General features: G+C 37.2%; 1 protein-coding gene and 2 long non-coding RNA genes across 3 annotated transcripts; 2 read left to right on the top strand and 1 right to left on the bottom strand.

Moving 5' to 3' along the window:
- Positions 1-3669: 3669 nt before the first annotated feature.
- LOC112946646 lies at positions 3670-8222 on the top strand. The gene is made up of 4 exons (XR_003249275.1): positions 3670-3749; positions 4627-4734; positions 6511-6639; positions 7986-8222. It is a non-coding gene; the product is annotated as an uncharacterized LOC112946646 (long non-coding RNA).
- Positions 8223-55316: 47094 nt separating this feature from the next.
- FGF10 (fibroblast growth factor 10) lies at positions 55317-109199 on the bottom strand. Its single transcript, XM_026038661.1, has 3 exons — positions 108623-109199; positions 60232-60335; positions 55317-55997 (listed from the first exon to the last, which is right to left on the bottom strand). Exons 1-3 carry the CDS (start codon positions 108957-108959, stop codon positions 55800-55802), a joined length of 639 nt encoding a protein of 212 aa, XP_025894446.1. The 5' UTR covers positions 108960-109199; the 3' UTR covers positions 55317-55799.
- Positions 109200-124833: 15634 nt separating this feature from the next.
- Positions 124834-140139, top strand: LOC112946000. The gene is made up of 3 exons (XR_003249111.1): positions 124834-125174; positions 139609-139643; positions 139743-140139. It is a non-coding gene; the product is annotated as an uncharacterized LOC112946000 (long non-coding RNA).
- The last annotated feature ends 4040 nt before the right edge of the window (positions 140140-144179 follow it).

The following is a 144179-nucleotide window of genomic DNA, read 5'->3' as shown; positions in this document are numbered from 1 at the left end:
TATCCTTTAATTTTATGCATATTTGTGCTACAAATATGCTGGGTTTTGGTAGGTCCCTCAYAGGCGTCTCTAAATAAACAATGCCTGGTTTTCTGGTGGAAACTCAAATGACTTGTAAGAAAATTTTCTGACTAATAAGGGCTGAGTTATCTTCGATCCACAGATATGAGGTTTGTACCTATGTTGCATGACCCTCTGCACCTTTCAYGTTATTGTTAACAAACAAACAACCCCCCTAGTGCATATATTTCCCAGAATCTTTCCTTAGATAAATGAGGAAAGAAAGTTATGAAGTATGAGGAATTTTTATAGGGCTTTTATCATTGGATACTATTGCCACAAATTTACAGAGGAGGAGTGTTCTGCCCATGGTAGTGTCCAAAAAATAAACATATTTTATGCCAGAATTATTTTTAATAACTAATTCACATAGAAGGTTAAATGCTACTTTAGCCTGTGGCCAGGCTGTCAGAGTAAATGTTTCTTGCCTTTTGACACTCACAAACTCTAGGCAAACAAGGCCAGAAGTACTCATTTAAGCACGGGTAGTGGCATGTGCAACAATGGAAGGGGAAAATTGAAATCAATGAAATTAAAATAGATTGAACAGACATGGAATGTATTAGTCATGGAAACATCCCAGCTTCCAGCACTTAAGGAGACAATTTCTGGAAGGCTATTTTCGTGATATGATTGACTTCAAAATGCCACAATGCTTAGAGAATTTTTGGGTGGTGAGACCAGCAGATTCACCCTGTTATAGATCAGTGTTGGGAGTAATGGCAGCTTTTAAAAAGCACTTCTACAATTCTCTTAAGCAAACCACAACTTGGGACCTTCTGAAGTGTCTATCCCGTCTGCAGGCTGCCAAGAAAGACAAGATCTTGCTCTGTTTTGAACCTGGCATGTGAAAAGTGGGGGAGTGCAGAGAGGTTTTGCAAGAAGGAAAGAAAGAAAATGGACCAAACTTGACAAAAGTTAGTGACAACAGTGAGAAATCCCAAACTGCACGTACAGCTGGCCAAGATAAGCATGAACCTACCCCCAAAGCTAAGAAGACCTCAGCCCACAGGCTAGCTTGGGTCAGCTCGCCACATGCTTCTGCAGCAGGAAAGGTGATGCCAGCTCAATTGCTGTGCAGCTTCCCCCCTCCCTGTCACACAGTCAGGATGGCATCTGCTCCCACCAGAGCTTGTGAATCAGGTTGGTGTTGGAGGCTTCCTTTCCTTCCAAGTCTGCTCTTCCATCTCTCACAGCATCTGTTTACTGGGGATTTGGGGGAGCAATGAAAGATTTGATCCTAATTAATTAAGTAAAACTTTTCTGCTGGAAATTTTTTTTCCATTATGGCTACAAGTGTATTAAAATAATATTGCCGTGTGCATAAAGAGCCTGACTTTTCTCTGATTACAGAGTTTCATGCTCATCACAGCTCTGAGGAATTTATAACCTGTTGTATGTGTGGTGTTTTATAAACAGAGTTTGTGTTCAATGATTACATGATGCAAGGAAACAGATGTGTTGTATAAACAGCTCTAACACTTTTGAAGGCAACAAAATACTTTGAACAACACAATGAAAATATCAGACATTGCAAGTCTAAGCCAATTGACTAAATTAATATCATATTGTTCTCTGTGTGAAAAATAGAAGRCCTGTTTCTGAAATAGCTTATTTCAGTATTTCACCAGTGGTACTCTCTTGATCTTAACACAGTTGCAGGAGATTTATACCTGAGACAAAACACACTCAAAGTTGAATGATATTTTTACTTGCATGACAAGAAAGACTGGGGGAGACAAAACCCTTTCTGAAGCTGATACATTTTTCAGGCATCTTAGGACAAGCAGCAAAATTTAAAAGCAGAGATGTTTATTATAATGTTTCCAATCTTAAGTTGCAGGGTCCTACCAAAAGGCTTTGAAACTGTCAACATGGCCCCTTATAAGTTTATTACTTGCCTATGAACTGGCATGTGGTTTAGATTTGTTAGAGGAAGTTTTCTAATGTACACTTTCAGTGTTTCTCTACTGTAAACAACTCCTAAATACAGAAAGTTGTACTGCGAGCCAAGCTGGACTTTTACTGGTCACCAGGGTCAACTGCAGAACCAAGTCTGACCTACAATCTCTGACTCCAATTAGTCACAAAACTAATTTATTTTTCATTTTCCAGGCCATTTGTCTTCTTGGAAACCACAGTGACTTATATGATTCCARGAGTTGCACTTGGAAAAAATTATTGTAGTGTGTTCGTCTGTATTTAGTTTTAACACGTGTTCATACCAGTGATTTATATAATACAAAAGGTGCTAGTTTATTTGAATTAGAAGACTTGGTGGCTCTGTTAGTGTTTGTGTCTGGAATATGTTCTTTTCAGAATGAATGTAGCTTGATTTTGATCTTTTTATGGCTTCCCAAGCATAGGTACTGTTCTCCAGTATAGACAGTATATGTGAGGTTGTCATGTTTTAGTTATTTGGTCAAATTCTCCATTGCTTTGTACTGTGAAAGGCACTGCAGTATTTTTTTTTTTAATGTGCGTTTTTATGATTTTGCACTGAAGTTAAATGTAGCTGTTTGTTCAGTGAAAAAAAAATTCTTTGTGCATATTGGAGTTGCAATAGCCGTATGATTTCCAGAATTTAGCAGATCATGGACTGTGGTATACGAGTACCATTTTTTCACCACTGAAGAAGAATTATATTTCCTTTGTGGTACAGTACTATGTACACACAATTACCATGAACAATAACTAGAATTATGAACATTGTTTATGAAGAAGTAGGGTAAATAATCATGTCTAAATCTCTTTCTCACTTTCACTCTTTACGTTGCAGGTAACGTAGATAATCTGAATATAAACTCATGAAAGGCATAAAATTGAAGTTAGTAGTGGAGGTTTAGATGACGATAAATAACTAAGAAGAATAAAATCTTTAAAAGGAGATAATTGGTACTGTATGCTCAGCAGTCCTTCAAATTTTAGGATGCCCCCATGTATACTTGCATCCATACCGATTCAACCCAGGACCCAAGCAGCTGTGTTTCAATCCTGTTCTGGATTCCATCGGAAGAAAATTTGGGCATCCAGAGCACAGAGACTTGGTCCCTGTCTCACATGGTTTCACTCTTCCAGCTAGCACAGCTGAGCCACTACAGCCAGGTATTAGGACACCCTACTGCCTGTCTTGCAGAAACAAATGATTTTGCAGGGAATCCTGCCTCTCTCTGCCAGTGCTGTGCACTCCAGTCAGTCCTATGGCTGATAAGGCATCCTTGCCTTCACAARGGTCTAATCTGCATGTGCACCATTCCTCCCTTCCTGATTACAAATCCATTGCTCTGCTTGTGAAAAAACATGTGCTAGGATATTGTTTATTTTATTTATTTTTTTTTGTAAAGCTTTGAACAAACTATGATTTGATAAAACACCTTCTGGAATGATAGAAAAGTTCTTCTATTTATGTCAAGCAATCTCAGTGTCTGTGTTTTTTAGCCGCTAATCATGGAACCCAATTTCCAGGGAGACAGACAAAGGAAGAATTTCGAAGTTGATTTCTAAAAGCATCTCAATTTCTCTGTTTGTAGATTTTGTGGGATTTTTTTGGAAGCTGTGTGGAATGTACTTTTTACAGTTTTCCAGTGAAACGTCCAGTACAGGCATTCGCAGAGACCTTACATTCTGTCTAGATCAGCAGCCAAACCTTCTTCTACGCTGTTATTTTAAGCTCATCAGAGCTTCATCTGGTAGGTGCAAATGACATTTTGTATCACATCACTTACAGTGACTTTAGCGATCATTATATGAAAAACACACAATTGTTTATGTGTTATTGAGAAAAAAAATGTTGTTTGTACACAGTAGCAAGTTAGTGGCAAGATGAGACTTGGTTGTTTTCAGATGAGTAGTGGAAACAGATTAATTTTGAGTTGTCCATGGAAAAATAGTGCATGTGATTTAATGCTTTAGATGTTCTGTAAAAAGCAGAGTTTCAGAATCTCACTGGTAATCTCACTTTAGCTTCTCTAAAGAGGCCCTTGAGAGACTCTTCCAGACAGTAGGTACTGTGGTGGGCTGCAAAGAAGATTTTGAGGATCCTTTTACAAGTCCTGATGCAAAAGACCTGCTTGTATGGAGCTGGCAGTGAGGAGCCTGCATGGCTCAGCACTGACTCTGGGTGAATCTGTGGCTTACAGGGAAATCAAGGCGGCAGATACACCTGGCCTGAGCTGTGATTAAAAGTTAATTTCTGACATGTCTTGTCTCATGTAGGCATAGGAGAGTAGGCAGAGGAGAGTTTGCTCAGCTACACTTACAGGCACCTGTGCCATGTGTGGCTGTGTGACCCATGCCAAAGTCCAGCCTTTGAGAACTCCGGGAGAGAGAGTTAAAAAAGGAAGCTAAAGTCACCAAACTAACATTTCAGGTCCACTAGAAGTCTAAGTAAACAGTAAAATGTATGTGTGGGTGCTATAGCAAACAAAACGGTATAGAGGACTTTCAGAGATAAGCATAAGGAAAAAATAATGGGACATTTTGTTAGTTGACAATACTTCATTTTTTTTTTTTTTTTGTAATATACCTCTAAAAAGTAATTAATCCTTTTGCTTTTTCTATCTTTAGATACGGTTTTGTGGAAGAGGAAATCAAGTCAGCTCATTTCTAATGACTTTGCCTAGTCCCTTCCACCTGTGAGTGCCTGTATCTGGAAGCAGTGTGTCAGTGACCAAGGTATGAAGCCTGCTTTCTTGCTTGAATTTCTACTCAGAGCTGTTCCTTCTGCCCCTTGMGATTCTTGCTCTCATTGTTAGTGCRCTTTATGAGGTCAGTAGACATAAGATACAGAGAGAAGGAATCTCTGGCTGATTCCTAAAGATGCTGACCACCTGTTCTGCCGCGAATATGAAAGGAAATGTAGAGATTAATCAAGTTTCAGATAATGAGGGCTCACTCATTTTATGCTATTTGCCAGATTATTGACTTATTTCCAGTCATTTCCCACACAGTTATGGACATTCAATCATTCAATATCGGAGAAAAATAGTAAAGAGGAAAAAAGAATGAGCAATAGAAGGACCAAATAGAGAAGGACAAATCAAAGGGCAGAACAGGGAGAAAAAAAGAAACAGGAGAAAAGAAAAGAATTCAAAGAAAAAGAAGGAAAGAATCAAACTCAAGCGTTCTGAGTTTTCAGAACAAGCAATATGTAGAGGCGAGAGAACCATTATATGCAGAATCTGGAAATGCATACTACGCAAACATACAGTTTTGGCTGAACAGCAAGAGAGCCTGAGGCCTGACTCAGTGTTGGATTCATACACCTCCCATATTGCTCAAAACTCAGACCCTGAATTTACTAGCTCAATCTGTATTTAATATTTAAGTTATCGAGACTGCAACAATGAATTCTCTTATTCTCAAACCAGACGCAGAGCTGTGGCACAGCTCTGTTCCCACTTAGTAAGGGAGTGCAGTCATGGGCCTAGTTTCAGTCCACATAGAGATGAGATCAAGTCACTAAGTTTGGAATGATATTTTTGCTCATCTGTTCTCCAGTTCTGGATCATTTATATCCAGGGTCTTAGTTTGCATTCAGTCGTCTTTTTTATGTCCATTGCCCCTSTAATTATTGATAGTAAGACTAGCTCTTGGGCTGGGTTGGGTTTGTGTTGGGTTGCATCCATACTCACTTCCACCGCTGGCAAATCCTTAATAATTCTTTTCCCAGAACAGATGGAAATAGTTGTTTACTACAGTCTTATGACAGGAATGTTACAGAAAATAAATTAATGTTATTTTAGAGAGAGAGCATCACAAAAGCTTGTGCCAGTAGGAAGGGGAGTAGACACCATTAAATGGAAACCTTCACATTACTTCCACATAATAGCATTATATTAAAAAGCCAAATGGGGGTTGACAGCTTGTAATAGGCTTTTTCTACCTTGAATGACATACCTTTTTCCATAGTTTCCATTCACATCTTCAATTTTTTTTTCCACCAAAGTATCCTTTATGGATGACTTTAATTCTTGTACACCAAAATGAGACCTCATGTTGAAAGAGGCTTCAAAACTTTCCTTTCYGGAGGGTTGGACGAGGTGATCTCCAAAGGTCCCTTCTAATCTTATTCATTCTGTGATTCTACGATTCTTTAAACTCTGTTTTTCAATAGTTTCTTGGACTGATCTTCCTCCATAGGAAAAATACATCAGCAGCATTGCTAAACACTGCTGCTCATTCTATGGTGCAGAAAGGGCTGTGGTTAAAGTTGATAAGTTGCACTTAAAACTGAAGGAAGCTACTTAATCCTTCTCTTTAACGTGCATTAGTCCTCTTCGTTATTGGAGCAGCTCTGGAGAGCAGACCTAAGACAGTATCCAGGTAGATTATATTTGAGGCAGAGGAAATTCCGTAGGAGAAAGATTCCGTAAAGACTTGAAGATTTGCTATTTTGTTAAACTGCGTTTCTTATTAGGGTAAGCTATTCTGTTTTCTGTTATTTCGCAGAACGGTTCTCCTTTGCACAGCAAAGACTGATTTCTTTACATTTGCCATCAGCCTCGGAAATAAAGAAATTCCAGTTACTTACTACTGCTGTTGCTGCTGGCRAGAAAACTACTTTTACAAGCCATACAAGTAAGTATAATAGTAATGTTTTCCCGAGGCCTGTTATTCAACACACCTTTACCTTATWTAACACTGGGGAAATGCCAGTTGGGACCACCCATTCTTGGAACTGGAAAAGACCAGCACAAATTGAAAAAAAGATTGGAAGCTGAATCATAGTGTGGAATATCCATTTCCAGTTCCTGAGGGCTACCCATACAGCAACAAACATAGGACACTGGGCCACGAAAAGGTTTTCTCGGCCTGTCTATGGCCCTGCTTCAGGAAAACATTTGTATTCAGAAGTGGTGCTTAAACTTAGTCTAATATTTAGCATGTGTTTAAAAGTCTTTTGGCTTCAGTGGTTTTAAATATACTCGTGAGCAAGCAATATCTCTTGCAAGCTCTGGCCTAAGCCAATAGACACCATCTTTCTCTGGAGTTTTACGAAGGATATGTGACCCTCAGCCAGCCAGCCTTTCTGCGATGCTTAAGTTTGTTGTACTGACACTTCTGCCTTTGTCTTACTGACACTTGCTGACACATGAAAGTTACTACTGTGTRTTCAGTTATACAGATATAAAAGTGCTACAGTTGATTTATTCCTTCTAAGAAGGCAAATAAACTTACTGGCATGAAAGGATGCCTATTAGCAGGATATCAAGCAACTTTCTGTTAAAATAATCACATTAATCTGACAAACTATCTCAGGACAAAATGTTTGYAGAGGCCCTGCAAGGCCTTGGTTTCAAGCAGAAATTATGAGGTCACTTAATTGGATTCATAGACTTTTCACTCCCGCTGGGAATTTAATAGAAAGCACCCTCCTCTGGTTTAGCTTTCTGGTATTTTTAATAGGTTCCAGCTTGAGAATAATTAGCAACTCTCATATTACTTAATATGTTATCAGGATATGAAGCTACTGACAATTCTGACAATTYATATTAGTGAGTCTAGCATTCAGGTTTTTTAGTTAGGTCTGTTGGATATAATATATGGATAAAATGTGCAGGAAGAAATCAGTGGATTAATATTTCAACACTGCATTTTAGAAACAAAGCTTTTGGGGAGGTCTTTATTGTTCACATGAAGAAATCCAAAGAAGATAAGATAGAAGCTCATTCCTGTGCAAAAAGCAACCCTTCTTTCATATCAAATCATATAGGATTTGTCTTGTTCAAAAACCATGCATAAACTAGTAGAAAAATTATGTTTGCCATTATCTCTTTTGTCTGAAAGCGTAAGTATTTCTTGATCTAGCCAGGTGAGGATTATATAGAGAAGAACAGCACAGCAATATTTTTGTGTTTTGGAGACATATTTCTGTGTTTCGGAGAACCTTGCTAGACTTCAACAATAACAGAAGGTCCATGCAGCTCTTTTCCAGAGAAGTCAATGAGAAAAAGCACTCAGCAAGGTCTGAAAAATCCTGGACATTCACACAAGGAATGAGAACTTCAGAGTTACACCTGCTAAAGCTAACACATTTTTAAAGGAATTGAGATTGGGTTTTGATGCTTAAGTGACTGTCGAAGATCAGAATTCAAGATGAAAGCCAGCATGACAGATGATTATTCAACACCTGCTTATGGTGAAATTCTTACACCTTTCTCTGAAACATCTGGTATTTACAACAATTACAGATAAAGTATTGACCTCTAGGTCTGAATGTTAGAATAACTGAATGGCAAATGCTGGGATTGCTTAGAGAGAGTTTTCAATGATTATACTTTTGAAAAGTAATTCCCATGCTCCAAAATGCAAATATACAGGTAAAGAAAAGTGTGTGTTACTTGGCTATTATATTATTCAAAAATCTATATATAGATTTTTGAGGTCTGATCTAATATCTGTCACAATTAGTGGATAACTGGATCTTTGTCTTGGATGAACTGAGATAATGCCATAAAGAATATTATTTGGCATGGAATCATCTCACATATCATTCTCCAAAGACTGGGAAAAATTCCTRTGTTTGTAAGCTAGTGGAGTTTCTGCTTGCTTTTACTTCTTGGTGTAATTATAAATTTTAATGTTTGCATGTGACTTAAATAATGGTATCCTTGTCTTTTATATGAAAAACAATTAGAAGTACTGAAAAGACAATAAAACAAATATGTAAAAAAAAAAAAMAAAAAACCTGCCACTGAACTCACTAAATCTTTTTGAATTCTTAACTGGGATTTTGTGAAGTCATTTAAACATACAATCATTTTTCTGAAAGGGAAGATGGTCTCCATGTGTCTGATAACACTAGTGGGTTCATTCTGAGAAGAAAGGAACCTTTATAAATATCATTCTGGATTCTCACTGCTGTTTTTTATGTTTCCCAGACTAAAGGGACTGTAATGTGTAATAATCTACCTCGAGACCTGCAAATGATGGTGAGGAGGTACTAAGACTGTGGCTGTCTAGAAGTCTTGGGGTCACAGATTGCAGTTAGAGTAATTCTGCAGGTCWGAGCTTCTTTATGTCAATGGAAAAGGCCTGAGTACATACATGTTTTGCGTGTCATGTCTGAAGGACACGTTGGAGATTTTGCTTATCTATCATTGCATCAGCTCTGAAATCTTCTTTTGTCCATGAATATAAGAGTCTTTTGTCCAAGAATAAAAGGCAGCAGGAGACAATGAGGTATTTTATTATTCTCTCAGCACCTTAGGTCTTGCCCTGTATTTCCAAGGGAACAATTCATGTGGAACAAACATGTGCAAAGAACACAAGATCCACATAAAAGGGCACCAAGCATCCTGTTTGTGAATAGTTGTCATGTAGTTGCAGCCAGCTGCCAGCATGTAATGATGATTTATGTTTTGGCTGCCATTTGCTTGGCTTACTTGTGATTGGCTCTTAATCCTGCCTAGATGGAATGACTGGGCTGCTTTCAAAAGACAGGGCACTTGAAGTGGAGCAGTTGTTAATGCTTTTTATAATCCGCGCGGCAGCTGAAGAGCTCTAATCACAGCGACTGTAGTGCCGATGAACGAAGCTCACGGACAGCACAGGCCGACAGGAGACACCAACTACAAGGTGCATATTTGGGTTCAATAGCAGCCACACCAGGCTGCTAATCATCCTCATTTCTCTGTTGTGGCTACTGCGGCTTTGATCAAGAGAGAAGTTGCGAAAGCCGCTTTACCTTGCCAAAGTAGATAATAGAGAGTACAGAGAAGAAGGAAAATTCGGGTGAAGAGGATGTGTCATTGGTAATCTAGGCTGCGGAACAATGAAATTTTGAGTGTTCGCATGAGGCCTTTGCTTAAATGGCCCAAAATAGTTCCATATAATTACCAAGTTTTCAGCTGAACAGTTTGGCAGGGCTATGGAACATGTGCAGAGGCTTTCCATCGCCTCATGTGGTCTTTGTGCTTGTGAAGGGTGAGAAACACTTAAACTGAAACAGTCCTCATGTACGGGTTCTCTGCTGGACCAGTGTTCTTAACTTAGTTTCCAGAGGTCAATTACTTTTGACTTGGGAAATTTTGCTAATTAATTCCTAGCCAGCATGGCTTCGCAGCTTACAAAAAAAAGCAAACAAAACAGGGGCAGCAAAAGCCTTCCCAAGAGATGTGCTGCAAATGAAAAATATCCCAGCACTTGGAGATGTCTTGGTAAGTTCAAGTGCCTGTTTCTGCGAGTAAAAGGCCTTGGTAGGACACACAYTATCCATACAGTAAAGCAGAGTATGTCTACTACTGAACTCTCTGTGACCCATACATTAAGTACCTAGAGTACAGTACCAGGCAAACTAAAAATAACATCTACGGTATACATTTTAACTGTGCTTTGGAAATGTATAGAGAAAAAGGACCTATGCTCCTTTTTATTTTTTTTTAAACATGGATAATATAAGAAGAATTCCTCAGAGCTGAAAATTACTATTTTAAAGGCTTCAAGATGTCTCACTAGGTTTTCCTTCCTGGCAGTGAGCCAAAAATGAGTGGTTCTGGTTTTTAAGTGTATATGATCCCCAGTTCCTTAAGCTTTTTAATTCCCTCCTTTCCCATCATTTTAAAGTAAAACATTCAAAATCTTACTTTTTCCTTCTGTCTCAAAAATAGTTATTAAAATGCATAGATCCAAATATCCTAGCTAAGTTTCTTATTAAATTTAAATGGAAGTTACACAAAAAATATAAATATGGTATCACTATTTTCAGACTAGTTCCTAGGATGAATATAGCAAATTTGTGCTTTGTATACATGTGGGGACCTTTGATGAACACTTTTAATGGTTAAAAGCATCTGYTTTATGTGTAATTTAGATTTTTTTTCCATAAACTGTCAATAGACCACAACTTCCAAGACACCTTTTCTTGGGGTAGGTCTCTGAATCTCATTGTGTTAAGCAAAGCATGGAAAGATCTTGTCCAGTTGGAATTTAGGAAAAAAAAACCATAAATAGAATAATTTACATAAGGTTTTATGCATGGGGATAAACCCTATGCATAACCATGCACAGACCATTTAAAATGAGCATTTCTTAATGCCCAAGTCTCTAATTAATTCCTCACAGAAAACCATTTATGGTTTTCTCTGTTCAGAATATGTAAGAATTCTAATGAATTGGGAAGGATTTATTCTTGGTTGCAAGTGAAACTACTTCTTTGAGGAGCTGAACAAATTTGTCTATTTGCAAGGATTTTGAAGTCAGCCACTTTCGCTGGCATCCATATAATTACAAGCATTTTTTAAAAGAAAAAGTAGAAAAAAAATACAAGCAACATTGTACTTTTGCAATGGCTTATCTGGAGCTACCAAGATTTGTCACTCAAAATTCTCTGAGTACSTTCTTGTTTTGTGCAAGAACAGCATTGTCATAAACTGTGATAGGTACCATAATGCTTATTTACCAAGGTAATTTGGTTCTCACAATTAACTCAAAGCTCAACAATAAAAAATAAGATAGAAAAGAAAAATAAGATACCAGTGTTAATAAACTCATAATACATGAAATGAAAATATTGCTCTTGGCATAGCAGAAATAATAGCAAGTAAGGTAAGTTTGATTTTTCTTTTCCCAAAAAATATTTCATAAAAATATTGTTTTAAAAATGTTTAGTATTGTAATGAATATTGGTAATCTCAAAAAAAAATTATATAAAAAAGTTATAATTTTTTTTTTTGTTCTCATACTCTTTTTCAACTGAAGCAGATAAGGAAATACAGAACAAAGATGTTTCTGCTTTTTTTCCCTTGGTTTTGTTCTTCTTCCTCACAGAGTTCTAATAAATATAGGATGAAATATTCTGGCTCATTTGCTTGTAAGTTAAATCAGAAAGTTATATAATTTTTTAAATTTTTTTTCTGTTTAATTCTTAGCCTATATCAGATAACACATAATTTGAAAAGTCAGATCAGTTTCTCAAAGTCATATTTATTTCATGCTTTTTCTATTTTATTGAAAATATTTTATTGGAAATAAAATTTAAAAGTTAGATGAAACAGTCATTTAAACTATACTTTAAAAATCTGAATAATAATGAGCAACATTCTGTACAATATCTTCAACTTGCAAAGCTATGGAAATAAGGGCAGTGGAAACAGAAGGTACTATTGGAAATTACATTTATATAGGTTATTGAAGTTACTGTCAGAATTCACGATGACTTCAGCAGTATTGRAGCTAAAGTATAAAACATTTTTTCTTTTTTACACAGCTCAATACTTTACACTTCAGATCATGTTTTTTTTTTAGCAAGCTATATATATATACATTTTCGAGCCTTTAAAAAAGTGAAAGCTTTAGAAATAGAGTTCTTAATGCCTCATTATTTCAGATTACAAAATCAATGTGTAAATTGCAATATTTCATTTATTTTAGCTTTTTTTTTCTTTTCTTTTTTTTTTTTTTTTTTTTTCCTGGATAACATATATTTCCAGGCTTCTCTTCCCTAGAACTCTATGTCAAAATGGTGTTTTTTTAAAAATTAATTAATTAATTATGTTTCAGTTGTTGCTTTTATTTCTGAACAAAGAGTTGTTTGAATTTCCTCGTGGCTTGGCGGTAGGATGTTCCAGAGTTTTATAAGGCTGGTTTGTTTTCTTGGGACATAACGAGCCTTTTCAGACTTGCAGTCATGAACAGCATGAATAGCCAAAAGGCAATTAATTACCTCAAGATGAGAAGGTCTTTTTCACTAGCATTTAAAAATTTAGCAAACAGAGCTAATTAACTTTCATCTTGCTGTCAAACCACTTGAACCCAGGCACTAATTTAGGCTCTTAAACTAAGTAATTGTTTTGTTGATTGCTTTTGACCAGCATATAAGAGGAGTAAATCTGCCCTGGGAGTAATTACTCATATGATCACTAGATTCTGAGTCATTCACTTGCATTCAGTAGATACTTAATGTTGACTTAGTCCTGAGGAAATTAGGAGCTACTAAAGGCTGGCACTGCTCAAAGTGAACAAGTGATAGAATCTGTCAATATGGCACGATGGTCTGGAAGCGTGAAGCTCATGTGATTCTATTTGAATAAGTTCCTTCCCCCTATGCATCTTCACTTTGGATAAAACATCTGTAAAATATTAGTAAAGGGGATTAGGACCAAATATCCGTATGTGAGATACTTACAGCAGACCTAAAAGCACAAAATTAATTGTTTTAATATAATAAATAAATCATCTTTTATTTTAGGGGTGGTTATGCCCTACCAAATCTTACTCATATGAATGAAAGGTAGAAATTAATATAAGAAAATTGAATTTAATGTAAAAGCAAAATTGTACCAAAATGAGAKGAGACATGAGACTACTCAAAGCTCATCACTTTTTATGCTATAGTAAATATTCTTCATTACCTTGCTGTAGTCAGTGAGGCTCTTCACCTCATTTTCATGTACTACTCTTATACTACTCTTAGCGTACTGTGCCTAGAATTAGGGCCCGATTCGTCAAGCTGGAGTGACTCCTGTTGTGAAATAAGTACTGCCATCTAGTGTGTGACTTTATTTTGGGAATCACAGTCACAGAATCACGGAATGTTTGAGGTTGGAAGGGACCCCTAGAGATGATATAGCCCAACCCCCCTGCTCAAGCAGGGACACCCAGAGCACATGCCACTGAGTGGCATTTAGGCAGGTTTGGAAGATCTCCAGAGAAGGAGCCTCCACAACCTCTCTGGGGAGCCTGTCCCAGTGCTCTGTCACTCTGACAGTAAAGAGCCCTGGATTTCCCATTGAGCTTTGCCTTTGATCGACTTTTTTTCAGGTAAAGTCCTTTAGTCCTTCATGCCAGCATTTCTCTTCCCACAGTTTAACATATTTTTGGTCCATTCCTTAGATGCTTAAAAAGCTAATGAGGAAAAGCATATATATAGCATGAAGATTCACCATGCCTAGTACAATTCAGTAACAAATGTATGGAACCTTCCAATAATAGCAGAGGTGCTAGTGAATGCAATAAGCGCTATGCATTGTATGTAGCAGTGTTTACATGCCAAACTGGGCAAATCCAGTCCTTCGAATAGTTCTGTTAGGTCTAGTGACAATATCTATACATGCAAGTTTGAAGGACTGTGATTCAAGTCTGTAGAGCCAATAAGTCTAACTGCAAAATAAAAACAAATGTACAACCAGAAACCATGGTCCGCATTGCCTATACAGTAAGTTATTTAAAAGGTTTTCAGCAGTTTACACTAAAGATGTCTTCTAAAATGAATTTTTCTGTTTTTACTATTTAAGATACCACTTGGAGAAGTGCGGATATTTAATTAAAGTTAAGATTTCTCTTAACTTGTCACTTGTCAGGCAATCTTTACTATTATTTTAATCTCCATTGTTTCACAGATTGTTTATGTTAATCGTCTCCTGCCCTTTTTACTGTTCCAGGCTATTTTGTGGCAGAATTGAAAGTGGAGGAGGCTGAGACAGACAGCATGAGGCATGACAGCCACTCAAGCTCTCCTAGCCTGTGCATGGTTTTATGTGCTTCTAATTATCAGTGTGTGGGAGTTTTGTCAAAAGAGTGGCGTGGTTCCTTTTGTTCTTCTGTGTCTGTTGTGGTTTATATTTTAAATGGGACACAAATGTGATTTATAGTGCATAGCATGATGCAGTTAGGGAAAATTGGTCTTTTCCAGGCAACACAAACATGAGCAGGAGAAAGAGTGCACGTGAGCAGTAAGTTCCTCTCAGTGGAGAAGAAAYAATCCAGTAAAGCTTATAGAGATGGAGGAGGGTAAACAGCATGTGAGAAGTTCCACTCAGAAAAAAAAAGGTGAAAAATGTCAATGGTTGACTTTCACAGGGTCTAAAAATACATGCCATTGAAAGGCAGAGCTGTGACAGATCAAAGATAACAGTCTTTCAGCAGAACCACTCTGAAGTGTGAGAAGCACCATGACAGCATGGAAATTGCTGTACACTCGCCAGCAAAGCACGCACCATAACATCAAGGGTTTTCTTCTGACCAGCCCAACTCTGGGTAGCACAACTCAAGCAGTTCTGTGTGAAGATGCACAAGGAGTTCAATCCTCTCAAATAATGTGCATTTTCTTTTTCCAGATTTGGACACCTCTCAGTAGTGAAGTCACTTATCAGCCCTTAAGAGGAGAGAACAAAGTGCTATGGCAAGGATAAAAATGTCATGGATAAACTATTTGACCTGAGAAAAATAAAGCATAAAGAGAAATGTGCCTATTTCTTTTAAATACGTTACTACATAAACAGACTGAAAGTTCTTATGACATATTCCCCCCATGATGGGTTTCTAGTGAAGAATTGACTTTACTGAAATAAAAGAATGAAGAAATATATTTGAGGGGTTGTTCTTCATATAACTGCTTCTTATTGATACATATCCTCAGGAAAAAAAAAAAAAAAAAAAGAAAATGCAAGGAAATTAACAACACAACTGATGTTTCCTTCTCCAAGTAAATAGATTATTTTGGACTAAGGCACAGTATCTGAAGATCCAGGTTTTAGTGAAGAGGTGGCCAGCCCAAGCAAGGTTTAGGAAAGGACCTTCTCTTGTGTCTGAGGATGCTATAATGTGCTGCTGTGACTTTAAACTCCCTCAAAAAGACATAACTCTAGCTGCTTTTTTTACTGTTGTAATTATAGTAATAGACAACGTATGAACCTGAAATRAAACATGCAGATGATCTGTGAAAAGTACAAATACCTGAATAAGTAATCCAAAAGACAAAGATAGGAAGTAAAGATTTAATTAAAATCAGTCCGAGGGCAGCACTTTGTGGCAAATGCCTTAACCTGGCAAAGCTCAGTCAGTGGGTGGTAGGTTGTTCATAGAAGCAATTTTTTTTTCTTTATACAGTGAAACCTGATCTTGCAATGGGTTAAAAAATCTGCAAGGTGTTTGGTTTCTCATTGGATTGCCAGGTTGGGAAAGACAAGACATGACCTATGGATAACTCCCAGACATGGAACATGGCAGCTCTCAGTTGCTAAACTCTTTAGGTAGARAGTTCAGTGAAAAGAGAACAACAATAACAGTGGTTCCAAAGTAAAATGGAACTTCGAGTATGTCAATAAAAAAATTAAAAAGCAATGCTAGGAGTACACATTGTATAAAGTCTGCATTATGTTTGCATATGGGAAAAGGCAAGGGAATAGTTTAGTGTATCATCCTACATAGGAGATATTATTCAATAGAAACATAGAACAGAGGGGAAAGACTGAAAATCTATGTGAGAGAAAGCAGAACATTTTCAAGGCACTTCAGTGAATGTTTTTGACCATAAACAGAGACCTTTTTAGCACTGGGAATATTTGCAAAAAGAAGAGAAGAGAAGAGAAGAGAAGAGAAGAGAAGAGAAGAGAAGAGAAGAGAAGAGAAGAGAAGAGAAGAGAAGAGAAGAGAAGAGAAGAGANAGGCGAGCACTCCTAAGATTTTGCTCAGCTCTTTGTTTTAAATGTCCTCCATCTCACTCCACCAACACACATATACACAACAAAATGCTCTGCTATGACAAAGAAACTGAAAACACTTCTGCCTCAGGGTATGCATGCTTTACTTTACTGGATTATATTGCTTCATTCCTGACGTTTCATCTACTCACTTAAATCGTTCACAAAACATTTGATTTGTGTACATTAATGCAAAACACACTCTACTGGAAGTTTCATGCATTCTTACTTTCCCCCTTTCAGGTATTTACTGTTTACAGCTGTGGAAATTCTGTATTTTGGCACCTTCCAATTCTAAGGGCTAATGACACTTGGATTTTAAGCTGACACATATTTTTGGTGGGCAATGAACAGGCCTGTTATATATACAGGAATTGCTAGGGTCAMTTTGTCTTTAAAATATACAGTCTCCTTTGTTTAAAGTGACAACCAATGCTGCTTTTAAGCTGAAGATTTTGAAATCTATAAGGAGGGTATACTGTATTAATTTAGCTATTAAAAAAATCAGTAAAATTACTGAAGTTCTTTAATCTGAGTGGAAATAGGAAGATCCTTTGAAGCATGCAAGAATTTGTGCCTTGTCTCTATCTTCTATTTACTTGCAGAATTTGATTTCCCCATTAGGAGAAGGATCTGCAGTTATATATTAGACAATGTGAAACATTTAACTACATTAAAGTCAGATACTTTGTAAGATCATAAATTTCACCAACTCTGCTTTTCCTCTTTCTTGAACTTTAAAAGTTGTAATGGAGTAAATTTGCCATTGCAGAAAAGCCAGCGTCCAGTGAATTCCTTGGGAGTGAGCATATCCTTTGGTTATTTTGCCTTTTTTGAATGATATGCGTTGCACATATAGAGGGAATCTAGAAGCGATATTCCTGGCCACCCAGTTTGTTGCAGTAGTGGTACTGTCTCATCCCGAAACTGTTCTTCCTCGCTCTCCTAATTATCCTCTTGATGAAATCCCAGTCAATCTGAGCTTTGAGAAGGGCCACTTCACACTTTTTCCTTGAAGGGAGCAAACACCAATGGAGTTTTTTACTCTASAGCAGTGTTTTAATCCAATCCAGGCAATTAAAAACAAAGAACAACTGTGACGYGGCTTCCGCCTCCTTCTGGAAGGTTCCGTGGGCCTGTGGCGCTGCTGTAGCCAGGTGAGGGCCCCTGAGGCACTTTCATTTCTCCCCCTGGCCGYGTGCCCGGCTGAACACCCCAACAAGAAGTTGTCCCTGTCCCTCACAGCCTCACTTGGGGGCTCCTGTTTCCAGCACTTCTCAGCCTCCATATCTGCTTGTTCACCTGCACTCTCCAGATATTTGCCTTGTTTTTATCAGCATTCCTGGGAAAACTGTGCCTGTCAGGGACAGCTGTGCTCCTCTGAATGCCTGTCTATCCTAGTAAATTTGGGGCAACACAGAAAGAGTGCAAGTCTAGGCAGATGTCTCCAGGCAGAGCTCTGACAGAGCTGCCAAATTCAGTTTGGAGGCAGCAGCACCACAGTCCTCCAGGCACCTGGGGCTGGTGTCAGGGAGCCCCAAGAAGGGACAGTGGCTGGGCATCATCGTTGGGATCTGCAGGCCTCCTTCTCTCCTCACTGCTGCTCTGGTCTCCCCGTTGCTCTTATGTCTGTGAGAAGAGGAGGAAATGAAGGTCAGCTCGCTGGCGATCACAGGGGTAAGGCTGGAGGCCACGCTGCCCGTGTCTGTCCTGTTGCAGTCTGGTGTAGGACCCTGTCCCCAGAACAGCAGGTCTAAGATGGCTGATGCTACTTCCCTGCAGGGCAAAGGCACCTGCTGCCTTTAGCAGAAGCCTGTACGGCGCAAGTGAATTCTGCTACTGTCGTTCATGGGACTKCTTAATTTAGCATTCAGGGTGCCACACCAAGAGGAGGTTAGGAGATTTGTGAGSTCTGCAAATGCACTGGAAGTTAATTTTATCCAGTCATTAACTGTGTGCAACTCAGATCATCAGCTCCATATTAACACGGCTGAGATACCCTTATCACGTAGATGAAGTGAATGGAAAGGCCAGATCTGCAGGAAGGTGCTCCTGAGGATGGACCTGGGGTGCATTTCATGGCTCCCAGGTATGGAGGAGCTGCAGTGCTGCCTGACCTCCTGCATATGACAAGCCTCTCGTCCTCCTTGACTTATGGCTGTGGGGTGCCCAGTAGCTTGTGGCTGACCTACAGCATGACTTGCGCTGCGTTTACCTTGCTAGTCTGTAGTGATAAGAATGGCACAAAAGTTCTGTCTGAATCCAGCACAGGAAACTGCTGCCTTCTAAACTGTGATAATTGCAGACACACGTGACTACTTCTGGGTTTACTATTTTCCTTATTTTCTTATGATACCTTTATTTATGTATGTATGTATGTATGTATGTATGTATGTATGTATGTATGTATGTTGCACCCTGGGAGGGTTTGTTTTGTCCTCAAATGGCCATCTGGTGCCTATCCATTATCACTTGTTCGACAAGTGACTAATTTCCATCCCATCTGATCTCTCTGTAGCTGAATTCCTGTAGCCTGGACAAGCTCAGGAGCAGGGAACTGAGGAACTGCTTTGAGAGCAGTTACATAACGTTGAAGGTAACACATAGAACTAGGAGAGATCTTGCACTTACATCTGTCTTTGCAACATTTAACCTATACTATGAAGAATGAATAGTATTTTTAATGAGTATACAAAATAACAGTAAGAGAAAAGATAGTGAGGCAACAATCTGAGGATAGTTGCGTAACAAGTATGAAGGGAAAATTCCTCTCTTTTGGAAAAACTCATAATGCTTTGATCAACCATTATGTTTATCTTGAAAACATATTGTTTATGTAACAGATTATACTGTTGCTTTCTGAGGTCACTGTCATATGGTGAAAAGCAGAGTTTGCTGTGAGTAGAAACATTAGGAGAAACATTATAGGTCAKCCAGTATAAAGTGGAGGGTCAAACTGTTGCACACTTTCCCTGGAATAAATGACTAGCTGCAGGTCAACACATGCTTGACAATTCCTGGCAGTTAGAGAAGGTCACCATCTGTTACAGGAAAAAGAAAGTCCTAAAAATTAAATAAGTGAGGTGAATCACCTTTCCTCAAGGAAGCTCAGTTTCTGTCATAGAGGGACTGAGGGACATCCCTCAGTGATTAGACTTGAAGAAGACTGCACAGTAGAGAGAATCTTGCACTTGCCTAAAGTAGCCTGAAATCTAGATTATAAGAGCTATCTATAGTCCAAATAAAATTAAGCACAACATGTATAAATAAGTATATAATAGGCTTGTAAGTGTTTTAGTGGGATTTAGGAAAGTGAAATAGGGATTAATTTGTCTAATTTAGGCATCTAACTGATAGACATCCAGTAGCTTTTTTCAGAGTCAGTGGAATGCAAAGGCTTTTTCTAGAGAAGGTCATTTTTGAACACTCTCTCAGGAGGAAGTGAATTTGTTATGCAAGACATTATGGATATTTTATTCAGTGACTGAAGAAAAAGAATAAAGGCTGACTATTTCTGTCTTTATATATTTAAAAATTAGACAGCTAATATAGCTGAGATGAATCTGRAGCCTGGGGAAGTACTTCCATATATTTTATGCCTTTAGAGACCCTGGAAAAGAGATCAGCAATTTGGAGAGACAATTGTTGTCTTGTAAGACTTTTGTAAAACTTTTAAAACTATAAAAAATTTTACCCAGATGAATTTCCTGCCTCTAGAGTTTTGTTGATGATAGTCCTCAGTGCTGGTTTCAGAGAGAGTAATCCAAGTGAGTTTCTTTCCCCATAAATTAAAATCTGCATATAATTTGTACTATTTYTATTTTTCATAAGTATAATCAATAATTATTATTGTAACATCACTGCATTAAGAATTAAGCAAAAATAAAGGGGTTTGTTTAGGAAAATCTCTTCACTGTATCTTACACTAGAGGCTACAAATCAAAACTTAAGTTGATTGTTGACATACGGCATAATGAATTAGTGTCTACTGGTGACTCCCATCCTTGATCTCTRTTTTATTTTTCTGTGACTTACCATTCTGGCATAACAGACAAAACTTTGTGGGAATTATTTAGGGGTTCAGGTTCTGCCATGGATTCCATAGTTCTCTTAGTGGAAAGAAAAATAACAGAATAAAGGTTACATCTTCTGTAATTTGGCTTTACTGCATGATTTTCTCAGCCAGCCTGCTGGGGCACAAGCAACGGGAGCTCTTGATGTAGGAAAGAAATAGCAGTTCTTTACAAACCTAGAAAATCCCTGAGAGGGCAAATGGACTCTATTAATCTCAAATTAGGTTTTTGCAACAATTAGTAAATGTGAAAAGAGACCCCAAAGCTGTAGTAGTTCAAACAGCTCTTTTCCTGGCCTAGATTTAATGATGAGTACACATTGTTCAGGTACTGCCAAGCCCTTCACAAACCCTTGATGGTGAGGTCCTGCATCCTGTATCCTGACCTCTGTATCCTAGTGCATATAACCTCCATTCCCATGAAATAAATCTACATCACTTCCAGTGATGTCAGAGAGGTTTCACAGAGTCAGAATTAAGATTTGCCCCAGAAATATGTCATGGATAAATGTTGAAGCTCATTTTGTCTTTTACCCATGAATATAAACTAAGATCTGTGCTGAGACTTTTATTATTCTGCTACTGCCACTGGGAGTATAATTCAGATTCAGTAATTCAAAGCAGTAGAAACAGTTTGGGAATGCAGCTTCTTTACAGTGTCCTTGGTATTAGAGTCACAATGTCAGAAATCTTGCAGGGGAAATATAGATATATGTGTTCACCTCTGTGCAAATAAAAGTCTATGAAGTATTAGAAAATGATACATCCTCATACGTCCTCATAAATCATACCAATTACAAAGTCTGAGTTGTGACGCATGTTGCCGGAACATTTTGTCTAGGAGTCAGTTCCCTGACTACTCCCAAGAAGCTGAACTGTGGAAATACATCCTCTCCCTCTTTGAACACCTCCTTCATATTAATGAAGCCCATTGTTCAGGGACTGAAGAACCATGCAAATGGTTTTGAGGCACACCCTGTTCTTTAGGAACCAAGAGATCTGCAGGCTTTGGCAGGATTTCAGGTAATTCTGTGTCTCCCCATCGCTTCCTGCACCACCAGATAGAAATGTGGTCAAATGTTTGTTTTTTTAATTTTCAGCCTGCAGTTCTTTCTCATAGTATTGGAGTCATTTTTATTAGAGTGAAGTTAGGCTTCACTCCAGGAAATGATAGCTRTTTTGCCCACAAGAAACTTTCAGATGACATGCTTATTTAAAACAGTTTTGTCTGTACTTCAAAAACGCTTGATTCTCTAGAGCAACTGAACTTAGCGAATGAAAACATGACTTTTTCCTCTTTTTATGTCTGCTTCTTCWGTTATTTTGAGATTTAGTTCTTAAGAGTATGGAAGTTGCTTAATTTTATACCTTTTTCCTAGAAGTCATTCAGCTGGATTTCATCAGGGAGCTGTGCTATAGGACAGTTCGGCTGTGTTAATCAGGAGGAATTCCACTGGAGCCAATTATTTGACCTTAAGTCTGTTAATTTCTAGAGATGGAGAAATAGATCAGACTTAATATTGACTAGAGAAGACATTTTAACAAACAGGGAAGACATTCTAACAAACARATTTAAATTAGATACAGCACTTGCTGTAAACAAGGGAAATGACAACTCAAAGACATTCATCCTTGTAATGCAGTATCCATTTCTCTAAGTTAGTGACTATCTTGTAACTACTGGTTTTGCAATACTAGATCAGCCAATACTCTGATACTGTTTTATATCCAGAAAATTCTTCAGAAAAAGTCACGGTAAACCTCATWAAATATAACAGGAATTCCAGGTGGACCACTTGTAAAGTAGGTATGTTATTATCCCTTCCCAGCTTTTTTCCGTGTCATTATTTATTCCCATCCTAACTGTTATTTGAACTGTACCAAGTCTTTTTCCACAGAGGAGTCTCTAGCAGCTGCTGTCAGAGGCTGGACTCATGCAGAGGACAGCCTGAAAGATTCATGCAGAGTTACACATTTAATGTAATGTTCAGGATTCATTCATTTAGTCATAGTACCTATTATAACTAACTAGTCACTGGAAATGTTGTACATCATTCAAGAACGTCTAATATTTAGAAAAGTGATTAGAGCTGCAAATGATTTTTTTTAAAGAAAATTTTATTTTCTTGGCCACAGATAGTGTGAATATACTAAATTCAGAAAAAAAAGTCTAATAGTTTCAATCTCTGGTTCTGATTCAACTGTTATTTGCAGCAGGAGGTATGTCTGCATGGGATAATGCAGTGCTGTGCATAGATACCTAAGATAGCTTGAGCAGAGAGCTATGCCTTAGTACAGAGATTTAATATAAGCAGTAGACTTTGCTACTATGCCTGGCTTGTTGTATAACTCTTACTAGGAATATGCAAGCATCACTTCTTTTTTTGTCTTGAATGGAATTCTATTGATGCATCTTCAAGAGAATAAAAGTTGGATCTTCAGACCTTTAATATGGAATTTATCTTGRAGATTGAGACACCTATATTTAGGTGGTTAAATGTTGGTGTTTGCATGTGAACTGTATGTCTGCACTTCTATCAGAGAGAATGAGGATCTAGCTAAGAGAACATACCCTAGAGTTCTAGAGCTCCATGTACAGTAGCCATGATGTGTCACCCAAAGGTTGAATTTTCACTTGCGTAATGGAAAAGTGCTTTGCAGTATCACTGAGAAGGGTTAGGAGCAGCATGTTAGTAAGCAGCTAGAGCTTTCACAGACACTGCTTGAGTACCCCTTCTTATTTGATTGAATATAAAGTGAAATGCTTGACGGGAACCTACACGCTTTGCCTATAGTGCTTCAACCACATTGCAAAGGCAGAATTGAAACCATACGTTAATGGAATGCGGATATTGATGACAGGAAGGATGTTCTCATAAACAAAGCATTGGAAGCCCTATCTCCCTCCTCCTTCTGCTTGTTTCCATCTGCAGGCCAAGTATGTCCCATGACTCAGTCTGCATTAGTCACTGAAAATAAGCCTAAGAGCACAGTGGCCTGCAAGAAAGGTAGCCACTTAAGCACAGCAGCAGCCGCAAAAGCAGTTGTGAAATCATTAGCAGAAAAGCAAATTTGAACAAAATAGATCTGGTGTGGATTGAATGTAACCCTCTATTGCCAAGGTAAAAACTTACTCATGACAAAAGACATGTATTTTTGTGTGTATGTGACATTTAGTTACTGGCAGTAAGCACACAAGAAAACATCCAGTGTCAAGCAGTTAATCTGTCTTCCTATTGGTGGAGGAATATTTGTATACTCTGTATTTGATAGGTTCAAGACAAATCTCATCTGGAACTAAGAAAATGTTTGTTGTGAGATGAACTTCCAGAAAAAAAAATACAGTGCTTAAAGTGCAAACAGATGCTTTTGTAAAATGCCTTTTGTAAAATAACTTTTCATAATACAGACAAATGAAATTAGCATCTATTTTGCTGCAATTGTTTCATTGTAAGCAATGAGTTTACTTTGCATCCGACCTGTAAGACTTTGCTGTTACTCATCAGAAAAGACCAAAGAGGCCTAGTAGGAAATACATGAAACATTATATAAGATTCTTTATCAGTACAGAAAACTTMCATGTGGGAGACAGTGTAGCTCGAGACAGAACAGTGCCGTCCCATGACCTTGAAGGACCAGTGAATCCTGTGCCTCTCTTTACTGTTCTCATGCAAAACTTTAGAGTTAGATAGATATGGTAGAGGGCCAACTGGTTACTGGCATCTGCAAGGCCACAAATCCAAAAGCTAATTGGCTCTAGTAGATTGTGTCAGTATATAAGACGTTCACTTGAGAAATAGTGATCCTGATTCTGATCAATACAGATTGGGGTCTGTGCAATCATTCACCACACTTCCATGGAATTTTCCACCTCTCGGACCCACGTTGTCTACAAACTCTACTCTAATGGTGACATTACTTTGGAGCCTCTTGGAGAAAGCCTTTTGAAGAGCTTTTTCATAATAGTAATAGTAAAGTAATAGTGCACTTTTCATCCCGAAGTGAAGACAGTCAATAGAGTTTCTGCATGGTACTTACAGGAACCTTGTTTTCAGGTTGTTGATGGATCTTGTCCATGGAGATGTGTAGTGATTGTGTRGTGATGTTGTGTGAATGTGCATCTACTAGCTTGCTTATAAACCATGGTGGCGTTACTATGTGTATTATCAGKCAGTGAATCATAGAATCATTATGGGTTGGAAAAGACCTTTGAAGGTACTGAGGAGACCACAGGGCAACAAAAAAGATTGTTATATGGTGTGAGATTGCTCTAGAAAACTGTCYGCGTTCCTACTGATAGCAATTGCTGTACAGTCCAGGCATAGATCAGCTTTTGCACACATAAATGATAAGCTTTGAGTCCTCACTAACTGCCCAACTTAGGACCAGCAGGTCACTCATCTCCAAAAAGATGATGATTAGGTAGTATTTTTAAGGAGTAACTTTAAATATTTAAAGGACATACTTATTAAAATTTTCTGACTCCAATGCAGAAGCAGCATTTCAGAATATATTAAACTAATTTATCTATCTGTGGAACTTTCTTCTTGTTTCCACTTTCACTTTCACTCAAATACTTTTTTTTTTTTCCATCTATTAAGGCCGTTCATAACTGTACATCAAAAACAGATAAGTCCAGTGAGAATTTTTAAGGGAAAAAATATTGATGTAGTGAAGTCTTTCACATTCAGTTAGCAAAGATCTTTCTGCAATAGATAGACAAAGCAGGCAGGTAAGTCAGGATGAGGACACAGTAAAACAGGTAGCTCTTCAGGAGAACAGGAAAGTGCAACATGGCCATAAAATGCAGAGTACACCCAAGACATAACAATGAGCTAGAATTTGACTCTAACTTACCAGATTCCTCATGTGTCATGATCTTTTTTTTTTTTCTGTTTTCAGATGCTACCTGTTCTACATTGAGTAGACAGAAAAAAATGCCTAAAGGTAGATTTTATCCTCTTCTATGGAAGGCAACAAAAGTAAGTATTTAAGTTGTCTTATAATTTCAGCAATTGGTCCGATAGCTGGAAATGTTGCCCAGGAATAGCTGTTATATTAAGAYAAGAAGTTATTACATATACATCTTTCTTTCTATGAACAAACATAATGTTTCTGTGCTAATATGTCAAGCAAAAATTACATGAAATAACTCAAGCATTTCCTTCACTGAAAACAGCAGACATTCCTGCCTGGGTACTTTATGTGAAAGGGATCAGAGAAGGTCCCTTCCAAGGAAAAAAAAATCAGATCTACTGAAAACCTATGCAGCTTAGCAGAAGCAAGACAGCTGGCAAACAGCAAATCATTTGATGTAATTTGCTTTTATGGGGGAACCTAAATCTGTTCAGTTTGGAGAACTGATCAGTGGATATTCCTCTGAAGTCCTCAGGTCATCCTCAAAGCACAAACAAGATTTCAGCTGATTTGTAAACATGAATGCAGAGGATCCAGCTGTGGGAGGAAATGACTAATAAGGAATGCATGACAACTTGACTTACTGTTGACTTCTCGAGTGACCAGTTCAAATAGCCAGAGGATGTGTTAACTAAACCAACAACCAGATTCCAGTGGGTGGAGGTTATGACAACATTTGTCTTTCCAATCCCATGCCTGCTGACAAAGACGTAGGGCAAATTTCTGTATTTTTTTTTCCTGAAACTCTAACACATGGAGTAATCTGAAATTCGACATAAGTCATTTTATCTTTTGACTGTTAATAGATAAATGCCAGGGGAAGGAAAAGGAATTGACCTATGGAAATGGGTAGTACCTGGCTTTAAAACCATGCTGTTTTTACCAATTTTGTTCTGATATAGAATAGTTTGAACCTTTTGGCACTTGGCTGCTCAGTTAGAAGGACAGSTTTTATTTAAATCCTTGAGCCAAGATATTCTAGTCAAATTGGTGCAATGCAGTAAATGGAAGTACTRTGATCATTCTTTGAGCTTTCCAAGAAAACATACTCTTTCTTACCAAAATACTCTAAATGGTCTGAGAGAGGATTCTGGCTATAAGAGAACTGCATTATACTTTAGTAGGAGCATATTGCATATTAGGACTTTTCATGGTAGATGGCATAGGAATTGCTCTAGAGACTCATTTTGTAGCCATCTCTTTCTTGTTTTAGAAGAGTGATCAAATAGAATGGCTTGCCCTCATAACATGCCACTGTGATRTGGATACACAGCTACTGTTTCCCTCACAAACACAACCCTCACAAAATGACCTTTGCATCCCTTTACYGTAGTGGCAAACTGGCTACATAATCCTGATTTCTGAAGTGTCACAACATTTCACATAAATGAACTTCATCCTTAGAAAATTTCTATAAAATTTCTAGGTATCATTTCATATTTTTGATGAAAACTGAGGAAAGGAGTAGAGTAAGGGAATTGCCCTTGGCTATGCAGAAAAYCTGAATTAGAAATTCTTTTCAGGTCATCCAAGTGCAAGAACACAAGGAAGTAATGCTTCATATTGCCTTGTTAGTGTTGTTTCTTACTGAATGCACAGAATACTTGCTAGAATGTGAGTGATCATGGAAATTAATAAGTGCTTTAAATTATTTCTGAAACTGATATATTTCATTATGTCTTCAATCACTTCAGTTACTGCARTCACTTTTGAAATATTTTACTTTGAAAGTTAAAATTGCCTTGGCTGTATCTCAGTCTCTAGTTTCTAGGTTATTCTTAGTTTTCCTTGAAAAAGATGTTTTTGGATATAGAAGTTAKACAGGTGCCTGGAACAGCAAACCCTTGTCTCTTTTGAGGATTGAAGGATATATTTYAATATGGTAACTTCAGCTGTGTTAGCAAGTGTTTGCGGCATATTGGAGGAGCACAAATAACAAATATAGCTGCTGTTCAACTTGGATATCTGTTTCATTATATCAAGCACAGTTCACACATACAGTATTTATTTGGATGCTCAGAACCCATATATAAGTCTCATTACAATATAAGATTATTTTTAAATCATAGGATTTAATAAAATGCCTGTGGGATTTTTTGTGTCTTTTGATGTGTGAGTCTTCTGTCTTTACATGTTCAAGATTTTTCTGTGAAAGTGCAATGGACTTGGATACTGGAGTGATAAATATAGAATGAATAGCAAAAATGACAGGAGGGTTGTGCATTCTGACATTCCGATTTAGGCTAAAAACAAACTTGTGACACATTAAAATCAGATGTGGTAATAGATCACAAGRAAATAGGTTATTTTTGTCTCTCTCTTCAAAATCAGACATGCAAAATTTTTAGAGAAAGTCTGGCTTCATGTGATTTTTAGAATGAGACCTTAGAAGGAAATGAATTTTAGAAATACACAGCAATAGAAAATGGATTAGCCAACCTGCCACTCAAACCTCCTAAGGTTTGAAAAAGTTCATATTTTAAATTGTGATTTGGTTTTACTACTACTTTATCTGAACTGTCTGCTACTGTCCCAAGTAGTTTACTACCTACATCAATGACTTTCTATTCCTTTTCTTTCTTATTTTCTCTGTCATTCTTTTTTTTTTATCTTTGATGGTGTTCTGACTTAATTTGCCTCATGGATATTAAGCAAAAGTGAAAAGTCATTGTCATGTCGTATGTAATCCTGGCAATGTGTTTATATCCAACATACACATACGTATGTATGCTATCTTACATGTAGGATGTGAGCAACTCTGGTAAAATCAGTGACACGTAGTAATAAATGTCTGTAGGTATGGAAACGGTTTGGGAAGACRTGTGGAGAAAGAGGTAGAGCTCAAAATAATACATTCAATCTTTTCTGTACTGACAAAGTCAGTTGCTATATGCAGCTTAATCACATTCCTTTTATTCTGCAGGGGAACTTCCTTTGTTTCATTTATAATTGAAAAAAGTGCTCTTTAAGGAAATATAACCTCTGATCAGTGCTGAATTTCTTGAGCTTGATGAGCTTTTTCACAGCTCTCACAGAATTATAGAATGATTGAGACCAGGAGGGACCTCTGGAGATCATCTAGTCCAATCCCCCTGCACAAGCAAGGTCACCTAGAGCACGTTACACAGGATCTCATCCAGACAGGTTTTGCTATCTCCATAGAAAGGGAATCCATAAGTTTTCAGGGCAACATGTTACAGTGCTCTGTTACTTTCACTGTAAAGAAGTTTTTCCTCATGTTCAGATTCATCTTTCTGTGCCTCAGTTTGTGTCTATTGCMTCTTGTGTCATTGCTGGTCACTACTAAAAATAGTGTGTCCCTACTTGCTTGACACCCTCCCTTCAGATACCTGCATGCATTGCTAAGATACCCCATCAGTCTTCTCCAGGATAAAAAGGCCCACCTCTCTCAGCCTATCCACGTATGAGAGATGCTCTAATCCACTAAGCATCTTTGTAGCCCTATGCTAGACTCACTGCARTGGCTCCATGTCCCTCTTGTGCTGGGGAGCCCAGCACTGGACACCGCACACTAGATGTGGCCTCACCAGAGGGGGGAGGATCATTTCCTTCGACCTGATGGCTATAGTCTTCCTAATGCATCCCAGGACACCACTGGCCTATGGTCAACTTGTCCACCAGAGCTCTCAAGTTCTTTGCTGCAGAGCTGGTTTCCAGCAGCTGTACTGGTGCATGGGGTTATTCCTCCCTCCCTGCACCTAGGGAGGAATAACTCCATGCACATATCAACAACTCTTTTGTTTACAGTGATTTGTTAACTTATGGTGAAGGTATTTAGCAGACTGTTTCTCTCCCACCCCACCTTCTTGTCCCCACTTAGTGTCTGTAATACAGCAACAAACTATATCTTACCAGGGAACCTTTGCCRTTTAGCAATATGCAATCCAAATAAAGCACTTGCCTCCTCGGACATGTTGACTATTATGAGCACACATCACTACTTACCATCACCATATTAATCCTGCTCTCCTTAATCTTTTTCCCAGAAGTGTTAAAATCAAGCAGCAGTCTTTGGTTAGAAGATTCAACACACTCCGGCTAACCAAATAAATTAAACCTGATGAGGAATGGTTCCAGGCCCTGAGGCTGTTTTCAGCCAGCACGGTGGAATATCTGTCTGTGCTAGGAAGCTGCCTTTACCCTAAAAACAGTGCCTGGCAACCATAAAACATGTAGTCTGGAAGCTGCCTTTGGGGAGTGCTCTCTGCACTGCTCCAGCTGCCAAGGTTTGGTCAGGAGTCACTCGGAGAAAGCGACTAGAAGGAGTGTGTTTGTGCAAGAGAACATACATAGAGAACAAGAGTTCACTAGCACAGAGTGGGGATTCCAGGGAGTTTGCATCTATAGGGGTCATATCCCAGTGATATGGACTGGGAGTTTTGATGGGCTCTGAAAGCTCCGCTATGATGATCCTAATTGTCATCTTTGAACCTTATTATAGAAATTTCCTTTGTGACAGGAACAAACTTTGATGCAAGAGATATGACTGTAATAGACCAAAACAGCGTGATCTAGCAACCATCATGAAGTTTACTGCCTTTTCATTGACATGGACTTTTTTCTTTGACCTTGATTTTCCTAGACCAAGATATATGTGTATAATATAGCACATAAAAATTTTCAAACCAGGACTCTCCACTGTCTTTACTGCTTGCTAGGAGAAAATAGGGGAACAAATATAAGCCATACATGTTTCTTGATGCATTGCTAAAAAATGTTAACTGAAAGGTTTCAGCAGACCATCTTTTGGTATTTATTAAGTGTTTTATGGCTTAAGCTAATTAGCTGTTATTTATTTAGTTGTTTGTCAGCAACTTGTATTCCCAATTTTTCTTTCAGGCAATAAGGCAACTCATTTAAAATTGAGCAATTTGCTTTAAGACTTCTATATATTATTGTGTCATCCGTACTTGCACAGACAATCTTGAATTACACCATGTAGTTTATGTGGTACCACACTGCGGCTTTGAATCCACATTACTGCCGTTTATAAAACTCCCAACATTAAGCAGGTGGTTCAGGCACAGCCTTAGGACAGTGTCTGTAGCTTCAGTTTCTTGGTCTTATGCCAAAACCAGAAAAGTTTTCCAAATTAAATTGCAAAACAACCCTAGTTTTGTGAATCGCTGTTCAATTTTATAAAACTTTGCCAAAGAGAAGAACTACATTTATATTGGTTGTAGCTTGGGACAGCTGAGATGGTGAGAACTGAAAATGTATATGCTTTAGAAAAACTATCAATTTATTGCCTAAAATATGGAAGGTTTGCTAGCTAAATAAAATACTGGTCTTCCTATAAGGCATGGGGGCTAACAAACTCCCAAGCTTCCTGTCTTCCACCTGTTTGTTTTCCGTTCAAATTTTCTCTGTTCCTTTCTTCACTCCACATCATTTTTGTTGGTTTTCTTATTCTGCCTGAGTCATTTTCACTGGCTTTTCTAGCAGAATTGTCCCCTACTCTCATTCTCCTAGAAAGAAAACAAACATGATAACCACAATGTTTGAGTGGGCTCACTATTAAATAAAGAGTCCTTCCATCTTTTGACAAAACACAAAGTACTGGACTCACTGATCTTGGCCATGCTGTTTGTTTTCAGACTTGCCAATGGGCGCTGAACACTGCCTGGAACAATGGTTAGCAACTTAATTTATTTCGGTCTTAACCTTTTCTGTGCTGAGCCAGGCTAAGTCATTTTCATGTTTAAATCTTTTAAAAGATGTTTCTTTCCATCCTTTGTCTGTGGTTTTCTCTTCCGACTGCTCTAAAACGGAAAAGATGAGAGTAGCAGAACTATGTCCTTGATTAGAGATTAAAGCTAATGGTGTTTTTACTCTAAGAATGCCATGCAAGGAAATAATGGGCTGATACTTTCCATTATTATGCTAATAGTTCCTTATTAGTTAGAAATTTAAATACTTGTGTTGATATCTTAAAAACTTGAAATCTCTCTTTTTTTTTTTTGCTTTAATGTGATATTGCAAAGCAAGCTGATGAGCCATTAAAGCCACTACATGATATGTAGCTTTTAACTTAGACAAATTTAGTGATTAAATTATTAGATAGTGTGTAAGCCCAACAGTGAGTCATCCAGCAGATTAACAGAGGTAAAACTTYGCTTTGTTGTTAAAAAGGCAGCGCGAGTCCAGTAATATTATCCTTTGCCTTGTTAGCTTCAATCTCAAGTAAACATTTTGYAGGCAGTCTAGCTTTTAGCAAACATGCACCATATCAACCTACATTTTTTTTTTCTTTGCAGATTAGTATATATATTCCCACTTGTAAAAAATAACTAGTTCTGGAATGAAGGAAATGTTTTTTAAAAAAATGATTGTGATTTTCACCAAACCGTTCTCAGAAGCCTTTATGAGATGCCTCTCCTTTTTAAGGATTTCAAATTTCAAAAACTTAGAAGGATGCTCTATTGTGTGCATGGCAGTCTCATTTCAGGTTACATCATTGTCTCTCTCAGCTATGTCTGCAGCACGATGCCTGCTCTTTAATATTGACCTGTTTTGTAAGAAAATGGGCAGATTATTTTGCTGTTTATATCAATGAGAATCAAAACAAGTATTACTTTTAAGACTGTTTCATTAAAAACATTTAGCCATGGTTAACAGCCATATATTCTGCTGATAAGAGCCTTTGTTTTTCACATGTTTTAGGCAAATTAAATGCAGCATTTGACTATAAATAATTTCTTTAGTAATTTAATGCTACAGTACTGTTTTATTGCACTAAAATGAACTACAGTGTCTGGGATTTGTTCTTTATTCCTTTATGGACYGACCAAATCATTCAGAAGGGCAGGTTCTCCAACATAAACTGAATTCAGTGGCACACTKTTTTACTTTTTATGGATTGAAGAACGGCCATAAAAATATGGACTCTATTAGTCCATGTAGATACRTGGTCTGCTCTCATCAGTGCCTCCTGTGCATTGGTTGGCACTTCTACAAGGAGAGGGTGTGAAGACCACACCTAAGTAGGTAGAAAGAAAGAGGAAACTCCATATTTAAAAAATAGTTAGGGAAGGGCATGTCCTTTGATGCATGTGTGGGTTTTTTGTTTGTTTGTTTTTGTGTGCAGTCTGGTATGGTCTTGATCCTTTACAGTTCAGCAACGTTCCCCTCAGGTCCCACACCAGACTGCAGYTTCACTGGGATTGCTGTGGGGCACCTGCCTCTGACCGCAGATCAATGGATGCTCTGTTAGCGTATCTGCTAGGGAAGCAAGCAGTCAGAATTAATTTGGTTGCAGTAAGGGCTAAGGTAAGATCAAAAGGGAGGGAATGGGGATCTCTGAATATTTTTTTTTCCAATAAAAGCAAAGAAAATCTTGAAAAATGAGAATAAGAATTGGATGGACTTAGCCTAAAATGATGTGGCAGGAGGGGAAAAGGAGAACTATGAGAGTGGGGAAGTAGAGGCAAGAAAATATTTTATGGAGGTCATTTCTTTGTCTGCCAAACAGTTCTACTTGATTTCTACTGGAAAGTGACCATAAAAGTGGGTAGGAACACCCTGAATGGATGAATAAAACTGGAAAAAACTGGGAAGAGTGAGAGAAGGAGAGAGATATGAAGGCATGCAAACAAATCTAATAGCCCACCATCAAATTGCAGAATAAAACTGTCCATAAAATATGATAGGAATTAAAAAAATCAGCCAGGAATCAGGCTGATGTTCCATTCAGGTATCTGAAACAAACCCCACAGGCTGTGGTGGACTCCTAAAGTATCTGCACTTGGAAGTTCTGGAGGTGTGGAAGGTCTGAGCATGAACAGACCAAAGCAAAACAAAGTAGTGCCACTTTCTAAGATCAGTTATTCCCCGTTTGGTAAAAACATTCAATTTTTGCTTCCTACTTCCTTTGCACTTACCTTTGCATAGTACTGATTTCAAATAATTTCTCTGGCTGTCACATTCAGAATGGATTCTAATCCTGTCCCCTGCATCATTGCCTGTATCTCTGTGCTCCAGAAAGAAGGGTATGTGGAGAAGTCTCTGAGATTTGAAGTGTATTTTGTAATGCAGTGCTCAGGTCAGTAATACAGCATAACATAGTAGCAAGCACAGGGCATACTCATTATATGACTTCACTTGAATATCTGCTTGACAGGTAAAGAGTGATAAGTACTCTTGGGAAGTATTTTTCAATGAATATTCTGTATCTGTGGTGCACAGTATCAATATAACTATTTTACCCTCTCTGTATTTCTTTATTTTGCAAATGAGAATATCAAATATCAATGTAACTATTTCATCCTGCCTGTATTTCTTTAGTTGGCAAACGAGAATATCTTGTAGGAGTATGTAAAAATATTGCAAAGCCAAGGATTATAAAATCTGTTGTGTTTTCACTATCCAATAGGTCCCTTTGTCAAACATGAAATTTGTCATTTGTGAAGTTTATTAATAGCTAATACTTTCACTGTTTCCCCTATAAATCCTTACTTTCAGGGAATTATAATGTGGTTGTAAAAATATTTTCCCAATCTGACACTTAGGTATTCAATTCTGCAGTGCATTTCTTTCTTAATATTTGAGAAACCCATTTGGTTCTTTGTCAAATTACAGTAGTGCAAGTGCAAAAAACAAATAAAACTGAAAAAGAGAAGTTACTCCTTTCAGATGTTCTTCCACACTCCTCAAACTCAAACACTGCTTTGTTTTTCAAAATGAAATTTTGCAAGCCCTCTCAATCCACCCTTTAGTGATTGCAGACTGGTACTTTTGGCTACTCAGGGAAATAAACATTTTAAAATAACTAAATGCATCATTTTGGAAAAACTGCTCCTGCACATGTTTAGCCACAACTTACTCAACCAAAAATGTCAGACAGTTTTAAAATTGGAACATGTGGAAGTTGAACTGACACATATAAAAATAACCCACAACAAGAGTGTGCATTAGCACACTGGTGGTGTAGTTCTTGGATGTGCTGTGAGCCTGGAGACCAAAGACTGAGAGACTTCAGTATCTTCARAAGTGGGTTAATAGCACACTGCTGTACATCTTGACATGATTAATTGGACCTAAGTGCAGCTTGCCGCTAACATATTTCATTCAGCTCTTTTGGAGATTTACTTACTGCTGTTTTGCACTGTGAAACACTAGTAGAATAATGAGAGAAAAATCACCTGTGTTTTTTAATATATTTTGTCAYTTTTAACCATTCTTCACAGCCTTTTTTGACTATTCAGACTCTTTTTGATTAATTCCTTCTGCCCAAGAAGCTGGGCTATCCTCCCAGTAGTAGTTTGAGATGGAGTAGCTATTATCAGTAAAAAATCAACAACCAGTTTAGGACAGTGAGGAGATTTACTTTACCTTTTGCTTGCATAGATTTAACTGTCTATTACTGCTCRCTTTTACAATTTTATAAATTGCAGTGTAATTTCCACATGCTACAGATTTAAAACTGCTTTCCATTTAAGGCTCTGAAAATGCTTCAGGTAGATTTAGCTTGCTGCAAAGCATATGCCATGTGTCTCTTTTTAGGCAGAACAGAACCCCTCTTGCCTGTCTCCTTTTGAGACTGTACATGTGAAGTAGTAGGATCAAGATCTTAGTTTTCACCGTAGCTATATGGTTATAAATGTCTTGAGTAAAACCCTAAATGTGAGCATACCAGAGGGTTCTCATTCTCTTTATGTGCAGTTACAGAATTATAAATTTTGCTGGGAAGCAGTATATGTTGTTTCCATACAATGTTTCATACAGAAAGTATAAAGTGATTAAATTAAACCTCAGGCTTGGTTTTAATGATTTTTGTTTGAGTTTGAATGCTAACACAGACATGGCCTGTGACCGAAGAATATCTATCACTGTTACTTATCTGTAATTTTGCTAGAAAACTAAGGGTGAGATCTTCTTTTTTTTCCCATACTCAGGGTGATGATCAATGAAAGGAGGGTGTTGACCCTGGAGAGCGACTCTTACTAACATAAAATGGAAAAACACCTAACTTTGTACATTGACTAAAGAAGGTTATAGTCGCCTTTTAGATGGCTGAAGATAAGTCAGATGAACCTAGGCCAATGTTTATAAACATATATAATCTGAACTACCAGGTTAAAAGTGTACTTCAGGAAAGAATTTCCTAGCTAGCGTACTTTTTATTTAATTAACATGTAGGGAAAAAAAACTATATTGTTTTTGAAGAGGAAGTGGAAACCGCAAATATATCTACTTAATGAGATAGAACCATGTTAAGGGATCAAAGTAAAGTATAACTATTTACATCTTTGCGGTTTGACAGACTGTCMACTGTAATTAAAATAAGATAAAACCACAGCATTACAGTATCATTCCAACAAAGGAGGATACCGTTCTTCCAGATGTCATAAACAAATGCCAGACTGGCTAATATCATTTCATATGGGAAGGATCAATATTTGCATCCTGCTATCCCAGTAGTGTGAAATTCAGCTAAGCAGTTATATTGCAGCGGTTTTTCTAAACGGCTGAAGGGAAGTATAAATGTGCTCTTAAACTGAAGTCACTTTAGACAAACCCTAAGCAACAACAAAAAAGAATATTTTTAATATATCATAGCCTACTAAACCAACTTCTGCCAAACAAGGGAAAGACTCATCTGGGCTGCCAGCCTAACTGCAAATTCTTTGTAAAATACCTGGCTCAGCATGTACTGTTTACTTTATGAGGGCAAGGAATGCCCAAAGGCATCATATTTTTTTTTTTCTTTTAATATGAAGGAGACGGATCATGTAAAAGGGTGAATATTTTTGAGCCATATTCTGCTGTGAGTCCAACTTCTATTAAGATGTTTCTAGCAGATTGAGACAGGACAGAATTCCTTTTGTTCCTCCAAATATTAGTGAAGCTTATCACAAAGAGCTATTCATTATTTTTTCTGAATGAAAAAGCTAAATTTTCAAAAAAGGTGTTGGGTTTGTGCACCTTCACATTGATGATGTCTGTTTTCTGAGAGTTGCATTTTTACACTTGAAAGCATCTTCTTGTGTGCAAAGACAACAGCCATTTTTCTTTGAATGAAGATAGAAGACAAAACACATACCCCTGTTTTCTCACATGGTGATGTCATTTTTGTTAGACTTATTTTGCAGTTTCCATTGTGCAGGAGAACTCAGGATAGATTCAGATTCTGACAGCGGGTTAACACAGTCAGCATAGGTGCCACTAAATAGTATCTCATGTTGGACGGAGGTTCTGCTCAAGGTTTCTCTTGTTTCTCTTGGAACTGAAACCAAATGTCAATTTACTGAAAAACCTCCRAACACCAAACAAATTCCAGCACTTTCTCTCCTACTAGTCAGGATGAATTTAGCAGGAGGGGCTAACAGGCCCATCCGTGTGGCCTGGTGTTTGTGCACGCTCCGTGTCTCCAGACGGGGGGAGAAGATGTGCTTCCGAACTGCCAGCGGCAGTTCTGTGGCTACGTGCAGTCCTGGTAGTAATAAAAAAATTAAAAAGAGAATGGCAGGAATGGCTTTTTTCCTTTTTTGCAATGCCACAAATGTTATTATTTTTATATCAAGCTGGCAAAGCTAAAATATTGTCAATAAAGTACAACTGTGTATGGAAGTTGGTTTTAAGAGTTGAAATGGGGCTCTCAGGAAAAATGTTGGCCTCTCCCTTTACGTGTGATTCAAAAGTTTGCATTGTTGGGTGTAATAACAACACAGTAGCATATTTCTTGCAGAATAGCAGCAAAAATGGCTGCTCATGAAACCCAGTGTTTGATCTGTAGTGTTGTCATTGCAGTTACTGGAAGGAAAGGCAGTAGTTATTAAGCAAAAAGTATGATACAAAAGAATGGATTAAATGTACAACATTTGCAAAATCGATAATATTATGCATATCACAGACTTACCTTCTCAATGAAAAGAAAGTTGTCAGCCTTAAATAGCATTCTACATGAAAGTAGATCGATTCCTTTTTATGGCTTTTTTTTTAGGTGGGAGCATATTTAATAGATTAATTATTATTTTGCTCTTTTTGGAATGAGTTAGTGATATGACCAGGTCAAACTGGCTTTTTAATTTCTTGTTAGAACATTTTTTTCAGGGTGTGAAATAAATGTAAAATACAAGTTTGGTCARTATTGGGTTGGTGGATGTAGATTAGAGTAGAAAAAATATACCATTGAGTCAAAAAAAGGTTTGACCATCAGATCATTTATTTTCCAAAGAAGATTCAGCACAGTATTTATGTTTCTTTGTTACGAGATAGTAGAACTGGGCCATTAACATAGATGTCATACTGCTAGGATCTCTTTGCCCTGACTCTTCTTTTATAGGATGTTTTTCCATCTCTGGTCTTATTTCCAGATCTGCATATTGTGCAGTCCAGCAGAAATAGTGTTGTTTAAAATTCACAGACCCAAAGCCACTACGGTAAATAAATTGGAACTACATCTATCTGGAGTTAGTTTTCAGTTGTCTCAAATGAAAGGAGTTTCTGTGTAATAATTAATTGGAAATGATTTAAAACTAAACAAAGAGCATGAACAAGGAAGAATAATTGTTTTAGCAAAATCAGAAAAAAAACTTGAAATCATATTCTAAGATGTAGTGTCTGTGCCTTTGAAAACTAGTCCCTAAAAGTAACTACAGTAAATAAGTGCTTTGTGCCTTTGTGTTCTGTGTGATATRTTTAAGAATCCAGGGTACCATAATTAAGTGCCACTTGCCAATATTTTCCAGCACTGTGTAAAGTTAACTGCACATATAAAGCATATTGTCTCCTGCTGCTTACTTTTTATTGTCCTGTGTCTGTAGTAAACGCTGGACTGGTGTGCTTAAGGATATAATTTTGTGCAGGAAACCACAATAAGGTCTGGGAATAATTGCAACAAAACATCAATATTAAAAGATAGAATTTTGCAAAAATCATCTGGCATTTTTATCAAAAGGATTTCTCTAAATACAGTAATTCTAATGGTCATTTCATGTATGGAGATAAATTCTAGCGAGAGTAATTGACATTTAATGTTGCCTTACACCAAAACACTTACGTAAGGCTTCATCAAGGCATGAAGTTACCTTATCTTCTGGTTCAACACTCAGCTAGAAAACCATTTTGTTATATTATTTTACAATCCTCTTAGCCACAAATAGTTCAGCTTTAAAGAATATATGTTAGATATGCAATTCAGCTTAATCTGCCATTGATGGAAATATTTTCTTGAGAAGAGCTGTCAGACCTGGATTCTATACAAGGCATGGGTGAATGGAAATGCCTTCCATTTTAGGTTATTCAAGTGGAGACTTTCACATATATGAGTCAGGAGAAGAAAGTTGTTTTATTCAGAAGACTTCCTCTAAATATGAAGTGGAAGGCTGCCCTGGCCTCCCTGACCCTTGCCATTTTGCACAAAATTCTCTTTGATATTTTTTTCCTTTGAGAGGGAGAAGAATTGATTTATGGTTCCAGCATTTCACAGACAATTCAAACCAAGTCCACAGCAATAGAACAAGCAATGCTGTAATCCATACAGTATGTGCCATCTGTAGAGGATGTAATTGCAATAGTGTTATAACCTCTTCTCTGTGGGCCAAACATGTGGAACATTCTCTAGAAGTTATGTTTGGCTGAAAATGTTTAATGTCGTGGTATTTTGAGTTGGGACGCACACCCAGTAACAATGCTCTGTTTCTAAGTATTGAACAACTATCAAACACAGCTTTAAAGAGGTCTTTGTAAAACACAAGGGCTTATAAAACTCATACAGACCCACTTGAGGTCAGATTGGAGGAGCTATACTGTAATGTAATGGTATCAGATTCATGAATTATGCTTAACTATGTACAGTTTTACTAATCTGGTCTTGACATGAGCACTTAGTTCATACCAGTGGGTCCAGCTGGACCAAAGGAAAAAAAGAAAAGAAAGAGCAGCTACTTGCTTTCTGAAGTGTAAAATATCTAACTATTTTGGTAGCAGTAGAGTAGATGTCCATGTTTTGCTATCAAAATTCATGGAAAAAATTAAAGAAGTCATACTTTTTAATGACAACACCTTAATTGCTACTTATTTTCATGGGAGCTTCTACCAGGCTTATGGACATTTTGTGGAAAGAAGCAGCCTTTACTAAAGACAGTCCTTTTCTAAAGAGCTAAAGTCTTAGGATGGCCTACCTTTGAGTAGTCAGTATCTAGTCTAAACTCAGGACCTGGACTTCACGCGCTGCTGCTATTGGGAGCCCCAGCAATATCACTGTAGTACATGATTCTGTTTGAGGCAGGGGGAAAAGTCTATAATATGGGAAGAACAGATTATAACAAGAAATACTCAGATTTCTTATGTAGCCTTTCTTCCCAGTTTGTGCTTTCAAGAGAAATCTTGACAACTTAGCATTTGATTCTCCAAGAAGGTCAGACTGATGTACAGGAGAATAAATCAGAACAGAACTAAATACAGATTTCTCTTCTTCCTTGGCATATATATGGTCCAAGCAGGACCATATGGTGTAAGCTTATGGTGTAAGCAGGAAGTCAATCAACCAATGGGCCATGGGTGGGTTTGAAGGTCTTGTAGCGTTTTTATACCATCCAAGGTGGCTAACTATTACTAAGTCCCAGAAGAAAATATTTACAGTCAGTTTTCTTTTTCTAGAGCGACTAAAATTCTGGCAGATAAATTAGAACTATGTAGTTCTTTTCTCTAGGAATTGTGACTATGATGTGATGTATAGTGAGAAGAGGTTTGGTATAATGGTTGTATATTGGTGACTGGATTTCTAGAAGGGTCTCATCACTGTTTGACAAGGGACTTGCTAAAGGTCTAAGAAGAAGACACTATTCTGACAAACAGAGACAGAAAATCATAGCTCTGCCTGTTGTATATAGGTAATGGTAAGATCCATGTCTCTGGTAGATCAGGTTTTGCTGATTTCAGATCAGCTGTTTGGATCCTCAGCCCCTCTGAGCACCTCATCCAGRGTATCATACTTGGAAAGAAGCTTGAACCTGAGCTTTGTGATCTTTTGTGAACCTGATCTTTTATCATACAATTCAGAGAACCTTGACATGAAAAGCAAAGTGCCTAAAGATTTCAACAGCAACCAAATGAAGGTTGTCAAATTGCAAATTTTGATTCTGATTCATCCATCATCTGCCACAGACCTACTTTGGAATCTATATTTAGGCATTTTTATTTATATCTGGCCCAACATGCCTCACCAGGGTCACATATAGCTCCACTGGCAGCTGAGATTTGAGGTCAGAATTCCAGTTCAGTGCCTTACCCACAAGGTTATCTTTACTCTTAGACACTAGAGACATCTTTTGAAAGGTCTGTGGTTATGATAGCAAACAGATTTCCTGTCTTCTACAGTAAAGATTTCAAAAAGAAATAGCTTTTAGTTTGAGGTGACATGAAGATCTATGGCCTTCAAAATTCAAGTACAAGGCTGTAACAACAGATTTAGTATGGATTTTCTCTTATTCTCCCCCTGATAAGGCTGTAATGAAAATTTCATTCTGTCAGAGCCAAATAAAATAGAAGCTGCATATTATTTAACTTCCTTTCCTCATTTTAGGTTCTTAAGCTGCTTGTTGCTCTGGCCAAAGCAACTTAAAGCAATTTGAATCTAAGAACATGCTGGAAAGCAGTTGAAAAACAGATTTGTTTGAGGTCCTGAAACTCAGCCTTAGATTATTGCAAAATAACTAGTTAATCCACAAAGTGGATTAATGATCCTGCCTGGCCATATCAGGACACCTACCTTGGGATCTATTTYAGCATCAAGCAGATTTCAGTGAGGCACCATTTACATTCAGCAGCCTGCTTTTTCATCGTAAGTAGAATTTATTTTCTTGGTTTTACTGAATAACGTGAACAGACAATCAAACTTTGACTCCGCATATAGACAGATTGGCACTGCAAGGTATAGGTTCAGAAGTACATGAAATTTGAGTGTAAAATAAAGAAAACCGAGTAAAAAATTTCTTATAAAATTTATCTGGGAGCTACATAGTGACCAGTTCTGGAGAATGACTAAACATGGCATCTTCTTCACACCTCGCCGTGAGAGCAGAATTCAAAACTTGAATGAAAGGAATGAGTTCCCTAAAGTTAATGGGAAAAAAATAGGGATGCAGTGAGATTATTATGGCCTGCATATCAGTCTGATGGAGCCCAAACTAGTTCAAGAAAGAGGCTTCCTTGATCCCATTGCTCTACTGACCATATGCACATATCCTCTGCCCCGAATGAGTATATGAGAGTGGTGTTTACAGGACAGAAAAGATGTCTTGTAGATAGAGTCAAAGTTTGGCCAAGTGATTTATACTTTAAATTCCATTGAGCTTGGGGTTCAGTCACCTTTTGTGTATTAATTTAATATTAATATTACAGATACATACTGCCTTCCAGTTTCTAAGAGAATACCCTAATTATCAGTTTAGAAGTTAAGTAGAAGTGTTCAACTCTCCAACATCTTGTTGAGAATTACCACTATAGAACAAGTGACCACAGAGAGGAAGGAAGGAAATGGAAACATGTGTCTCTGCTCTCAAGGAAGAGGGACRGAGGGAGTTCTATATTCTGCTCTTTGGTTCCAGGACATTCTTTGCATTAAGAAGCAGTTTGATGTAAACATAAAAAGCAGCTACAAATTGGCCCAAGTTGGGCAAATCTTCATAGCGAGAATGACAGAATGAATATCAAACTTCTTGCCAATCTTCAAATCCCTTCCTCCAAGGATAGCAATGCTGGGGTTGCTCAAAGAAAGCATCTTCAAGACAGTATATTGTTAACAAGAGACATTGTTTGAACTATGCTGTTTTTCACCTCTGAGGTTTGATTTATTAAGTTTAACAAAAAACTATTTAAACTTTGATGGGCTCCATCCTGACTACACCTGTCCTAACGCAAGAAAGAGAAGCACAAAGCTATAGGCCTTTATGGTGCTGAACTGAATAAACTAGTTGCTCGTAACTTTAACAATATTCCTACTTTTTCTCCTCTTTGTATTATTTATTGTTGGGGATAATTATCAGAAAATGGCATGTAGCTGAAGACAGGATAATGAGTTATTTCCAGACATTAAAAACATGATGCCTGGAATGTGTGGGATTGCTTTAGACTATTATAGATGCGGTTAGATGTCAAATAGACCCTCMGGCTGGGGAGCTAATCCTAGCTGCACAAGTCTGAGTAAACTAAGTAAACTAAACTTGTGCCTTTATGGAGTTTGTAGGAAAACCCACGTAATCACTTCCTGGATCTAAAGAAACAAACCTGGTAATTAAAGTTTCAGAGCAGAAGTAGGGACTGATAGATAGTAAGGGTGGAAGGCAGGGAGATGAGATTCTGAGTTTATGAGTTTTGGCTCTGGAGTTGAATTTATCAGGGTCTAGGTTAATCTGCAGTGACYGAATGACTTCCCTGCAGTCCTCTCTGCCATTCTCAAGCAAGCTAGGGTTTTAATGGAATTAAGCTATATTTTTAATGAAATTAAGCTATGAAGTGAGATCACAGCTGGCAGAAAATTGTCATTCACTCTCAAAATTACATGAATTCATGTACATGCTGAGCAAGAACCAGCTTGGCAAAGACAGGAAAAAAAGATGGGGATACAGGTGCAAGTGAATGTTCATTTATAAAAAAGGCAAAAGTCATTCCAGGAAGTTATTAAAAGCAGTATTACTTGTGAGAGTTTGGAAGTGATTACTTCATACTACCTTGTGTCTGTGAGGACTTTCAAAGAAAGAAGATATTTTCTAAAAGATGTAGAAATAGGAGATAACTTAYCATGAATGATAAATATGATAAGCAGTTTAAAATATATGACCTACAAAGGAAGTATGAAAGAATTTAGTTTGTTTAGTCTGGTAAAGAGAAGAATGAAGAAGGGGTATGATAACAACCTTCAAATGCATAAAAGGTTATGACAAAGGAGATAATGAGCAATTGTTTTCTTCCCTGCAGAAAGTAGAACATGAATTAATCAGCTTAATTTGTAGCAAGGGAAATTTATATTAGATATTAGAAGAGATTTTATCATCAAAAGAGTAGTTTAAYACCAAAGTAGGCTACTTAGGGAAGCAATAGAATTTCTATAATTAGTGATGTTAAAATCGTCAGATAAACTTCTGTCAGAGATGCTCTAGGTAATCTACTCTACCTTAGACAAAAGGGYCGGAATAGAAAACTCCTTGATCTTTTTGAGAACTCCATCTCTCTGATAAAATAACATAATAGGAACTAGATGAGCAGAAAATGCACTGCAACTTTTCATAGAGATTGAGAAATTCATCACTTGGTAGTTTTTCTGAAGCTGCAAAATTTTGTGCATGACATTATAAACAACARTTATAAATGATAGGAACAGTATGGAGTTTCTTATTTGCTGTGAATTAATAACAATAATGGGATTAATGATTAAATGAATGATTCCAGTGGAAATGGAGATGCAAGCCTCCAGCAGATAAGGCATATTTTTGATATTTTTATTTTATTTTATTTTATTTTAGACTCTTTGGATTAAATCATATTCCTTTCATATAAAAGATTGTAATTCATACAATACATAGAAAATTGTAATTCAAAAAGGCATATGGGGTAACTTGAGAATATATGAGCATTATATAATTCTAATTGCAGGATTCTGAACTAGGAAATTAAAGCTAAGTAATAATTGATAGGCTTCAAAGAGAATTTAGATTTTCTCAAGTAAATTAGCTTTTCATAATAAGATAAATTTGAAAGATAAAAGTAACTGTCTAGATATACTACATTGAATAAATATTCCATTTAGTATCATACCATACCATACCATATTGCAGTTTCATAAATCAGTACTGTAAAAYAGCAGTAAAACATGTTACATGATTTACTAATTGGCAAAAAAATAACAATAGTCAGATAAAAGTACTGAAAAGACAGGCTGAGACAGGCATTCCAGCAATATTCATAGCAGGGCTGATGCTAAACAAATTTTTCATCAGTGACCTGGAAATAAACGTAAGCTTGTTGCATACCCATATAAAACGTAAGCTTGTTACATACCCATATAAGTTAAGTCCATAATAAGCATTTTCTGGAGTAATCTCATCCTCAGACTTATAAATAAGGAGGATAAAACTAGAAAGTCCTGTTTTTCTTGTGCGTAATAGGATAGTGTAAATAGTACAGATACTGATAAGCAGAGTCTTGAAAGTAATCAGAGGAGAAGGGCTGTACATTATGCTGAACAACCAAAAACTTTCTTTTTAGGTAATGAGAAAGATTGAGAGTGGCTCAATTCCAGTCATTTACAGAAAGTAAAACACTTGCTATGATTGCTTTTTAAATCCAGGGGAACAAGATATAATTGAAACTGAAAATGAGCATTAAATATAAAGTGTAAATAAGGTACATAACTAGAGGAAAATTGAACTGTCCATCTCTTTGAGGACTCTTGTGAAGACAAGATCTTTTTCAAGAAGACACGCTTTAGTGAAAAACAATTTATAATGTAATGAGCTACAAAGTTACTCAGTTTTATATAGCCACAATTGAGGATTCTTCCAAAGAATGAATGCTGATGTTGTATTAGATAAAAAAAAGCTGCAAAAGCAAAAATCTTCTTTCCTCATGGATTTGTTCTGAATTCAGTGATGCCATGTAGTTGCCATGTAGGCTAACCTGGCTCTGGTGCCAACTGGTAGTGCCCGTGTTAGCATCTTGTCCACATCATGTGCTTGGGGAAATAAGAAGTGCTGCACAGGCCCAGTCAGTGCCCTGGCTGCATACACTATGGGCTATATATCTCTGCAGGAAAATACAGGAAAATAATAAGAGTATCTTGTTCAGTTCTACCTAGGTGGCAAGAAATCTGTTGTGGATTTCATGCTCAATAAAATAAAAACAGGAAAGGGCACAAGATTTCTGTGTATTGCAGTAGTGCTGCCAGCTGTCCCCTGTTTAATTAGGGCTGCCCTAGTTATATGGTGCTGTTTTAAATGTAGTCTGGCTCAAGTTAAGAAAATATTCCATATTTACTTAAAACACAATAATGTTACCAGCAAAATGTTTACAACATGGAGAATCTGGGAGGGACTGAAATAAACAAAAATCACATTTAACTTAATAATTAGAACCAAATAACATCTTACTTCTAGAACTTGGTTTGAAKAAAATCTAAACTTCTGCCTCAGACTCAGGCACTGCCCAAAATTTAAAATGAACCTTTTCTGTGAGGTTCTGCAAAGTTAATTTAACTCCTTTTCCCCTATACTCCTTATTTGCACTCCTGTTTCTTGTTTTAACCAGGTTTAAATTCTGATGATGGTGTCTCTGCTTCCCCAGTGATTTCTTGCAGTGATCCAGTATGCATGAAACCTCACTTATATCACCTTGCTGGGTTTAGGCCATATCTCCCAAGGTTAAGGAAGGCTCTAATTTTATTCTGCAAGCCTGACATGAGCTCTTTCTGTCTCATGTGACATCATAACCCTGAGTTAGCATTTTGTTTTAAAAAAGAAGACTACAGGTAAAGCATTTTCGGTCGAAGATCTTTGCCTCTAGGTCCATCACTCTATCACTCCCTTTCCTCCAGCTCTTGGTCTGACACAGTTGATCATTACACTTATGCTCAACATTGATCATTATGTTGATCATTACAGTAGCCAGGGTCATCTTTTCCTTCTCTGAAATATATGTATATTTTCTTCTAAAGCACTGTTCTATATTCAGGATTGCTGTGGTTTTCTCAGTGATTTTATTTTCTAAGCTAAAATAATGACATTCTGTATAGAGGCTGTTTGAAATTGGTAAATAATAATTTATTTTTAATATCTTCCTGATCTTATCAAATGAGAAAGAGCTACTGTGTTCTGAGAAGATCATGATTGCATGCTTTGAACACTATGTCATCTTGCTGTTTGCCCCAAATGCCAGTTGTGTTGTGGCCTTCATTACGTTTACTAAGGACACTGTTGCTAGGATTGTTCTACTGTCACAGGGCTTTGCATCCTTTGAATTTCATTCCATCTTTGACCATCCTTGAGGAAAAGGGCACCAATAAGGCTTTTCTTTTATGCCTTATATGGTTTACCTCTCTCATGATACTAACAGTAGTAGTTGTCCCTCTCAGTAGATCTGTGTTTCCTTTTGTATTCCTTCCTTTGGACTGAGGAAAAAAAATGCTTCACAGCTCCTACTTTATTTTCTTATAAATCACTTTTTGAAGTCCACTTCTTCAGTAAGGACCACAACCTCTCCTTTCCTTTAGAGGTTAGAGGTAGCAATATTTAGATTTCCATAATAATAGAATTCCATCTGTTTCTCATTCCTTGTAATATTCTACCTCATCAGAAAAGTGGGTTGTACTGATATTGGAGTAGAAACATGCCTTCTCCCTTACGTTTCTACTAGCACCTAAAACAATAGATTTCTGGTAAAAGCAGTAGCTAAAGCTAACATTTGTAGTCTTGCTATGAGTAGTGTGACTTTAAGATGTAAGGTTGTGTAGTATGGATTTATAAGAGCTGTGAACRCTGGTGATGGGCACATTTTACACAGAGACTGACCATGCTAACTTCCTACCTAGGAATATAATGGCAGGTGATAACATCAGTGCTGCTGYGGAGTGAAAAAAATGAATCCAGCATAATGAGCTTGGTATGGAACTGACAGAGCTATGTGTGTGGTATTTATGACTATAGAGTTAAAATATTTTTCTGTATTTTATAACTTTGAATCAATTTAAGAAAATGGAGTTTGGGTTGTGCAGCATATTTTATTTTATAAATATCAGTTTATATATGTGTTTGTATATATATATATTTACATATATATACATATAATGCTTTATTTTCAGATAGATCCGTGCCCTGTTCAATGTACAACAACTTACTGAAAAAAAATATTGTAATTATTCTGAACCCCTGCTATACTTAGGTAGAGTCTAAATGGTAACCAAATAGTCAAAAACAATGGATATTTTTCTCTTCCTTACTGTATATAATACAGGTCCAGTCTATCACCTGATCAACTACCACACATTTCAAAAATGAACAAAAGAAAATAAACATGAAATGAGCAAGAAATGAATAAGCTCCAGTCACATCAAAGACTTACTTTATATAGAACAATCTGATTTACTGGTTAATTTATATTACTGTTAGCGATAGCTGAAAAGAATAAAGGTTGTTGGACAGTATCCACTAGCCAACAGATACTAAGGATACAGCACATTTTGAGGAGGARTGGGTTAATGGAGATGTTTATTTACTGTTGCATTATCCTTTGAAAAATATAGCAATTATCTCTAAAAATTATCTGTTGTTTTTGTGTAAGTCAAAAGGAGATGGATATTGACCTCTGTATATTATCATAGCTGCCAGGGCAGATCTCGTTTCCTGCAATCAGTGTGCAGTTGAATCTTGAGTCAGACCCAGATTGCAGCTCGCTGTGACGGTTAGCAARAAAAAGAACAAAATATTAACTGGCTAAAATTTCTCATCTGAGTATGTGCACTGAGGAAAAAATTTACACTGAGACTGCTTTTTGTCACTCTCTTTTTTTTTTTTTTTTGTTAGAAATATTTTAACTGCTTATGTTTTTTTTCCTGTTTGGCACTACAAATACATTTGTGTAAAGTGTGGGAGACTGAATGACTCTGGAATTTTTAATAGGATTTCTTAATTTTTCCATCTTGAGCTTGACCCTACATRTAACAACTGAGAGTTACTAATGCTTTTGATTGCCTAATATTTATAAAGATTCAGTCAATGGCTTCACAGAAACATAGAAAATAGAGGGACCTTGGAAAAGAGCTAGTCCATTCCCCTGTCCGTGGCTACCACAGCCTTCAGTCTCTTAAAGGAAATTTTATAATCTTCCTGAACAATTTATTTTAGTGCCTTCAGTGCCAGGAAAGTTTTTCCAGATATTTGATTTTACATTTTGATTGCTTCAGTTCAAACCTTTTTTCCTGTTCTGTCTGTGGTGAAAAAAAAGGAGCAAAGTATTTCTTTCCTACTTGCAGAATCTTTTTATTTATCTCAGAAATGTTGTCTTGGTTTTGCTCAAATACTTAATGTAATAGAGCAGTCCAACTAGGATGGTATTAAAATCAACGCTAGAAGTTTTGACTGGTCTCAATAAATTTGGAGTACTAATGTCATGGTTCTGGGAATTGAACAGTTTCCTCAAAAATAGGGGTATACCCCAAAGTAAAATGAAGCATAAATGTAAAGGACAGTATAGAAGTGCTGCCATATGACGGTTACAAGCATTGTGGCTTCTGAGAAGAACTCATCTCTAACATTATGAATAAAGGATTATTTTGAAGAGCTTATTACTGGATACCTCATTTTTACTGCAGTTTACTTCAGTAATTAAAAAAAATAGAGCAGAAATGTTTAACTATTTCTTGCATAGTGTCTTATTTTTTATATGTTCTGTAAGTAGCGATTACAGTCTACTACTCCAGGCAGTGTCTTGATTTTGTTGGCTGCAGAAATTACCTGCAGAGTAGGTGCTGAGCCTCTGGCTTTCAAGAGCATGCTGTATAGATCATGTCACAAATGACTGACTTGCAGTCAGTCTGAATGGTCTGAATGGACATGAGCAACTACTGCAGTACTGCTGATGTATTAATCTGCTTAAAAGCAGTGCCGAGGTGGGGATTTTTGGAAGCCTAGAAGCAGAAATTACTGAATATGAGAATAGCCATATTGTGCCTGCCTAWAAACTATCTTCTAATATGTTATATTTCCAACAGTTAGTTTAAAGTATAGCAAGGGAAAGAGAAGAAGAATGGAGCCATTTTGTATTTTCCTAGAGCACTTTTCTAGGGTCCAACTCTAAGAAGCTTAAGGACTTTCGGGGCCAAAATTGGTGTCTTGTATTAATAGACTTTAGCGAACAAGGTGAGATAACTTTCTGAAGTTCCTTGCTTCTGAAGTTTCTGAACTTTCTCTCTTAGGCCCTTTGGCTAAAACATATGTCAAGTCTGGGAAAAATACAATATGTGTCAGGCTTAGCATCATGCAAAATTCCTGTCACACGTGCTAGAGTAGTCTGTTTTCTTATATTGGGTCCTTGTGTTACAGACAATTTTCAGCAATGGTAATGTTATGTGATCTTCCACATGATGCTTTTCATATGGTATTTTCTCACATGTGAAGTTCAGTACATAGTACTTGGTGCTAGAAACCTTATGCTGCATTCCATTTCAAGTAAAATGAGAATAAAAACCCTTAGTGTTAGAACTCTAGCAAGATATCCTGGACAAACATTGCAAGGCTGAGGGGAAGAGGATCACACTATTGCCACAGGTGAATTAAAAAGTCAGTAGCTATCTCCTCTGTGTAGAATTTGCTGCACATTCCACAGCCCTGCACATAGTCTGAGTCACGTTTGCTGTGACTAAAAGAAGAAAATGGTTTAGACAGAGCAGCCAGAAGACTGAGGCACCCATCTTTGCCTCTGGAACTGCTGAGGCATTCATGTAGAGCTTGGTGATGGCTTTCAGTATGAAAATAGGCTAAACCCTGCTGCAACTTTCTGTACCAAAGCACTTCCACTGCCCTGTCACTGCACCTTCTCACTGTACCTCCCAATTACTGCAAAAATGTAATAATTATGTCTATCAGCAAGCCTTTTCTCTCACACCTTATCATTTATCTATGAGCACTTAACAAACAATCAGTTAAATAAGTAAATGAATTAAGTCTTATCTGTCCCTGTCAAGCAAAGACTACACTGCTCATTTAGTAGGATAAGCAGGGCTGTATCTCTTCTCTTAAAGCTGGAATCTATTTAGCAAAGTGTAATCCATATTTAAGTGGACATAAACTTTATGCTGCATCAATAGCAGTCAATAAGTCAAATCATCTGACCACAAGGAATAGACAGACTAACCCTTCTTTAATAAGATTTCAGATATCTCTATTGTATTTCATCACTGAAATAAGATCCAGTGAAAGACCAACATTGACCATGAACTAGCTACTGGTTGAGGAAAGCAATCAAGATCATAAAGAATGTGATAACATCATCTCTGTTCCATTCCTGAAAAGCAAAAGCRGAAGCATAACACATTTTAAGTAATTTGTAGTATTTCTTTTGCATGGTGGTTGTTATAAAAGCAAAGCTATAATCAGAATGCATCTTTAGCTTTTAAAGCTATATTTACGTGTTTGATATTAAGTATATGGGCAGTTTCAGAGCAGCTGATGGTAATAAAAGCACAATACAATCAATAGATCTATGAATCACATTCTATATGGAATCAAAAATATGAGTTGTTTGTTTGTGGCAGTAATGACAGTATAATGCAGTCATCAACCATGCAARCTGCCTCAGTGAACCATTTATGAATCTTGTTTGAGGTGTATCTACAATCAAAAAAAGAGAAGATTTAATAGAAAATTCCCTTCAAAGACTGGACAAGAAATATGTTGCAAATATATAGTAGGGTAAGAATAAGCTGAAAACTATATTTTTCAAAAAKATCAAATAATTTTATAGAGAATTTATAGAGATGAGGAAAAAGAAACTTTACTTTTTAGTCCAAAATTTAAAATGCATCACATAAGCACCTCTGCTATGACTTATTTATTTTATTTATTTTTGTGGACTGCCATATTTCTTCCCACTCACTGAATTAGCACACTGCACTGAATAAGGCAAACTTCTGAATATTGTATACTGGATGGAATCTGTTTTTTTTTTTTACAGCTAAAAAAAAAAAAAAAAAAAAAAAAAAAAAAAAAAAAAAAGTGGAATTTCAGGTCTAGACCTTCATTTTGCCTTTTCCCGGGCAAAGCTTCTAACAGATGAAAGGGTTAAAGAAGTTAATTTAGCAAAAAGTTCAACACAATTAGATCCATCATCATCCAAAAAAAAGTTTATCATTATAAAGAACAATCCAGTGAATAATTTAGATGGCAAATCCAATTCTGGATCTTAGATGAATGGCTATGTTGAACTTTCAAGTGTATAAGGAACCTGCAATATCTTGATCTGTCATTTATTACTTTATCTTGAGATAAATACCGATTTTGAGTTTTCATGTATAAGCTCTGTTTTATTTTTCTTTCTGCAATCTACTATCTAAACAGTATCAGTGCTCTACATATTTAACACAGAAGAGCACTGACTGCTCCATGTGCTTTTCTTTACGTATCTTGATGCTTGTCTCCTTGTATTTGGGTGATGGAAAGATCCAGCATGTATTTCTTACATCGTCACCAGCATATCCACTTATTCAATTGCATGAGTTAGCCTTTACCATTAGTGACACCAGTGTATACAGTTTTGTTAAAGGTTCTGGTGAGGAATTTCAGGAGTCCAAATTCTCCCCATTTGTTCTGCAGCAAGCTGGAGTGCAGCAACATAAATATGCTCCTTAATCAATTAGTTGAGACACCATCCAAGTTCTGCTAATTTTCCTTTGACGCTCACATGTTCTCTATCTRTTGTTGAGGTGGGCAGAGGGCATGCTACATTTTTTTTGTTCTGAGATGAGTGAATGTGAGGATGTCAATCAGGTATCTGTGATTCACTGTGCATCATTAGAAATTGGCAGTTCCAAGTGGTTAATACCAAAATCTATTCCCCAAAATTTCCCAGTTAGTTAAAAAATGAGGTTCAAATATTCTTGGTGAGAAAATTCAGCTAGAAATAATAACATGGTAGGTCAGCTCCCTTTTTTTTTTTGTATTCAATGTCATGCTTATAAGGCAGTAGGGAAAGGACATTTTTCTACGTATATTTATCTATTATTGGGAGTTGCCCTTAAATTATTTCAGACAATGAGTTTTTATTGAAAATGCTACCAGTAATCATACCTGACTTTTTCAGCATCTACCAGTAATCATACCTGACTTTTTCAGCATCTAACATGTATTTATGTATTAAGTTTTACTTCTCCAATGTAGTAAGAAACTCTCCCCCAAAATCTAACTTAAGTAAATAATGACACTTGATACTTCCAAGTGTGCGATGTCATCCTGCATTAGTTTCAAGATCACTTCTTGCAGTAGTTATGATTGATTGTGTGAATATAGACAACTAGTTTCAGAAGAGGCCTGAAATAAAAATCTGTGATCACACACTGCTATCTTTGTATTACTAAAGCTTACTAACCTTTAGTGAACTTTATAACCTGAAAGCTCTTGAACCAAGTCTTATATAAAATGCAACTATTTTTCTTTATCTAAAGTTTACTCAAAAATGTGAGTACATGTTCTTCTTCCTAAAGCCCTTCATTCTTTCATCAAGTGTGCTTGTTTTAAATTCATTGTTTTTTCCACTGTATAAACTAGGTGAACCTGACTACTTTTGGGAAGAATCTAAAGCATTTGGTTGTTATTAGAGTGGAGATAGCTGACTCACACATGCAAAAAATTAAAGAAACTTTACAAATGTTCAAGTGATTTTTGTTTTGGGGCTATGCAGCACCAAACCACATCCTGCAGAACGACAGATCTTTTGCCTTTTAGTTTTTGCTGTGCAGTATTTCAGGTTAATAAAAAACAAGAAGAGTAATCTCTATTCCCGGCATTTTATTATTTTTATTTAAATATAACATACTATACATTGTTGTTCRGTGATTTTTATTTCCCTTTTCTTTTTAAATCCCTCCCCCTGTTTTCCTTTTGCTCAGGAGTCTCTTCTGTTGAGGGTGACATAAAACAGAGCTTATGGTTTAGATCTGGATAGACTCTCTGTAGTTCACTCCCACCACAGTGGGTGTTAAACTATGTCTCTCCATCGTGCAGAAATTATCAGCTTCTTCAAAGACTTTTAATTTGGTCAGTTCACAGAAACCACTGTTGTGTTGCAAATGGCTCCTCATACTTTCCATTTTCAGATGCTGAGCAGCACAGTGTTTTCAGTCCTCAAACTGATTCAATCATGTTTATGTATAATCACTCCCTTAACCAGGTAATCTGGGTAGTTCTGTCAAACGAGAACAGGATTCCTTTGTATCCTAAGTGTTCTTAAAGTGGTTATCCAATACTACGTTTGCCCAAGCAAACATCAGATGTTCACTGTGGGTGGTCCACTATGTCTTGTCATTTTTAATTATTGATTACAAAATTTAAACAAGAGAAATTCCCTTTTAATATGGTAGTTAAGTTTTGCTAATTATCTGCAATTTCACTTACAATCTGAAATTCTTACTTCCCTTTTTTGAAAAATCTCATTTGCTAAGAAGCAAGCTGGAGATAAACTCCAGGAAATACAATGTTAGCTGTGAACTGAAACGTTGTGTCTCACATAACCTTCTGGTTTTAAAACAGTTGACTTTATTAGAGGACAGGAAATGTAATCTTACCATACTATGTTTTATGGGAAAGTTATTTTTTTTGCCTTTTTTTAATAGCTAATATTTAAATAACAGATTAAGATTGAAGTGCTGGTTAAACATTGACTTAAATAAGTTATAGAAGATCYCAACAACACCAGCCTTTAAAGAGGTTAAACATTCTCAATAAGAAACATTAAGCAAGGCTCTCCTTTGTACCAAAATACAGTTTCGAAACAATAAAAATAAAATCAACTTTCTCACAACAAGAAAATATCGAAGATAAAACTGCAGCATCAATATAATCTCATAGTTATCACTTAAAGTATTTAGAACAAAATAATATTATACTACTTTTTTTTTTTACTACAGACACTGCAAAGGCTTATTTATTTATTTAGTGAAATACAATGTGAAGACAGTGGTACAAATTGGTTGATGTACTGTTTTCTATTTACCTGCTCTAACAAAATGAATCTCAATATGGTTACACTGATGAGCTATCCAGAGCTCTCTAAAGTTACAGAGCAAAGCAAGACATAAAACAAACCTTATGTACCTTTAATTGAACAGACTTCATATTATGCTTAACTTTATTATACTGCACTKGCTCAAGTTAAGCCATGGGACTAGTAACACTTCATAACAATGTGCTGGATATTATGTATTTTGAGCCTTCAGTTACTATGATGGATATGAAAGGCATGCTAAGGCTGGCYACCAGCATGGCTTTTTCGTTGGCTCTCATATATAATATATATGTAACTAATAATCTCYGATAAATGCATGAGAATGATTTTGGATCCTATCCCTCAGTCCTTATTTAGTATTGCTCCCACTACCAGCTGGTGACTCTGTAAGCTGGTAACAAGGACAAATGAGTGTATTAACTGACTAAGGAATACAGGATTGTGCTGCCTTCTCGCTCACCCTTCATAGGCCAATTTTTACACTTGGGCATTATATCCTGCATAACTCTAACATCTGTGATTTCAGTGGCTTTTAATAGGCACATCTAGGTTCCAGCCCAATCCTTGCTGCAAAATCTTTCATTGTAGTGGATTAGATCTTAGTTCCAAACTGAAATCAAAGGCAGGTGGATATACACTCAAATGCACTGATACCAAAGTACAGATGTGATCCCTTCTCTCAATTTTGAAACAGCAGAAAGGCCTTTTGAACGAAGTATTTCTTGAAGTTTTTCTGGAGTGCTGAAACTCTCTCCAACATAGAGATACCCAGTACCATAAATCCAAGCACTGCTTGTTTGGTCTTTTTGCTTAAGTGTAAGACAGTTTAGGAAAAAAAATGGATTACACACGTTAAATTCTGCCTTTAAAGCCTTGTCCATTACCTGTTCTCAGAGTACTTATGAGGTTTTGACATTTTGATATTTATCCACCTCTTGTGTGTACTGAGAAAAAGGGAAAATAACGAAGCAAATGAGGAAAACATTTCAAACAAAAAGATATTTAACATCCTATTAAATAAATAACTTAGAGAGAAATAAAAAGGAATGAAGTTAGAATATACAAGCAAACCATACTATTCGTTTTGTTAGAACAGTTTTATACTACTTTGCTTATATTCCTTAATCCTATCCATTCGTCCACACAAGGCTCCTCCATAAATGTTTTAATTTGTGCATATGATCCAAGTGCTTCCAGTAAATGCTTGCGTGTCTAACTGTTCATTGGATCGTTAGGCTTGAATGAGCAATTAAGGTCTTTGATATGAGTTAGTAATCCATAAATAACTTTCCCCCCAACGATCATTCAACAGATTGTCTCTCGTCCCTTAAGTTCTATCGTAGAGATAAAAAAAAAATTGTTCACACCGGCAATTGCTTCTCTCCCGTTTGATCCAGCTTGTATCTTGATGTGTGACACTAAACTAATTAAAAGTATTTCATGTGCCAGCAGTGAGTCCAAAACCTTCAAAGGCTTCCCCTGCTCTCTTCTCGAACAAGCAGATGTCCGCACTATTTCTTTTCATTACTTCTCCAAGCGGATTTCCAAATATTGTTGAAAAAGAGCCTTTGGTTCAACTGCATCGAAAACAGTTCCTTCATCTATGACATTACGACCATTGGAAGAAAGTGAGCTGAAGTGTTTTTCCTTCTTGTTTTCTGTCCTCTCTTTGTGGCTCCCCGTCCATTCAAAGCTACAAACATTTGCCTTCCATTGTGCTTCCAATTTAAGGATGCATACGTGTTATAGCCATTTTCTTCTATTCGTTCCTTCAGTTTGCAATCACTGTTAAACTCCTTCTGTTAAAAGAAAGAAATAAATACACGAATTWAGAATAAAAATAATGCTTCAGAGTTGCAATGTACTGAAGTTAAATAGCTTCTAAAAAGTTTGGACATGTTTTAATTAAGACATCTTTTTAAGATTACAATGTATTTACAGAAATATTTAACTGTGTAGCATTTAAAGGAACACCAGATAGTCTGCAGAAATTTAAATAATAAAGATATAATCAATTATACAATATTTAATTGAATAATAGAATGATAATTCACTGTCACTTGAAATGAAACTGCCCTGAATTGGAATATGGCAGCAATACTAAAATAAACTCCAAGTCATAAAGTCAAAGTAGCAATCTTGGAATCATTCATCACATTTCAGCTCTAGCAAATACAAACCTTGAATATCTTGAATGAGATTATTAATACCACATGTTAAATAAATGGGCRTAGCACAGGCCTACTTCTTATTTAAAGTGAGATCCTTTACACCACTGTGGCTGTGAGAAAGGGCCTTCTGAATTGCTGCAAATCACTGCTGTGCTCCTTTTACTGCGGTTACCAGGCCTGTGTACTTTGATCAGGAGGGGTCTAGAGGGCCTTGGCCAAGCAGAGGAATCRTATATGGCTCTTTGTCTTCCTTAGAAAATCTTCACTCTAATCTTATAAGCAAGTATATTTTTGGCACCAACAGTTAAGGTTTTCTATCTTTTCATGAGAATCAGTTTTAAATTTGCTATGAAGGATATAAAATACAAGCATGTAGGAAGCATATGGGAGAGACTTTCTTTTTCTGTAATGTTAAATATGCTTACATAGATCTGCCTCTCTATAATGAAGACAAGAATACTTATTTTCACAAGTAATTCCTATATATGAAAGAAGCAGTTTGATTAAGCTACTTATATTTCATTTAGAAAGCTTTTGAAGTAGAACATTTTCAATAATTTAAATGACTACCAAAATTAGCATTTCTGCACAGCTCACAAACAAAAGCGTGGCAGAATCTTTACATAACATCTTGTGGTGTCATCTACCTACATACTTGTAGTATTTAAAAGGTACCTACCACGAAGACAATAGAAGTGTGTGTCTAAATGCTGAAACATGTTTTATGCTGCAGATAAGAAATTCAGGAGCATTTTATCTTTGATGATGGTCTAAGTCTTTAGATATTCAGATAATAAGGATAATAGTATCCATATTAATAATATGAATATTGTTCAGTTGACTGGCATTGTTTTAAAGTGGAATATGGAGGACAGTAAAAAACTTACAAATATATCTCCACTGCCTATTCATTTAAATTAGAATTTTTAAACTAATTAATATTCAGTACTTTGGTASAGTAAGAATTTTCAGGTCAATAAGTAATGTCTTACTGAGTTTCTGTTATGACCACAGAACACACATTTTCTTAACAGGATTGCACATGCCATCCAAGATTAATTTTACTTGCACCATTCTCCTTAGTTTTGGAATTAGTAATCAGTTGAAAATGGAATTTGGGGAAAAACATTGTGAGGAGAAGATGCTCTCCAAAATGACTCTTAATACTTCTTGCATTCATAAAGCCACATATAGGTCATTTAACTTCACTTGTTCTAATATGCTACCTTCTATACCAAGGTATTAAGAAGGCGGGTGACCATCCAAATTCTCAAGCAGAGAAATTTCTCTTATCTGCTAACACTTGAAGAAATCTAATAGTGAGTCTTCCTTGCTAACCAAAGTCAGTCAAATGGCAATATGTTTGATAAACATAGAGATATTATTACTTGACTTGTTTTCCCAGATGCAGAATTGTACTGGAATCCACTTTTATCTTTATTCTTAAAAGATACAGAGAGAACAGATGATGTTGTGATGTGGTTAAGAAATCTCATTGGCAGAGGTCATTAGTCCAGGACTGCTTTGCTCATTTCAAATAAATTTCAGTATAATCCAGCATGAGTGTGTATTATGCACATGCTTAGGAGTGTTTTTAAAGTTTTTATTGGTTCTGCTTTTCATATCCATCTGCAAGCTAACACACTGTGGCAATATGAGTCTAACTGCAAGTCTTGGGAGTATGGAGAAAATAATAACAGGTGTATTCTCAAAATCTCTGAAGTATTATGGAATAGGATCTGATAAGTCATTTTGCTGTGATTTTATGATGTGAATATTGAAAAATTATCTCAGCTGGAATTAAAAAAAGAGTCTCCACATTCGAATCTACCTGTCAACACTATTCTAATACATTGTGAATTACTGGATCTTATGACAGCAGTTTCCACCTATTGTACATGAAAGCTGCCTTGCCTTCTTTTGTGTAGGTGTAGGGTTGGGATGAACTTCCATGACACCATAGGCATAGTCAGTGAATGGAGCTTAATGGTAGCTGGTAGTACTTTCACAGTGAGTCAATATACCCTTATCTCTCTCAGTGATGCAGGATGGAGCACTGATTATCCTGTTCTCTCATCCAGTGTTTAGAAATTAAAATCCACACTTATAAGGAAATTCAGAAGGACCATTCTGTTCCACTCTTTCCTTCCCCAGTGCCATTCCTTAGTATGACTCAGGTGTTTAGAAGGTTAGAAGTAACCTCATGARTGACAAATGACTACAGACAGTACAGATGAAGGAAAAAAATGATATAGTTTRTATGAGCTGAACCAACCCAGTATAAATGCTTCCTTGAAAAAAAAAGYGGGGGGGGACCAAATTATTTCAACCCACTCTAGTCTCAGTGGATTCAGTCTCAGTGGTGGGTCTAGTAGCCTCAGACTGGCATTGCTTCATCAGTGTCAGATTCACAGATTCACAGAATATTTAAGGTTGGAAGGGACCTCTACAGATCATCTAGTCCAACCTTCCTGCTCAAGCAGGCACACCTASAGCATGTGGCACAGGGTGGCATCCAGGCGGGTTTTGAAGACCTCCAGAGTAGGAGACTCCACAACCTCCCTGGGCAGCCTGTTCCACTGCTCTGTYACCCTAACASTAAAGAAGTTGCTCCTCACCTGGAGACGGAACTTCTTRTGCTYCAGCTTGTGGCCATTACCCCTCGTCCTATCGCTGGCCACCAGTGAGAACAGCYTGTCCCCTTCCTCCCTGCATTCTCCCTTCCTGAACTTATACATATTAATCATATCCCCTCTGAGCCGTCTCTTCTCCAGAGAAAACAGGCCCAGCYCACTCAGCCTCTCTTCATACGAGAGATGTTCCATTCCCTTAATCATCCTGGTTGCCCTTCTCTGGACCCTCTCCAGAAGCTCCACGTCCCTCCTATACTGGGGTGCCCAGAACTGAACACAGTACTCCAGCATAGGTAGGTTCAGCATAGGTAGGTTCAGCTGCACTGCCTGAAATTAAACCCAGTGTCAATACCTAGCCTTGAAGTGTGTCCATTAAGACCTCTGTGTGTTTTGAACACTGAGTAATCTGAAGATTAGCTCATACTTTTTGTAGATCACTTGAATAAGTTTAGATTTCTATGGGTTCAAATTCACTGGAACAGGCAGAAATTGCAAAATTATAAATCAAACCAGATGTAATACCAGACCAATCTGGTGTCCATGCCATTTTATGCAGGCATTTCTGTAATACAGAGTTTGGTAGTCTGATTTGTTGGATTGTGTTCCTTGCCACTAAAAATACTTGGATGGCTACTGTTTTTTACTAAACACTTGAACATATGCAGTATATATGGATAGTTTTCAAATGATCCCAAATTCTGCTCAACTGTAAGTTTATAATCCTTCTAATATAAAATTCTGTTTTCCTGTAYTCCCTGTAATCCTATATATTAATTAATATAGTTAATTTAAAGCAGGCTATTCTGTGGCAATCTCTGTGCCCTGAATTTGAGGATTTGGTGTGTCTACTCCATCAGCTAAAATTTCTAAGTTTTGAGATACTCCTCATCCTTTCCACATTATTGATAAATGCGATGGATAACTAGCTCTAAAGATTACATTTTGAAGGACTTTCCACTCGGCTGCTACTTAATAGGAGACCTGTCTGGAACAGTCATCATGATAAATACCAGCAGCTGCCTTCCTATGATAAGAGCCTAGCAAGCAATGGGGAGTTTGTATAGAAGGGAGTTGTTGGTTTATTAGAGGGTGAAATGTTGATGAACAGCTAATTTCAGCTCTAATCAGTAGTAATGCATAGATAAAGGTGCTTTTGAGGAGGTAAGAGAGGGAGCTGTGCTGACTACACCATTTTGAACAATTTTGAAGGCTAAAAAAGAAATACTTACAGAACCATAGACTTTTCCTTTTTTGTTCATGGCTAAATAATAGTTGCTTTTAATGGACTTAACTGCCACAACTCCAATTTCCACAGATGTTATCTCCAATATGCCTAAAAAATAAAAATTGAGATATTTAATCACTTCATTAAAGGATTTTTTTCACCACAGAAAAAGAGCAATAAACCTGAAAAATACTAAACTTCTAATAAACTGACCAACAAACTTTAGCAACATTCTTCTACAAAACATTGCAAAAATATATACAAACATTGTTTCAATTAACATGTTTCCCTTGCTAACCCAGCATTATAAATCCCATAAATACTGAAACAGCTCCATTTTTCTTAGCATAGATTTTACTAAAATTTATCAGAAGAGACATCTGAACCACAGCATTAAATTAAATCTATAGCATATGTCAATAGAATGTTAGATATACCCTAGTCTTCAAAACTAGTGGTAAACTATTTACTCCTTGTAAGACATTTAGATAAACTAAATCTCTTGGCTGCGTTGTGCTGATAAATTCATTTTTGGCAAGTGTGTTGACATTTTGGGATATAGTAAGACTAACCCTAACGGCCACATTATCTTTGTTTTTCAGATATCAGAAACATTTTGCTCTGTTTGTAATAAATATGATTAAGGGTTTTTTTTTTTTTTTCTTTAAAACAAACTATTTCTGGGATACTGGATGGCTTAAGGGGCCAGTAACAGGAGACAGAGCTTTTCATGTCTGTATTTTGAGTCCAAATGTATACTGCTCTGGGAGCAGTAGAAGTCATGACAACTTACATAATGACTTTAGAGATTCATTTTCAGTTATTAGTGCCRTAACTGGATGGCTGTGTTGTTTGGGCAGCATGTTTTAATCTAGGATAAATATAGCTCCAAAGAAACAATTTCTAAAACACTTTATAAGYGTATATAAGATGCCTGGCTCTAAATTTTCTCCTGATATTAAAGCTGTGGTACTGAGAACAATAGACCATCTAACTCCTGGATGAGATTACAGGAGAGGTAGAAATTTTGGAGAAAAAACCCTGGACCAGGTCAACAGAAAATATGAGGAACAGATCAGCTGGAAAGGTGGTAAGTTGCCAACAACTTTAAAAAAAGAAAAAAAAAWAATTTCCATCCAAAAATGTSCTGTGCCTTTTGCCTTCCTTGATATTTTACAGGAGCATTCAATCATGTCCTAAAATATCTGTGCCCAAAATCAAGCACAATTAAGTGGAATGCCTTAAGTTAAGTGGATTTCAACTATTGGACGGTGAGAATATAGTATAAGCACTATCAGAATACCCCCTTCTTTTTGTGTGGCTGAAAGTCTTCTTTCCCTTTCAGTCAATTCCTTCTATGTTCAATTAATTGCTATACTCTGAACCATGAGACTATTTAAGCTAGTCTAGGTCCATTTTGAGTGCAGCTGAAGCAGAATAGTGCTTAAACATGGAACTGTTGCTGAATCAGCCCCTTTTAAATGCTTTGTTCTTGAATGATCTTGTTATATTGCTTTTCAATACAATACTAAAGTCTGTGTAACAAAAGTGTTTGTATAATCCATGAAAATATGGCAGGTTTATTTTTACATACTGTGATCACTATCTTACACTCCATTACAGTCCTTAAGGGGTTGGCTGARAAGAAGTAATGAGGAGAAAGATCAGTGCATTTAGTGTATTTAGTGATCGGTATATTTGGAATTGTAGCTGAAAATGTTACATAACTTTCAGAGAGAAGTACGCAAATCTTAACTTCTGCAGTCTTTTGGAGAAAAGGGCAATTTCAACTGATATTTTTATTTCAAATAAATGTAATGTATTATCTCTTGGGTGCAAGGGATCTAATTTTGTACTTATTTACCCTGTTTTTATTTATAACCCCCAGAGACTTTTATGTAGTTACGTGCTTGTTACAAGCACCGGTCTAGCTTTTGCCTGGATTGCAAATTATTCAGCTTTACTTATAGATTTTGCTCTCAAGAACATTCACTCATGAGTTTGACAGAACTCTGTTGAAGCTTAATGGAAACCTTTTTACAGGTGTCAGTGGTGCAGGCAAAAATTCCAGCATTTAGAACGAGGGATCCATTTGACATGGATCTACAAAGAGAAGTCATAATGTCTTTCCAGAACTTTAGACCAGACTGTATTCAAATGATTTGATGTAAGGGTGAAAATACATTTCCCATACTCCTGTGTCATTAAATTTGCCCCAAAAAATATCAAGAAAAGAAATTGAGGCCTTCATTGTAAAGCTCAAAACTGTAAATAGTGTTTTCACTCTCTAATGTAACTGACTTCTTTGAAGGTAAAAAAAAAAMCGCTCTATTTACCTAAGGATTTTGTAGTAAAGCCATGAGCCAGGACTGGATTTCCTAGTGCAATAAGAATAATAGATAATTTCTACAGACTCTGAGGATAATACTCTGTAAATTAGTTACATATTCTTCAAGTGCTGTAGGTTTGAAGATAAAGCCTTATACATAATCACAATCTGAAAGGATGCCAGGATATCATCAAGTCTACTCCACTGCAAGCAGTTAGAGTAACTATTCTTGACAGATAGTTGTTTCAAATATTGAGATTCTACAACCTCCCAGGTTTGTTATCTTTTGTTATMTTTGATAAATTGTGCCCACTTGCTTTTTTCTGAAGAACAACACAAAAAAGATTTGTCCAGCTTTGACCCTTTCAGCATCACCATTTACTTTCCTTCTTTGAGTACTGGACCACTTTGTCCACTCTTCAGTTTACATTAATGTACTCGTAAAATAATTTCTTTATTTCCTTGTATGTGATTTTATGCCATGACTTGAGCTCTGGTATTTTAATAGCTTAAGATTTATCAATACAACAAAATGTATAAGGAAAATAATTTCCATGTAATAACTGGATTTGCAATTAGACTTGATAATGAGTAATACAAAAAAATAATATTCTGCAGTGGGGAAAATCTCATTAGTAGTTGCTCTCTTCTACTCCAACGGCTTTCAGAAATTTGAAAAGAATTATAAAATAATAATTTTTATTGCTTCAAAACAGATAGTATACTTATAGTCATATCTCCGTAAACTTCAAAAATTACAACTAATCCCCTTCGACCACATCCACTGTATAAGCATGGTTTTCAAAACCCAAACAGTTTCCAAATCATTATAATTAGAAATATTTTAAATATCAGCCTGTTATGTGCCCTGTAGTCATGCATGTATTCTCTTTACAGGTAAGAAAGGCTAAAAACATATTYTGCATAGAACCCAAATAGATTTAACTTAAATAAACTGTGATCATTATACAAATGACAAGGCAACAGAAAACTGACTGGCTGTTGCACCTCACACTGAACGAGTATAAAAAAGAAAAGCAAAAAAAAATTCTTGCATAATTCCAATACCTTTGGTTGTTATATGCGTAATATATGCGAAAGTGAAAMTGAGGTGAGGAAGACTTGCCTTTTGGAAGCACTTTTAATAAATCAAAGCATTTCCACTGATCTAGGCTGATTTTGAGGTAGTCTTTGTAAGCCAACTGAAGACACAAATCACACAACAAAATCATTTCTCTACATCCAGACGTATGCAGTAAAACCCACTGCCATAATTATGCCCAGAAATCCCAAACAAAAAACATCCGGAACCACAACCTGAGCTTTGACTTAAAATTAGAGCTTTACATAAAGTTAAAAATTTGTTTAGTGCTTTTTATTTTCATTGTTACATAATATTTGCCCAGACTTCCACTCTGTTTGCTGTAATTCAGAAGTCAAAGTACTGAGCTAACACAAACCAAACTGAGATAATACGTCATATTTAAATCAACTATATCCAAAAGTGAATCTCCCATGAGCTTTCTTGTCCAATTTCTACATCTGATGCATGTGGATAAGCCTGAGATAAGTATCCAAACTTCTGGAGGGCTGTGGGAACAGGACCTCTGAGCCTTCCTGCGTTAGTACAGTATCAACACAAGAAATTTACACAGTGCATAAAGAGCAGATAAAAGAATAAATTATTCAGTCCCTTTCTCAAACCCAAAGAGGGAGTAAAGGGAAATAAGTCACTTCTCCTTTCTTTATCTGATGTTCTTAAGACTTTGGTTTCAGAGCAGAGCAAGGACCAACCACGACTTGGTAAGAGTACATGGAAAGGTGGTAGCAGTACTGTACATGAGAAGAGATATCCTTACTAGTGATCCAGTAGCCAGAGTAGTTGATTAGCAAAGGAGAAGTTTATGTATCAAAATGGTAGGAAGCAATTTAGGCTAGTATACATGCTAACATTTAACTAAAGGAATTAATTCAGGAGCACAGTAAGCCTACATTTTCCTTCTAGTCAGTGGAGCAAGATAAACATCTCCCAAAAAAGGTTTTGRACACCAATTATTTCTTCTAAATATCCAAAGTTAGGATGATCTTAAAAATAAAATAATTTTATTTTAAAAATGATTTTAAAATAATCTTAAAAATAAAATAATAATCTTAAAAATTAAAGGAAATGCAGAGATTGATCCTGAAAACACATCTGTGCTGTCAGTTGAGTTCAAAACTGTCCAAGGGACAAAACTGTCCAAGGCAGACTTGTCCAGTATATGCATCACTCACAAGGAAGCGTTTTTAGATTTTAGGTTTAGCCTGAGTGCTGGAACTCCCTTGGAGGACTAAACAAATTTGTTTCCTTCATATGGATTTTAATCATGCACTGGAGATAGGATGGCCACAAGTAGAGCCAATGGTATGTAATTCTCTGAGTTCAGCTGTTTTGAACTCCATGCTTTCAGCAGACATATGAAGAGGTAAAGTTCATGTAGCTATATGAATGTTGATGGAAAATATAAGGATCTGAAAATCTCAGCAAGCCARATCCCAACATTGCAGGATTAGATGTCTTGTGCAACAGAGACGAGAGTGTCAGAATTCATTATGTGAATTGTTATTGGGATAGAGGAGCTATAACTGACAAATTTATACTGAACCAAGGCATGGTAGCCATTCATATGCCAAGAGAACAAAAAAAGGAAACCAAACAACCATCATAAAAATACATAAAATTAAAAACAGGGTTGTATTTACCTGATTTATTAGCTCTGATGACAGAGTTTTCAGCCTTCCCTCCCTTCCCCCAGATACTTATTCTGTTCTGTCTCTGTGCTGAAGTTCACTAACCTTTCAAATATAACTGTTTGTGGAGCAGCATGATAAACAAAATCATTGGAATGATCTGGTTTGGAAATAACTCTCAATAGAAAACAACGTAAAGCCCTAAGGACTAAACAATCCAAGTTTTGCAGTCATTCCTAGTAGTGTATAATTTCTAGACCTTCTATTGCTATTTTATGGACTATTTCCAATTGGCTATTTTTTCTGGAGAAAGGTGCCCAAGACTGGACCAGTATGCTAACTAAGGCCTGATGGGTACTGAATAGAGCAAAAAGATTACTTCATGTGTTTATAAGGAAACTTGGATCCCAATCCAAATCCTAATCGAAACTTGGCAGCGCATACATATTTCCATTTAGCAGACAGGACCAGGCGTTCAGGGTTTCTGCCAAATCTTAAAGTTCTAGGTCTTCCCAGAAACATATAGGAGAGTAGAGCTTATAAGAAATCAGTAGAGCTCAAGACATTTTCTTAGTATATCAACCTACCTATTTGTAATCTGTGTGGAATCCCGAGTTGTCTTTCACGATCATTATGTTCACTCTGCATTTTATCATTGGTGTAAATTTCAATATGAATAAGACAGCAAGCTGAAAAGAACTGGCTGGAGTTAAGACTGTGCCATTTTTTGCCCATCCTCACACACAATGAAAGGATTACAGGCAGTAGCAGTCTAGAATAAACAGTCAAAACACATGGTGACTGCTAGACCCCACGCATCAGCTGCARTCTCAGGGAAGACAGGCCTTCACTGCTGCAGTGGGGCTGTCTGGAGTACCAGAGGGTTGTCAGAAGTTCCTACCAGACAAGGTATATACATTTGCAAATGAAGCCAAAATTAGAATTCAATCGAGTCAATTGCCAAGGAGATTCTAACAGGTACGAACTTACTGAAGGAGCTTTAGTATCCCAGTAGTCAGAGTAAGTATAAACAGGTGAGAAAAACATCCTTATGGGATGATGCATGCAAGTTAGTGACTTAAGAAACTCTGTGTACTGCAGATAGCCTCTGCTGCTTGTCTCTCAACAGTCAATATCCAAATGACAGCTCTGTTGCTTCCTTCTGCAAATATCTGACRCAGACTGTAGCTGTTGTCCAGGCTAGGGCTGCCCAACTGCCTGTCCAAACGAGGCAATTTTTTCACTTGATAGTTCTGTTTGTTCTGAGGCCTTGTTTATTCTTATGATGAATCTCAGCTTGAGTCCCTATTCCATGAAACAACAGGACTGCAAAAATTCAAGGACTAGCTCCAGTCACAAATGCTTATCATACAGAGGAAGGTGGGAACCAGAGGGTCACTCACTGCACCACAATGCTGGGAATGTGCAGTGCACTGCCAGGCCAGCTAGGACCAATGGGAATCTGTGTGAGCAAAAAACCTAGGTAAAGACTTCACACTGAAACAGTGACTGCCACTGCAGGTACAGAACTTGTTTTTGATCTGCCAATAACTCACTCCAGATTTAAGGTCTAGGGTACATTCAGATTTGTTTGTTAAAGAACACTAAATTCTGCACTTGTTCAAAATAGATCTTGAAATTTTAAGGAAAAGGTTCTTATGGCCTACCTTAACAAAAGTTGGAAGGCTTGAAAGTAATTTTGAATACACCAAGATAAAAAGTTGGCAGTGAAAAAGAAATCCCTTCTCGTTCCAATTGTGATAGACAAATTCCAAACTGGGAACTAACAAGTAATGCATGAGAAATGAATCATGCAGTCATAGATACAAAAGCCAGACTGTATTTCCAGATATAATCTAGTGTTATACACTGGATGCCTACACTAGGTACAATTCCTGGCACTGTCCTACTGCTACTGTTTTTCTCTGAAAAGGGTGTGATTCTGTGCTCTATGCAATCCTAAACTTGCCAAATACACTATCTACCACATCAATTAATTTTCGATTCTAATGAGTTTGTCCGTCTGCCTCACATAGGAAAGAAAGGGATCCACAATATTTCAAAATTCAGGATCCATGTGTTATAATGCAAGACTAAGTGCTACAGGCAAATGTTTTTGACTGATACTTAGTTACATTGTTTGGAAAAAAATTGTATATGATTTAAGATAGCCAGTCATATTTTGCAAGTAGTTAATAATTCTTGTGGGTGCCTTGCAAACAAACTTCTGCCTAAGCTTTTTCAGACAATTTCAAAAAAAATATTTTTTGAAAGAGACAATTAACATTGGCACGTGTTATTGGATAATCTTGGAGTAAATAAAGAGACAAAGTGAGCGGAGTAAGAAACTCTTTGTGAGTTGTTGCTACATAGGAAAATRTTTAGTAACTGAAAAGAGCTAGATGACTTCTGATTATGTTTGTCTCTTTATCTCATGTTATAATCTATCAAACAGAGCCCATTCAAAAATCAATTGATTTTTCATATTATGCTGACCTATCGTCAGCTTCATATTTTTTAATTGTAGATTTGTACTTTGTCTATATATTCTATATGCTTTCTTCATCATCAAAGGTAGGCAGAAACACTAAAGCAAGTACCAAGGTCTGGACTCTTGCACACAGATGTAAACAATTGGCTGCTATAGTATGAGCACCTGATGTATCTCTTTCACAGTGTTTTCATCTTTAATACTTGACTGTCTCCTAACCTAGCTGGAGCCGGTATCTTTAGTCTTCTAGCACAAACATTTTTTTTTAACTCTGATGAGCAGTGATAAGTGCTGTCTTCTTAAACATTCATTCAACACCTCATCAAAAAGCAGGATGACAAAATCGTCAAACTTGAACAGAAACTTAAAAGGCTGATCTGCAGAGCACAATCACTTCACACCCTTCTGCTTTCATTATCCTCAGTTCTCCTGTATTGTTTCCCATCCTTCCTGCTGACACCCTCAGATAACAGCTAACAAGCATGGTTTGCACACAAGGTGATGTGATCTAATGGCACACACTTGTGCCTCATGTGTTGTCCATTTGTAAAAACTGATTCCTCACTCTACATTCCTGAAGTCTGTTCTTATAATATATTATCCTTTTGCACAATACCCACAAAACTATGCTATAAGAGGACAATATGATAAAGAAGGTTTTAAACATTCTTTCCACCTTTTCTAATCAACCATCCAAACCTAGTCCTCCATTCAGCTTAAAGTGAGTGTAATTCCTGTTGTGATTCCTGTTGTGAAACCTAATTAGGCAATATATAGAAGGCTACATGTACAGAACTTTCTTCTCTATGCTACTTTTATCTTGGAATCAGCTATACTTTCACTCAGGCTCCTGTTCAGCACTGTACAAGGCACCTGGGCCGTTTCTGAAAACTGTCTAATAATCACATTCACATCTTGTGGGATGTGCTGGTGCATCCATATCTGACTCCTGGTTTAAGTTTCTTCTGATTAGTRTTTCTACAGACTTTAACTCATAGCTAGAAGACTTCTTTTGTCATTTTCCAGCTCTGAGTGCCCAACACATTGCAAAGGCAATATATTGTCTATACGGTCTCAAGGCAAGGGCATGGGGAACATCCTCTCATAAGGACTGGCACGAAGGTTTATGAGGAACTAAATCGAGCTTGCCCGTGTCTGCAGTGCCTCTCAAGAGTGGTGTCTGGAGTGAGTAGTCCCCCAGAAGGGAGGTTTCATCTCTGAAGCAAATTGTTAGTACCAAAAGAAGCTAAGAGCAAACTAATTATGTGCAGTATGAATGATCAGCAGTCCTGGATCCAAATCCATTTGGGGAGCTAAGTTAGTGTAGACTCAGACAACTAAGGGGATGAGCTGTTGAAGAGCAGAACTGTCATGTTTCTGTCTCGGATTTTGCATGTTGACAGACTCCTGCGAAATACCAGAGCTACAGTACAGCTGCACAGGCAGTCTGTGCACATATAATAAAGTTAGAACTTTCTATTCTAGGGATTTATTGTTTGCATATGAACCAACTCTGTATCAACTTTATGGTACCCATGCTGTGTAGCTGATGTACAGATAGCAATAAATAAATAAATGGTTAAAAACAGGGAACAAAGATAAACAGTTTTCTCAGAAAAGTAATCACTATAGTTCTGGAGGTATCTGTATTCAACATACAATGCTGGTATGATAAAGCTTGCTGATTATACTACACTACTCATTACAGTAAATATGAAAGGGAACTAGGAAGAACTGCAGAAGAATCTCAGGATGCCAGCCAACGGGGCAGTAAATCACCAGATGAAATTCAATGTAGATGAATGTGAAGTGATGCATATGCATACAGGGAAGAGTAATGTTAATTTTATACACATGGAATGATCTATGGCCTAGCTGTTCCTTCTCAGCTTTCTAATATATAAGTCCTATGAAAACTTCAGGTCACTACTGAGCAGTGATTGCAAAAGCAAATGTAAGTTATGTACAGGAAAGGAAACAATATTTAAATCCACCTGTGCTTGCACTTTGAATACCATGTGCTGCCCTAGTCCCTCATATCAAAAAAAAAAAAAAAAAAGGAAAAGCTTTGGGAAAGGGCAATATGCATGGTCAGAAATAAGAAGCAGCAATTTTTTGAGTAACGACTAAAACTGAGGGCTAGTCAGAGAAGGAAGGGATGGGACTTGGGGAAGGGAAAATCTATAAAATTTTGGGCAACCTTGGGAAATTGAAAAGGAAGTAACTCAAGTGAAATTATTGGGCAAGATTTATAAAAACTATTTCTTTTTTATCTTGCTAGATTGCAGGTGAAATATTGTGTCTGTCAGTTTACACAGATTGAAAAAATGACCAGAATAATTAATGCAAAACAAACAAACAAGCACAACAACAACAAAAGAAATCTAGGACAAGTATATAGATAAAGATGCCATAATTATTCTCTGAATTTTAYGCTGATGGATGCTAATAGGGAGTTATCACTATATACTTGTTCTGTTCTCCTCTGTAGACTTCTGCTACTGGTACTGTCAAAGATAAACTGAAGAAGACAGACCATTAGCCAGAAGCAGTGAGGCTGCCCTTAAGTCTTAGTTAAACATCCTCTTACATAGGGAAATGGGAGAAAAAGCCAACATGGATTTGTCAAGAGCAAATTCTGTCAAATCTTGTTTCCTTTTATGACTGTGTAACAGGTCATGATGAGCCTGCAAAAAAAATCAAAAAGAGAGAGAGAGAGAGAGAGAGGAAAGCTCTGTATCAGAATAAAAATTATATTGCCAATATTTCCTTCTTTTTGACAACAGTGACACCAGTATAGTAGATAATGAACAGTAGGTCGTACTCTGTAGAGTCTTTAGTAAGACAGAAAGGAAGAAATMCTAGTTTGCCAGTTCTCTAGTAATAAAATACAACAGTTTTGATACAAGAAATTCCAATAATTGGACATGGGTCTACAAGCTGTCAGAGCCACTACTGCAAATGTCAGCTTACAAGACCCTATGCACACTGCCCTCAACAAGCACTTACAGCATGGCTGTTTGGAATATCAGTCTCTGATTTCCATCACAATTCCGGTGTTGTGGGACATGTAAAAGACACACGTGATTCATGGCCACATTGCCAAATTGAGGCAATTCCCAAGCACAGACAAGCAAGACTCCAAAGACTGATCTAGGCTTACCCAATAGCTATCTTTCCTTTTAAAACACTATTTCTACAGGAGATATCAGGCCAGTCTACAATTGGCCAGACTGGCATAATTCTCTGCCGTTTCAGCATTATTTCTTTGGAAATATCTCAAATCCAATGCTCAGAAATAGAAACATTTCATGAACAGTACACTTTAATTGGTAGAACCTAATCTTTTCTGCTTAGTTAACATACAGCATTTGTAGAGACAGAAATCAGCACTGTCCAATAATACACTATCAGTTGATATGTTAGAAATTGCTTGTTGTTGTGATACTTCTAAACAAACACACCCATCTCTGAATATTAACAGAAATAATTCTTACAGATTTGTGAGCTGTGGTGGATTAAATCTACCATTTTTCCCAGCATAGGAACTAATAATTTCTCTCCTGCTTACTTGGCTATTATCTCATAACCTCTAGAGCTTAGTTTACATGACATCTCCAAGTCATTTGTTATCAACTCTGAATGAAAATTTCCAGCATATATGAAAGGAGAAGACAACTAACATGAATACATAAACCTCGCTTCCTTAAGAAATTGGGCTAGGAAGTAATAAATAGGCTAAAGCAAATCCCTGGAGGATTTATTACAGAATGACTCTTATAATGTCTTCCTACTCAATCCTCATAAAATATTTCTTAGAATGTAGTTTAAGAAAAGACTAATGCCTGTTTACTGTTAACAAACATACCACCGAATGCCATTTCCCTTTCTATAATTACCTGTATTCACATATATAATTTATATTAGTGCAGAATATTTTTATGTACATATTGTAATCTATTATAGAGAATACCCTGAAGGAGTGTGATGTGCATTCTGGGATGGTCAGGTAACAGGCGGCAGGATCATTTTTACAAGCCAGTGAATCTCAGTGCTTTAAGGAACTGATAATTTTGCAGTATTCACTCTTGAGTTCCGCTTCAGTSTTTTATCCAGATAGGCCATGTCTTTATTAAAAGCAAACTTTCCTCATGGATATTAACTGATCTGAGCATCGCTCTCTGATTTCCACCATAATAATTAAAATGTTTTGAACATATAAAGGATTTCCATACAGTAATTTCATTTGGAAAAGACCTTTGGAGGTCATCTGTTCCTAACTGCCTGCTCAACAAGGACAACTTCAAAGTTCTATTAAGTTGTTCATATTTTTCTTTTTGCTAGCTATACTGCCTTTCATGTGGCTGTTCCAGAAAAGAGTGAAGTGAATTTCATGACTGAAGATCCWTAAAATCCATCTTCATCAACAATCTCTTCCAAAAGTAAATCTGCCATAAGCAAACTGAGACCAGTAGAGGTCAGAGAATAGAACTGGAATTAGATTCAGAATCTGGTCCTGATTCCCCTGTAAATGAATTAGAAGCATTCAGCTTGGAGAAGATCATGGACTTTTGACAAGAAGGTGGCTAATGCAGCACAGTAAAACATATGCAGGAAGACAATGACAGATGATTCTGATTTCTCTTCCAACATGTGGATTAGGTTACATCCACACAAGCATTATGCTTTCATCTCAAACAGTTGTGAAGGTGAAGGCTTCTGGAGGTCTCATTCTGTAATTATGCCTGACTTAGAATTCACTTAACTTAGACTAACACACATAGGAAGTCAAGTTCTGTTAGCCGTTCCACCTTTCACCTTACCACACATCTGGGAAATATTCAGATCAAGATCATAACCTTGCATTTTGGCATTAGCTACCTGAAAAAAACATTAAGATATCACCAACAATTTGCCTTTGACTGGGAAAATTAGAAGCATATTTGAGATGTAAACACTGTTGTGGCATTAATATTGCTGGTAATGATTAAAGGCCACTAATTTTATTATAATGGAATAAACCAAAAGTGACAGTCTTAGTCCATGCCCATTTTAAGTTAAAACAAGATAAGGAAACCCCAGTGGGGTATATCATATTCTGAAAGAGGTGAAAAGCTGGGAATATTTAGATGAGTATTTTCAACGACGTCTACAAATGAAAAGAAGTATGTCTTTAAAGTACTGTAACAAATTTGTGGTTACTCAGCAGAAGTGGGGATAGGACCCAGTTCTTCCTGCTATAACAAGCCCCTCTATCACTTGAACTTAGAATTGTTTTTAACTGCAAACGGGCTGGACCTAACCAAACCCTTGAAGCTATGGTGTAGAGGGCAGCATTCATTAACTGCTTAATTTCATATTCATTAGCCATTTTCTTATGGACATCATCACCATCATTATTGCTTTATTCTAAGAAAAAAATATTCAAAATCAGATATTGGTATATATAGGAGTGTAAGGAGTCCTTAAACTTTAAGGGCCTGGATCTAGATACACTTAGAGAAACACAGAGATTTCAAGCTACCTTTCCCCTTTGACTTCCAAATCAATCTTTAGATCTCGCATCCAAGTTGGGCCTAACTTAGGAAGAATTTGCTGTTACAGTCATACTTGCAAACCTTCCTCATTTCCAAAGTTATTTCCTGTGCTGGGATTTCTTAAAAAAAAAAAAAAAAAAAAAAAAAGAGACAAAAAAAAAGCAATGACTGCCTAATATAAAATACACAGACTGAGCAGTGATCATTTTGTGACATCTGAAGCCAAGAAAATTCTTCAGCAATAAAGAACAACATTTTAATGGGAAATGTTGATCAGCCTTTGGAATCAGTTATCAAATAAAACTGAAGATTCTCCATATCTTGGTTTGTCTAAACCACGACTGATATTTTTTGTCCTTTTTGTATAGTTAAGTATTCTAAAAATCTGCTATGTATTACCAATTTACTGACTATTTATTTATTTGCTCCTTGTCTTCAAGTTGTACTTTCAGGTTAGAGTTATTGTGAAAAATGAAATTTCCCTTCAGAAACAAGTGTTTCCTAGTCTATCAAATTTGCTCACCAATAAACAGATAAATACTGATTCTCTTAAATCATGAATCTTTATGTGTTGTTAAAGGTGGTAAAATAAGATACAGCACAGGTTTAGAAAAGCATCTATCCCACATCTATTTTCTTAAGCCTTTGATGTGTTTCAAATACCAGTATAGTCCCTTCCTCATCTTCCCCATTGCTGTGCAAGGTCAGAGAAAAACATAAAAGGCTGAACTGTAGCAAAAGCTTCCTAGCAGCTTTGAATTGCAATGTAAAGTTTTAGTATAATTTCATTTATCAGAAATAGTGTACAATTAGTTCTAAGTGCATATAGCTAAAATAGTGAATACTGACTTACATTTAAAGTAACCTTGGCATTCATTTCTTCCAAACAAGCAGCTGAGTGAAATACAGCTTTTTGAACATCTGTGACAATAAAATTCAAAGTGGTACATATGTATGATGTGCAGGAACAACATGTAAAATTGCATGTGTAGGTACTGGAGGTAGGAATTCGAATGCTGGAAAGAAAAATACCACAGYGCAAACTGAAAACAGCTCTTCTCAAATCCTTGGAGTCCATTAGCACTTATGCACAGAGAAACTTCACTAGTATCACTTTCCAGAACAACTAAAACAACACTGTAAAGGTTTTGAGGTGGTAAAGAGAATGTTTTTAAAAAAGAAAACATAATTTGTCAACTTGGAACAGCTAAGAMTCAGGAAGCCATATTGAACGTGTGATGAATTCCTGAACAGACTAGGAGATTGCACTGATTTATCTAAATCATGTAATTTAAATATAACTTAATATATATTTTATATTAATATATATTAATATATAACTTAAGAGGCTGCCTCTGCAGATCAGACCAGAATTTCCTTAATTTCCTTTTGCAGACCTTCTATCTATTCCATCTCATTTGTCTCCATGCCTTTTCTTTCTCTATCTTTTCTTTGATTTTCTTTTCTAAGAAGTGAGACTACTCTTCTAATAGTACTCTTTCCCTTAGCTTACTTAACACTTTCACTGCTTTATAAAAGGGTATCTGATAATAAACAAACAAACAAACAAACAAACACTATATTCACAGCCATCACATGATTCACAGGAAGTCTTTTATGATGGGGTTAACATCACAGATTTCTAGGTGTTGCCACAATGCAGATCATTTTGCTAAGGATTCTTTGCTTAAATAAACAATACAATCAATACCCTTGCAATTAAGCGCTAATATTCCAGTTCAATACATAGCATAACTATAATGCAAACAATTCATCTCAAAGCCACACTATCTTGAAAAACAGCGCACTGGCAGAATTCCTGCTGGATAGTTCCTTGGTATTGACCTGTGKAGTTCAGGGAACTCCTGCATCCTGAGTTTCTTGTGAGACACATAGAGCGCTCCAGCCCGGTGACTTCATTGCTATTGGTGCTCAGGCTAGTTAGTTRGGAGCAATTTTGAACAGCTCTGGAGCACTGTGGAGAAAAAAAATACATTCTAGAAGAAATCCCACCCATGCTGTTTGAATCTTTCTGGTTCTTTGTGTCCAGTTCTGGGCTCCGCATTACAAGAGGGACGTGGAGCTGCTGGAGAGAGTCCAGCGCAGGGCTACGAGGATGATCAGGGGCCTGGAACATCTGCCCTATGAGCAAAGGCTGAGAGAGCTGGGCCTGTTCAGCCTGGAGAAGAGAAGGATGAGGGGGGGACCTGGTCAGTGTAAGATCAGTGTAGCAGATCTTGAAAACCCCCTTGGACGCAATCTCATGTAACATGCTGTAGGTGACCCTGCATGTGCAGAGGGTTGGACTAGATCACTTCTAGAGGTCCCCATAAATTATCACATATAATTTAGAAATGTATTTCTACGATCAGAAGCATATATAATTGGCTGTGAAATCCTTGGTATTTTTCATATCAGAAGCCAAATCATTACATAGCTATCAAATTTTCCATGCTTAAAAATTATTTTGAACACTTAAAAAGCACTCTAGTTGGTAAAGAATATTTCTGATACTTAAAATGTCAAAGGAAAACAAAAGTTACTGTATCACCCATGCAGATAAAATTATAATGACCTCTTCTAAATACTTCTTAAAATTTGATATAATTCAGCACAGGTGAGAGGCACTATTCATCTTCCCTTCTCATATTTCTACCCACAAGACAGATGTCAATGTTGTCTAATGGATAGATCTAGTCTAAGCTATTTCCCATCTGGAGGCAGTCCAAACAAAAGAAATAACAGCTAGAACTAGAGGAAGGTGCCTTTTAAAAAGTAATTGAAGGTTTTCAGTAATTATCATGATCTTTTCTGCATGTTTATTCAACAAACTTTTCAGCATGTTTATTCAACTTTTAGCAAACAACCATGAAATAGATTTTTTYTTTTGGTATTGATAACATAGATAGCATATACTTATATCCATATATGCCTAAAGACACTAATATCTATTTATAATAAACCAATTAATTGATATTAGGCTCATTAATACATTAATACAGGTTTGTATCATCCTCCTGTTACAGAAATTTTCCTCATCAGCTATCCAAATACATGATTTTTCAGGAATCTCATCACTAAACAGAAGCATCACCAAGTGACRTAAGTAGAAAATAAATAAGGAAAACTGAAATTAAGGGACTACATTGCTGCTTTAGCACAGGGCTGAAGTGTGCGTACAGCACGTTCACAGGCTTACTGCAGATACATCATCAGGGCATCATCAAAAAATGGGTCTGTACATGGACACTTCATTAATAAAAAGGAGATCACAATGAAACATTTGGCTGGCTTTCCTGGAAAGGACTTGCGAAATGTAATAATGAAATGTAGTGTCTGAAAATGAGTGTGCAAAATGACTGGAATATCTACCTTTTTCTTCCTGTGAGCCATGTTCAAGGCCAGCAAATACAGTGGTGACAGCAGTTTCTGTAGATATATATCTGCTATACTTAAGTTTCAAGTTTGCTCTCTTACTTCTCCACATAAAATATATTCTCTGCAACCTGGAAATCTTGCCAACATTGGAAGCAATTTACTGCCTGAAAAAGAAAGCTCATGTCCCTTAAAACACTGTGAATAATAAAGATCAGGTCTTATTGGATAGTGCAGAATTAGTAGTAGATATTACAGGACACAAGGACATTTACAGCTCATCATACAGCTTTGCCATGTTCATTGCAGCTGTATTCTTTTTCAGTACAGTTGGTAAGTGAGAGATGCACCGTGACRTTTAGGACTGGCACGAATTCTCACAGTTCGGTTCTGTGCTAGCTCTGCTCCCAATAAAGTTCCCAGTTGACTTTCTTTCAACCTTTCACCTCCCGCATTTATAATAGTTTTGTCAGTGTTCATTTATTGAAAGTTTGGCCTTGAAGGACTCGTTGCATATATCAGGTGCTAAGTAAGTTTTGAAAGGTGGTTTATAGTCATCCTATTTTGCTCTGCCAGAGTAGGGGCCAAGCACACCGTCAGTAACAACAAGCAGATGCTGTTTTTCACTGATACAGGACAGGAACTCCCAGCCCCACCTCATCTTATTGCCAGTTTCTTGTCTCTGTGCAAGTTTAAAATGCTGTGAACTGAAGGTGGGAGCAGCTGTGTCAGATGTTTTATAAAGCTTTATAAAGAATTTATATATTCATTCAAATATATAAAGCTATTTGGACATCTATGCTGTGGGTCTTTCAGATATAAGAACACATAATTGTTTGATTTCAGTGTGTTAGACAAAAATCTGAATAGCATATTGCCTTTGAATCATGGAATTTGCTTAAATAATATTACAACACTCCCCATTATTAARAGCATTCACCACTCTCTTGTTTTAGGGGTGGAAACACACAAATCTGTAGCTGATTATTTTTTAAATTAAAACAAATCTTACTGAGATATCTGCATTAGTTTTCATTTCACAAATATTTAATGAGAGAGTTCAACTGTATGACAGCATAAACTAAGGCTGATACTAAAATCATGCAATTTAAATGAATATTTACTACTGCAYGCCCAAAGACTGCTAGTGATCTCCAACTACTGAAATGCTAAAGGATATTGATGAAACACCTTGCATCAGAGTTTGAACAGATAAAATAACTTCTTCACTGTGATTTATTCAACTTATTCCTGTCAGAAACTCATTCATTCAGAGCTAAGAAGCATTTGGGATGTTGAAGGAAAGTAACATATGTAAAAGGAAGACATCAGTGGTTAAAAATAAGATGTCATGAGACTACTATTTGCAAAAACCTAAAGGGCATGGCAACGAGAAACAATCAGTGCAGTTCACTAACCACATTTACTTCTTCTGCTTAATAAACTCGGACTAAATGCTAAGCATGTTTTGACAAATTACTGTCTGTATCCAACATATTTAATGCAATTTAACTGACAAAACAATGTTAAATTGTTGTTTTTGAATGTTCTTATTTACATGCTAATTTCTTTCCAAATGTGGTCTTACAAAAGCCATATGTAAGTGATTAGCATGTAAACTTATCATCCACCATTTTCTAGAAAAAATGGAGAGGAAAAATTAAGAATTTGAATAATTGTTCTTAAGTCATATAACATACATAAAAAATCTGCAGATGCTTTGTGGTTAGCAAAAAAGGTGTTAAACAGTATCAAGCACTGACAATAGACAAAACAACCAAAAAAAAAAGAAAAAAAGTGAAACTTGTTTTTATTTAGTTTGCTATTGGATGCTTTAAATCATGATACTTAAGTTGGGAAGTGAAACTGAGCTAAACTACTTGATGTCAATCAACCACATCATATAAACTGTTCAAAAACTGATAAGGCTTAACATTGTTTAAATTTTTCTTGAAAGCTTGTTTCAAAACTCTCCCTGACTGCATAGTTTAAAATTCAAATTCCAGTCTAAGTCTTCAAAGCACTAGTTTTTACCTTTTTGCTTCTGTACCATTGCTCTCTTGCTGTAAGCAGGCATATCTATCTCCTTCCATATCTGTAGGGTTACTGCTCTTTATCTTCTTCCTTAGATGTATTAACAGAGACCACTTACATTCTCTTTCAGTTTTTCTTTTGCTTGGTTAAAGAAGTCAGGTTTTATCAATCTCTCTGACAGAACTGGTGGCCCTCCATTACAGAACTGTCCAAAGATTCGAGTCCACACCAATTCCTCTTTCATTTTTTTTTTTAATTAGATTTGTACATTTTATTTCAGATCGTGTCTTAAAAGTGCTTTGTAAAATGAGTCACAATTTCTCCTGCTCTACAGGAAGTATCTAGAATAGATTACTGGAGACTTACATTTATATTTTTCATGGCAGCATTAGCAATTCTTATTTATTCTGTGATAAGCATATCCTCTGAAATCCTTCATTCTGTATGATTCATAGTTGCTCTATAATATATATTCTTGTTATTAACCCATATAGCTATATCTTGTTCTTAATACTATTAAATTTCCTCCCAACTCTCCACTCATCAATCTTATCAAATGTTTCCTATCTACTACTACTACTGCTTTATATTAACAAGACTTTCCAATGTCACATCACCAAATTTGTTGTCTGAGTTATTACTGCATTGAAAATGTATCAAGTCTACCAAAGCCCACTCAGATAAATTAGATATAATGTGGATCTTTTCCTCACCAGGAAAAAAAAACAGTCATGAACAGAAGCAGGGGATGAGTACAGTAAGGAAAAAATAAGGCAAACTGATTGTTCCTAATGTGTAAAAGTGCCTAAGATGAAATTAATATACAAATTAACGCTAGTTCAGACCTCTATCTATAATCATACATGTACATGCTCTTGTACAAACTATCAAAAGCACGTGCCTTGCTACTTTTCAACTACTGGGACTAGGACTTTTCCTAGCACAGAAAGCTTGGGCTGCCTGTGGATGCAGGGGTCTGTGGATAAAGAGACTAGGGTATAATTAATTTTATTTAATGAACATTTTAATATCAAAATAGGAAATAGGACTTCCAGATATCCAGGATATCTCATTTTGCAGAGCTCTGTATTCATACTCATTAATGACTCCTGGTCTCAAGGGTTTCTATCCGAAATACGTATTGACAAGATGCAACAAATAGCAAAATGACCCCCAGTTAACATTGAGATGGTGTGATGAGATCAGTTAGTAACTGTATGCTGTGCATATTGTGATATTGAAGGCAGAGACTGGTATAATGATATTTACAGATTTTCAAAAAGCAGAACTCTTCTCATAGACGAGAAGGAAAAGATGAGAAAAAGCCCTAATAGTTGGAAAAGCTGCAGTAACGGCCTGTAATGACTAACAAGGCTAGCAAAGCRCAAAAAAAAAGCTTTCTGAAGATAACAGTCTTCAGAATTCATACCAATGGACTTCATTCAATGAGTAYTTTGTACTGTTTCTTTCTGCAGATAAAAATACAGATAAGTTCTGGGCATAATAATGCCTGCGTGAGAAAAATGAGTTGGAAATTGTTTGAGGGAAGATTGGTGGGAGATGAGAGAGAGCAATCACAGTGAGATCATCTCCAGATGTCAGAGACCTGAATCTTTGAGGGCGGCCATGTGTCCACAAGGCTCTTTGAGACTAAACTGTATTCAGAATAAGATGCTGTCAAGGATGAGTTCACAGTCACATTGAAATTGCTATCCAGGATCATTTTTTCAGGAGGATATATGCTCATCTCTGAGGCAAAGGAAGAAATATGAGCATTTGTCATCCACCCCAAGTATACAGTATTTTTTATGGATCATTAAAGTTTGGAAACACAGAATGGGAATCTTCTAGAGTATTCTGGGAAGCAGGGATATAACAACCTCTGTCCTTTCCAACCTTTTTATCTAAGCTAAAACACATTTTAATTCAAAGTTCTAACAAATATTCTGCCAAGACAGCCATGTTAAAATTGGATTTATCTGGAACTGTAGTTAAATTTGATTGAAAAACTCTGTGTAAAAGTTAAGGCATAATTCTTGAAGATAAGCAGCTTAAAAATAATATAGAAAACTCAACTGTATGTTTTACAAGTTTTTCCTTCTAAAAAGGTACAAAGGTGGGTACCTGCTAGGCACAAAAAGGTACCTGCTTTGTAATACTACATTTTAACAAAGTTGGGATGGAGCCTCTCTTTTACATCTACATACAGAAATGATATCTTTGTAATGAAATTACCTGTTGTTATCCTCCAACTGTGAACCAAAAGTGCAGTCTAAATGATCTAAGAAATAATCTATCTTTGATTTAAGATTCATTAGGGACTAGTTTGAAGTTCACTGGAGTCAGTGAAAACACTTCCATTACTTTAATCTGGGCCCTTTAATTGCACATATGTCAGTGAAGTCCACTTCCTCGCAACTCAAACTCAACTCTCAATCATAATAAATATTATGTTACCACAGTCTGAAAATAAACACACAAAGCAGAAAACATCAGAAAAATAAAATGCATCAAAATTCCATGTTAATGTCTCTTGTTGATCAGCTATGTCTGTGCCAGATACGGCCAGCAGTTGTTTTTTATCAATTTACATTGAATGACAGACTTTTCCTCAAAAAAAAGCAATAGTTGTAACAACTCTRTCAACAGTTCTCAGAAAACATACGTAAGAGGGCGTTTCCTATTTGACCTTTTAAGGGGAAATATTTGAATACCAAAATGTAAATAACAAAAATACTACTAAGCATTTCTGCTCTTAGAAACAAATAAAAACTTACCTAATTCAGTAAATCAAAAGAATCAAAAACTCATCTACCTAAAATAAAAGCCAAAAATGAATACTCTTTCATCCCTCAATAAGATYGTATTCTCTGTACTCATACTGATTATTTGTGCAGCATAGAAGCTTTTAATTAATTTCTTAGACATTGAGTTGATCGAATTTTGTGAGAAGGCTGATAAGTAGTGGCACTGGTGTCACAKAAGAGCCTAGTGAGATTTTGCTTTCTGGATTTTCAGTGATTTAATGACTTTCAAACACAGATGTTCAGAGCTTTTGTCACCCACTGAACACTTGCTGGTAGTTCGCAAAGAACTAATGCCCAGGAGATGTCTTTCCTCTCTGTCTCTATCTGTAACAACAAATTAAGAGGCGACCAAAAAAAAAAAAAAAAAAGTCAGCAATTCCAAAAAAAAGTCTATGGCACCCAAGAATCTATTCCAAATTACTGTTGGTTTGTATAAAATAAAATGGCATTGTAGGACAAAAATTGAAGGTTTGTCCTGCTGCAAATGAGGACATTTCTCTACTAAGATCTATTTCATACTAGAAAGATCTTTGGGAATGTCCTGCCACTGACTTCTATGTAGGGCAATATTTTATGAACAGAGTATTTTATGAGTTGGAGTTGATATGGCATCTTAACACTTGARGACTGTGAAAGCTAATCCAGGTGGTGCTTACTTACTCTACTGTAATACAGTGAAAAGATGCACAAAATCACCTGAGGATAATGACTTTGTCAGAAAATTAATGTTTGCCAACTTAGGAAAGAAAATGAAAGCCATGTATTTTGTTACTATGTATCTATCACTGATAAGAGATTGCATCATAGTGTCATTGGAAGCTAATTTTGATTAGATTCTAAAGAAAGACTTGGATTATAAGCAACAGTTCTTTTGTGTTCTCCACTGAAGAAACAAGAAGTTAGATCAAAACTATCCAAACTGTTAGAAGTCAAAGAAATTTGTTCTCTTTTAAGGTTCTGAGAGTTTTCCTTCTAAAGTCACTAAATGTGCCCAGAGCACAGCTTGCTCCAGAACACATTCCTGTTCTACTTAATCTTCTCTCAAACTCAGGTATAACTAGACAAAGAAACTTCTTTGTGATTGTTCACCAAGAAGTGAGTGTCTCATTTTGTAATGAGAAGGTCCTTACAATAATTACAAGAAATTCTGATATCCCTAGTTGGATGACAGTTACTCACATCCCTTCTTCCTGTCCCTTTTTTGCTCTCTGCTTTCTAAGACACAAGCAAAATGATTCTGGACTAGAGACAAGACTAACAAAGTGCACCTAGCAAAACTAGCCTTGTAGTACTAGAATCCAAGCTCTTAATAAAATACATATATAAATATATATAAAATCACAAATATAAATATATATATATAAAATATCAACAAATGACTAACAATAATGAAATAACGGTTTGGCATCCTTTAGATGAACTTTTAAGATACTCAGTACTTCTTTTTATAAGAAGACTAAATCAGAATAACTTTACTACAAAAGGATACTAGCTGGGGTCCTTAGCTTGCAAAAAATACTAAAAAATTAGGGCAATTTTTTTTTCAAGCAGCTGTCCAGAACTAAACTCTTATTGGATTTTTTTTTGGGGGAAAAAGGAAATCTCATTCACTATATGCTTGTTTACATATACACTTGTAATTAGTTTTAATTGTTTTAATTCACAGCTTTGATTACTCCAAAGGTTGAAAATGTAGGGATGACTTGAACCAAAGTAAAAGGAATTYTGAATTCTGAATTCAATTGATTGACTTGCTTCAGTAAATATTTGTAACTGTCCCTATTTATTGCTTTTTTTCTGAAACARTATCTGTCAGAGAAAGATAAAGGGCACTATAGGAATGGTGATGTTTAGCATTTCCTTCAGAGTTTAAACTTAATAATCTTTCATRTTTTGTTTGCACTTTCATTATGCTAGGCAGTAGCATTTATGAAATAACAAAACATGGTGAGATGCTAGTTTAGGTCCATCTACAGGGTAGATATATGACCATAGAATTTTAAATACTTATAATTATTTTGAAAGTATTCTTGAAATTAAAAACAAAAACCCCAGCTTGAGCCTGATCACAGAAACTAGCATGTCACTTTGAGTTTTTTTCATGGACACTCACACCGCTAGCAAGTTTCATAAATCAGGTGAGATCTTTATAAAGTTTTGTTAAAAGCCACTGCTTTAGAAAGCATTTTGGTCTGTGGGGATGAAACCTGCAATGCACATGATGAAATGAAGGACAACTTTCTACATGCTGCTGCCTAAAGTTCTAGGTCCCGTGAGTGTGATGGGAGTGGGGTCGCGGTACTCTATGCCCTTGACAAGAGAAGAAGAGATGATTGCTGGATGTCTCCAGACACAACATTGGTCATTGAAGCAGGCCTTACTGGAAGCCCTTGCATCAGTAGGCATCAGTCTCATTTCAAGAACTGCTAAGATTGATAGTATATGTATATTGTGCCTTATTCTTTCCCTTCTCCCCTCCCCCCAATATAACAAGAACAATATTTCCTTCAAATAAAAGAATATATGGTATTTTGCCAGAGAAGTATATCCTAGCTAAGCTAAGATCCATTTCTTTTGGATGGGGACCAAAARACTTTTCAACCTCTTGGAGCATATTAATAACAAAAGGCAGGTACACTGCTTAAATTCCTGGAATCATATTCGCAAGCTCATGATGTGGGTCAAACAGTTTGGTTCAGGCCAATCTTTCTATAATGGAAGACACTCTCAAACAGATATTTATCAATTTCAGGGTGACTCTGCTGCTCTCAGGCTTCTGTACCATGAGTTTCTGAAAAGTTCAGACTTAAGATGACAGAGATGCTGGGTGTTGACTGCTGTCTGCCCCCTGCTATGTACACAGAGCCCTGCAGTGCTCTCATCTATGGGAGCCAGCCAGAGGACTCTGCTTTTGTTGCTTCTGCTCTGCTTTCTGCATGGCTGAGGTTTTCAACCCTCGGAGGGTCACCAGTTTGCCCCCAGGCTGCAATTTGTAATGAAAGTCCCGCTGCCAGGACTTTGTACATTCTATTCTGCCTCTGGTCAGGATGAGGAAACCTTTAAAAGTAATTATCCAATTTTAAAGACAGAAAGTAACAAATGGGTATCCAAGGAGCTGTAAGACTCAATATAGGCTATTTCCTCATACAGTTAATATTGGCCTACACACACCAGGACTAAGCTTAGTGGTGATTAAGATTGAAAGCTCTGCAGTGCAAAAGAGAAATAAATCTGTATTGAGGAAAACTGCTATGGTGAGAGACCTGGCCTGTACATATTACCACCCACATAGCCATATGAGGGTTCCATGGGTAAATATGTGTCTGGTAGCAAGAGCTGAGAGGGAAACCATCTCCTGAAGCGCAGGGAAATATTTCAAGATTACAGAAGTATTCTCATACTGCACTATGTACACTGACCATGCCACTGCTACCACAGCAGTCAGATGGGTGGGCACAATTATGATCAAATAAAATACACTACAAAACAAAAAAGTTAGTGACAGAATATGTTTCAAAATCAACAGTGTTGAGAAAAAAAATGGATTTTCTTACCATGGGACCCTAAGAGAAAATTGAGAATAGGAACACCCTAATCAGAGTCATGATAGTATGGCAAAAATAATATAAAAATTATTGTATTGGACAGTGTAATGGATTGGATAATGTAATGGACAAAGCCCAGAAGAGCATCAACAGACTTTCCTTTTCTGTTTTCAAAGACGAATTAGATCCACTCACTGGACAAGTATCAGCGGAGTGAGGAAACCCCTAGTACGTAGAGATTCAGCCCACCATAATGAAGATGGTGGCCTGCTCCCTGCTGCCTTTTTTTTTTTCTGATGACCTGGTGACAGGAGAAATCCTGTCACAGCAACAAAACCTTTGTTGTTCCCAACACATAATCTTGATCAAATCATAGGACTAACTTSATTACCATGGCAAAGCGATTGTGATGTGAAGCTCTTTAAGTCCCTGTATTCACTCTAATGAAATGTTTTCATAATGTATTGACAATCACATTAGCAGACTGTCTATAMAGCATTTGATACTGCCTCCTAGCCAATACCCTTGAAAATTTCACTTACAACRTAGAAAATCTACAACTGCATATAACTCAAAACTTAGGGATGCTGAAAAACTATTTTAAAATTCCCCATGGATGATGGCAGCATTCAGAATGACATGAGAGATGTAAACCTTCTCTAAGAGCTCTACAAGACTAGTAGGTGCAAGATGCAAGTTCTCTTGACATCTGGCATAATCTTATGACTTGTTATGGATAGCCTGAGAAGTTTTAGGAGGACAATCAGAGAAGAACATAAATATAGAATGACACTAACACAGTGATGATGACAGGTGAATTTTTCTGCATTTTAAAATAATGATTAACAGCAAAAGCCTGAAACTAAAAACATCGCATGTGAAAAAAAATATGGCTTCACTTACCACACTTAGTTCAGTTAATAATCAAGTTAATTTCTCACATAGACATGTAGGTTGACTGTGTTATCCTGCTCTATCACATGAAAAGCCCTACAAGACTTTTATTGCTTCCTGTGCTTCCAGAACTACTTAATTAATTCCATTAATTAGCTTATGTTGCTACAGCTTTGAAAATGTAAAATATAAGTGCTAAATATTCTGTTTAACAGGGTGATTAGGATTACATTTAACTTTACAACTTTCAGTTTACTTTGAATAAAATGCATGTAACATTCAGGATAAAGAATTTTTTTTTTTTTTTTTTTTTAAGATAAGGAAGAGGGCAGTGCTTGCTCTGTATTTCTCTGGCACCCCTCATGCATAACAAAATAATCCTTGCTCCATAACCTCTTTATCTGTAAAAAGGCAGAAGAGATTGACAGTTTTCTCCAAGGCCATAAGACACCTTGGAATGCTGTGTTTGAAGGCAATGCTGCAACATCATTTCAACTGAATGTTCCTCCTGTGTATATAGGAAAGACACCATCAAAGCACACTGATGAACTTGAGTACCCCATGGTGTCTGATGTATACAATGCAAATACTTTAGTAGCAGTGAAACATTGTCCAGCTGTCTCTTCTAAGCTTTCAATCCTGTTTAGCAGGAAGCCAAACGGTCCCAGGCTGTTACATAAATTCGGTGACATCTGAAAGAAGTGGTGTGCTCAGTTGGACAGACAGGTTCTGCATGGGAATATGTCGTATTAGGAAAGTTATAAAGCAGCTGGAGATTTAATACAGAATCTGTGATGGATAAAATCCAGGTCTACTGGCTCTGCTACTGCCTGCCGTTAGTCACACCATCTCTGCTCAGCCAACACATGCAACATATTAACAATCCAATAATTAGTACACATTCCTGTCTGCTACTTAAAACTTCACTCCCAGATGCTGCTTTGGTCTGATCTCAATTTTATTACCTTTGATGATTCCCTGTACTTCATAATACCGTATCATTGCTACTCATTAGATGCAACAGTGGCTAGGCAGACAGTAGCTCATGTCAGGCTTCCATCAGGAATGTCCTTGCTCTTATTTCATGTGGCTAACTTCTGTAAGTTATTATAATTCCTTGTTCCAAATCCCCTGCAAAATGTGTTAATTCATTTGTACATCTAGGCAAAACAACTGCAGCCATAAGAACAATCATACAGCTAGATAATAAGTCAAAGGATTACTTAAGAAAAAATCATTAAAAGCTATTTTGTGGCAAACCACCTAACATAAGGTAATACCTGTTATTTGACCTTTCTTTAATTACATTTATACGCACACACACAGGCACACACACACTCTTTCTAATTCTTGAGGTTTCATTACACCCAAAGCACTGTAAGACACCTAATACTCCTCTACAGCAGGACAGCCAGATCTCGTCATTTCATATAAATGAAGAAGTAAGAAAATGCTCATGAGAAGTATGTCAGCATGACATTTTTGTTTAGAATTTTAAGCAACCAGATCTCTCATCTCTTATCTTACTGCTCTTGTCCTTGTCTTGCCTTTCTTATCCACTCCTAATTATTTTGTTGCTAAATATATGAGCAGAGCGAAATTATTTGGCATATCTTTCTGGACAGCAGCTATAAATGCTTGAATGTGTGAAAAACTATACACATTTGGACACTATCAGTAGATACCCAGAGGAGTGGGTTCCAGTATGAAAATTTTTAAAGTTCTTAAAATACAGAAGGTAAAATTTCGTACAAACACAGGCAGTCCGCATTTGGCTTACATAGACCTCAACTAAATAATGCTTTAAAACATCTTTACCTGTCTCCATGCTTATTGCATTGCTAAGTGGAGAGGGGAAAATATCTGGCTTGCAACAAGTGGAAATATTAACAGGAAAGCTAGAAATTATGGAGCTTACCAGATATTGATTTTAATAATTTTTTTTAGGTCTGAGCCTTTATAAAATTTTATACAATACATCTTTTAGATGGCTTTGTTTGTAGCTGGCTAAAAGGCAGAACCTTGTTTGGAACCTTGACTTCAGCAAGGCATTTGACATKGTCTTCCACAGCATCCTCACAAGCAAGCTCAGGAAATGCTGAATAGATGAGTGGAGGAGGAGATGAGTGGAGGATTGAGAAGTGGCTGAATGGCAGAGCTCAGAGGGTTGATCAGTGGTGCAAAGTCAACCAGAGGCCTGTAGCTAGCACTGTTCCCTGGGGTCAATACTGGGGTCAATACTGGGGTCAACACTTGGTCTAGTACTGTTCAATTTATTCACCAGTGACCTGGCTGAAGCAACAGGGTGCACCCTTGGCAAGTTTGCTGATACAAAACTGGGAGCAGAGGCTGATGCACCATAGGACAGTGTTGCCATTCAGAGGGACCTGGACAGACTGGAGAGATGAGCATCCTATTAAATTTTGATATACTTTCTATTTTCGTAGAAGAAAGTTAAATTTTACCTTGAAATCTCAAAGACATTCCTAGATACATTCCCAGTCTAGTCTTCTCTTTTTCTGGGTCTGTTATTTAGAAAGCTGTTGTCTATCATTGCACAGTTAATATGAATGTAATAATGGTTCARTGGTTTCACTTCTGATACCCAGATAAGCAATTTTTCAGCGTGGACATTCACATCATGTTCCATTTCAAGTTATATCTTACAGCACCCTACATACTATGCAATGGGATAAACAAACAAAAACAACCAGCTACTCAAATTCCTCAGATTGGACAATGAAAAATTAAGTGTGAGCATCCAGGAAAGGTGTCAAACAAGCGACAAATGGAGCTTGTTTACCACACGCTTAGAAAAAAGAGACTACTCTTACTACTTATGAAACATATGCCTGGTCATCTTGATAATGGAAAAATAAACAACAAACATAACTCATAAAAGCTGGGGTGTGCAGATTTTATCCAACTGAAAGTACAGTGGCAAAATGCAAGGAAACCAAGCTGATCCTGCAAACTCTTCCATAGCCATGAGAATTATCAAAGTGACCCTAATAGGGATGTGATATAAATAACAATGACCCTTTAAAATGTACATGTACTGTAATTTACACAATGTGTAAAAGGCTGTACTCATTCTGAGGACCAAAATCTCATTTGATGCAAGACCATATGTGCATTAATTCCCAAGGGTCAACTTGTACCAACGAATACTTTTATTTTCAAACATGCCCAGTGTGCTAAAATACTGTTTTCTCAGCACATTATTCTCTTCGAACCAACTTTCTCACCTGTGTAAAAGGGGAGAGAGCGACACAGATTATCACTAAAAGAGAATAATAGCTCCACTTCAGGTGATTCTTTAGAAAACTCACTCTTTCCAAGTTCACAGTTGTTGTTGTCTTCGCAGAAGAGCTAGCCATCAAAYAGCAGCTAATTGCTATTTACAGGCATTATTATATCAACAACAGCTTAGCCTGTTTCAGCTAATTTGTAGAATTCAGCTCTCCTTCCACTCACTCTCCCCAAGAACAGTACTAAATATAAACTCAGTTTAATACTACTCTGCCAAAATTTAATAATTTCATTAACTGGACTACCTAACAGTCTTTTATTACACAAYACACTAGATGATATAAACATAATTTTTGGCATATGTGCATTTTAATTCAAAAATTGAGTTGAACAGCACGATGCAACATTTGGCAAATGACAATCTTATCTTGGCTTTTGTCGTAATAATGTCTAAACAAAAGTAGACATTTACTGGCAAAAGCAAACAGCAGAACTCATGACTTTTCCTTTTCACAATTCACAGTATCATGCTGGCATTTGTTATACATTTCTAAGCACATTTTGACAGCTAAAAATGTCCCACATCATATCTCAATGTAATGACTATTTTACATTATATTTTTGTATCTAATCCACTTWAAAAAATGATGATCCAATTATTTTTGGTACAAAAGGATTCTTTAAAAATTCTAATAATTAAATCTAGCAACCTGGAGAATTCCTTGAGTGTCCTATGACTTTTTTTTTCTGTGATGTCATATAGGCAAATTCAAGACAGCTCCTATGCAAGCAGTGTCCAAGTTGCTTCAAACTTAGCAGCCATATCAAACAGATTTAAAAGATTATTGAGCTGCTGCTCTGAAGAAGCAGGAATGAGGTGAGACAGAAGTGAATTGCCACACTTTGAGCTCACTGGCTGACCTTTGAACCCTTCCCCAACTTGTTCCTCCAAAGCTTAAAGCTGCCTCTTCTTTTTAAGAAAAACAAAGAAAGAAAATGGTGTTAGAATGCAAGAAAATGCCTTGAGATGGAGTAATAGAAGTGAGCAGGTACTTGCACATTCATTTCTCTGTCTTATACAAGAGATAACTGATTTCACTGGAGTTTGCATTGAATTGTTGAATAAAACAATCTTGAGTGAGATGCGATTTTTTTATCTGAAAAGCTCAAATTTCTGTTTTTAAACTGATACCTAAAGTGATTTTATTCGAAGTAGGCAATGTTGTATCAGTGTGTTCTCACTGCACTCTTAATACATTTATTTAATCAGTTTTAGTGTTTTCCTATACAAGTTAGTTTCTCAGTTGATGTGAAATTTTCATGGAACAACAGAAAATAAGCAATCGTGAAACTAGCAAAATGTAATCACAGAATGTCAAAAACTGATGATAAGAACAGGACGTGCAGGTGTTCTACCAATGTTAATTCAAATGTTAATTCATGCACAGTATGTGGAGGTGACAAACTTATTTGTATGCAGAACTGACTCATCAAAGTACAGATGCATGTGTGACAGCTTCAAAACGCAAGCACACAGAGCTGAAGATGGGCTACTGCAATTCTGCTTTGCTAATGATAGTAATGCCAGATTGTTTATATAGTGTGCAGAGAGTGGCAACTGATGTGGATAGTACTGGAAACTTTCAGGTGTAATTAACCTTTGTAGCCTCTTAATGCAGTTGCACCTATAATCCACAGTTCCGTATCAGAGAAGAGCGAAGAGCTTGTTCAGGCCCAATTGCAACATTTCACAGAGAAGTCACTGATTAAAGCCAGACATGGAGACAGTAAAAGAAAAGGAAAAAAAAAATGTCATGTGGTGCCCATTATCTCCATATATCAGCTGCAATGGTCCACACTTCTATGACATCCTGAAGCATCAGGGAAGTGCTAAGAACAGGTTTGGTTGATATATCTATCTTAGAATGTCAAGAACAAGTGAAATCATACCTAATGGCTTCAYGAAATACTGTATTGGAAAGATCTGTCACAATATGAAGTAAAAACAAACAAACCACCAACACATCCTCCTCAACACAGAAGCAAGAGATCAGTACAGATTATGTCAAATGCAAATACATAGAAACATGAAGTACATTGTTTCCTAAAGGGATGTTTTTAATACACATGCGTGTGTACCACAGAAAATAGACAACTTCATGAAATAAAGTCCTGGTTCCTCAGCTTGCACTGTATCCAGAAAAAAAAAAAAAAAAGAAAAGAAAAAAGAAAAAAAAGACAGTTGTTTTGCTTCTCCTGAAAAAAAAGTGAGAGGAGGCAATGCTTTCACTTGTGAATAAGCCTATTCCCTGAGGCTTAGCCTTAAATCATTGGTAGCCGTAAGGGATAAGGCTAAGGAAGTAAAGGTGCAAGTCTCACGGTTTCCTTCTGCATGTGACAACGACACATGAATTTCTACATGGAAAGCAACAATTCTGTGTGAGCATTAAGCCAGTACTTGTATCTCTCCTGATTCTCTGGGATCTCTATTTGATCATCATCTGTTAGAGATGATGCTCCTAAGGATGGAAGCTACCACAGCACTGGCTGGAACTGCCTGTTCCTGCAGCTATATGGACATGAGCACCAYGGACCTCGAGGAGCAATCTGGACATCTCACAGGCTGCTTGCTGCACACAGGCCTGTGGGAAATAGCATCCTCATCCTTGGTGTTCACCATGATGTCAGTGAAGAAGTTSGTTATCCGGCAAATAACACCACCACTCTCTTCTGAGCATTCATCTCCTTACTGTCCAATGTCTTTCTTGTTTAGAAATTTGTAACTATATATTGAATTTGCATGGGAGCTTTCTGACCAAGCATTATTTCAATCAAAAAATCACAAAATTCTTTTTTTACTGTAAAAAAGCAAACTTTGAATTTCATATCTATAAATTATAACAAAATAATTATTACTCAAAAAGAAACATAGATATAAAAAATGAATGAAAAGAAAATATGAAAATAAAAATAGAAACATTTTATTTCTAATTTAAGTTAATACAGCAAAAATATTTAAATACTGGCAGTTTTCATTATCTGTTTCTAAATGATTTCAACAAAACACCATGTTTAATCTAAAACCRAATTCTTTTGGACTATAATTTTGTAAAAAAAGTTTGTTTTAATATTCCATATCACTCAAAATGGAAAATGCTAAAAACTGCCATAAACTAATACATTAATTTCAAATTTTGGGAGAAGCCKCAGATACCACATCAATGAGAACGGTACCTTATGCAGTAAATTGTTTCAGTTCACCTTTCCTGTATCAATTGTATTCTGACTATCGCTCTTCATAGAGTACTTCTATTTTTCAGCCCTCTGAGCTGTTAAATATACTGTAAACAAGTACCATTTCCACAGACCACATTTCCTTTAATTATTGGGCAGCCTTTGCCAAGTGACAGATGTAGGGTTAGCTCGTGGGGTTTCTTGGTTTTGACAATCTTGCAATTCTCCTTATGAGGCATTTCCTCTAGAGGTGGGAAATTATTATTGTCGGTACTGAGCACCGAGGGCAGAACCTCACCTGGAACACGGTGTGCAATTCTGGTTACATATGTTTGAGACCAACTGTACAGAAGTGCTCTACAAAGACACGAGATGAAGGCATTATGTTACAAGAGAAGGTCATGCCTACACAGAACCACCCAGGGCTGGAAAATCCTGAGAAAATATTTTAAAATAAGCTACCCCAGGAAAGACAAAAGCTTGAGTATGGAAAACAAGACAGCTATGTTTACTGGGTGCTGCACTGAAATGAATATGCTCCAAGAAAACACCCAGTTTAGAGGCCTGTGAGCAACATTGCTTCCTGGCCAGAAGCAGCAGGAAGCTGGTGAGACTAGGTCTCAGCACACACTCCTCCTCTCTTCAGCAATGAACTTGGCACATTAATCTTAGCAGAGGGAAAAACAGGGATATTCCTGCTTCCCATGTGGGAATTGTGGAGGGGAATGATGAGACAGTGCTAATAGATAATGTTAGCATGAGAACAAGAGGAGTGTGCTGGCTGTGCATGTATGTTGACCAAAAATGAGGAGAACTTGCAGTTTTAGAGGAGTGAGATTCTGGAACAGCCCTGAGTTTAGAAGCAACATGAGCAGAACCTTCCTTGTATTAATTGAACATGACAAATTTCTGAACAAATCTCTAAGATCCCAGAACTTGTGGTAACAAGGGCTAGACTGTGATATGCAGTCTGTCTGTCTGTCTGTCTGTCACCTTTAAAGTGATCCAGAAAAGATGATGTAAAAAAAAAAAAGGCAAAAAAGAGAGCTAGATTTTTATAAGCTCACAAGTTCATATGTTCATAAGTTCATTGCTTACATATTATATGGTTTGCAGGACTTCCCTGTTCTAGACAAGGGTCACAAGCTTCCTTGCCTAACTACAATTCTGGACAATTGTAGGTAGGAAAGGCCATCTGGAAGGTATCTGTGGATGAGGCAGCAATCTGGAGGTAAATACAGTTGATAGCATGTGGAGACTGTTGTTTCATAGAAACTCTTGCAGATATCCAGTAGGAATGGTTCCAGTATTAGGAGTTTAGCTTTGAAGTTCATGCAGATGAAGAAAAGAGAGAGATTTTAAGGTAGTTGCAGGGCACAAAAGATGAGGAGCTTATCGTGTGAATTCAGAGTATTACTGCCTTCCCACCAGTTATTCTGAAGCTTTCAGTACAAAGAATTCTTTTTTAATTTCCTTTTCCTCTTTATCCCATGACTGACCTTTCTCTTTGGCTACTTCAACTGTTTGTAAAGCTGACATCTGCAGCCTTTTCCATGACTGGCACAACCCATAAAATCAACTGGTATTTTCTCCTGGACTAGGTTCTAAGGTGGTATTATTACTTTTATAAGGTGATGAAATGATACTCTTGATAGAAATTGAAATCACAGTGTGAAAAAATTGGCTACTTTATATTGCCAATTTGAAAGAAATGAGGAATGCAAAACCAAGATCCTGGACTGCTGCACTTATGCATAGGGCCAAAACTCCATTCTCTCTTTTCAAAGAGTCTGTAATCTCGTGATGTTATATCAAGCAGCATTCCTCTTAGCAGAGTTATTCTTTTTTTTTTTTTTTTTTTTTTTTTTCCTTCTCTGGCATCCTGCACCCTGTTATGAATTGCAATTAAGGAAGAAAAATATTTTATAATACACATTAGATGACTTTATATTCTACAGGATAATACCAGTCAAAGGCAGTACCAGATTATTTTAGAAAATGGAATGATTAGATTTGAAAAAAATTCCTTACTTAGACCATAGATATGATCTGGTAGCAGTATCCCTAGAAACTTTTATGTCTGGTTTACTAAGAAATCCAGAAAATCAAACATTCATTTCAGCAGGAATGAAGACATCCTTTCCTGTGCTGGCAGGAAAACCTCCTGTCTCCAGCTGCTCATCACCGTCCCCAGATGGAGCTAAGCTGTTCTCTAAACATTCCTGTGTACACTTGCTTTAGATAAAATCAGCCAAGATGGTTGAGAACTCTCCTTTAAGCCAGTAAAGCTAAACTGGCTTACTGAGCCAGTTATGGAAAGCTCACATGAACTGCTGAGACATGCTGGTCTCTAGCAGAGCTCTGGAGCAGATCTCTTCCCCCAGTACACCTGCTTCTATTAGAAGTGGTCGACAGCCTTAGATTTCCAGGTGCTTTTGTAAATAACCACTTGACTCCCATGATCTCAGTATTCTCTTCCATTTTGTTTTTGATTACAGATCTGTTTCTCATGACTTTCTCTGCACAATCATCTTTTCTTCCCACGTGAATACGTTTTCCTTCTTTCCTAAACACTAATTCCTCCATAAACTCTTAAAAAAGAGAGAGGGAACTAATTAATATTACTAATTCAGAATCCATTTGCAAAATGTGTGTGTTTTCAGACTGTGCATTCTCTAAAGCACCGATTGAGCTGAACAAGCTCAATTCCATCATACTCGTCCCAAGGACAGATGATGGGTTACAAATAGCTCCTTGCAAAGAACATTTCATTTTCAAATTTTCTTGTCTCCATTGGTTCAAATGTGTTCTTACAAACACGATCTGCTTCTGCCTTTCATGCATTTGTCATTTGGACAGAATGACCTATTACAGAATCACACAACGGTTAAGCTTGGAAGGGACCTCTAGAGATCATCTAGTCCAACGTCCCTGCTCAAGCAGGGACACCTAGAACAGATGGTACAGGGTGGCATCCAGGTGGGTTTTGAAGACCTCCAGAGAAGGAGATCTTCAGGATCAGGATTACCTCAGAAGGAGGATAACCTGTTTTCAATCACTTCTGTTAATACTTCTGTAAGTTCAATTTAACGTCATACACATATGTATGTGTATGCAGGAGACATACTCTGTCATATAAACTAAGCAGAATAACACCTTACACTTCCATTCTCATTTCTACTAAAAAAAAAGCATGTCATTGATGTACTATAACACAAAATAGGAAATGGAGAAGATTCGTCAAGGATTTATTTTTGTGTAGCTGTAACATATTGTTGGTTTTTTTTTTTCTGTTACTATGGAACATTTTACTGCTACCTGTCAAAAGTAAACATTCAGTTAKTGATCTAAGCACAGAAGTATCACCATGGTAAAACAGTGTGTTGGCCTAACATAGGACWTTGTGGTACTCTTGTTATAAAGACCTCTCATCCAGTTGAAAAGGTCACCTTACCATATCAGTTATTTTTGTTTGGAGGATTTTTAACTTTTTGCTCCTAATGGAAGCCAATTAGAATAATGAGGGCAAGAGGTTAGACATACATCTGGTCTCTCTGTTTACCATAGAAGTTTATCTTTTGCATGTTGCTGACAATAATTTGGAACGGGGGGCATAAGAGAAGAGAAAAACATTTCCCCACCCTAACACTTGCATATTTTTTCATGAAAATGGCAACCTCCATTTCTTATTTGACATATGAAACAGCTCGGCCATAAAAACCTGTGTTTTTCAGCATTGTGTTTAATTTTTGGAGCCAAGAAAAAGAGGTGAAGAAAGAAGACAGCTCTAACTTGGGCTGACACTGTTTAAAAACTAGACTATGGCAGGCATGGCTCTCATTATATTTAAGTGAATTAGTCTGTTTCCTTTAAAAAAGGGAGKAGGTTAAAAAAAAAAGAGAGAGATTAACAAGCCACCAAGGGCCTGCTGTAAGAATTTGACACTTTTAGTGGCTTGTGACATATGACTTGTGAGTATCAGCTCTCCTTCAAAATCAGAAAACAAATCTACCATTTGGATGAGGAATGAAAAAAAACAACAAAAACAAAACCCCACCTCCACCTCCGCTGCCACAAGGTCATGCTAAGTAGAATTCATAATAAAGCTATTTACTGGAACAGAAGAATGAGATAACTTTAACCAACTTAACTTTGGGATTATCACTAGATGTCCAGAAGTCTCTGCAACATTTGTCATCCTTTACTGGGTGGATAAAAGCATATGCTAAGGCATGTATCAAATGGACTCAAATAATAGAATAATATTCAAATAATGGAATAATATTACAAATTTCAACTTATTCTCAAGATATTACAAGAGATTTTATATCATATGCTGGATAGAGAAAACCCTCAGAGAGGTTCTTACAGCAATAACCACACAAGGATTACAACTGAAAAGACAAACTTATTTAGCAGTTATTAGGACTTTATAGATCCTTTGGAAAATTTCCTCATATAGGAAGAACACTGGTTGCACGGTCCTGCTAGCTATTCATGCATTACTGGTACATTTTGGCGAGTGTGTGACAGGAGTTCTCCATGCAGAATTTAAATAGTTTGGGACACAAAATACATTTATAAACAGAGAGGCTACACATAGCTAGATGCCTTTTCCTGACTGACTACTGTGAAAGGCAGAAAGCGTGATCCAGTTAGTGGGTTTACCGTGAAACGTTTCTTATAATGATTTGATGCCATGCACTGGGGGAAAGAATCTGAAACTATAATTTCAAAATGTTTAGTTGAAAAGCTAACACACAAATATTATTCAAATAACAAAAATATGTCCCCATTCCCATTATGCACTTAATGAAAAGTGCCCGGCATTCTCAGCAGTAACATCCTGTATTAACCACGAGTAATGTATTAACAAAGAGTAATGAGATATTCTTATTTACTTATTTCCTACTCATTGTTAGAAGATATTTTTTGAATCTGCACTTGTGTGTGAGCACAGGTATTCATACACTTACAGCTGGGGCTCTTCTTTTGCAGGGCTTTAAACTGTGATTAAGGATTGGAGGTCTTTGGAAAAGACAGCCAAGCTAACACTTCCTCCATTAACAAAGCTTCTTTTTTTTTTTTCATTATTGAATTAAATAATTCAGACAGCCATAAAGATCTTTCTAAATATAAACACCATGGGGTTATTTATATATTTGTTTCATTTAGGAACAGGAGTTACTGCAATTCAATCTGCTTGAAAGGCTGGATCAGGCTTTGTGATGCCCATAGCACAATTGAAAGCCAAAATGTTACATCTTGCTGACCCTTATCATCTATTGTGTGCATTTATTAAATCAGCAAAACCAAAAGGAAAAGACTTCCACATAGAGATTATTATAGATATTTTACAATAGTGCTTGTCTCCAAATCCTCATCTTTGCAAAATGTTTCCTGTTTCATAAGCAGAATCAGCTGCAAGCAGCGTCCACAAATGCATGTGTGGCAGAGCTGAAGGAATAAAGCAAGCATGGTGAATTTTGAGCAAATCTGGATAATGCTTTGAGGAATTATTTGGTGTGTGGTCTGAGGCAAGAAGCCGCAGAGAGGCGGAAGTTAATCTTATGTACTCCCCAGCTGCAGATATGTCTTTTTCAGAGCAGACTGCAGCAGGAGACACAGAAGAAATGACCAAGAGACCAGATTAATACCACATGAGCCAAGTGTCAGCCTCATTATATGTGTTTTCACTAAAGTTGAAAAGACTTTAACTTGGATGGCTGTCATTTCAAAGAGAAGTTGTGACATGTAAAAGTAACTGCAGTAAATTAAACAGAAAGAATAATGCTTGTGACACCAAAAGGGAAGTACCAAAAATGAAAAAAAAAAAAAAGTAGAAAAAGGAATTAAAAAAACCAAACAAATAATTCCAGTAGCTAAACTATAACACATATATAGCATTTCAGGGAAGTGAAGGCTGCCCCCAAAATGTATAATAGTATTAAATGCTTAAAATATTATGCAGAAATCATGTTCAAATTCCTATAAATGAAAGGCATAGAGGTTAAAAGAAAGAGGAATGTCATCTATATTTTAACTGTTTTAATAGTAACCATGCAAATGGCACAGCTTCTTGACATAAAACATCTAATGCCTTTTAAGTTTAACCAAGTTGGACATCACTTGTGTTTATAATGGTCTTTTAGCACAACCAGATCTAGAGTTCAGTTTGACAGTGAGACTGAGTCAGTTAGCCCCAACATCCACACTACTTGGTCAGGAGGTATTTTCCTGTTAATTCCTGCATTATGCTGAGCAGCACCTTTGTTGAATAATCTTGACAGTGTGCTTGCAGTGGAAGCTGTAGAATACCTTTTCTTGTAGAACCTTGTTGAATCTTGTAAGATTTTGCTGGTTAGAGGTCAAACTGCTAAGTCTGTCAGAGTTAAGAAGGAGCTAACTTCCATGCATCTTCCCCATAAAGAGGAYAAAACTACCCTTGCTATGCCTTATATCCAAACCTTATTGTAAAAGGAAAACAATTACCTTAGGATGGACTTTTTTTCTGGCACTCATCACAATGTTATGGCATGTTTCACAAATAATTTGTATTCATAACTTCCTTGCTAATGTAGGAAGCATTGTTATCCTGATTTTATACACAGCAAGGAGCCAAAGAGAGATTGAAGTCAAATAGATCTATGATTTTGGGGGGTACAGTGGATAACAAACATATATAGGACCTGATGTTTCACCTAATACTTAATGGCACTTCATGTGCTCAGAGTTTAGTTCCCACAGACTATCCTTGTGCCAAATTGTTCAGTCTTTTCCCTCTTCCTCTGAAATAGGCAGATTCTTCTGCTGTGTTGCTATACCATCAGCAGGAGAAGAACTGAGGAGTTAAAAAATCTTGTCTCCCAGTCCTTCTATGCTCTGGGAATCTTCTTCACAGCTTTATTTATACATGTTCCCAGGTTATTCATTATTCTAGCCCTTATGCATTTGAGCCTGTTTTGCTAAAAAAAAAAATCCATCAAAGTCTCCATAGGTCTTTTAAAAGTTTAATTAAAAATACTTCTACAAAAATGCTGGTGTTGGGCCTTTTCATTCTCAATGCTTTTAGTTGCAAGCTTAAAGGAGCAGCTGTTCTGTAGGGTATAGTGTCTAGCTGGCATGCATTTCCTTATCAATGCACTATAATAAGGTATTTAACACACGTTTTTAAAATGATTTTAGTAACGGTAAATTCAGTAAGTGTTTTAAACCATGCATTGCCCTAAGAAGTGAGTTACTGCTTACGTGGACTCATGACTCTATGGAAGCAGAGGTGATGCTTCTATGTGAATCAATCTAAGAGAGAGACTTGAACAGAAAATATTACTGTTTGCAATATATGTGCTTCCAAAATACATGCTTTCACACAGTGTCTTCACCTGAAGACCACCTTCTTCACAGAAGAAGCTGAAGCAATTTATCATTTCTTTCCATGTCTTACACGCTACTCATTGCCCTTGGTCACCACCCATGAAAACTGGCCGTTTAAGGAGCTTGCAATGGTTTTCATGCCTAGTTGCACTCCAGTCATCCATTCAAGCCCAGCTCATGTTAAATTTCTGTTCTAATTTACTACTTTAGGACTAAGGCTCAGTTGTACCTTAGCTCAGCCCCTGGCCAAATAGTCTGCCATTGACCCAGATTCTCCAGATTTGGTAGCACCAAAACCATCTCGAGTGAGGCTGCCTTCTCAGAAAATGAACTTGAAGCATATGACCTTGAAGCAGAGAACCAAAAAGTGGCCATAACTCAGCTTATCTCTGCTTCTTCTTCGCATACTGCTGTCGCTTTTCAGCGCTGGGTTATCTGTGAATAGACGATAGAATTAATTTTCTGTATTGTAATGATAGGAATTAGCATTCACACAAAGGAAAGATGTCCTGTCATTAGGATGTAAGACACATGCACTGTTCTGTTTTGTCTAAGACAGAGGAGAAAAATGCAGTGAAAACAGATGGGGATGAATTTCAGGTGAAGTTTTTTTCATACTTTTCCCACTTCCAAAAGACAGATGCCATCAGTACTACAAAACAGAGGATACTTCCTCAAGCTTTTGTTATTTTGTTGTTGCTGTTTGCTTCCCATAACATATTTGCTAAATGCAGTGAAAAATTAAAAATTAAAAGCTTTTTTTTTCTTCTTTAGCACTTGTGGCTTTGCTTGTGGCTGCGTATATAGCTTATTACTTCCAGAGGCAAGTGCCCCTACTTTTCAGCTTGCAAGTAGTCAGCACTGACTTTGACACAAGAAACAAGGCATGGTATTAAGCCTCCTGGAGAGCAAGATAAAGTGGAGAAGCCCAGAGCACAGAGCAAGAACTACCTATAGAACAGGTAGAATGAAGGTAGAACAAAGCTGGGGTGGGGGGACACACATGACTGTGCCCCAACACCGATTACATACTCCCAGGCAAAAGTACCTTAATGAATCTGTGGCTTCATACATTCAGGCTGTGATCAAGCTGAGGATACAGTCAGATGAATTCAACATCACTCGCAGCTGACTGCTGCCCAAAGGGTAGGCCCTGCTCCCCATCTTGCCACTTCTCTCCCACTTCTGACACATGCTGCCCCTATTTCTTTCTTGTCGTGCTTTCTAGTGTTGCTCTGGCTCTCATCATGCTGCCCAGACCCTTCCTCTAATGCGGGAATGGTATCGTTCATTCATCCCCAACCCCTTCATTCCAATTAAGTAACATCCTGAATGCTTCCAAAACGCTTCAGCTGCCTTTCCCCAACTCCCACGTACACTGACTGCAGCTGCACAGATGTGCAGTGGGAACCTAAAAGCAATCTTCTGTTTCCTTTATTGCTGTGCTATCTTTTGAACCTTTGATATCAGTAGCAGAAGGAGGAAGAGCAACCGGACTCCTCAGGCCCCCCATTTTCACCTCTGCTCCTCATGTAGGAGGAGTCAGGAACTGCAAAAACCAACCACGTCTATTATCTTTAACATATGTTTTTCACCATGAAAGAAGTAGGCATCATATTGCTCTACTAAATCAAGGTTTATGAAAGATCTGATCTTTGTTTTTATATAAAATTCATGAGCATTCATGTTTCTACTATCCGTAGCCTTTTCCTCTCTTGCACAACATCAGAAACTGCGTAAGGGGGGAGGGAGAAAAGGAATGAGACTTTTTGCTCTAAGTTTCAGCATTTCCTTTTTCTTAAAAAGTCAGCCCCAATGCGTGTGAAAATTCCTCTTTAACTGTAGAAGATATACACTACTGACAGATTATTTAGAGGTAAATGTGAAAGGGGACAGGCTAATAATTCTTTAGACTGACTATAAAATAGGAGAATGCTTTACAGCTGACACTGTGAGTATATCAACCCAGTAATTGGATGCACGTGTTAGTAGCAGTAAAAAGGCACTGTCCAGTTGTCCACCTTACATGGGAATCTACTTTGAGTGTATTCTATGATTTACTGTTGCAATTAGAACTGAATGTTCAAAGAAAGAACACAAGTAACCTAATTTAAAAGCAACGAGTGCCTTTAAAGCCATTATTTAGCAGGCGATTTGGCTCACTTGTAACTATTTCTTCTCCCTGAAACTTCCATTTGTTGCACTGTACTCATGAAGTAGTACAATCAGCTTTAATAATCCATTCAGCTAATGAATTCAGTTTTAATATCCATCCAGTGATTAAAGAGCAAGTCACTTTCTCTTCAGTCTTCCCCTGGAAGATTTTGATTTTCTTCATAAACACGGAGAGCTTTCCCAGGCTGACTTTTGCAAGCCATCATATAACAGTGTTTCCTGTCTCATTTTTACAACGTTGTAACTAACAGAGATGTTTTACAACACGTTGGCACTCGCAACAAAAGCGATTAATACTCTTAATAAAGGATCTTTCCAAAGCACAGAACTAATGGTTCTAAGTACCATCAACTAAGTTTTTGTGTTCAAAGCAGCTGAGCAATTAAAGGCTGTGGATATTAAAGTATTTCATCAAAATAAGTGCAAAAGAAGGAAAMTCATTTTGTTAGGTCATGCAGTTGCGCTAATGCTACTAGTCCAAATACCAGCCACGAAATGTTCACGKGCTCATGTTACTAAACCCATCTTCCATTTTTGATGTTTAATTTTCTTAGCCTGAATCAAGCAAATCTTACTTTTCCATGCAGTCTTATCAAGTTGATTCTGGTCATTAATGCTGATGAGTGTTGGAACTATTTCTTTGTAGTTGTCCTGTTTGAAGTGGCAAAAGGATCACTAGAAGATAAAACCTAAAATATTATGATAAAGTATTTCAGTGTCTGTTGGTAGCTATAAGGAATGGTCGTCACTATACGCAAAGGCAGCAAGTATTCAGTATGTGCAAACTGGAATTTCAACTCTATGCTATTTTGGGGAGGAAAAGACTGTAATAGCTTGATTCACAAAGCTCTTCAGAAAACTGAGAAAACAGATTAACAAAAACAGTCCATAAAGAGATCATTATAACAAATCCCACGTTGACTGAATTGTTTCTCTGCTTTGTTGACACCATTTCTATCATCCCAAGAATTAAGCTTATGAATAAAAATACAGCATTGTTTACAAGGATGTTTTTCCTATTAAGAACCCTCCTTGTGTGGCTGTATTTTTTATGTAGAGAAAAAGTCAGGAATCCTCCATACAAGGGGCTTTTGCGCTATTCATACAGATACCTGCTGCTTTTAGCTTGAGACACAAACCTTAACAAGATTTGCTCATAGAAGGGCTTTTCCTCTTCCAAAATGAATACTGCCTTGAAGAAATGAGAACTCCCCTATTGCAGAATCTGATCTAACTCCATTTGAAGTGAAAAGGCCCCTATTCACACACAGCTCAAAGACATCTGAAAGTCATCTTAAAATGCCTTATTTCAAAACAGAGGATCTTATCCTACGACTGAATGCATCCAAGATGTTTCAAAACTGTAAGCACATTCTGCAGTGCTCACTTGGCCAACATCAGCTTCAATGGCAGTTTTGACCAAGGCAATACCTGAGTATCGTCCTGTTGCAAGAACAGGCTGGGCATCCATAAGCTTGGTCTTGTTATTCAGAGGTTTTAAGAACAACAAACCTCCAAACGCCCCCTAACTCTTTTTACCTCCCCTCCCTGCTATTTTTTTTTTTTTTGCAAGGGGTTATAAGTTAGATTTATGAAGACAAAAAGACTTCTTACAACTGTGTATTTTGAACAGATTTATGACAGGGCTACAGTATCAGCACACAGGGTCCACGAGGCAGGAATGCAGAAGGGGTAACAGGAGAGTGTCATGTAGACATTAAATAGTACAATTCTTTCCACATTCATAAATCTTACGTGCCTGAGGTGTACACTGTTGGTTATAAATTATGTAACTGAGTTCTGGAGTAAAAAAAAAAAAAAAAAAAGAAAGAAAACACAGGATTCAAAGTGAGAAATCATCTAATCAGCTACATAAGAACATATACACTTCCTATTAAGCCTCCAAGATTCAAATTACTTCACTCAAAGAATATTATTTGCCATTTAAATCTTTTTAATTGGTAACAAAATATAACAGGCTGCTATAGAGAGTAAAACAATGAACTGCCTAGTATGCTGTGAAGAAAATTCCCATATTAATTTACAAACAACAGCTCTTGAAGAGTTGATAACCTCAAACAGCCTATTGAATTAAAGAGTTCAAGAGGAAGAGAATCTCTTTTACCAAATATGCTCATCTATTTTAAGATGCATATCTGAAGTTAACAGAGCTGTCAAGCATTATGAATTTATTACACTGGAGAACATTGCTTATAGGTACAAAGTCAGTCACAGGAAATAACTTCCAAATAGGTGAGAACTTGGGTGTGTACACTGTTAAATCCACACACTACCGATGCAGTTTGAAACCTGGGATTTTGTTTATGTTCAAAAACTGAGTATCAAACTGCTTGTACTTAGTCAAGACATTACCTTTTAGTGACGTTTGTATGTATGCAAACCAACATGCAAATGTATTTATATGTAATGCATGTATGCACACTTAGTAATATACAGCCTAGTAATATTTGTTATTTCTAGCAATTAGAGCAATTACAATAATTTGTTCTATCAAGTTTAGACAAAAACCTTTCTTGCTATAATTCACTATATCGCTAATCCGATCCCACACTCACTAAAGCAAAACCAAGGACTACCAGGGACTCCAGCAGATTCTAAAGCTGTCCATTAAAAATTACACCATTCTCAGGGGATAAGCATGCAGTAGGTTAACTTGTGAAGAGTAGCTAATTATTTCACTCTAGCCGCCCCGGTGAACACTCTTAGATTGCACTGACGATGCCTTTGTACCGTTTGGATTAGTCCACTGTGGATGTTCGGAAAGCCCATTGGCAGCTCTGTGGCTGGTGAAAGCCCCTCTAGCTTTGCTGACACACAAGGAGCTCGTACAGCTGGGGGTCTGGCCCCTTCTTTTCCACCTACGTTGTGTGGAGGTGACACCAGGCAGTGGCTGTGCCGCCATCTACTGTAGGTTTTGCATAGCACTGCAAGCAGACCTTGGTCCGGAGCCTCCAAGAATCATCCCATTAATTCTTCCCGCTAACAGCCAGTCTAATATCGACATAGGTTCCACTCCATAAACATGTACCTAACTGAAGGCCTGATCCTGCCATGCTTGCTCAGGCAGAGCTCCTTCTAAAGACTGCAGGTTGCTGCTGCTAATTGTGCATTACGTATTGTATCACTGTTTCTCTCCTGTAACTGTATTTAAAGTCCATGTACTTCATAGCRCTGTAAGTGGTTGTCTTGTAATTCAGCTAAAAATGTATGTTGACAGAATAACACTCAAAAATAAGTTCAAGTTGTCATGAACCAGCTTATCATATATTGTGTAGCGCAAACCATAACGCCCATTAAACCCAAAGAGATCCACTAGMTTCAGAAAGGCTTTCTAGCCACAAGTAGGGTCAGAACCTGCCTGCTTCCAGTTGCTTCTCCGTTTTTACATATGGTGAAAGCTCCTCTTGGTCATCTCAAATGTCAAGTTATAGCTAATGCTTTTGTAATTAATCTTTGGAGGTTTTCTAGTTTTGTTTTTCCCTGCAAGCATTTGAGTCACCAGAAATCAGCACAGCTGTCCTCATTCACATATACAAATGGACCTATCAAGAACAGGGGCAAGGGACTTCACAGCTGTGGTGCTGAGGTACAAGCTAGTATTGAGTGGTTGCATTTCAAGTGCAAAACTCTATATGTAAGGGATAACAAAACAAACCCTAAACTGTCTAGCATATATCTAGTGACAGATGCACTCCAGCTCTACTAAATTATGCAAGCTCCCCAGTGCTCTGACAGAGCAGTCAGAAGCCACCTCTGCTCCCATTAGCCTATAGGTAGAGTAAGGCTGATGTAATCRCCCCATGCAATCAAGTTGGAAAACATCTGCCAAAGCAAACTTTAATTTAGTGCACATCACATAATATTTATAGAGTAAATCTATGAATGCTCTGTGAGCCATTTTAAAGGCTAGGAACCAAACTGTGTTTTCCGAATGTTTATTCTGACTTTCTCCAACTGTTCCCTTTACTTGACAGTGCTTAACTGGCAGCCAGCCATGAAAGCTGTTGTCTAATTACACAACATATCATAATCTTACCGCCCTACAGATAAGCTTTTACTGCAGCATAAATGGATTTTAAACATTATCATATGAGAAAGAAAATTAATCCCTAAATTAGAATATTTCAAACAAAGTCTTATATGTCAATAGTCATTATTATTTGTTTAGGAAAGTGTGGTTTTGAAAGAGGAACTTATATTAGAGATTAAATGGTCTTTAATGTTAAACAGGCTACAGTTTAGTGGACTGGCKGGCTAACTCTTTATGCCTGGCAGAAATTTGTTCGCGTGTAATTACACGTTTTAGAATATCTTAATGGTACCACATAGTTACATAGAGTCAGTGTAGCAGGGGATTATGGCAGCATTCAGATCCAACAGCTACAGGAGAAGCTACAAAAAGCCAAGACTTTGGGAATCACTCGTAACATTTCAATACAGATATCCGTGAAATTAAGAAGCAGTAGCAGTACTTAAATGGTCTTAGCCTATATCCTTTCACAGAAGACACAATTTCATGCCACAAATTATAATGAATATTAAAGAGCATATCATTGACCTTTCTCCTGCTAGCAAAAACTTAATTGCTTATATTTTGAAGATGTTACACACTGTACTTGATTTACTGAGACAAGTGGAGCTAGCAAGCTGTTTGCTGAGAAGATGGGGCTCCTTTCTCCATTGCACATAAACTTGAGGGCCAGGATACAATTATGTATAATAAAGCCATTGGTTAGTACTTATATGAAAAGAAATACATTCCTTTTCAGTAGATACTCTGCAGATGTTAAAATAACCGTGACATCATCAAGAATGCCAATTTTTCCTGACRCACTGACTAGAAAACTAGGAGAAATACTCATATCCTATAGTTATGGGAGTTGTTCTTGAGTGCAGACTGACAGATTGGGCCTTGGAGGATGTATATGTGCAGTGCAGCTCCTCATGGCAAGATCCTGCAGGATCGTATGCTTGTCCGCAGCTTTACTTACTGAGCYGTTCTGATGGCTACACAGGGCTGCTCAGATGAGTAGCTACTTATCTGAATATCCTGTTGTAGGATGAGCCCCTTATACCCCTTTTCTGCAGTGATTTTCTGAACTGAACAGCTTGCTATTTTCAGAGATGCATACCGCGCTTTCAGAATCCCATTTTAGGGGAATCACACTATCCTGCTCTGTAAATACAAGCAATGTAAGACATGCAGTGCAAAGACCTAGTTAAACACAAATTCATCAGAAGGAAGCCTTCACCATAGCTCTGTTTTTCAAGAAACTGGCTTTCTATGAAAGGTAAAAGTGAGGTGGTAGGATTCAGCTGCTTTGACATCTAAAGCCTTTATAAACATTAAGCGCATGATAAAGTATGAAGCTGCAAGGTGGAGCAAGTGAAATAGTGACATATGATACAGCAGCCCTCTCCTCCCTGTTTGCAAGTGCATATTACGGGTGTTTAATAGAAATACAAGGGAATTAACAGTAATGTTTATCATACAGCATGGCAGCCTGCTAAAGCAGTCCATACTTCACACGTTAGCTAATAGGGAGGGTACTTACATCTCTAGAATCTAGGAGTGTATTTATTCCTAGGTTTATCTGGATTTACAGAAAACAACCCAAGAACCAGAAGAGCAGTTCACCACCAGGGAAGCAASTCAGAGAGCCCACTCAGACACTTGCAGAACAGAGCTCGCTTTTTCAGCACGCTGCTCTAGTGGGATGCAGTCACTTAAGAGTTACAGCGCAATATATTGTGATTTACTACAGTTACTTCCATTTGAGATTGCACAGGCAAGAAAACCAAATAAAGGCTACATTTCTTGCTCTGACAGCCGAAAACACATTACCAGAAGCCCTCTGTTACTAGAGACATAATTAGTACTACCAAAAAAAAAAAAAAAAAAAAAAAAAAGGCACAACAGCCATGGAAACAACCTTACGACTTTTACTTTGAAATTATTTCTTTAAAAGAAAAAAAAAATGACAATGCAATGTGTGTGAGGTCTGTGCGAACCCAAGCCCAGATGTTTCGCATGGGGCGCGCGCTAGTTGGGCGCGCTGCAACGCGAGCGCGCGCCGCGCACGCCCGCCGCGAGCATCGCGGTACCGCGGCGGCCGCGCTCAGCGAGCCGCGCAAACACTCGGCGCAAAAGCAAAGCTATATATAATGAATATACATTTATGTAAATATTTTTTCTTTTTCTTTTCTTTTTTTTTTTTTTTTTTTATTTTCTTAGGGCTTGGGAGGAGGGAGCGCGGAGCTCTTGGGCAGCTCCCAGAGCAGAACGTGCGCGTGGGGCTGAGCCGATGCCTTGTTTTAATAGAGCGTCCTCATCAAGGCGCTTTAATGACAGCGGCTAATTATTTTCAGACCCGGCACACAATGCCCCCCCACGCACACGCTCCGCGCCGCATCCTTGCAAACCTTCCTAATTTGCTGTTCTGCCCGCCGGAGCAGCAAACCGCGCTCGGCGGAGCCGTTTGCAGAAGGGGCGCAGGCGGCGCGATGCGCGGAGCAGCCGCCCCGGCGCCGGGCTCTGCGCGGCTGCCCGCGCGGGTCGGCGCTGCGCGGGGCCCTGCGGAGCGGAGCGGTACTTACTGAAGGGACAGTTCTCCTTCTTGGTGCCGCTGACCTTGCCGTTCTTCTCGATCTTGAGAAAGTACTTGTTGTAAGAGTAGAGCTTCCTCTTGCGCACGTCTCCTTGGAGGTGATTGTAGCTCCGCACGTGTCTCCCCGCACTGGAAGGAGAGGAGAAGGACGAGGGGAAGGAGGAGGATGATGAAGAAGAAGAGTTGGTGGCCTCCGGGGACAGCATGTCCTGGCTGAGGTCATGGCAGGTGACAGGCACGGAAGACACCAAGAGCAGCAGCAGCAAGCAGCAACAAGGCAGGTGGGAAAAGGCTGAGGCACCATTTGTCAGTATCCATTTGCACATTGTACTGAAACTCTGGGCGCTGGAAAATGTCTTATCAAAAGAAACATACTGGAAGGGTAAGACCTGGTAAAAGGCAAGTGGAGAGCCGGTGGTTGCTGCTTCTGGTTAGATCCCTCTGAGCTCTGATCTGGCCTGAAGTAAGTGCACCAACATCCATAACTCAGGGGACAAATCGCCTCAGAAGTTGCTGCCTTTTAATCCTGCGAGTCCTCCCTCAGAAAAAAAGAGCTGTTGGTTTTTTTGGGGGGGTTGCTGTGGTTAATCCTCTTTCCTTCTGCTCTTCCCCACCCCACCCCCCCACATACACACACACTCCCCAACCTGGTTTGAGCCTTCCCAGTAGTTATTTTGTTCTCTTCCTCACTCCTTTCTTCACCATCTTAGATGCAGAAAGGTCTGAAAAATAGATGACAGCAAAGTGAGCAACAGTAACAACAACAATAGCCGGCAGAAGGGGTGCTGGAAGGGATGTTTCGCACACCCCCTTTGCACACACACGCACTCACACTTTGTGGCTTTGCACCTTCTTCTGATCCCCACCCCCTTGCTTTTTTGCAAATCCCAAACCAGTTGCACAACTCGTCCTTTCTCACTGACAACCCCAGAGGAGGCAGTTTCTTTGTTTTGCTTTGAATTCTCCAGAACAGTATTAAAAAAAAAAAAAAAAAAAAAAAAAAATCCGGAGAGGGAGAGAGACAGAGGAGAAAGAGAGAGCGAGGAGAAAAAAAAAAAAAATCCCAACTTGTCTCTCCCCCCTTCCCTTTCCCTTCCTCTCCCTCCCCCTTTTGGTTGTAAACAGGTTGGAAGCTGCAGCCTAAATGTCAGCGATCGCAAGCCCGAGGTGGGACGTGCCTCCGGTGGTCAGCCCCTCCGCGCAGGGGGTCAGCAGCGGCGGGACACGCGAGCCCCCCTTGCAGCTGGATGCCCGCTGCGGAGGGCGCCTCGGGAGCTGCCCCGGCAGCGGCGGCAGCGGCGGCAGCGGCAGCGGCGGCGGCAGCGGCGGCGGCGGCGGCGGCCGCCCCCGCCTCGCCGCTAATTGCGGCGCTGCCACCAGCGCAGCCTCCCGCCGCGCGGGGCTCCCCCTCCCCTCCAGGGAGGGCCCCCCACCCTCAAAAAATAATTTTTTAAAACCTTGTTTTCTAGCTTTGTGTTTTTATTTTAGTTTCTTGGCAGGGAAGTGCTGGAGGGAGCCACCTGGAGCTTGTTCCCTGCCGGACCTCCCCCTTCTCCCCCCGCCGCCGGAGGAGGGGTTGGGTGGAGAGGTTGGAAAGGAGCGTGTGCTGCCGGCAGACCCTGGAAAGGCAGATTATGCGCTGGTCAGGGAGAGTAAAAAGGGAAGAGACATAATTAGCTCCTTTTCCTCCTTCTCTGCCAGCTTCCATGGAGGTCCTTCTCCCTTCTTTAATGAATCACTGATTTCTCGCTTCCGTTGCTGAAATAAAAAGTTCACACTTTAGCCTGCTCTTCCTTTTAAGCCTCTCAAGATTTATTGTGTCTCTTTCCCCACCCTCACCCTCCTTGTCTCGAATGAAATCAGGGCCCTAAATGACCATTTTCTAATTGCTAACATGAGTCATTTACTGAATCAGCGTCCGACTTCAAAGCAAAAGGGGCTTTATTAGAATTGCAAAGGTTTCCTCATAAAATCTGTCTGGTTTGCTGTCTTTTTTTTTTTTTTTTTTTTNNTTTTTTTTTTTTTTTTTTTTTTTTTTTTAACTACTGTAGTTTCCTTTGCCAGAAAGAGACTTTTTTTTTCTATTTTCATGGCTGTTTTAAAGTTTTTGTTTGTTTGTTTTTAAGCTGTTATTTTCATGGTGGGGCATATGTTGTTGTTTTTTCCTTCAGTTCCATCTCACCTAATAGATTTGTCCCATACTGATTGTTATGACAGATTAACATTTCCATCCCAGCAATAAACTGTCAACTTAGCCAGTAATTAACAAGCATCTTCCATATGATGAACTATGCTTTAACGCCATAATAAGGGATCTCTGACTGAGAGGATATGGGCAGCATGTCAGACATTTAAATGTGGGTCAGTGTTTTTAATATTGTAAAATAACGGGTCAGGGATGCAAGTAGGTGAAATGCTGTGCAATGGGAGACTGGAGTCATGGAGAAGGGAAGTGGTGCAGAAACAGAGTGAGTTACTGAATAGRTAAAACCAGAACTTTTCAAAAAGAGAAACCATTTAATAATGCACGTTGGTGGAATGCAATGGAAAACTGCCTAGGCAATTACATCTGGCATTTGGAGTCAATCTTAATTTAAACAACAGAATATGCAGAAAAGGACAAATAGTTCTAAAATTAGGCTGATTCATTAGATTAGGATGTTAAACATATTGTTAACTTCACAACAGAAATTAGAAATGATTTTCTCCAATTATGGTGTTTATTCTGGAAAGAGCTGGCTCTTAAATTTATGTGTTCAGCTTCTGAGGGTGACATTTAAACAGCCTTAAAAATGAAACCATTTAATGTTAGAATCAATATGTTTTATGATGTTGTTTATGGTACTTCAGAGTATTTATTCTGCATGTATTTGCACTGAGTGCAAAGCATTTCATAAAAATTTTTGGTGAATCTGATTTGGGCTTTCCTTTTGTGGCAACTAATAAAAAAGAAATAAAAACAAAATGAAGAGCAAAGCCTTCTCTGTGGTGAATGCTGGACGGGATACRTGTGCGTCTACAAAGCTAATTGCAATGTTTGCTTGCTGTCTAGGTCATGAAGGTACAATATAAGATTTTGGAAACTCTGCTCTTTTGTTATCAACATCTTAAACCATAAATAAATTAAAATTTATTAGATTTATACATTTGAAAAAACCTTTTATATTTGCTCTTTTTTTCCCTCTGTCAAATGCTGGATAACACAGTAAACTGGCATTTTAGGTTTTGTGTATTGACAGGAGAAAACAGCAGTGAGAGCTCAAACAGATACATTTAACCCCTGCTGCTTAAAAAAAAATGCCCCCTTGAATTTACTCTCTTAAAGAGTTGTGCCTGGACCTATTCAAAACAAGCAAGTTTGTGCTTGGTTGTATGAGGTATGAAATTTTGGACGTCTAGTTTTTGTTCTTATTAAATCTGGTCCTGGCAGGTGCAATAATTGGTGCAGTACTTAAAGCTACTACAACACATAGAGTCCTTTTCTATCCCGTGTGATGACAGGGAGGGCATTTACAAAACAGAGTCCAAATGAAAAGCTGACATAGCTTTTTAGATTATATCTCATTCTTTTTTCTACTTTCTGTATAGCCTTTCTTTTATAGCACAGCTGAATCCCTAAATACCCCACTACTCTGTATTGTTAGGTCACCTCTTGGGTTAGCCTGAGAAAGCCTGAGAAAAGTTCCACAGGAAAGATGCACTATTTAACGGAATTCAATCTGTCCCAACAGATTTGAATCACTAACATAAATGTATGAATGTAGATTATATCTCTGTAATGAGGCCTGAATCATTCTCAGTTACTTCAAAGGACTGAAATTCAACCTTCCTTTTTAGCAGCAACAATCAGACCTTAATGGGTTCCTTTATTAATTGTTCGGTTGCTAAGTTTGAAAAGCAGCTACCTTCAGGACAGGTCTTAGACCAGAAATGGTACCTGCTGCTTCTAAAACAGTGTTTCTGTTTTGCCTCTTCTTGTGCTAAGATTTTGTGAGAGCCTTCTGTCATTGCGGCTTACGAATACCGAATAACGCTGACCTGTCTGCACTGAAGTAAACTAAACCATTTCTAAAAAATGTGCAAAGCCTCGAGAATATATTTTAAGGATTCTTTGGGGGCTATTTTCTTTCCAAAGAATGTTCAGGGAAATGAATTTCTTGGGTAATGTTTAATGAAAAATAGTCCAAACAAAATAGTTTTCTGATACAAGCAATTGCTCATATCATAGTTTTGTCATTTAATCAGCACGGAGGGATTTTCTGTTTTGTTGTGTTTTTCTTTGATAAGTAGATGACTAGAACTAAAGGAAAATTTCAAGGTACTTGAAATAGATTTTGCCTTGTGTGATTTCCCTTAGGCAAARCACCATTTTCTCTGGTGGTGTAACTATGTTCTGTCTGTGCCTTGAGTGTAAATATAATCAGCTCACTCTCAGATGTCACCAGCCCCTCAGTTTGGATTGCTAGATAGTAATCATGACCATTTGCTGCTTACAGTATCATTAGAGATGCACATGTGTCTTCTGGCTATGGGACCCACTTCTGCTCTTATTCCGGGTGCTGGGAAGTCTGCCAGTGATTTGACTGAGYGCGACTTGGCCAGGAATGTCACTGTCACAGAGGCACTGTTGCCAAAAAGGAGGCAAGGGAAGCTGGGTGACAGGGGTAGCTCAGATGCTTCCACCTGTACGTCAGTAACAAAGTGCAGAATTTGGCAGTGTTGTAAAACAGGGATCTCTGTTATAAAGAAAAGGTAGTATGGCATATAACATCCATGAATACCAGCCAGCAAGGACACGAGCCRTTTGACTGAAGATGAAATGCTGATTGCTGAAATTGCCACACTCATGTCACTGAGCATTAGGAACTAAAAGCCATCGAGTTTTATCTGAATTAAATATGGCTTATAGCTTGAAAAAATATTACACTGCATTTATTATGAGTAATCTGCAAAATCACCAACATTGAACTTATTTTTATCTATCATTTTTTCATAGGCTTCCATGCCTATGAAGCCCAAAATACTGCTATTATTCCCATTTTGCATATAGAACAGGGTATAAAATAAGCCCTTAAGTCATCAAGGATTAAGACTGAAAGTCATCAAGGATTAAGACTGAAGGAGGTAAAACTCTTTCTTATGTATATAAACTGGAAAGAAGATGTATAAAGCCAGAGTACTATTTTAGTGGCCTGTAATGGGATTTAGTTGTGTGTGAAACATGTTCCAAGGCTCCTCCATGCACATTCCTTTCAAACTAACCGTGCAGGACTGGAATTCAAGTATTTTGATTTTCATGGTCACTCCAGCAGACCARCTCTGTCCTTTAAAAAAAACCCAGAGTTTAGCAGAGGTTAATAAAATGCTTATTTCAACATTTGTTTTTTTATTTCAAAACCATTTACATTTCCATGTCAGACATAACGACAGACACGTGCAAAATGATTCTGAAGTAAATAAAATTTAATTTGGCCAGACYTAGCTCTGCATTGCCTATGGATCCACTAGTGGGAATGGCTGAGTGCCTTGCCCAGAAAGAGACCAGTCCTCAGGAAGAGTCAAATGTGTTTTACACTCTGAGATCTGGTGGAAGAATAAAGGTCGGGCTGAGTTACTACTGCCCCTGAAGACAAATAATGGTTACCCAGCATATATTGACTTTTAAGATTCCTTTTAAGGAACAAACTCAAAGTGTTGCAGCTCTTAGAATTACACAGATCATCGGCTTGTGAACAGACATATACATTGTGGGACTGGGCAGAATTCAGTCATCAGGACTTGTTCTGTTACTTAAATTAGTAGGGCATGTTTGTTTGTCATGAGTGTATTGGCAAAACTGTTTGAATGCTGCACTTCGAACACACAATTAAGAAAATGGTTTGTTCTGAAGATGCTAATTATGTCTATTCTGTTAGAATATGTTTATGGATATGCTCTGTCTGGAAAGAAACTATGAAAAGATTTATAAATAATACATGTATGGCAAATCCGAAAATATCTGTGTGATTTTTGTTTGGTTAGTAGAGCTATTAAAAAAAAGAAAAAAGGAAAAAGAAATTGCTAAAAGAAATGCTTTCTGAAAAGGTCAGCTAGCAGAGACTACAGACTTCAGAAATGGAGCTGCAGTCCCATATATAGCTTTGTGCCTGAGTTAAGGGTTTGTGCATGGGACAGTGTTTAGTAATGGTCTGCTGGCAGCCAGTTTTGCATACTCTGCAGTACAAAAATTATTAAAAAACAATATTTTCAGGGAGTTGCTTTAATCTTAGAGGATCTGTTTTTCTTTCTCATTTCATACAAAACAGCCACGAATACAGGTCACTCAAATACCTTCTACGAGTACAAGCACTTGAGAGTAAAACTGCTAGAAACTGCCAGAAGGGAGCAAATGTGAGGTCTTTCCAGGATTGCTTTTTTGTTTTTCTCCATCCAATCTCAACTAAGCTACACTTTTTATGGAGAAACATATCAGGGCTGTGAGGGGAATACCTGTGCAGTGCTCTGATATACATCTCCTTCCACATAAGACAGTACACCTGCATGTTTTCTTTAAAATAGGTAATGCTGATGATTTCAGCCACTGAAGCTGAACGTTACCCTTTCACTTGTTGGATTCTCTCACACTGTCTTGAGAACTGATTTGGTGGATCTGACCTTGAACCATCATCTGAAATTGAGCTTGTATGCCATGCTAAGACTTGAAAAAGACAATCTGACTCCTTCTGATAGAAAGTGAAATGGTGATGAATTCTTTTATTTCCTCCTCATACTGGCTATTCTGTTTATAACTTCTGAAATTCCACTGTAAACGTTTCCTCTAATCATTCCCAGGAACCAAAACTTCCACTGAAACATGGAGTTGGCTCATTTGTAACATCAAAACTCCTCCTTGGACAAAGCTTTTCCAGAAGTAGAGATGACTTGGTACTTAAACATATAAAATTATCTTTGTATCTTTAGACAGTACCTATAATACGTTGGGGAAAATGTTTGTAATGGTATACAGTCAAACAAAACCTTAACAGCTATACAATCTTTCTTAATAATGGGGGGTGCATACCCTGATAGCTGCTAGCTATCCAATACGCTTTCTGGATCCAACCAAGGTACCCTTTACAAAGACAACAAAGCCAAAAATCTGCATCTTTGCTAGGCACCATGCGTCTTGAGGAGCAAAAGAAGACATTGCTAGGCATTACTGATGGAGCTATTTGAAACAGAGCTGACAGCTAGGAACATCAGCCCAACAGCTGAACATGCTTGCCTCACCACAGGCAACCAGGGTAGCCAGCTGGGCTCCCTCTGAGCTAGTTAATAGCTCACACATTGCAGAAGGAGCTCACACATGCCTCGTCTTTGTCACTTAATTYGCAGCAGTCGCTAGAGCTACTTGTGTGAGTAAGCACCTCTCAGGAGAGCAGGGTGGTGGAGCTGAGCCCCTTGCAAGCTGGGAAGCATGTGCAGCAGGTGGTGAGCAATGGACAGCTCCTGATCCGGTCTGGGGAGCGTGCATCACGAAGTCCCTGCAAGGCACCTGTCACCTTCTCCTATACGGTCAGCGTGCCTTGAGACACCTAGCAGGTAATATCTTAGCCTCACAGTCCATTCGTGCCTCTGCAGAAGTTGTGCAGGGTTGACCACCACCCTGCCAAAGACTGTAACCATACCTTGATATGTGCCTATGGGACAAATATGTCTCACAAGAGATATCTTGAAGAAAGAAACAAGTGAAGAGTTTTGAAATATGTGGGGTCCTAGGTACTTCACTGATTGAGACAGAGTAGTACACCTATTATTATAGAACATTGTTACTCTTATTATTTAGTCCTGGATTTCAGGAAGAAAAAATAAGGCTCTTCTCCTCTGCTGGGCTCTCTACCGAAGACCTAGAGGAAAGCTTATTGTGGGGTTGTGATCTTTCAAAGATGGTTTTCTTATTTTAGAAGGTGCTTTCCAGCAACTGGTTATGGTTTGGGGAAAGCAACTTAATTAGATTTTTATTTATTAGCAGATAGTTTAGCTTTTTATTAAGATCAAAACACMAAGGATAACAATATGGTGTCATCTTTTGAGCATTATTTTAAATGTTTATAGCATGTTAGAGATTTAAGCGATTCTCTGAAGAGCAGTCATTTATTCTTCTAGGTTTAAAGACATTATTTTTCTTTACACCATATGGGTAACAACTGGTCACCCAGCTGCATATAACTGCAGATTTTAACCACTTTGTCACCACTGATGATAATAAATGGCTTCTAAATGCCAGATTCCCTAAAACTGACATCACTTTTGATGCAACTTAAAAGAAAGGAACCTTAAAAATGATGGGAATTGTTTTTTGCATACCAGTAATTGCTAAGAATAACTCTCATTTATRTTTCTAAATATTAAAATACTGCTGCAGGCAGTTTTTCAGTCTCTTCCATGCAACTCAGCAGTATGTATTCCCTAGCCAGGCAGAAGTCTGTCATACCAAGATATGTACTAATCAAAACGAGCTTGCCTATATTAGCTAATTCTGAGCATTTTCAAAAACAAAAGAACATCTTGCACACAAAAAAGGGAGTAGCAAGAAAAAGGAGAAGAACGTCTATTTAGAATAGAACCTCTATTTCTCTTTCTACACTGTTTTACAATRCTGCCTTGCTTCTGTGTATTCCTCCCAGCCCCAAGTCATAAAGTTATCCACGTCACATGGGAACTGGAAGAAGAATATCATCTTGGAGCCTTTTTTTGTGCATCTGRATGATAGAAACATAAAAAGCAAATAACAAGCTACTTAATCATGCTAAGTGTTGTCTGTCATCTGTGGAAAAGCACTATTTAATACAAAATGCCATCTAAGTTGAAGGGAGCATACAGAAGGACCGAGTAGAAAGGTCATGCTACCATATCCAGATATGATGCTGGGATAATGACATTTGCTTAGTTTTTGAGGCATTCAACATGAAGACTTTTATTATTAGACCTTCAGTATGTCTTCTGAAGATACATGGATGACTTAACAAATCAGTGGTGACACTTGTCTCAGCCTGCCCCATGTCAGCTTGAATTTTTCCTTGTATCAGACAAAAATGCAAAATCTAAAATGCAGCTAAGCCCTTCAAGTAATTAACGGTAATTTTATCATGTATTTAGTTAGTTATTAATGTGGCAAAAAATTGGTTCCACTGGAAGGCTCTAGGCATGACAGTCAGCTAATTCAATTCATAGTCACTATTATGCAGAATTTTTTTAAAGTGTTTACAAATGATGTATTAACTCAGACCATACAATGATGTTAACAAACAATTCTTCTGGTCCTGGTTCCCTATGGATGTGCATTCAAATTTTGTCAACAAATTGCATCACTAGATAAGCCACTCCAAGTCAGCTCTCTTTTCTGTCATTGCTGAAAAACAGAAAATTAGGGCTCTGAGTTCTTAAGGGCTTGGGTTCTTCTCCACAGTTTGCGGTAAAAGATCTTCTTCCAGAAGTCTAAAATTAGCACTTTGTGTACTACTCCATGGGACGATTTTCTCTCTGGTGCCTTTCAGAAAAAACATCCTTCAGTCCTCTTGGTTGTGCTTGGGATCTTCAAGTGGGAGCTAGGAAGAATCTGTGGACTGTAATGGAAACCTTCATCCAAGACCTGTTCAGCTAAACAAAGTTTTGTAGGCCTGAGAACAGCCCTTCTCTCCCCATGCCACTGAGTACCTACAGGTTAGCTCCTCTAGTGCCTGAGAGATGGGCGACGATTAGTTGTGTTGTCCTTTCCATAGTTTTGAGTTCAATGTATAGCTCTGCTTTCTGAACACTGAGCAGGTTTGGGGGAGAGGGTGTGACCCAGCCCAAGCTGATACTGAATCAATAAAGATCAGCTATTGTTTAACTAGAAAAAGTTTGGTCCTCTACGACAAGAGCCAATGTGCAAGTCTCGAATCTATAAAAGAATAATGATTACTGAGATTATGAACATCAGGGAAATAAATAGACGACAAGTCACGCGGTCATAGTGTGCATTGCTAAGTAAAGTGACATAAAAAACAATGAATATAAATTAGATTCTGTAATCTGTTAGAAGTCTTTGATCAAAATTGGTCTTGGCCCTGCAAAACTCTGAGCCCTTTGCCAGTAAACCATTTTCTTAAGCACCTGAGCTTTAAATTTCAATACGATCCATTAAATATGATCCATTCAATATTTTCCATTAAATTTCAATATTATCATATATATTTTTAAATCTAAATGTGTGTATTTACTCTTAGGGCAGGATTATTCATCCCTCCCTTCCAGATCTTCATCTGGTTTTAGAAAAATTCTTCAGGTTAGAATTCTTCAGGTGTGGAATTCATATTATCAGAAGTGAGATTATCAAGACTTTTATAGGATAAAAACCTACTCAAAAGGTGGGAAGAAAAATGATGTTTGCCTGGCACATTTTCAAAACTGAAAGATGTTAGCATTTCCACAACTTGAAGGAATATCATCAAGGTAGTTCTTACATATCCTCCCAGGAGAAGGTCATTATTAAGGAAACAACGCTGGTTGCTGTTGATGAGCATTACAAGGAACTGACAGGTTTTATGATCTTTTTCCATGAGAAGTTTTAAAAGCAAATTAGAAAGACCTGACTTGTTCTAGGTGGACTTGATCTGGTGCTGGGATCAGGTTAGATGTTCCCTGCATTCCTTTCCTATAGTTTTCATGATTTTGGACAAACCACATGAGTCTTAATTAAGAATTTAGCTACTATTTTACTTCTAAGTGGCATCTCCTGCAGAACTACAGCATGAGCTAGAAGAGTAAAAGCTCWCTCAAACTTTCACAATAACTTGTTTTCCATTTCTTCTTAGGAGGATCTTTTCTCTCTAAAACTATAATCCTGTAAAACCAGGAGAATAAACAGAACTCAAATTTCAGTTGATTCTGGGCAGATGACTTCAACAGATTCTGTGTGGTTTTCCTGTGCTGACCAAATTGCAAAGAAATACATCAGGGTGTGGCAATTCTAGAAATTCCCTGGAAATTCCCAGTGTCTAAGGAAGATAGTAATTAATGGTCATTAAGTGCATGTTGAATTTTTAGTCTTGCCTATAGTTTTTCCATTTTAGTATATGTGTTGTGTGCACATCCACTAAGAACTTGACTTTGAAACTTATTTTACCTTGTGCCTTGAATTCCTATTGGTATCACTCTTAGGTCACAACTGAGTGAAAATCAAAAGGATAGTAGCAAAAGGCTTCTACTTCTACTCATAATCCTTGATTTTTTTTTTTTTAGACTTGCTATGCATTCATATAGTAGTGTTTTCTGTCTTTTTGTTTTCCTTTTAATTATTTTTTTTAAGAAGAATGTTAGCAATTCATTACATTGTGGGACACAAATTTCTCCTAGATTAAAAATGACATTTGTTTTAAATACAGTTTTTCCCCCCCATGATAATTGCTGGATGATTTTGATTTAGAGGGACAAGTGAACAACATTAAAAGTCTACAAGACTTACTATTGCATTACTGTAGCATATGAATAACTTTTGCTTGTTAAACGAACATTTGAAACCAATTAGTTTGAAGAATGCCTCCTTGCAGCTGAGAAAAGAGGACTTCTTCAAATAGTCCTCTTGTTATGGTGCTTTGGTCTGCTATGGCAGCAGTAAAAAWTATATTTTTTTCTGCTTGGGGATGACTGTAACAGATACTAGGCAGTCTAGCTTCCTTTTATTTCTCTGTTGCTTAGAAGGAAATATTTTTGGCTGAGGATATTATCAACCCTTATAGAAAGGAAAAAAAGTCAGGAGAAGGTGTTTGTCTCAGGGAAGCTTCTGTCATAGTGCTCTTTACTCACCATCCTATTCAGGGTTAATTTTAAAAAAGCAGGTCGTGTAAATGGTCCTAGACCAATTCTGCAGCTTGTTTACTAGAAGACCTCCTCCTGGCTGTCAAAAAGGTAAATATTCCATAAATATTCCATCAGTTTCAAATACTTCTTTTATTGAGGTAGCTTTTTTTTTTCTTTTTTTTTTCTTTTTTATTTTCTGTATAAAAGATGTGCAAAGCAGGAAACTATACCAATAATCATATCTTCAAATAGTTGGCATTCAAATAAGTAATCAATGATAAAAAGCTTAGGAAATTTCAATTTCTGCTGCTATAAATATTGACTGAATCAATCTCTGGAAATATGTAAGAGCACAAACACACAGACACATAAACATACAAGATTTTTTGCATCATTATTGAAATTAGSTATAATAAAAGTGATAGCAAGTTAAGGACCTGAACTTCTAGCCATATACTAGCCAGTACTTGCACAGTAATAGTTACTGGTTATATCTTATGTGGCTGTCAGAATGTGTTTTCTTACTGGTATATCTAAGATATCTAAAACATTCTTCCTTTAAATTGAGGAAAGAAGCAGAACTGAGCAAATCATCAGAACTGAATCATTTCCAGAACTGCCAGGAATTGCTGTGTGACTGGAAACAGCAGCATATGTATGGGTGACTGTTGCTATGTTATATGACTACCATCAACATGGGGCCATAACAGCAAACATGTTGGTATCCAAAATCCTTTATCACAGACTCTTAATGTCATATGCTTAGCTTCTCTAGAAGAAGCTACACATGTTGATTTTCCCCTGCTGCCCATATAGCTACAACAAAACATGCTGACTTGGATAGGGCTCCGGTAGACTCTCAGGTTTTTTATGCTGTATTTCCATTCCTGTTCCTCCAGTTCTGGAGGAATTGCATTGAATTGCCCCGGGGGAAGACTGTTTGCTCAAAGGTAGAGCTGTAGTATAAATGATACATTTCACATGCCCTTTTTGCATTTGAAAAGGATAAGATCACAATAAGGTATGAAACCATTAGTATTTAACTATAAGAGCATTATCAATAGATAATAAAATACTTTACCGAGGAAATCCATTTTGCAAACTAGAAAMAGGCTATGACAGTGACGTGGCCAAGATTATGCAGCAGGCCAGTGACAGAGCTAAGAGCCCAGTCTCCAGCAATAAACTGCAATAAAAAACACTCATGCAATAAACTGTATCTGCCCAGAAGTGTCAATTTATTTTTGCATTGTAAAACTSTTGACAAAATAGGACCTACTTTACTCGTCTCATGCAGTTCAGAATTTTAAGAACTTTTCTTCTCTGTTTCTCAATTATAGCTCATCTTTCTTTTTAAATTACTACCAGCTTTRTAACTTGGTAGCTTTGTATATGGTAGGCATTCTTGCAAATATGGAGTAAAATTTACATCCAATATGACTAAAGATTGCTTTTTACCATCCTTTAATAACTATTAGTGAGGAATATATATCATGGTTATCATATTCAGATTTCTTTCTAATATATGCCAGAGAAAGTTCCTCTTTCCTATATTCATCTCCCATATAATTCCTGGAGCTAATCCAATAAGTTCTGGTTAAGATCCGGTCTCCAGAGGTGGAAGCTCTAGCAGAGGATGCTAGTTTGCACTGCAAGGAAGAACAAGCCAGGAGTATGACATCTACTGGCTTGTGAACTGGAAATGCACAAATCTATACCATAGCCTTATTATAAATAAATAAATAGATAGATACTTCAATTACATATAACTGTATGTTGGTTTCTAAGTACAGAACTCTTACTTTTGGATGAAATAATGAAGAAGCTGCCATATTTTATTTTCTGCTTTTACAGTACCATTGAGATTTTAATCTTTTCCATCAGCTAAAAAGAATAAATACTAAGCTTAATTCATGCTCATAACCAAGAGATGCATTCAAAATAAATATTTTTTCCTCTGTTTTTCCTGTTTGTGCGATGGTAAAATTATTTTTAGCTCTGAAGAAAGAAAAGTGAATCCTATGTGTCTTGCAGAACACTCAAGTTCTTCATTAAAACTAAAAATAGCAGAACTTAACTCTTATAATTTGTGTCTTAGAGTATGAAGGATGTGGAAAACATTACTGTAATATAAAATGAGGGTGGACATTTCTACATCACTGCTCTTTGTATTAGTCAGAATGGAGTGGAAGAAAATGATGTTGCATGAATCAGCTCTTACAATGCCAAATTTTCATTATCCACTTCCTTTACTTAGTCATACTTGCTTCATTTTTGTGGAAAAAGAGAAGAAAGAAAAAAGTGCACATATCTAGGTATATGATTGTTCTAGAAGTTTGAGATGTTAGGGTTTTTTTGTTTTTTTTTTTCTTTCCGAATAACTAAGATGAAACCAAACTTCCAGTTTGACTTAAAGCTTCTTGTATTTGTAAGATTAAATGTCAGAAAATATTAGAGAAAAACAGAGTATTTCAAGATAAAACAACTCTGTATTCATTCTGTGGTAATGCTTTTGSCTGCCATATGCCAGCATGTCTCATGTAGGTGCTGCCATCCAAAGCTTTATGATTCCATATTCCAAAAATTCTGATCTGAAGACCTATGACAGCTGCTGGAAAATGATCTCCATTAATATCAGTGTTTTCCCTGTTGGGTTAATAGTGTGTTAATTTGAGGTTGCATACAAGTGTCTTCAAGAACAGTGACCAGATTGCGGCATCCCGGCTGTTGTCGCTCTGTGCAGTACTGTAGCTCTGCTGGCGAGTTTGGACATCTTTCTGTGCCAGTCTCAAGCTTGCACAGAGTCTGCACCGAACGGCTGGCCTGCCGTCCTGTTGGCCAAGGTCCCCTGTAGCTGTAAGAACAGTAGCCGCAGAGAAGGCATTGACAGGGAATCTGAAAGATTTGGAAAGGAATGTGCTGTGAAGAATGGCTATTTTTACCCTCCTTCTCTCTTGTGGGTAGCTGATGACAGATCAACTACCAAGCACTTTAGTGGAGAGCAAGAATCTCTTTTTTGCTTGCAGATTGTCCAAGACCTTTCAATACGCTAAGTGCTGCATAGCCATATATTAAATCATAGATCTTGTCCCACAGGGAYTAGTGTAAAATCTACATTTCCTGGGTGGATGACACAAACTCTCTTCCTTTAACTATTATCTTTGACCTCCATGGGGAAAAAAAAAAAAAACAAAAAAACTCCACATTGCTACAGGATGGATTTATCCCTGGATSAATATCATTGTCAAATGGTCTACTGTGCATATCTTTTCTGTAAGACTGTTTTAAACAAACTGAAAACTACACTGAAGGGCAGCACGGTTAGGACAGAGCCTATAAATCACTGCAGAGAGTCAAGATACCACAGGACGGGAGCACCACCACATGTAGCCCCCCAGTTCCATTTCTCTCACTGCTGGATCTGTGCTGACAGTCTCAGAAACACTTTTTATTGCTTGCTTGAAATACTGCCCAACTCTCTTGGCAGGGCTGGTACAGCTTGGGTCMGAAGAGCCAGGCACGCTTGACTGTTTCATCCTAGGAGAGTAGCAGAGGTCATTGTGTGCCTAAATGACTGTGACATTGGTATCACTTTTGTCCTGAGGAGTCCCTTAAAGCACCTGCTCTAATTGATGGCTTATACGTTTTATTYTATACTTCTTTAGAAAGCATGTAGAGTTCTAAGCTCTGAACCCTGACTTAAAATATGCCAAGTCTACATCTTTAGATTTAGTAGACATATAAAAAAATACTCTAAGTCACAAATCATTCAATAAAAACAGATTCATCTATAAACGATTCATCTATAAACCAAATGATTCATCTATAAACCAAACGGCTACTGCTCAACGTGCAGACACACGTCTCCTTTGAGGTTTCTTTTTTCTTTAAAATACAACTTTAGCATGAAGGGACAGTTAGTTTGCTTGCAGCAGACTGGCCCACGTAGGATTTCCTACTTAAAGAGACTGTTTTTATTCTCCAAATAAACAAATAACTAGACAGCACCAACACAAAAGCCAGTTGAAAAACATCACATGCATAAAGCTTACTGAGTGACTATAAGTCTTTTTTGATCTTTCAGCATGGACCTCTGAACCCAACAAAATAAACAACCTAGATTATGCCCTAATTGCTCCGAGCAAGCAGAGCTGCAACACCTGGGTGTGTGGTTTCCCTTTATAAATTAAAAGGTCAAGCTAGCCTCTCCTCCCTTTAGGAAAACATCCTGTGCCCAGGTTTTCCATGGCCTTCAGCAGCTAATCAGCCTTGTGCCCATGGGTTAGTGGTGTGAGGGTGTCTGCTCTGCCTTTTTTTTTTTTTTTTTTTTTTTTTTTTTTTTTTTTTTTTTTTTTTTTTTTTTTTTTTTTTTCCTTTCTTTCTTTCCTTCCCTTCCTTTTGCCTGGGAATTCTATCCTCTGCTGCTGGTTTCCTCAGAAATATTCCTACTCTTTAAGCACTAAAGGGACAGCTTTTTAGCAACTGGGAGCACTCATACCAAGTACTGARCCTCTGCAGGGATGTGCTGAGGTCTCTAAATAAATAGATGTGATCTGTACATATAGCTCGTGGTATTAATACTACTGGTATTAAGGTGCTTTGACCACCCCTCTCTATGACGAGAGACTCACCCAGTGAGGTCCCATCCACACCATCTTGCTGTAACAGAAGAAAAATAAGAAGGAAAAATAAAAGTTTCTTTATTAGAACACAGCAAAAAGGTAAGATATGAGTTTGCATTTAAACAGAAAGTTGAAAAGTTGAAAAAAAAATCAAACAAAAAGTTTTTCTGGTGTACCAAGCTCATAGTGTGTCCTTTTTAGCCAGAAACCAGCAGCTGGAGACAGAAAGGAACTCTGTAAGCTGTCTGCCATGTCTCCCTTTCCAGTTTTCTTTTCAGGTTGTTGTTCAAAATGCATGTTGTGTTTTCCTTTTGGTAGGTCTGAAATCAGGGTGATTGTGTCAGCTGTGCATTTCTTTGCAAATGTGAAACGTTCTCATCATACTTATCRTTTTGCTGATTGATGCTGACGTTTTGCTTTTCTAGTTTTCTATGTAAATTTTCAAATCTCTTTGAAAGTTCTGCAGGTATTATATATACTTAAATTTTTAGAGTATTATTTCATATTAGGTAGGAAAAAGGGTTTCAGAGAAATACAAAATTAACTATGGTGTTACCAGCAAACTGACCAAATCCTGATAGGGAAAATGAGGATTTCATAGATACATATACTTAGTTCTTTTATCTAATGCATCTGTAATGCATCTGGATGCTATGCCATAGTGGAAGCTCACAATATCAAATGAAGTAAGAAGATACTAATTAAGTTTTATTTTTATTGTTAAAAAACGCTTTTTGTCTGAGGTGGGAGGAGGGGGGAGGAAATGGACTAATCTATGTGTGGTATTTTTCCATGGAGGCTGCTAATGAAATAAGGTTGTTGTGATATAGTTACAGGTCATTTTAGAATGTCTGCTGAACAATTATTTTGGCATATCTTGATTATTTTCCTAGTTCATATTCACAATGTGGTTCAGAACTGTCTCTTAATTGGTCTGTTTAGTGCATGTTCATTGCCCTCCCCCCCCAAAAAAAAAAACCCAATAGATCAGTAGTGGTGTGTCACCAACTGGTCACATTGACTTTCTGAGCTGGGTGGCTGAGCTCAGAGCCACTCTCATTGAGTTGAATTTCATTCTAGAGTTATCTGATTAAATCTTCCCATGCTATTTCTGTTCTACCAAGATTTTGTCGTCTGCCCCCCTGAAAAAAGTGGACTGTTGTCTTAGGAGGAAAATAATCTGGAGCACGAGAAGATTTATGTTAAATGGACAGTTGTAACTTTAGGGGATGCTCACATAAAAATGTATAGGAAGTGGGAAAAACATAGCGTTGACTTTTAAACACACTTTAACTTTCAAGGGATACATGAATTTCTTCAGTGTATAAGTCTTTAGGGTTTTTTTAACTGAAAGATTCTTATTCCCATGCCTGCAATGCACCTAATTTATGTTTTATGTAATGTAATGATACTTAAGTATGGGGCAAATTTGTGTGCCTGTATCTCACTCCTTTCTCTGCAGCTCCTTATGCTGCAGTGTCCCCCATCCTTGTTTGTGCTCCAGCTCTTCCTAGAGGCTTGCTTCTAACAATGACGATAATTAATGACTGTGTTTCAAGGCTTCCCAGTACATCCTGTCATTTCAGAGCCTGTCTTCTATACTGTAGGCTCTGAGAGGCAGTATTTGTTTTCATGTTTTGTCTTATGCAATGCCAAGCAATTCATTCTGCTCAACAAACAATAAAAGTGGGTGAAATTTTGCTCACTGTTATACTTTTGTAAATCTTAAGCCTTTTAACTCCATATAGGGAGGAGCAAATTARCATATTTCATATGCATTGTTGCATATCAGTATATCTGTGAAAAAGGCACGTCTATCCCATTGCAAAATGGGAAATTCATTTATTAAGCTATGCAAAGCAGCTGTTTCTCTTTATTGCGTAAGCAAATATTTTTGCTGTTAATCTAAAGCATTCTATATGGTCTGTATTGCTTAAGGTAGAAAGCTTCTWGATGCTGTTTCTTTATCACAGTCCCACTCTTAATTTTTTGCAACCCAACTTTGAATGAGGAAATGCAATCCTCTTTTCCTCCAGTTGCAGTTCAGCTCTTCTAAAGAATAAAAAGTTTTGTTTGACACTTTTATTGTCCAGATGGTTTGTGACGTGTACAAACGTTATATTTGGTAATACACTGATTATCAAAACATGTCCTGTTGCTCACTTAAGGGTTATGACTTGATGCATAGATCTATTACAAAGATTGATGGTCGTCATAAATACTAACCTACCAATTCTATAAGTGCACAGGGTTTTGTTGTTGACGGTGTTGTTTTAAAGATGCTAGATGGCACTGCTAGTCCAGGCTTTATTTTGAACAGCTGGATTTCATAAAGCTAACTCCACAAGTTACGAAAAGGGCATGTAAGATATTACTTAAACTTGACAGCTAGCGCACTCTGAGGAATATATACTATGATACTTACTATAACATTTGCTGTAAGAGAATTCTGATGTAAGCCTATAAACTCTAGTTGACTGCACTTGAAGTTGTTATACAAGTATTGTGCTTGCATTACACCCTGTGTGTTTCTTCTTTCTTTGCCACCTTATTTCATAGTTGAAGAGCTACGATAGAATGGAACTTGTTACGTATTTTTACCTTTTCTTATCCAAAAGGTTAATGCTGACGCTTTTTGAATCTCCCACTTTTCAATTATTTCATAAATTGTTTTACTGGAATCTTCCGTTTCATAAACAATATGCCACCCATGTTGAAAGACATCACTTATTTCCCAGTTCAGCAAAATATTTAAATATTCCTTTAATATTACTTTCCAGTACTTCCCAGTTTCCCTCATTTGCTCTAACTTCCATTTAATGTATGGTTCACCTTTCTTCTGTAGATTTTAGGGATTTGATGCTGTTATCTGTCGACAGATAAGGTTTTCATTTTAGAAATATACATTTTACACTTAAAAAAAAAAAATGGAGGGGACAGAAATCTTTGCCATAAAAGACTCTAGTAATGTGGAAAGCCGTTCCTGCTGTGTAAAGATTTGTGGCTTGAAAAGTTTATACAATGTTATTGACTATTCATTCTCTGTTTAGTTAGTATCAAATTCCCGTCTTTTGTTTATTGTGCAGTAAGCTTACAAAGAAACTGCAAATTCTCAGCCTCTTGGGCAGACAGTTGGATCCCGTGTCTGAGGGTCCAGAGCAACCAAACGGAACCTGCACCGTCCTGACCACGGGCTGGGTCAGCGGCTGGGGCGTAAAGACTCACCTGAGTAACTCGAGAAATCCCTTCAATCTCCCCTTTTGATTTGCCTTTCACAGGCCAGTACTTTTTATTTCTTCTCATCTGTCTGCTATCATGTTAACAAGCAAAGGAGAATCTCAGCAGTTCATTGACAGCATAATAAAATGGGCTTTAGATTTCAGTATCTGAAGAATAGCTTGCTTTTAGAGTTTTAAGCTTTCGTCTCTTGCTTGCATTGCCCCAGTGATCAAAAAAAAAAAAAAAAAAAAAAAAAAAAAAAAGCCCCAAGCCCCACAATGTACATTTTTGGCCCTATGAATTGTTCACCCAAGTTGTCCAACTGTGACAGACAGAACATAGAGTGTATAAAGACCTGCAGCCAAAGTACCTCAAATATATTTTTGTGACAATATTACAGTATGACACAATGGATATTCTGTGGGACTTTTCTCAGGTAATTACTTCCATCTAAATAAAACTGAAGATGCAAAATCTAATTCAACACAGTTGAATAGAGAATAGCCCAAACTCATTCCAGACATGAATCAAATGGACTGATGAGGTGAATTTGGCCTTGTGCATCTGCATAGGAAAGCTCATACTTCCTTTTGGAAACCCAATGCAAAGGTAACCCAAGACTATTGCTTTGAAAAATCTGTGCTAGGTGATGCTCTCAGGTGAATATTGTCCTGAATATTTCATGACTGCTGAGAGATGCTTCTTGACAATGTTGTGTTTAGTTCCTTGGTGAAAATAAACACTGCTCTGTAAAAGCAAGGCAGGAGTGAGGATTGGCAGAACAATATTGTTTATTGTTGATGGAACAATGTAATGTAATACAGTATTGAACCACCTGCAAGTTAATATTACTCTGAAAGATGTTTTTTTTTCAGTTTTTATAACAAAGCTAATCAAAACCACCAAACTAAACTACATTACTGCTTTTAAATGATGCTTATATATATATATATATATATTTGAGTTAGTCCCGATAGCCCTTTTATCTGAGCAAGAATAAGGTGAATTGTATTGGTCTGAATGCAAATTACTGCTGTGGAATGTATATTGTGGGGAAAGTCCATCTATATGGGTTTTATTCAAAATGGCATTTTACAAGGTATGCTGGCAAAAAATAACAATGATATSTGCTAGGGTAAACATTTGTGTGTATTAGTTTGTCAGCTGTTCCTAATTCTGCATAATTTAGATGCTGTGTACCGGAGAGGTGTGCGTTATGTATCAATAATGTATATGTGGGTTAGTTTCATGTGAGAGAAAGCTGAGTAAATAAAACCACTCTAATGTTCTCTATTTATTATTAATCAGTGTGACAGAATAACAATTCAAATACCCAAGTGTGCCATGGAAGTCAGGTGAATTTTATAGACTTGAGACTTACTCTGCGCTAAGTTTGAGATATCCCTGTTCAAATAATTATGATGCAAGTCTAAAATGACTGTGGCAGAATTTGATTTCTTATGAAAATATGTATTCATTTTGCCTGTTGTAATTTTAATCCATATCAGCAAGGGAGAATTTCAAAGTAGTGTCTCTGCTCTCCAGAGGCTCCCATAGTATATTAAGGTATTCATGGAGAATTTCATTGGCTTTACATATAGAAATCAGGTCTAGCCAGAAGGCTTTCAGTGCAAGATCAGAACTAAAATTGGCAAATGCTGAACATTTCTTAAGGAAGCTGCATTCTTCTTATCAGACTGGTGCCTGAAAAACAACCTGGAATTCAATATCAGTTCCATATGGAGAGAAACCTCAAAAGAGAATCCAGAGCAGCTGAATGCAGTCACCCAAGCTAGTCTGGGTGAAAGGCAATGAACAAAGATGGGTTTAGTTTGCTCTTGTAGGACTTATCTCTCTCTGAAATCCTGAATAAAATAGATATTTGGTCTTCTCAGCTTGGAAACCTCAGGGTAGCTTTGTGGAGGAAGAGGAAGCATGCGTTCTCTTCCTCCTACTGGAAAAGAGAAACTGCAGAACAGTGTGGAGCTATGCTTCTCCTTGCTATCTTTTTCAGTTTTCATGAATTTTGATTGTTTTTGCTTTGTTTTAGAGGAAGAATTTCATCAAGAGAGTTTTAAATCATTGATTTCTCTGGATTCTTATCTGCCGTCATCAGCATAACCAATAGCTGGAGGGCTTAGGCACGCTTGGGAGATGGACTCAACTGTGCCTTCTTCAAGCACTTATGCTTGACCAAGTTGTCCTATTGGCAATAGAATGAGTGGAATCTATACCATCTTTCTTCTGAGCAGATTTGGGGAAAGGATGGATTGTGCCCTAAACACCATTAAGAGAAGTGACTTGAGCTACCTGAACTGTAGATTCTTGCTGACAAACTCGGAACTGGGACTTAGGTTGATGCATGCAATTAAAGCCGGTACCGAGATCCTTTCTTCTAAAGATGAACATCTGGTGCATAGTTAAGTGGGGAACAGTCTAACACTTTAGTGAAGCCAAAAACAGCTACTTTCTTAAGTGGAAATAGGTATTTACAGTAACAGAGGCATCTGCAAAGTTTAGGATGTGGTTGAATAAGGATTTTCAGGGATATTATTTTGAAAGTGCCTAAGCAGCAGCAGGCACCTAAATATTATTTTTCAAACTTGCGCTACTACACACCTCTGAAAATGAGGCTTCCTGAAACTGGATTTTTGAGATTCAAGACCCATTGACTATATCAAATTTATGTATTCTAAAATATAAGTATGTAAAAAGCTCTTTTTTTTTTTTCTGAGGCTTAGGTCTAAAGCTAAAGGCCTTATCTGCTCTGCAGCGGAGTTGGAGGGAATATTACCCTTACATTCAACAGAAGCAAGGTTGGCTTTTATTTGTGTGCGCACATAGTAAATCTGAGGTATCAACAAGCCCTTCCTGACACTACAGTACTCCTTAAACTGTTTCATTTTTAACCAAGTTAATTAGTTTCCAAGTGAGTAGGATGCTTTTATACCCTCTTAATATTCTTCTTGCAGTGTGATGGTTGCCTGGGGTTGAAGTGGTTTTGATTAACTATATGTGATAATGAAAACCATGAGAACAACCTCATGCAGAAGTTCTCTCTTTCTGATGTTACATATAAAACTGCGGAAGTCACACAATATTTAACAGAGCCTTTTCTCTCCTCCTGCTCCATCACCCACCCSCTCCAAGTTGGAGCTTGAGCTAATTGTGCAAGTGTTAGAAATTATTGTATATTAAGACTCAAGTTTTTTGTTAGGTGAATCTATACAATTTGACTGGTTTTGCCAGGATGAAGAAAAAGCATGGTTTGATAAARGTGCAAAGCAACTGCACTACTAGCTACTTTAGTCACAGTGTGACTGAAGGTAACACTCAGCTAAGTAAGTGCRTGCTTAGGGCTTGTTGCTGAAGCAGCTAAGATGCCCTGTTTCACTTGCAGATTTATTACTTTTTCAGCTAATGTTCTTGACTGTTGCACCTTTCCTACATCCTGAAGTCTATGTAATGCAATATAACTAGCCTGCTATTACTGAACAAGATATGTAGATGCTAGGAGACTGAGAAAATATAACTATTTGTSTACTCTGGATTCTGTATTATGGATCTCATTTTTCATATTAATTCCCGTATTTTGGGTGGTAGGGATGATTACTGCATAACATGCCTAGCAGGGTATAGTCCCTGCTAAAGATCTGAAGAGAATAGCTGCTTCTTCCACTAAAACGTGCAGGAGTTTTGCAATTTCCTTTAATTAGGGAAGGACTGAGATCCTTGAAAGAAAGAAAGAAAAGGCCATAATGAGCAGGCAAATTTCAATGTGTCACATGGATATACATCTGTAATAAGTGAACTGCAAGGGAATTCAAGTTTACCTCTTAAAAATACTTTTAAGCTGCTAAGGTTGGATCAGACTGAAAACCCTCAAGTCTTTCTGCATGTCACTAGCAGGAGGAGCTTTGTAGACTATTGGGATTGATGGCAATCTCTCCTACTCTGTAGCTTAAGTTGCAGCAAGTTGACGGATATTTTTCTAGCTGGAACTGGTGAAGGGAAGCAGATGTAGTGACCAGAGAATCCTTACAATAACACAGTAAGGCTCTGAGAATCAGATGCCTTAGAATAATTGTGGCTCAGATGTTGAAATAGGTTATATAGAGTATTCTTGCTGGAAATTTTTATATATTGTCGAAAGGATACCACGCAATGTGGTTTWGGTACTCATGGGAATTTTTCTACAGACTATCACTGAAGCAGAAACCCATATATTATATGTGGTGTGCGCTGCCTAAAAGCATTTGGATATTTGTAGTTTTCCCTTGCTGTTTGGTTTTTTTTTTTCAGGAGTAGAGCGATTCCAAAAGTGAATAAGAAGAATGAAGAATAAATCAGATTTTGTTGTTTATCTTWTGCTCACAGGACTGACCCCCAGACTAAAGCCATTTTAGATCAAAAAAAGGAAACGTGGACATGTTCTAAGTATAAACTGTCCAAGCACAAGTAATTCCAAATCGTTTGAGACTGGTGTGTATAATCATGCCAGATATGTGCTATTAAAGCTTTGTAAAATGTTATGGTATCAGGCTAAGAGCTTGCCTTGTTGCAGTTTTGCAGGAGCTCTTTTGTTGGTGCTTATTCATTAATTAAATTCATATCATTTGGCAAATATGCAAGCATTTCAGTGCAGAACTTTATATAATTACCCTCTCTGTAGCAAAATCAAGAATGTACTAAACAAAGCTGAAACAACTATTTCCGGCACTAGGAAAAGAATAGTGGATACTGCAGATCCACTGTATCCACCCCCATCTGCCTYGTTAAATCCTGCATATGAAACCACCAAGTTATCTGTTCCTTTACAAATGCTGTGCTACAAAGGTGCTAAATTGCAGGGACCAAATTGACTCTCCATACATTCAGATTAGTGCTTCTCTGAAGTAAACACTGCCTAAATGTTCAAAGTAAGAGTAGTGGCTTTGAAAAGGTGTTGGGGATAACTGTAACATTAGTTTTTTACCACACCAGTATCCTGATGGCAAACAGACACATCCCAGCACGTCACCTTTTGGCAGATATATGCCGGGCCATATTTTGCATCCCTACTGGCTTTAACAGGGGTTCCTTAGAGTGTGAATTTGGGTAGAATTTGTCCAGTTCTCTCCAAAGAACATTGCTATGAAAGTTAATGGGAAATTCAGTAATATTTTTTACCATTGGGAAGAAAAATACAAGATCATGCCAAATAGCACTTGATGCCAATTCTCAAATCACATTTAAATATTAGTAGCCTGATGTTTTAAACTTTTTATTGCTTAAAAAATCAAAAGTAATACTTTGTGAGATGTGAGAAGTATGAGTCAACTTTCTACTGTCTAATTGCAAATGGCACAAACTAATATGTTGGGAACATTTGCGACTAATTTAATGTTACTTGTTTGTTTAATTAGATGACCTTTAAATACAAGCCTGGATTATTTTATAAATATTTAGCTTTCCAATAAAGCTATATCCAGATATCAATCTTTTGATTGGAACCACCTGCAACACTTGAACATTCAAATCTTTGTGAATTATTCTGTTGCTTTTTCTCTGAAAACATCCCTTTTCACTAATGTTGAGATTAATGATGCAATGTCTAAATGAGATYCCAACTTTGTGGCACACAATATATGTTAATGGCAGAGTGCTCACATGATTAAAGTCAAGGCAAAAAATGGATAACTACTTTAAATGAGATGATAGTTAAAATTCCTTGTAGCTCATATGCTCTTTGGAAACGCAGCTATTGTAGCAGGTAGACAAATCACAGATGATGCACTGATTTAGATTATACCAATATGCTTTCTGAATTTGTTTTATGTATAAAAATATGTGCGTTCTATTAAAATGATATTGAAAAGATATGTGCTTAGAAGGGTAGTAAAATAACACAATTGACGGAAAGGTTCTGGTCATAGATTTGTCATTAACCAGAGAAGCATTCYGTTGGAAGCTACGGAGTTAATGTAGTAATATATATATATCTTTTAGTGACCAACACTGTTCATTTTATCTTTTGCTCCTTTATCTTTTCAAATTATCTTTTCAAATTCCCTTTAACTATAGCAATGTCCTCTGAATTTGAGAGTACTAAAAGCAAATTACTACTTATTGTTTCACCTGTTCAAGTTGGATTTAGTTAACCAAAATATATCACATAGGAAATACATACTTTTAATCTTGACCCCCGCCTCCCCAAAAAAAAAAGAAAAAAAAAAAAAAATCTGAAGAGTTTTGTGGCTTCTCTGATGTGGCTTCTTGCTATTAAATTTCAGGACATACATCTGTTTGTATGAATTTTCTTAAAAGTTTGATGTCAGGTGCACAGATTAGAACTCAGTTCTGCTAATCTTTGCTCAAGTGAACAATACTAGTGATCAGTGGCTACTCACAAGTTAATTCAGGATATTCAGAATTGGGTCCCATGTTTTTTTGAATAACAAACATAGTTTATTTAACCTGAATAGCTTATGGAAAGTAGTTGATTCATATAGAACTATCATCATATAGATGATACTTTAAGCCAACTATTGCCCTTAATGTAATTGCTCAGGCTAGAAATAGAAGAATTTTTAAAAAGACAAAGCCGAAGAAAGATGGAGAGAGATATACTGCTTTTTCTCACTTGGATACTTTTGTTATATTTTTCAGATATGATAACTGACATTAYATAGAAATACAGAGGCATTTCATAAATCACGGTGGTAGTTTTGTTCATCAGAAATGCATTTTTAATATAGTATTCAATCTAGATCTAGAAATAGCTTTTGTTAGTTTGGAACTTATTGCATGCTTAGCTTTTTTACAATGGTTTGTATTTTGAGAATGTTGACTTTTTCAAAGAATCCCCTTACACATGTGTATCTTCTCCTGGCTTTGCCCTTTGTAAGAAGCTTCTTTTTCTGTATTTTTAATCAGAGTATCTTAAAAAGTGTTGAGATTGGAGTACCTTTGTAGCAGTCTCTCTAAGCTTTATCTGCTCAGCGTAGATTTACAAATTCTTACTAATGCAAAATTAGAACACTAATTTCTCTTGGCTTCTCCTGTTGTTTTTCCCTCACCCTTGGCACTTAAGTGAGGAGAGGAGATGTTATAAAGGGGATGAAAAGCTTTAACGTACTCACCCTGCAGGGCAGAGGATAYGGAAGATCACAGCTGTCTCTACCTCTTGGATCTGGATCTTATTAATGTCATCAGGCAGTGAATCCTCTGTAGCTGTAGGCTGGGCTTTTCCTGCTGTTAACAGGCCTCAGAATGAACTGAAGTTCAGCAAACTTTCTGCAGCTAAGTAAACTCTGCGCTAGTCAGAAGTTTTCTCCAGAGCCTAGGACAACAGCAAATGGGACAGTGTTAGTACAACCACCCCGTGGAGCTTTTTGATGTCTACAAATTGACTGAAGTGTTAAAGTCTATYTTTTGGGGACTGCCCCTCCTCCCAGCCATAATCTGCCCCTTTGGGGACAAATTCGAGCAGCCTGTGTGCCTGGAGGTGACATCCTCACGTCCGCCAAGTCTTTGTGCTCTCTTAGCCACGCTGAGCTCTGTCTTTGCTACCTAGACTCTTCCTGCTATGTTGCATATGAGAAGAACAAATTAGAGAACAGTGAGGGGAAATGCTGAGTGCCCTCCCTGCAGGATATAAGAAAATACCCAAACTAGAAAGAGAGGGAGGAAAAAGAACAAAATAACACTCAACGCCTCCAGTATTCTGAGCTATTTCTTTGTTTCATTTGGCTGTTGTTAGAGAGGGAGCTCCTTTCCATGAAATGTGTTCATGATGAATTTGATACCTTTCTATTGTAATGTATTATGCTATTTATAAAGATAATCTAGACCTGGGAATACAGTTTCAACAAGCATCCTATTATAAGCTGAACCTGAAATGCTTAGGAGAATGTGGCTTTGATATCTAAACAATTCTATATGCTTCTCTGTGAAAACTGTTTGTCTGCTATTAGAGATTTTTTTCAAGAATATGCAGRATTTAAGAACAGCTTTGTTAATTAGTCCAATCATATTGCTTGCCTAATGCCAAATGTTTTCAGAATATTTTCAAAATGCCAGTAAGAATGGATGGCAAGAAATAAATGTAAAATAAGTTATCTTTTATTGGAGTTTCTCAGCCTTGCTATTTTTGAAAATCTTGGAGTATGGTAAGAAGTTGAGCTAAATACAAGACACTGGTGTCTCCAAGGGTGTTCTCAGGAGACATGGGAATTACAAGCGACTACAGAAGGAAGCATCATGTGAAAGTGATACTAAATTAAACTACTGCAGTATCAAGTCACAAAAAAAAAATTTTTTTTGGAACATTATAAGATAAATTCTCTTTTTTTCCCCTCTATTGCTGCTTTATATTCCTTGGAAAGGAAATATGTTTATCTACACACGTTCAATTTCCCTGTGAAGTAAATGGTAATAGGAGTGCCAAAAAGTGGCATCTATCAAGATGCTTCATAAGCATGGATACTGTCAGAAGCCCTATTCTAGGTGAAATTGAGGCAGACAGAACTTGTTGGATATTAATGTGACTGCTGGCCCTGGAATTTGAGTTTCTAGCTTTCTGTTACCTAAAGAGACAGGTCTGAGCAAACTCTTGTCGGCAGTAGTGGCACTCACAGAGAAATAGAGAAGGAAGGGGCGAAGAGGTAGAGCAAAGGAAGGATCATCTATACACTCTTAAAGYAATCAGCAGATTAGGGAGATAGGGTAGCATGAGCCTGAATTGTCTACAGCACAGGGCAAAGAGATTTTAATTTCTGTCATAATAAATAGTAATTCATGCGTATCTGTAATCTTTCATCTGAATGATCTCAGAGCTTTAGAAATGAATAATCCACCAAATGTTTTTGAAAGTTTCTTAAAATTTAATGGGACCAAAATTAGGAAGCTAAAGCATCTTTTAAATGTATGTGAAGTGGCATGTCCACCTGGGTAGTAGCAGTTTGTGGAGTTTGACGTATGAAGTGAAACACACCAGTTGGGCCTGTTGAAATGGCTGTGAGRAAAAGGTGAGTAGAACATAGCTTGCACACCAGCTTTTAAGAATGAGTTAATGTCTCCCTTCTGTCAAACAGTGCACTGGTATTTAGTGATTAAGTTGTATTTTATTTGAGGAAATAATCCAGAGCACAGTGCCACCTAGCACCATATTAGGACATCGATTTGCACTGGTTGGAGGAAAGAATGTGACCTATCCAACAGYGCTGTACACCGCAGAATCCTAGCCTGGAAGTCTTCCACCCACATTGGCTAGACTTAGCTCTAACATCGTTACGAAATGTCAAAGTCAATCTAAAATGGGGGTAATTTGTGAATGTTTTTTAATTCCTCACAGAAAACCGCTCTATTTGAAGTCTGATTTAGTAAAAGGATGGTCAAAGGGGAAAAAACGTTTGGCCTTTGCAATGCAAAAGCTTTTTCAACATTCTGATGGCAGTTTCTGTGGGATGTAATATTTTGAGACAGATTGTTTTTTTGAGGCACATGTTGTATAAGTAAAATTAAATAAGGCTTGAAAGTCTGATCTAAGTTTTGACTTGATATCCCCCAAATCAACCTCAGATACTTTAATACTTCAGTTTTACTTAGCTAATTTATGATGTTGTTGACTTTTAAGTGCTCTTGGCCTGTTCTGGATCATGAACTTGGAAGTCTCTTAGCCACTAAGTAAAAATTTTCTCCTGGAACTGAAAGCCGCTTTCCTAGGGGTCTTACTGGAATTGGAAGCCAGTTTACTAGAGCTTTCCAGATGTTGCATCTGTAAGAAAAAATGCATTACTGTAAAAAAACTCTTTGTGGTTCATAAAGAAATAAACATTTTGCATGTTTTCCATGGTATCTTCTATATGCWTTTCCTGGTATTGGTGTGAGTGCAATGGCAAAGGAGGAGTTTGCTCCCCTCAGAGAATAAGTCTAAAATGTTTGTGCAACAAGAGTAAAGAATCTTCCTGTAAAGAATCTAATTCTGAAGTCACTGTAACCAGACAAAGTAGAATTACACACATGTGATGATGTGACATACTGTTGCTTGAGTAGTTTCCTTAAAATATGTCTCATTCTGATCTGTGATTCTGTGAAAGCGATAGTCTCTTCTAGAATATCTATGACTAAATTGAATACAGTGTATTTCTAATAAAAAAAAAAAAAAAATCCCTAACTAGACCTGAAGAATAAAGATGATCAAGATAGTGTTCATAAAAATCAGCCTTTAATTTTACTTTTTGTTTTTGGAAAGTTCCAAATAAATGTCCATGTTGTATTTGTGATTTCATAATTGTGTCTTAAAAGTCTAGCTTTGTGACTGAAAAACTGCTTTTGTTTGCTTCACATTGGTACCACTCATTTTGGACTTATTTCAGTTCTTCAGATTATATCATTGATTTGGTCTCAAAGTTTACATGGTSTGGGATCCACACGACTGCAAAAGAAATGTTTCTGTAAAATAATGTTTGGACAGATGATAAAATCTTGGAAGGAAGAAATAAAGTGATAAAGATTAAGAGTGAGGAAGAATGTTGTGAGGAACAAATCTCTATAATTATCTTTCTCACTTTCTGTGTGAGAGTGAACAGATACTACTGCAGATTATTTCTTCAGCTATTCTATGGCATAGGGGTACTATCCCTGTGATTTCTTTCAGGGAAATTTCTTTGGTGACAGTACAGTTTGGAAGAGTACAAGTGAGATGAACAGAGTGGGAAAAAAGTTGCTCTTATTTCATAATAGCAAGCACAGGAAACTTGCATGTTATTCTATTTATTGAATATCAAACTTTTTAGAAAGCAGTTTCCACACTGTATTCCACTCAAGGAAATTTTCCCTCAGCAATGATATTTTTGTCCCATTTTTTCTTTTCTTTTTTTTTTCTATTTGAGGATAGAATAAATAAATAGGAAGAGCAGCAGTTGGAGGACCATCATACTAAATTTATGTGATACATTTACAGAATGCAGTGAGGGTAGAAATTGAAGATATGGTTAAGAAGGGCTTGAAATTCCATTACTATTTTGTTTGCTGGATCTGATGATGCAGACCACTTTTTTTTCTTCTCCAATTTGTCATTGACTTTTTCAGTTGCTACTTGTCTTGTGCTTATTTATGCTGATCTCAGATGTTTGTAATGGCTCCACTTAAAKGGCTTGGATTTATATCCTGAATCAAGTCCCTAGAGGCATAGAGTGAATACAGTCTTCAAGTCAATAAAATATACTTATGCTTTGAAATTCAGGAAGCCAAATTCCAAATATGAAAATATGAATGAATAGCAAGGACATGCAGTAAAAATACTGATTGCATTTATCATTATCTTTTATAGACTTGCCTTCATAAAGACCCTTCACACCTTTAAAGGTAAGATATTACACAGGCCAAGTGTTAATAGTCACACTAATGCAAATTGAGCTCTTAGTTCTATCAGCATAACTACAAAGTTGTACAGTTGCTTTTCAGTAGGCCCTGGGGAGGAACAATGCCCATCTACTGAGACTTCAGAGTAATTCAAGTTGTTTTTGTTCTTGAAACATTGAAGTGAATGATGAAAATGAGGAAACGAGTGCTGGCAAGAGGTTAGCAAGAGGCAAATGGGCCAAYGCTGTGCAGCCATGTCCATGTAGCTATCCTGCTTCGCCTCCTTTGCTCATGACCTGCAACGCCCTGAACACTCTAGTCCTGGATCTTGGTGGAAAAGGAGTTGCAAGCTGTGCCAAACTGTGTGATGCTTTTGTGCTCTGAATACATGTCCTCCAGGGGCTAGGATGAAACCACCGCATTCATTTGCACTTGAGTAAAAACTACATTGTTTTTGCAGTCATTTGGCATCATGTTCAAAAAATATAAGGTCAAATTCAGCTCTAGTGTTGCAACTCAAATGATTTCAATGGCATTTTGCCCACCTACATCAGAGCTGGATTTGGCCCATCATCTGGATCTACTTAGTGAATACTGTGCTAAATGTTCAATGCCTTGCACAGGGTTTTAGTTATGTGCTTACCATTGAATTAAATGGGAATTGTATTCTTAGGATCCTATCCAAATTATGAAACTCTAGGGCTGTGAAGGAAACTGCATTTTCTTGGAGTTCATGAAGCACCAAGCACACTACAACTTAAATTAACGTGGTGCTGGGTGCACCTTTAATACAACATGATAAACATGATGGGGATACCTTATGTTCTCTTCACTGAAGCACTAATAATAGCAAATAATGAAGAAATGAAACTTTCTGACATGAGAATACTTTGCTTCTGTTTCAGGATAAGTAATGACTTCATACATTAAACAGAGGGTATAGTTTTTCTAAGCATGATCCTTCTGATTCTTTTAGAGAATTTTTGAGGATTTTATTGTTGCAGAAATGTTTCTATCTTGTTTCTTATATGTCTACATCTTTAACTACTTCAAAGAAATGTAACACAGTAAGTCGAAAGCCTATGGAAATAGATTCACTGTGTGCCACCATGTGTCCAGACAGAATTGAGTGATTTTGATCATTTTTTAATGGAAAATTGAAAATTCAAATGCAGGAYATTTTTCTTAGAAAATAGAATACATTTGCAAATATGTTGAAAATGTTGGCTTTCTGTAAATCTCTTGGACTTTGGAAATACTTTCATTTCTAGTGGTCAAAATGTCTGTCTTTGGTGGGAAACGCTCACTGACTCTAACTCTTCTTGTGCTTGACCCATATAACTTCAAAATCTATATGAAAACAATACTCTGGAGTTTTGGAAAGAGATTTTTGTAGAAATCTAGAACAGGATCGGCCAAAAAAAAAAAAAAAAAAAAAAAAAACCCTTCAGATTCAACTAATCCAAACAACAAAGGTGATGGTGTGAAATGATATACCCAATGATTGTTTTCATGTACTTATGGTTTATCTACCTCTTCCTGATCTAAATTAATCAATTAATAGTTTGTGACACTGGGGATATTTTTTCATGAAGTAGCAATACATATAGTAATTCTTTTAGGTATTCAGTCTTGACTCATGYCCATCCCACTGCCAGCCATTTGCTCTTATGGGACATGTGAGGAGTAAGAGTAAACTTGCGGGAAACAAGGATGTGGTGATCCAAGTAGGGGTGGATTCTACATCTAATATACATGTAAAATGCTGCTTAGTCTTGATGAAATGGTCCTCTAATGTCAGTGGGAAGATGTGTGGAAAATGCTGACAACACGAGGAGGGATTCTTAGTGTTTGAACTAAAGTAAAGGTAGAAATGAGGTAGAAATAAAAATACATAAAATAAAATGGGCTGTGAATTCACTGGTATATGAAATCCATGACTAAGGCTGCTCTTTAGAGGGCAATTATTTTAAATTGTATTCTTAAGTGATATATGGTTAGAAGGTTGGTTATATATGATTATATGAAAGAATAGTGAGGCTGACCAAGMATCAATCAGGCTGACCAAGGATATTGGGTTTACTGTAGCTTGTGTTTCAAAATTAGTGGCAAGAGGTCAAGAGCTGTGAGAAAGCTGCAAGTAGAAGAGCTGTATGATAGCTTGGAGAGAGGAATCAAAAAAGCAAGAAGCAATTTTAATTACTCTTAAATTATGCTAGTGTATTTCTTAAACAGTAAGCTTGAGAGGTTTGATTCAGTGCATCACATGGACCATCAGAGATTATTATTGATGATACCGTGTATCATGGAATAACCTAAAGGTAAATGATTAAATGAACTGATTAGACATCTTTCACTGTAATAATTCAAGCAGCATGACAAAAACTGCCAGGACATGATTTGAGTGTGATTCTTAATGCACGTACAGTTCAACATATTTAACAGTTTTCCAATGGTTTTCTTGTAGTAAAATTATTAATATATTTTTTCTGGTTGTAATTGTAAGTGGCACATGAAAATTAATATTAATGCTCACTTGTGGAATATTGTGGAATTGTGGAATATTAATTTTGTGGAATTGCTTTTTGAATTTACGAATCATCAGTAAATGATTTAGCCCCAGTCTCTAGGAATAGAAAACGTTCTTAACGAGTTAGGCAGCTTCAATTGTCTGTATTAAATAGAAAAGGTAGATTTTGTAGGAACTAGAAAATACTGTGCAAATTTCTTTAATTCGGAGTTCACATCCTAACATGCACCATGCAAGTTTACAATGATGCAATATGTACCTGTGCTGCTGGGCAGAGCGCAGGTGGCAGCTCCAGTTATACAACTGGTCATTAGAAAAGTCTAGAGAATATCTGCAGGACTGGATGACATTTATAGATTTAAAAGTACTTGTATACTGTTTTGATGAGTGAGCAATGGCAGCCTTGCACCAAGCAGTTGGGTGACTTTTGACAGAGGAAAAGCCAAAAAAAGAGGACTTGAATTGGTGAAGAAAGGACTTTTATGAACTAGATTGTATTTAAATTTCCAAACTGATYGTAGGCACTCACAGCTTCTGTATGGGAAATTACTTTTATGCAATGCTAAAAGCTGCTGTGGGATTTGCCCTTGAATAAATTGAGCTTGACTGGTGYGGAGTTTGAAGGCTGCAAATTAAACTCTTAAAGTCTTGGTGAAGACTATAAATGCTAGAATATAAAAATAACATTTGCTTTCTTTGCTGGGGCTCTATTATCCGTTACTCTCACTGTGTTTATTTTTGTAATTCTGCTTTCTTGTGCCTTAATAAAAAGGCACTGATAGTTATCAGAGTTCTCTTCAGGTAGCTGTCATTGAAAAATGTTTTTATATTTCTGCCCTCAGCACATAAATTTTGGTTATAAGGCAGATCTGCACTATAAGTACAGACACCAGAATTCCATCCACAAAGTAGAAAAATACACAGCTCTTGATTAGAAGAAATTTCCAGGCAAAAAATTCCAAACTTAGTCCTTCTTGGAGAGAGCCTAAACCAGTGATTAAGAAACTAAACAACTTACTCTTGTTGTATAAAAACGAAGAGTTCATTCCTTTGTTATCCTTTAGGACCTGGTGCAGAGATTTAACAAACATCCCATAACAATGAAGAAGGAATCTTGGCCTATCCCAGTGCTTTTTTATGACTAATAGGAGATGGATGGTCTGTGAAGGAGAAATTGCTCTGAACTTTAGTGATCTGCTTGCAGTTGATAGATCTGGCTAAAAATTGCTGATAATCTCAATCAAAGAGCAAACAATAGTATCTGGCAGAACTTTAGGAGCAGACTAACACAATCTATTTGTGAAAAGAGTTTCACCAAAGAAGCTTTTGTAGGTAATTCTCATAAAATGAAAGGGAAGGATGGTAGAAAAAGGATTGTAAACAGAAATTCATGCCTTAATATTTAGTGATCTTTACAATACTATCCTTTAGAGCAGAACTTTTTTTTTCTGTTCAGATGGAGTAGGAGATTAAATTTTGCCTGTACTACTAGGATGCTAGCTTGTGTTCTAACAAATCATTTCCTATCAATAAGGAAGCACTATAGTATGGGGCTGGAGTAGGAGCAGTTAGAGGTTTCTGGCTTGAATATCCAGAGGCATTTATTCATTAGGACTTCTAAGATAGATGTGATATAATGAACTGGAATGTTTAGCCCTGGCTGATAGTCTACAGCTCTTTAAGTGAACACCAATGCTGTTTTGCACACTAAGTTCATATAGTTCATATAGGCCTATGATGACAAGCTCAGAGARGGAAAAAAAAATGGTTCTTTTTGGTCCTCACATGGGTGGCACATGATAGGATTGTTTTGCAATTTGTTTTGAACAAATAACATTTTACATATATCTATCCTCCAAATGGCCTTCCATCTTATATCTTACTAGAAGGCTTTTTTCAAAATCTCTCTTTTTTTTTTTTTTCTCCCCTCTTCTGTTTTGTGCTGATTGCATATGTGAACTGAAGGTCTTTCTTTTTTCTTTCTCACTACATTTCTCCAACAAAATCCA

This window comes from Nothoprocta perdicaria, unplaced genomic scaffold (assembly GCF_003342845.1).
Source record: "Nothoprocta perdicaria isolate Ctin4 unplaced genomic scaffold, notPer1 scaffold_1, whole genome shotgun sequence".
Taxonomy (NCBI): domain Eukaryota; kingdom Metazoa; phylum Chordata; class Aves; order Tinamiformes; family Tinamidae; genus Nothoprocta; species Nothoprocta perdicaria.
This window is presented reverse-complemented; position numbering and strand designations above follow the sequence as displayed.

Coding starts and splice junctions, on each gene's coding strand:
- FGF10 (XM_026038661.1), bottom strand. CDS start 108,959: ATGTGCAAATGGATACTGACAAATGGTGCCTCAGCCTTTTCCCACCTG. Junction 60,336..108,622: donor GAAGGAGAACTGTCCCTTCA/GTAAGTACCGCT, acceptor TTTATTTTTTAG/GCATATTGGAGATAACATCT. Junction 55,998..60,231: donor AAGGAAAAGTCTATGGTTCT/GTAAGTATTTCT, acceptor TTCTTTTAACAG/AAGGAGTTTAACAGTGATTG.